Source organism: Oncorhynchus clarkii, chromosome 17 (genome assembly GCF_045791955.1).
Source record: "Oncorhynchus clarkii lewisi isolate Uvic-CL-2024 chromosome 17, UVic_Ocla_1.0, whole genome shotgun sequence".
NCBI classification, from domain to species: Eukaryota; Metazoa; Chordata; class Actinopteri; order Salmoniformes; family Salmonidae; genus Oncorhynchus; species Oncorhynchus clarkii.
The window spans coordinates 23849511-23993689 of record NC_092163.1 but is presented as its reverse complement, the minus strand read 5'-3'; the positions used below and the strand labels follow the sequence as shown (position 1 = coordinate 23993689).

Sequence of the window (144179 nt, the reverse complement as noted above, 5' to 3'; positions counted from 1 at the left end):
TCTCTATTTTGGTTAGGCTAGGGTGTGACTAGGGTGGGCATTCTAGTTTCTTTATTTCTATGTTGTCTAGTTCTTTGTGTTTGGCTGGGTGTGGTTCTCAATCAGAGGCAGCTGTCTATCGTTGTCTCTGATTGAGAATCATACTTCGGTAGCCTTTTTCCCACCTGGGTTTGTGGATAGATGTCTTCTGTTTTGTGTCTGCACCAGACAGAACTGTTTAGTTTTGTTCCACTTTGTTATTTTGTTTCAGTGTCCAGTTTGAATAAATGATCATGAACACGTACCACACTGCGCTTTGGTCCTCTTCTTCAGATGAGCATTACAGTTAAAAAGGTTGGAGATAGGCTTGACCATGATAGGGGCAGCAACTTTAATAAAGAAGAAATGGTCTAAGTCATCTGACCCAGATGTTTTTTGGGGCAAATTTTCAGGAGCTCATTTTGCACCTCGGACTCAATGACTGCCTGCAAGGAGGGGGGCAGGGCAAAAAGAGGGAGAAGCATTGGAGATAGTTGCATTACAAGGGGTGGGAGATGAGGAAATGTTGGACGAGCAAGGAGGCATGGCTGAGTCAAATAGGAATCCTGACTCAATGAAGTGGTAATTAAAGAGCTCAGCCAAGTGCTTATTGTCAGTAACAACCACATCATCAACATTAAGGGACATGGGCAGGAGGGTTTATTTTCCAGGAAACTGTTTTCCATAACTTCTTGGGGCTAAACCCACAGAGAAAGAACTGCTCCTAAAGTAACTAACTTTGGCCTTCCTGATAGCTTGAGTGCCCTTATTTCTCATTTGCCTGAATGAGAACCAGTCAGACAGTATGTGTAACAGTTTAACTTTAGTCCGTCCCCTCGCCCCTACCCGGGCTCGAACCAGGGACCATCTGCACACATAAACAACTGACACTCACAAAGCATCGTTACCCATCGCTTCACAAGAGCCGCATGCATATGCAACCATTGTGAAATGGCTAGCTAGTTAGCGGTGGTGTGCGCTAATTGCGTTTCAATCTGGTGAAGTCACTCGCTCTGAGACAACAACTACTTCAGGTCTCAGAGCGAGTGACGTCACCAGATTGAAACGCTATTAGCGCGCACCACCGCTAACTAGCTAGCCATTTCACAATGGTTACATAAGCATGTGCCAAGCCTTTCGCCAACTGCAATTCTTGAGGTGGAGTAACTTTGCAAGTTCAAGGTCGAACCAGGGGCTGAATCTAATTTTCTTTATGGGGGCGTGTTTGTTAACAATACCACTGAAAATGTCAAAAAAAGAAGGTCCAAGCGTCTTCAAAAGAGGGGATCAAGCTGATTCTATACCATTTTACAGTGGACAATTCATGAAGGAAGGCTTGCTCATTAAACTTTTTTAGCAAGTGTCTACGACAAATCAGGACAGGTGCAGTGTGCAGCCATGACAAACACAGGCTATAAAACAGTGATCACTAAGGTCTTAGCAGAAAACACCAGACTGATACCTATCAGGAATATTTGTGAAGATAACATCGAGGAGAGTAGCCTTTTCTGGGTATTTGGAGTCTTACCTTGTAGGATTGGTAATAATCTGAAAATTATTTAGGGAGTCCCATTGCTTTAGTACTTGGTCAGGTCATTTAATCATGTCCCAGTTTAGGTCACCTAGCAGGACAAATCCAGACTTAGTGTAAGTGGCCAGGAGAGAGTTTAGGGCAGGTAGGATACAGGCTGGTGCTGATAGAGGACAAAAGCACCCAGCAACAGTCCACAAAGAGCTATTTGAAACTTTAATGCTTAAAACCACCAGCAAGTCAAATTGTTTGGGGACAGACTTGGTGGAGACATCCGAGCACTGAAGGTTATCCTTGGTAAAGATTACCACTCCCCCACCTTTGGAAGATCTGTCTTGCCGAAAAAGGTTATAACCAGAAAGGTTAACATTAAACACTCTTCCTTAACCATATCTCAGTAATGACCTACACATTTGGATTGGAGCTGTGAACCCACACTTTCAATTGATCCATTTTAGGTAATACGCTTCTAGTGTTAACGTGCAGAAAACCCAGGCTTTTACGAGAGCAGAAATCAGTGAAGCAGATATCAGAGCACAAGTCAGAATTGGGGCTAGCAACAGTAGATGGGCCAGGGTGTACATGCACATTTTCAGATACCATCAACAGTAATACAATCAAGGCATGGCATATGACAGGGAGAGCTCTGCAGTGCTGACTTGTGACATCTGAATGTGCATCAGATGGCAACAAGATCATATAGAACAGCAATTTCATCAGGAAACATGAATACAAAGCCGGCGAGAGGTGGTTAGAATAGGATGGGAGGCCAAAAGTCAGTGTAACCAATAGAGAGTCAAAGTCCCGAGTGTGGGGACAGACATAGTCTGTCCCACAGTTGGGTAAAGAAAGTTGGTAGTCAACAAAGCTTGCAGGAGTCATAAGGCAAATAGCGAAATAGCAAAATGCACAAGAAAAAAGAAAATATGTAACGACATGGGGCTAGCATTTGTAAGTTCAGAGTCACTCGCCCCAACAGTACGTGTGTGCTGGAGGCGAGAGAAAGCGTGGGACAGAGGGGGGAGTGTGGTGGGGGTACCTATAGCAGACAGGGGGAGACAGGCCAGTGTGAACAGATCACCAGGTGGAATCCAAGCAGCAGTGCAGCAGGCAAGAGAGAAAGGAAACCTTGGTAGCAGTAATCTCTCCGGTTAATTTTGGCCAAAATTAGGTTATAGGTTTGGAGTTTTGATCTGGAGCGAAGAACATGCTGTGAAGGGTAGCATCCTGCATATGTCCCTGCCGAAAAATCTAAATCTATCCTTTTGTAAAAAAAGATGTTGAAAAATGTGAGAGCTCACATGCAGCTGTCTCTCTCTCTCACTCTCTAATATATGAGCAATTAATATTTAATTACAAGAACAGCCTCCACTCTTCTGGGAAGGCTTTCCACTACAGCCACAAGAGCATTAGTGAGGTTGGGCACTGATATTGGGTGATTAGTCCTGGCTTGCAGGCAGCGTTCCAATTCATCCCGAAAGTGTTCGATGGGGTTGAGGTAAAAGTTATTTTCGCCCAATCAAGTTCTTCCACACCGGTCTCAACAAACCATTTCTGTATGGACCTGGCTTTCTGCACAGGGGCATTGTCTTGCTGAAAGTTTGAAGCACTGAATCGTCTAGAATGTCATTGTATGCTGTAACTTGAAAATTTCCCTTCACTGGAACTAAGGGGCCTAGCCCGAACCATGAAAACAGCCCCAGAGCATTATTCCTCCTCCGCCAAACTTTACAGTTGGCACTATGCATTGGGGCAGGTAGCGTTCTTCTGGCATCCGTCAAACCCAGATTCGTCTATCGGACTGCCAGATGGTCAAGCGTGATTCATCACTCCAGAGAACGCTTTTCCACTGCTCCAGGCCAATGGCGGCAAGCTTTACACCCCTCCAGCTGACGCTTGGTATTGCGCAAGGTGATCTTAGGCTTGTGTGCGGTTGCTCAGCCATGGAAACTAATTTAATGAATCTCCCGACGAATAGTTCTTGGGCTGATGTTGCTTCCAGGCAATTTGGAACATGGTAGTGAGTGTTGCAACTGAGGACAGGCGATTTACACGCTATGCGCTTCAGCTTCAGTTCTGTGAGCTTGTGTGGCCTACCACTTCGCGTCTGAGCCATTGTTGCTCCTAGACGTTTCCACTTCACATTAACAACGCTTACAGTTGACTGCAGCAACTCCAGCAGGGCAGAAATTTGAGGAACTGACTTGCTGGAAAGGTGTCATCCTATGACAGTGCCACATTGAAAGTCACTGAGCTCTTCAGTAAAGCAATTATACTGCCAATATTTGTCTAAGAAGATTGCATGGCTGTGTGCTTGATTTTATACACCTGTCAGCAACAGGTGTGGCTGAAATAGCCAAATCCACAAATTTGAAGGAGTGTCCACATACTTTTGTACATACAGTCGTGGTCAAAAGTTTTGAGAATGACACAAATATTAATTTCCACAAAGTTTGCTGCGTTAGTGTCTAGATATTTTTGTCAGATGTTACTATGGAATACTGAAGTATAATTATAAGCATTTCATGAGTGTCAAAGGCTTTTGTTGACAATTACATGAAGTTGATGCAAAGAGTCAATATTTGCAATGTTGATCCTACTTCCGGCGCCGACAGAGATGGCCTCCTCACTTCGCGTTCCTAGGAAACTATGCGGTATTTTGTTTTTTTTACGTGTTATTTTTTACATTGGTACCCCAGGTAATCTTCAATTTTTTTTTTACACACAGTCGGGAGGAACTACTGGATATAAGAGCAACGTCAACTCACCATCATTACGACCAGGAATACGACTTTCCCGAAGCGGATCCTGTGTTTTTCCCACCACCCAGGACAATGGTTCGGATCCCAGTCGGTGAACCAAAACAACGTTGCAGTAAAAGGGGCAGACAAACCAGTCTTCTGGTCAGGCTCCGTAGACGGGCACATCGCGCACCGCTCCCGAGCATACTACTCACCAATGTCCAGTCTCTTGACAACAAGGTTGTAGCATTGGGTAGCATTCCAGAGAGACATAAGAGTCTGTAAAGTTCTTTGCTTCACAGAAACATGGCTCACTCGAGACACGCATTCGGAGTCAGTACAGCCAGCTGGTTTATTCACGCATTGCGCCGACACACACAAGCATCTTTCTGGTAAGAAATGCCTCATGATTAACGAGACGTGGTGTGATCATAACAACATACAGGAACTCAAGTCCTTCTGTTCACCTGACTTAGAATTCCTCACAATCAAATGTCGACCGCATTACCTACCAAGAAAATTCTCTTTGATTATAATCACAGCCGCATATATTCCCCCCCAAGCAGACACATCGATGGCCCTGAACAAACTTTATTTGACTCTATGTAAACTGGAAACCACATATCCTGAGGCTGCATTCATTGTAGCTGAGGATTTTAACAAGGCTAATCTGAAAAAAAGACTCCCTAAATTCTATCAGCATATTGATTGTGCTACCAGGGCTGGTAAATCCCTGGATCATTGTTATTCTAACTTCCACAACGCATATAAGGCCCTCCCCCATCCTCCTTTTGGAAAAGCTGATCACGACTCCATTTTGTTGCTCCCAGCCTATGGACAGAGACTAAAACAGGAAGCTCCCGCGCTCAGGTCTGTTCAACGCTGGTCCGACCAATCTGATTCCACACTTCAAGATTGCTTCGATCACGTGGATTGGGATATGTTCCGCATTGCGTCAAACAACAACATTGACGAATACGCTGATTCGGTGAGCGAGTTTATTAGCAAGTGCATCAGCGATGTCGTACCCACAGCAACTATTAAAACATTCCCAAACCAGAAACCGTGGATTGATGGCAGCATTCGAGTGAAACTGAAAGCGCTAACCACTGCTTTTAACCAGGGCAAGGTGACCGGAAACATGACCTAACATAAACAGTGTAGCTATTCCCTCCGCAAGGCAATCAAACAAGCTAAGCGTCAGTATAGAGACAAAGTAGAGTCGCAATTCAATGGCTCAGACACAAGAGGTATGTGGCAGGGTCTACAGTCAATCACGGATTACAAAAAGAAAACCAGGCCCGTCGCGGACCAGAATGTCTTGCTCCCAGACAAAATAAACAACTTCTTTGCTCGCTTTGAGGACAATACAGTGCCACTGACACGACCCTCTACCAAAACCTGTGGACTTTCCTTCACTGCAGCCGACGTGAGTAAAACATTTAAACGTGTTAACCCTCGCAAGGCTGCAGGCCCAGATGGCATCCCCAGCCGCGTCCTCAGAGCATGCGCAGACCAGCTGGCTGGTGTGTTTACGGACATACAGTGCCTTGCGAAAGTATTTGGCCCCCTTGAACTTTGCAACCTTTTGCCACATTTCAGGTTTCAAACATAAAGATATAAAACGCCCAATTTTTCAGTTTTTGATTTGTTAAAAAAGTTTGAAATATCCAATAAATGTCGTTCCACTTCATGATTGTGTCCCACTTGTTGTTGATTCTTCACAAAAAAATAAAGTTTTATATCTTTATGTTTGAAGCCTGAAATGTGGCAAAAGGTCGCAAAGTTCAAGGGGGCCGAATACTTTCGCAAGGCACTGTATTCAATCAATCCTTATCCCCGACTGCTGTTCCCACATGCTTCAAGAGGGCCACCATTGTTCCTGTTCCTAAGAAAGCTAAGGTAACTGAGCTAAACGACTACCGCCCCGTAGCACTCACTTCCGTCATCATGAAGTGCTTTGAGAGACTAGTCATATCACCTCCACCCTACCTGACACCCTAGACCCACTCCAATTTGCTTACCGCCCCAATAGGTCCACAGACTACGCAATCGCAACCACACTGCACACTGCCCTAACCCATCTGGACAAGAGGAATACCTATGTGAGAATGCTGTTCATCGATTACAGCTCAGCATTTAACACCATAGTACCCTCCAAACTCGTCAACAAGCTCGAGACCCTGGGTCTCGACCCCGCCCTGTGTGCAACTGGGTACTGGACTTCCTGACGGGCCGCCCCAGGGAGTGAGGGTAGGTAACAACATCTCCACCCCGCTGATCCTCAACACTGGGGCCCCACAAGGGTGCGTTCTGAGCCCTCTCCTGTACTCCCTGTTCACCCACGACTGCGTGACCATGCACGCCTCCAACTCAATCATCAAGTTTGCAGACAACACTACAGTGGTAGGCTTGATTACCAACAGCGACAAGACGGCCTACAGGGAGGAGGTGAGGGCCCTTGGAGTGTGGTGTCAGAAAAATAACCTCACACTCAACATCAACAAAACAAAGGAGATGATCTTGGACTTCAGGAAACAGCAGAGGGAGCACCCCCCTATCCACATCGACGGGACAGTAGTGGAGAGGGTAGAAAGTTTTAAGTTCCTCTGCGTACACATGACGGACAAACTGAATTGGTCCACCCACAGGGACAGCGTTGTGAAGAAGGTGCAGCAGCACCGCTTCAACGTCAGGAGGCTGAAGAAATTCGGCTTGTCTCCAAAAGCACTCACAAACTTTTACAGATGCACAATCGAGAGCATCCTGTCGGGCTGTATCACCGCCTGGTACGGCAACTGCTCCACCCACAACCGTAAGGCTCTCCAGAGGGTAGTGAGGTCTGCACAACGCATCACAGGGGAAAACTACCTGCCCTACAGGAAGGCCATAAAGATCATCAAGGACAACAATCACCCGAGCCACTGCCTGTTCACCCCGCTATCATCCAGGAGGTGAGGTCAGTACAGGTGCATCAAAGCAGGTGCCGAGAGACTGAAAAACAGCTCCTATCTCAAGGTCATCAGACTGTTAAACAGCCACTAATAACATTGAGTGGCTGCTGCCAACAAACTGACTCAACTCCAGCCACTTTAATAATGGAAAAATTGATGTAAAAATGTATCACTAGTCACTTTAAACAATGCCACTTAATATAATGTTTAGATACATTACTCATCTCTACTCTCATCTCTACTCTACATTACTCATCTCATACGTATATACTGTACCCTATACCATCTACTGCATCTTGCCATCTTATGTAATACCTGTATCACTAGCCACTTTAAACAATGCCACTTTTATGTTTACATACCCTACATTACTCATCTCATACGCATATACTGTACTCTATACCATCTACTGTATCTTGCCTATGCCGTTCTGTACCATCACCCATTCATATATTTTTATGTACATATTCTTCATCCCTTTACACTTGTGTGTATAAGGTAGTTGTTGTGGAATTGTTAGGTTAGATTACTCGTTGGTTATTAGTGCATTGTCGGAACTAGAAGCACAAGCATTTCGCTACACTCGCATTAACATCTGCTAACCATGTGTATGTGACAAATACAATTAGATTTGATTTGATTTTTCAAGACCTCAGCACTCCGCCCTGGCATGCTGTCAATTAACTTCTGGGCCACATCCTGATGGCAGCCCATTCTTGCATAATCAATGCTTGGAGTTTGTCAGAATTTGTGGGGTTTTGTTTGTCCACCCGCCTCTTGAGGATTGACCACAAGTTCTCAATGGGATTAAGGTCTGGGGAGTTTCCTAGCCATGGACCAAAAGTATTGATGTTTTGTTCCTCGAGCCACTTAGTTATCACTTTTGCCTTATGGCAAGGTGCTCCTTCATGCTGGAAAAGGCATTGTTCGTCACCAAACTGTTCCTGGATGGTTGGGAGAAGTTACTCTCAGAGGATGTGTTGGTACTGTTCTTTATTCATGGCTGTGTTCTTAGGCAAAATTGTGAGTGAGCCCACTCTCTTGGCTGAGAAGCAACTCCACACATGAATAGTCTCAGGATGCTTTATTGTTGGCATGACACAGGACTGATGGTAGCGCTCACCTTGTCTTCTCCGGACAAGCTTTTTTCCGGATACCCCAAACAATCGGAAAGGGGATTCATCAGAGAAAAATACTTTACCCCAGTCCTCAGCAGTCCAATCCCTGTACCTTTTGCAGAATATCAGTCTGTCCCTGATGTTTGACCTGGAGAGAAGTGGCTTCTTTGCCGCCATTCTTGACACCAGGCCATCCTCCAAAAGTCTGCGCCTCACTGTGCGTGCAGATGCACTCACACCTGCCTGCTGCCATTCCTGAGCAAGCTCTGTACTGGTGGTGCCCCAATCCTGCAGCTGAATCAACTTTAGGAGACGGTCCTGGAGCTTGCTGGACAGTCTTGGGTGCCCTGAAGCCTTCTTCACAACAATTGAACCGCTCTTCTTGATGATCTGATAAATGGTTGATTTAGGTGCAATCTTACTGACAGCAATATCCTTGCCTGTGAAGCCCTTTTTGAGCAAAGCAATGATGATGGCACGTGTTTCATTGCAGATAACCATGGTTGACAGAGGAAGAAAAATGATTCCAAGCACCACCCTTCTTTTGAAGCTTCCAGTCTGTTATTCAAACTCAATCAGCATGACAGAGTGATCTCCAGCCTTGTCCTCGTCAACACTCACACCTGTGTTAACGAGAGAATCACTGACATGGTCAGCTGGTCCTTTTGTAACAGGGCTGAAATGCAGTGGACATGTTTTTGGGGGATTCAGTTCCGTTGCATAGCAAAGAGGGACTTTGCAATTAATTGCAATTCATCTGATCACTCTTCATAACATTCTGGAGTATATGCAAATTGCCATCATACAAACTGAGGCAGCAGACTTTTTGAAAATGTATATTTGTGTCATTCTCCAAACTTTTGGCCACGACCGTATAGTATATCTCATCAAGGGATAAAATACAGCTGTCAGATTTTGCGGCTCAGGACTCACAATGAATGACAGTGTGAGACAGTACATCTGAAACTGGAAGGGCAGGGTACATTTGAATTCACGTGGTGTTACAGCACAGCAGATGACAAATGGCCGTGCTCATGTAGTTCATCTTCTGTCGCCCACTGGCGCAAACCACTGTAGCCTATCTACTGACTCTCTGGACACCAAAGATATTTTGGGCAAAAGCTGGTGGTTTGTTGAAGGAGTAGATAAGTCATACATTTTTGGGAGGGGAGAACAGAGCATATTCTTTCCAAATGCATCTGTTTCAAAATGTGACTGTACTGACATGTTCATTGTAGCCTTTCATGACTTTTAATTCTCTAATTTGTCTTTTGTTTTTGAGGCTTTGGTGCATTCTTGACCTGAATGACCTCTAAAGTAACAAATATAATTGGAAGAGTAGATTCTGTTTACATTTCTCTATAAACATTTGTTTTTAAACAAAATAATTAGCAAATGAACAATTAAGTCAAATGTTACACTGGCATCCATTCAATCTCTCCCTTTACAAAGCTTGTGGAAGTGGGGGCTATATACAGTATGTACACATGACTCTGTGTTGTTTTTGTCACACTGCTTTGCTTTATCTTGGCCGGTTTACAGTTGTAAATGAGAACTTGTTCTCAAGTGGCCTACCTGATTAAATAAAGGTGAAATAAATAAAATAAAAATGTGTGTGGGTTAATGTGCTTACTCACCTAATCCCAAAGCGGAGTTCTCCTGTGTGTCTGTTTTTTCATGTAATGTGGATGGGCTAACACATGGTGGTGCTTGAGTGTTATTTTACAAGATTTAACATAGCAATAATGACATTTCATGATGACACACGAAGCAACTCCTTGTCGTGTGTGGTTCACTTACAAGACATTAAGTGATGATTAATTTAAATACTGTTTTCCATTGTGTTTCACAATTTCTAGTCCTCTGACACACGTTATGTAAATTAACCTGTCTGTATCATATGGATAAAATAAATGCATGCGCCATAAATGTATGAAAGTATAAAATCTAACAGCAATGGTTATACATTTTCATTGTATTTCACCATTTCTAGTTCTCTGATTCACTGTATGTAAGTTAACCTGTGTGTTTCAAGGGTATACAATCAGTAAAGTCAAAATTTCAGCCAAATAGCAATGCTAATTCATGGCAACAGCCTGAGTCATGGTGTATAATGTGAACAAGTCATATGGAGATTTTAATTTCCTTAACCACTGACGGGAGTAGTTACTGCCCACTCAAAAATGTGTGTGTGTTTGTGTATCTGTGTGTGTGTGTGTGTGTGTGTGTGTGTGTGTGTGTGTGTGTGTGTGTGTGTGTGTGTGTGTGTGTGTGTGTGTGTGTGTGTGTGTGTGTGTGTGTGTGTGTGTGTGTGTGTGTGTGTGTGGTGCTTGTTCCAATGGGTCCTAATGACGTGTGTCCCAGCCACCCTGCCCCTGGCCTAACTTTATTTACGCCCTCTGCCAGGGCATTCAGATTCAGGTTATTCTGGTTTCATACTAGAGCCGGCCATGAGTCACCCCACCTTCTTACAGTTAGATACTGATCCCCACCTGATTGTATCTAGACTAAAACATTACTTAGCACCTATTCTTGTTCCACAGCCACTTGTCTTTGACACAATAGTGTTACAAGATTTGTAAGCAATGCTGGACAACACCTGTGATGTTTGTGTACACAATGTAATTTAACAAGTCCCAGGTTCAAAGATTCAAAATAAAATCCTATTTTATTACTTAATTTAGTGAATGTGTTAACCTTTATCAGTGGGCGTATGTCACACTTTGAAATCCAATATGTTACACTACCGTAGTAAATGTCACCAAATGATATTGCTGATGTAATATGTTTGTGAATAATGTTATTCTATCTTAGGTAATGACACCTGTCTCACTCTGACTGCATATACCAGCGCCTTGCGGTGTGGTGTACCTGTTATTAGAAATGGGGAGGACCAGAGAGATAAGATTGTTAAGAGAGATAAGAATGCACCTGATACGTGTGACGCACAATACAACAAAAACACCACTGCAATATACAGGTTAATGTACATTTTATGTCCCAGAGATCCGTGACCCTTTTGTTAGGTCCTCTGACTTGACAAAATGGATTCTCAGGGGAAAAGGAGATTAGAATGAAGCTGCATTCTTGATTCACCTAACACTGTGCCTGATGAAAAATGTATAAGTGTCAATATGAGACATTACCCCAGTGGCTTGAAATGGAACCCTGTTGGAGGTGATACATTACCCTATTTTGTCATTAACAGCCGAAACTAAAGATAGACTGGTTACCCATTTTTTTGTTTGTTTGGTCTATGAGGCTACAAACACTTTGGGTCATTGAAAAGAGCCAGCTATATTAAAGACAATTAGCTATTATCACTAATGTGTCCTGCTGTAGGCTTACAATGTTTCATAACACCTTTATTAGAACGTAACAGTACGTGGATCCATCAAGATCAACATTTTACAAAACTACTATCAGTAGCAAAGCATATAAAAACAAACAAACAAATATTTCATTACATTTTATATTTCTGGTTTGTTCAATAAAATGTTGTAGATTAATTGAAAAAAATGTAAAAAGTAAAAAATGGTCAAACTAAAAATGTTACTTTATTTTTGCAACTGTAATATTTGACTTTGTAGCATACACAGAGCTGGTAAATCTCTTTCTGAAAAATGTATTCTGGTAAATTCTAAATAAATTCTATTTAATTACCAATAAAACTGTCATTCTATAGTTTTTCATGTAAACCAAATAAATATGTATAGCAGCCTAGAGGTAGGTAAATGTGGTTAGTTACCTGTCTTTTCTCTGGCAGTGGCGAAAATGATGAACTGTAGGCTACGTCTGTGCGCTGGAGAGGCCATCGGAGGCTTGACAACTTTAAAAGACAACTTTAAAATCTGCAATTTTGATCATCATGATTTAGTGACTGGAAAGAAAATGTACTGATCTACTGAGATTTTTTAAACACAGACTAACTTTCTGAGCTTGGCTAAGATGGCGCCGACAGAGATGGTTGCCTCGCTTCGAGTCCTTAGGAAACTGTTTAGTATTTAGTTTTTTTAATGTATAATTTCTCACATTGTTAGCCCAGAAAATCTTATGTGTTATTACATACAGCTGGGAAATACAATGAAAATGTATAACCATTGCTGTTAGATTTTATACTTTCATCCATTTATGGCACATGCATTTATTTTATCCATATGATACAGACAGGTTAATTTACATAAAGTGTGTCAGAGGACTAGAAATGGTGATACACAACTACTTATTTTCCACCATAATTTGCAAATAAATTCATTAAAAATCCTACAATGTGATTTTCTGGATATTTTTTCTCATTTTGTCTGTCATAGTTGAAGTGTACCTATGATGATAATTACAGGCCTCTCTCATCCTTTTAAGTGGGAAAACTTGCACAATTGGTGGCTGACTAAATACTTTTTTCCCCACGTCCTCAGAGCATACGCAGATTAGCTGGCTGGTGTGTTTACAGACATATTCAATCGCTCCCTATCCCAGTCTGCTGCCACCATTGGTCCTGTACCCACGAAGGAAAAGATAACTGAACTACCGCCCCGCAGCACTCACTTCTGTCATCATGAAGTGCTTTGAGAGACTAGTCAAGGATCATGTCATCTCCACCTTACCTGCCACCCTAGACCCACTTCAGTTTTCATACCACGCCAACAGGTCCACAGACGATGCAACCGCCATCACACTGCAAACTGCCCTATCCTATCTGGACAAGAGGAATACCTATGTAAGATTGCTGTTCGTTGTGCCTCCCAGGTGGCGCAGTGGTTAAGGGCACTGTACTGCAGCGCCAGCTGTGCCATCAGAGTCCCTGGGTTCGCGCCCAGGCTCTGTTGTAACCGGCCGCGACCGGGAGGTCCGTGGGGCGACGCACAATTGGCCTGGTGTCGTCTGGGTTAGGGAGGGATTGGTCGGTAGGGATCTCCTTGTCTCATTGCGCACCAGTGACTCCTGTGGCGCAGTGCAAGGTTGCCAGGTGCACGGTGTAGCCTCCGACACATTGGTGCGGCTGGCTTCCGGGTTGGATGCGCGCTGTGTTAAGAAGCAGTACGGCTGGTTGGGTTGTGTATCGGAGGACGCATGACATTCAGCCTTCGTCTCTCCCGAGCCCGTACGGGAGTTGTAGCAATGAGACAAGATACTACTACAACAATTGGATACCATGAAATTGGGGAGAAAAAGGGCTAAAAAAATGTTTTTAAGATTTCTGTTCGTTGACTTTAACATTTAACATCATAGCCATAGTCATAGCTACTCCAAGCTCATCATTAAGCTGGACTTTCTGATGGGCCACCCCCAGGTGGTGAAGGTAGGAAACAACATATCCACTTTGCTGATCCACAAGGGTGTGTGCTCAGCCCTCTCCTGTACTCCCTGTTCACCCATGCACACCTCCAACACAATCATCAAGTTTGCAGACGACACAACAGTAGTGGGCTTGATTACCAGCAACGATGACACAGCCTACAGGGAGGAAGTGAGGGCACTCAGGAAAACAACCTCTCACTCAATGTCATAAAACAGAGGAGATGATCGTGGACTTCAGGAAACAGCAGAGGGAGCACCCCACTATCCACATCGAAGGGACAGTAGTGTAGAAGGTGGAAAGTTTTAAGTTCCTCAGCATACATATCACAGACAAACTGAAATTGTCCACCCACACAGACAGTGTGGTGAAGAAGGCGCAACATCGCCTCTTCAACCTCAGGAGGCTGAAGAAATTTGACTTGTCAAATTTACAGATGCACAATCGAGAGCATCACGTCAGGCTGTATCACCGTCTGGTATGGCAGCTGCACCGCCCTCAACTGCAAGGCTCTCCAAAGGGTGGTGCGGTCTGCACAACACATCACCGGGGGCAAACTACCTGCCCTCCAAGACACCTACAGCACCTGATGTCACCTGAAGGTCAAAAAGATTATCAAGGATCACAACCACCTGAGCCACTGCCTGTTTACCCTGCTACCATCCTGAAGGCATGATCAGTACAGGTGCATCAAAGGTGGGACTGAGAGGCCAAACATTTTTACCACCTCTTTCTCTCCAATTTCGTGATATCCAATTGTGATCCAATTACGGTCTTGTCTCATCGCTGCAACTCCCCAACGGGCTCGGGAGAGGCAAAGGTCGAGTCATGCATCCTCCGAAACATGACCCACCAATCACGACTTAACACCAGCACGCTGAACCCCAGATGCCAGCCCCACCAATGTGTCAGAGGAAATACCGTTAAACTGACGACCAAGGCCAACCTGTAGGTGCCGGCCCGCCACAAGGATTCGCTAGAGTGCGATGAGCCAAGTAAAGCCCCCGCCCTCGGCCAAACCCTCCCCTAACATGGACGTCGCTGGGCCAATTGCGTGCCGCCCTAGGGGACTCCCGGTCAGGGGTCAACTGCATTTTGAAAACGCATATAATGAATAAGAGCATTTTATTTATGGAAATAAATCAAGGTTAAAACCCTCATACCCACATTAAAAAATAATATAGTTTACGATAGAATAATACAGTACTTTCTATATAATTATGTAGTACACCATAGTAAACTGTAGCATAAAAACAAATATTTAACCTTTATTTAAGTCAAATTATTTTTTACAATGACGGCCTACCTAAAGGCAAAAGGCCTTCTGCGGGGGTGGGGAATGGGATTCAATTTTTTTAAATAAATAAAATATAAATATAGGACAAAACACACATCACGACAAGAGAGACAACACTACATAAAGAGAGACCTAAAGACAACAACATAGCAAGGTAGCAACACATGAAACACAGTATGGTATCAAAAAAAACATGACAACAACATGTTAGCAACACAACATGGTAGCAGCACAAAACATGGTAGAAACATTATTGGGCACAGAATAGAGGAAACCAAGTCTTGATTTAACTTTAGCCTGCAGCTTTGATATGTGCTGAGAGAAGGACAGTGTACCATCTAGTCATACTCCCAAGTATTTGTATGAGGTGACTACCTCAAGCTCTAAACCCTCAGAGGTAGTAATCACAACTTTGGGAAGAGGGGCATTCTTCTTACCAAACCACATTACCTTTATATTGGAGGTGTTTAGAACAAGGTTAAGAAAGATTGTTGGACACTAAGAAAGCTTTGTTGTAGAGCATTTTACACAAATCCAGGGAGGGGCCAGCTGAGTATAAGACTGTACGATCTGCATATAATTGGATGAGAGAGCTTCCTACTGCCTGAGCTATGTTGTTGATGAATATTGAGAAGAGCATGGGGCCTAGGATCGAGCCTTGGGGTACTCCCTTGGTGACAGGCAGAGGCTGAGACCGCAGATTTTCTGACTTTATACACTCTATGAGAGAGGTAGTTAGCAAACCAGGCCAAAGACCACTCAGAGACACCAATACTCCTTAGCCGGACCACAAGAATGGAATGGTCTAATGTATCAAGAGCATTGGCCAAGTCAATCAAAATAGCAGCATTACTGAGAACAATATTACTTAGAATCAAGGGTAATGGTGACATCATTGAGGACCTTTAACGTTGCAGTGACACCTGAGCGGAAACCAGATTGCGTACCAGAGAGAATACTATAGACATCAAGAAAGCCATTGGGGCTAGTCATTGTAAGTTCAGAGTCACTCGCCCAAACAGCGTGTGTGTGCTAGAGGCAAGTGAAAGCTCGGGACAGAAGGGGGAGTGTGTAGTACCAGACATGTGGAGACAGGACAGGGCAGACGGTGAACAGATCGCCAGGTGGAATCCAAGAAGCAGTGGAGTGGGCAACGGCAGTAGATGTCACACCAACTTGGGAGAAGCTTTTATTTCTGGAGGCAGATTTCATGTAGAAAATGCCAGTGGATGATCTCTGAACAGCAGAGCAGCAGATCAAAAACGACTTACTCAGTTCCAGGTTGGATGGTGTCCTCAGGTCTCTGCTGTTTGTTTGTTAGAGCACCCTCTGTCTAGCTTAGAGAAAAGGAAACCTTGGTAGCAGCAATCTCTCTGGTTAATTTTGGGCAAAATTAGGTTGTAGGTTTGGAGTTTTGATCTGGAATGAAGAACATACGCCCCTGCCGAAAAATCTAAGTTTATATAACGCCAAATTTATCCTTTTGTAAAAAAAGATGTTGAAAAATGTGAGAGCTCACATGCAGCTGTCTCTCTCTCTCTCTCTCTGTAATATATATGAGCAATTCATATTTAATTACAAGCTCTACAATAACTGAAAACCCTGGGTCCAAGTTCATTTCTGATATTGCCAAACTGTGTGCAATAATGAATTACAATGGTATTACTGGGGCAACATTCTCATTTAGGGTTGATATACACTACATGACCAAAGTATGTGGACACCTGCTTGTCAAACATCTCATTCCAAAATGATGGGCATTCATATGGAGTTGGTCCCCCCTTTGCTGCTTTAACAGCCTCCATTCTTCTGGGAGGCTTTCCACTACAGCCACAAGAGAATAAGTGAGGTTGGGCACTGATGTTGGGTGATTAGGCCTGGCTTGCAGTCAGCGTTCCAATTAATCACAAAGGTGTTCGATGGGGTTGAGGTAAGAGTTATGTGCGCCCAATCAAGTTCTTCCACACCGATCTCAACAAACCATTTCTGTATGGACCTGGCTTTGTGCACAGGGGCAATGTCTTGCTGAAAGTTGGAAGCACTGAAATGTCTAGAATGTCATTGTATGCTGTAACTTCAAGATTTCCCTTCACTGGAACTAAGGGGCCTAGCCCAAGCCATGAAAAACAGCCCCAGACCATTATTCCTCCTCTGCCAAACTTTACAGTTGGCGTTCTCCTGGCATCCACCAAACCCAGATTCGTCTGTCGGACTGCCAGATGGTCAAGCGTGATTCATCACTCCAGAGAAAGCTTTTCTACTGCTCCAGGCCTATGGCGGCAAGCTTTACACCACTCCAGCTGACGCTTGGTATTGCGCATGGTGATCTTAGGCTTGTGTGCGGCTGCTCAGCCATGGAAACCCATTTCATGAAGCTCCCGACGAACAGTTCTTGTTCTGATGTTGCTTCCAGAGACAATTTGAAACTTGGAAGTGAGTGTTGCAACTGAGGACAGACGATTTTAACATGCTAGGCGCTTCAGCATTCTGCGGTCCAGTTCTGTGAGCTTGTGTGGCCTACCACTTCGCGGCTGAGCCATTGTTGCTCCTAGACATTGCCACTTCACATTAACAACACTTACAGATGACCGCAGCAGCTCCAGCAGGGCAGAAATTTGAGGAACTGACTTGTTGGAAAGGTGGCATCCTATTACAGTGCTACTTTGAAAGTCACTGGGCTCTTCAGTAAGGCAATTCCACTGCCAATATTTGTCTATGAAGATTGCATGGCTGTGTGCTCGATTTAATACCCCTGTCAGCAACTGGTGTCGCTGAAACAGTCATATCCACTAATGGAAGGGCTGTCCACAAACTTTTGTATATATATTATATCTCATCAAAGGATAAAATACAGCTGTCAGATGTTGCGCCTCAGGACTCTCACCGAATGACAGTGTGAGACAGTACATTGGAACCTGGGAGGGGAGGGTACATGTGTATTCATGTGGTGTTACAGCACAGCAGATGACATCGTACAAATGGCCGTGCTCATGTAGTTCATCATCAGTCGCCCACTGGCGCAAACCACTGTAGCCTATCTACTGACTCTCTGGACACCAAAGATATTTTGGGAATAGCTGGTGGTTTGTTTCCAGTGCCGGAAGGAGTAGCTAAGTCATACATTTTTGGGGATGGGAGCACAGAGCATATTCTTTTCAAATGCATCTGTTTCAAAATGTGACTGTACTGACATGTTCATTGTAGCCTTTCATGACTTTTAATTCTCTAATTTGTCTTTTGTTTTTGAGGCTTTGGTGCATTCTTGACCTGAATGACCTCTAAAGTAACAAATATAATTGGAAGAGTAGATTCTGTTTACATTTCTCTATAAACATTTGTTTTTAACCAAAATAATTAGCAAATGAACAATTAAGTAAAATGTTACACTGGCATTCATTCAATCTCTCCCTTTACGAAGCTTGTGGAAGTGGGGGCTATATACAGTATGTACACATAACTCTGTGTTGTTTTTGTCACACTGCTTTGCTTTATCTTGGCCAGGTTACAGTTGTAAATGAGAACTTGTTCTTAACTGGCCTACCTGATTAAATAAAGGTTAAATAAATCAAATAAAAATGTGTGTGGGTTAATGTGCTTACTCACCTAATCCCAAAGCGGAGTTCTCCTGTGTGTCTGTTTTTTCATGTAATGTGGATGGGCTAACACATGGTGGTGCTTGAGTGTTATTTTACAAGATTTAACATAGCAATAATGACATTTCATGATGACAGATGAAGCAATGCCTTGTCGTGTGTGGTTCACTTGCAGTACAATATGTGATTATTAATTTAAATACTGTTTTCCATTGTGTTTCACCATTTCTAGTCCTCTGACACACTTTATGTAAATTAACCTGTCTGTATCATATGGATAAAATAAATTCAGTCATAAATGGATGGAAGTATAAAATCTAGTAGCAATGGTTATACATTTTCATTGTTTTTCACAATTTCTAGTTCTCTGGTTCACTGTATGTAAGTTAACCTGTGTGTTTCATGGGCATACAATCAGTAAAGTCAAAATGTCAGCCAAATAGCAATGCTAATTCATGGCAACAGCCTGAGTCATGGTGTATAATATGAACAAGTCATATGGAGATTTTAATTTCCTTAACCTCTGATGGGAGTAGTTACTGCCCACTCAAAAATGTGTGTGTGTTTGTGTGTGTGTAGCATGCTTGCTCCAATGGGTCCTAATGACATGTGTGTCCCAGCCACCCTGCCACTGGCCTAACTTTATTTACGCCCTCTGCCAGGGCATTCAGATTCAGGTTATTCTGGTTTCATACTAGAGCCGGCCATGAGTCACCCCACCTTCTTACAGTTAGATACTGATCCCCACCTGATTGTATCTAGACTAAAACATTACTTAGCACCTATTCTTGTTCCACAGCCACTTGTCTTTGACACAATAGTGCTACAAGATTTGCAAGCAAATGTAAATTACACAATGTAATTTAACAAGCTCCAGGTTAAAAAATTCAAAATAAAATCTAAAATAATTTAGTGAATGTGTTAACCTTTATCAGTGGGCGTATGTCACACTTTGAAATCCAATATGTTACACTACCGTAGTAAATGTCACCAAATGATATTGCTGATGTAATATGTTTGTGAATCATGTTATTCTATCTTAGGTAATGACACCTGTCTCACTCTGACTGCATATACCAGTGCCTTGCAGTGGGAAACAGTACTAGGTGGTGTGGTGTACCTGTTATTAGAAATGGGGAGGACCAGAGAGATAAGATTGTTAAGAGAGATAAGAATGCACCTGATACGTGTGACGCACAATACAACAAAACACCACTGCAATATACAGGTTAATGTACATTTTATGTCCCAGAGATCCGTGACCCTTTTGTTAGGTCCTCTGACTTGACAAAATGGACTCTCAGGGGAAAAGGAGATTAGAATGAAGCTGCGTTCTTGATTCACCTAACACTGTACCTGATGAAAAATGTATAAGTGTCAATACCAGACATCCCCCATGGCTTGAAATGGAACCTTGTTGGAGGTGAAACACGACCCTAATTTGTTGTTAACAGCTGTCAACTTCGAAACTAAAGATATACTGGTTACCCATTTTATTGTTTGTTTGGTCCATGAGGCTACAAACACTTTGGGTCATTGGGTCATATTAAAGACAATTAGCTATTATCACTAATGTGTCCTACTGTAGGCTTACAATGTTTCATAACACCTTTATTAGAATGTAACAGTACATGGATCCATCAAGATCAACATTTTACAAAACTGCTATCAGTAGCAAAGCATATAAAAACAAACAAATATTTCATTACATTTTACATTTCTGGTTTGTTCAATAAAATGTGGTAGATTCATTGAAAAAATTATAAAAGTAAAAAAAATGTAAAATAAAAAATGTAACTGTAATAATTGACTTAGTAGCCCATCATTACTTTTTAATTATAGGTTTGCTTTCGTATGGTTAGTCCTCCAAGAGGGATCTGGTTCTGCATCCCAATTCTCTACCCGTCTACCCTAAGTGTGCATATGTTCACTTCCCTTCATGGATTTAAAAATAAAGGACATGTAGGCCTATGATGGCCATTCCCTCTAGTCTAAACCATGCTTAAACCAATCATTTGCTTTTGAATATGTAGGGGGAAGGTCACACTTTAGGAGAATGATAGAGAATTGGGATGCAGAGCAGGTAGATTTCTTCTTTACCTCAGGGTATAGGCCATGCAGTACAGTAAACCACAGCCCTCCATGGTTTCAAATGGTAGATTTAAGACCTCTTCTTTGACTGAGGCTTTTAGCATCGTTCTAGTTTAGAAGGACTTCCACCTGATGGCCGAAAAGATGGTGTGGATGAAGTAGAGGAGTGTGGCCACGTAAGAGAACACCTGGGAGAGTAAGAACATATAAATCAGCAACAACCGGGGGTGACATTGAACAGATAAAGATATTCAACTGGGACTCAAACTCTGGTCCAGTGACTGTCAACCCAACACCTTAGCCGTTAGGCCAAGAGATCTGAACTCCTTGACAAGGTCAGTAGGTGTTTGATTGAAATCGCAACAATATCTTCCACCTTTGGATGGGTAACAAACACACAATGAATAGGCACAAGTTTGGGGAACTCAGTACATAAATCTAGCCTACTGTTAGACAGTTGAATGCCCACAATCCCTACGAATAAGAAAGAGTACCAAAATCAGTTCAAGCAGAAACGGAGTGCACAATTACTCCAATTTAGGAGTGCACAATTATAGTTAAAGTAATATTTATGTAACAGGAATTTATTCTGTGGTCGAAGCTGTAACTAATTAAAGCGGATGAAATCCTTTCAATCATTCCTTTTACTTTGGGATTGAGACCCCCTTATGCATTGAGTGTACAAAACATTAAGACCACCTGCTCTTTCCATGACATCGACTGACCAGGTGAAAGCTATTGATGTCACTTGTTAAATCCACTTCAAAATCAGTGTAGATGAAGGGGAGGAGAGAGGTAAAGAAGGATTTTTAAGCCTAGAGACAACTGAGACAAAACGGCTCACCGGTTTGTGTCAAGAACTGCAACACTGCTGGTTTTTTCACGCTCAACAGTTTCCCGTCCACCATCCAAACGACATGCAGCCAACTTGACACAATTGTGGGACGCATTGGAGTCAACATGGGCCAGCATCCCTGTGGAACACTTGACACCTTGTAGTGTTCACGCCCCGATGAATTGAGGCTGTTCTGGGGGCAAATAGGGCGGTGTGCTACTCAATATTATGGTGTTCTTAATGTTTTGTCCCTCAGTGTCCATAACGAATGGTGTGGATTACGGACTCATCTCGAACCCACACCCCTTTTGAGTCGTGAAAACATCTGACAAATTAGGATTTAGGGACATAACACTCGTTTTCAGGAGTCAAATGAATCCACCCCACATACCACCCGTTGTGGAGATCCAGCTGTATTCCTCAAACTAATATGCATAGTGGAAAAATAAGCACAGAATAAAACCTTGAAAATACATGGTGCTTTTTACCCATTCATTTTGGATTGAGGCATGTAGCTGGATCTACTGAACAGATGGCCAGGGAGTCTGGGACCAGGGGTGTAGTGCTGCCAGAGCACAGGGGACCAGTGCTCCCTCAATTTTTTTGATTTGAGAATACAGAGCGCTGGTAAATCTATTTCTGGAAAATGTATTCTGATAAATTCTATTTAATTACCAATAAAAACTGTTATTCAATAGTTTTTCATGTAAACCAAATAAATATGTATAGCAGCCTAGAGGTAGGTAAATGGTGGTTTCTTCCCTGTCTTCTCTCTGGCGGTGGCGAGAATGAGGAGGAACTGTAGGATACAGTCTGTGCGCTGGAGAGGCCCATCGGAGGCTTGACCACTTTAAAAACAAATCTGCACCTCGGCTGAGTGTGAGAGGGGGTTCAGCCACATGAACCTTATCATCACACCAAATTCATTGAGTATCTGCCTTGATGTTCACAAAACTCCATGTACCACCTCTTGTGCAGTGGAACCCAGAACAATATGTGACTACTTGGTTACGGCGACACAGTTCTGCCGAGGACACATAAACCACAGTGGCCACCGCAAAGCCCAAGTAGCTTGACCCTCTCTGGAAGTTGCTGTAGCCCTGCTTGGGATATTTTGCCTATTGGTTGAGACGCAGGCCCCATTCTAGCTTGGGACAGTATGTCAAGGTGGGAAATTGGGCCAAGTTGGAGGTAATAATGCATTTAGTTTATAGTTTATTGAGATGCATGAATACACCACAACAAAGGCTTGATTAATGGCTGTTTTGAAACAGATTTCCTGCAATTCTACATAGTAATGATTTATGTTCACTACTTGGTCAATTGATTTGATAACATGTTAATCTATGCAAATAAATTATATGAATTGATAGCTCACCTCTGTTTTATTTTATTCTGTTATAGGGTATATTGTAACCATGTGTTAAAGTTAATCAAATCAAAGTTTATTTATGATACAGCGTAGTGTAAGCGACACAAAACAATTAAATGCTTCCTCGCAACAAAAGCTTTCCTCGCAAGCAGTGCAATGAGATTAAGCTATATGTATTTACATTAGGCTATAGCCTACAAATAGCTATACCACGTAGTCATAGGCCTATTAGGATTTACTTTAAATTATTGTATCCTTCAACACCGCAAGTTGGTTCAACTTCTTTAACATCATTGTGTGATCCTGGCATTTTTTTATGTTACAGCTTTAATCTAAAATGGATTAAATCAATATAAAAAAAAATCCTCATCAAGCTACACACAATACCCCTTAATGACAAAGCAAAAACAGGTTTTTAGAGATTTCAACAACAAAAACAAACAGAAATCGCTAATTTTACATAAGTATTCAGATTCTCTGCTATGAGACTCGGAATTGAGCTCCGTTGCATCCTGTTTCCATTGATCATCCTTGAGATGTTTCTTCAACTTGATTGGACATAATTTGGAAAGGCACACACCTGTCTATATAAGGTCCCACAGTTGACAGTGTATGTCAAAGCAAAAACCAAGCCATGGGGTCGAAGGAATTGTCCGTCCGAGAGAGGATTGTGTTGAGGCACAGACCTTGGGAAGGTACCAAAGCATTGAAGGTCCCCAAGAACACAGCGGCCTCCATTCTTAAATGGAAGAACTACCAAGATTCCTACAGCTGGCCACCCTGCCAAACTGAGAAATCGAGTGTGAAGGGCCTTGGTCGGGGAGGTGACCAAGAACCCGATAGTCACTCTGACTCGCAGAGCTCCAGTGTTCCTCTGTGGAGATGGGAGAACCTTCCATAATGACAACCATCTCCGCAGCATTCCACCAATCAGGCCTTTATGATAGAGTGGACAGATGGAAGGCACTCCTCAGTAAAAGGCACATGAAAGCCCACTTGGAGTTTGCCAAAAGGCACATAAAGACTCAGACCATGAGAAGCAAGATTCTCTGGTCTGATGAAAACAAGACCTGAATGCCAAGTCTGGAGGAAACCTGGCACCATCCCTACATTGAAGCATGGTGGTAGCAGCATCATGCTGTGGGGATGTTTTTCAGCAGCAGGGACTGGGGAAACTAGTCAGGGGCAGGGAAACTAATGGACGATATTTGATACTAAGCTGTATAGGAACTTTTACAGTGAGAAAGACGTGAACATTTTAGATTGTTTTTGGCTTCCCTATATATTTCCTATGATTTGCTGTTATGGAAGACTTACCACTGCAGAAATGTCAAGTCGATAGTTAAAGAGGAGTCCACTTTTCTTATCCAGGGTCACTTTGGCGAGAGCCACTGAGGCACTGAGGTAGAAGAAAGCTGCAATGCCGTGGTATGCAAAGTCCTGTGTGAGATAGAAAGGGAAGGACGAGGAAATTATTTTCACAGCGTTTGACTGGATGATGGAAAAAGATCTGGGGTGAAACTTAACCAACAATGCAGTGTGACTGCTTTTTGGAGCCAGAAGATTATCTTACAGCCAAGAGCATGGGCATGGGTGACGTCTGCTTGAGCCAGCGCTACATTTCTTTTCCTTAGACCAGTTTTTCCCAATCCATTTCTGGCCAGCCTCCAGGGTGTGTACATTTTAGTTCTAGCCCAGCACTAGCACACCTGATTCAACTAATCACCACGCCTTTGATTAGTTGAATCAGGTGTGTTAGTGATGGAATCTAAAATGGGTACACCCTGGGGAGTCCGCTAGGAATGGATTGGGAAACACTGCCTTATAACTTATGAGATCTAGTATTTTCTGAAGAAGTACACATCATCAATACATACATATATTTATTATCAATGGCGATGATGACTGTTGAATATAGTGGACCTCCTCCAAAGAGGGGCGTCAGGTAGCGTAGTGGTTAGAGCGTTGGACTAGTAACCGAAAGTTGCAAGATCGAATCCCGGAGCTGACAAGGTAAACATTTTGTTCTGCCCCTGAACAAGGCAGTTAACCCACTGTGCCTAGGCTGACATTGAAAATAAGAATTAGTTAACTGACTTGCCTAGTAAAATAAATTTGATTTCATACTCAGTTGCTTCTGTTGCTTTTCCTTCTCTGTCTAGTATGCCAACTATCATGTAATTTTTAAGTACAAATACATTTTCTATTTCGACAAAGACAGGTTCCTGTCTAATTCATTGTGAAAAGTTCCCCAGGATTGACTCCTCAATTTGACTAGATTCTTTAAAATAAAATATACATGCTATATTACTATTTGTGTGTGTGCTCCTTGAACTTATCCTTCGTCTGGTTGGTCGATTAAAAAAAATCTATCCATGGTGCTTCCGCCCCCCCTCCCCTCCCAAAAACAGGAAAGACTCACAGCAGCTGCCCATCCCCCGCTGTTGCGATGCACTCCGAAGGCGAACATGCACATCCAGATGAAGGTCATGGTGAAACAGAAGACGGACACGAACATCACCCAGCCCTGTGGGTTGGCGGGATCCACCAGTGTACATGCCACCAGGATCCATACCAGACCTCCAAAGACCTGAAACAATGCATTGCAGTGTAAATGGTTTTAATGGTCCATTCAATTCAAATTGAAAGAAGTCAATTGTTCCACTTAATTAGACTTGCACCTATGGTAATACTCTAAAGGAAATATGAATTTCAAATATTGAGAACAATATACAGCATATCCAAAAAACATGTGGGGAATCCCCTACAGTTTGGTTGTATTTTCAGTGGAACATCAAGTGGCCTTGGTAGTAAGAGATACAATGTATTCCTACAATTATTTTGTTTAATTGGTTGTAAAATGTTGGAGTCTGCAGTTTTTTTGGGGGGGACTGAAATATTAAAAGGAAAACCTTTCAGATCTCTGACACCCTAGAAACTAATTTGGTGCTATTATGGAGTTTGGGGAGAAAACAAAATTGGCATTACTGAAGCTAAAACTACACTACTGTAATAGCAATTATTCAATTGTTGTAATCAACTATATAACAGTGAAGTAAACAGATTATAATTTACCAGACCTACCTTAGAAAACCAACAATGGCCTGCCCTTCCCTAATCTCTATGACATACAATTTATGAAAGGTACAATTAGTTGTTTTTCATCAAGTCACACCCTTTCTGTTACTCCACCCTGACAAGCTCCAGCAATCAATCTGTTGCCTGGGAATGCAAAAATAAGGGTGTGTCAGAATCCACCTGTCTTGTTCATCAGCATGAATGTGGATACTTGGGGTGATTGTGAAATGTCTACAAACTAATACACGGACATCTTGAAATTTCACACACTTTCTACATTAGATGTGATGGTTCAGTAGAAGTACTACACATAGTCATAAGTGCAAGGTGCACGCTTCTTCTAAAAACAACCTGCATTTTACATTACATTAAATAAGTGTTTTACTGAATGATGACTTGTAGAAAATGCACACCCCATACAGTCCATACATAAAGGCTATGTTCCTCCACAAATCATAAGAGCAACGTGTGCTGAATTTACACAAGCAGCCCAATTATTTTCATTTATTGGTCATTGGACCAATCAGATCAGCTCTGAATAAGATATCATGTGATTGGTCAAAAGATCAATTAGCTAAAAAATATATCAGAATTGTGCTGCCTGTGTAGACCCAGCCAAACATTCCTACCCACTGGCAACACTGGTTCGATCAACGTTGTTTCCACATAATTTAAATGAAATTACGGCAACGTGGAATAGACGTTGAATTTACGTCTGTGCCCAGCGGGTAGAGGAAACATTTAGTCGAAAATTGGAACACACGTAAAAAGGTTCTACAGGTGCACGACCATGGGAAGTGCGTCAATTGACGTCATTAAAATACTATCAAGTGTGTGTACAATATATGCCTAGCAAAAACAGTAAACCATTGTAACTCACAAGCTCCGGTAGGTAGAGAATATCTGGAATAGTTGTGCATATTCCGAATCCACTGGGTAAATTTCCCATAGTGGCTGTATTTGATGCCATGGTTGCTCTCCTTCGGGGTTTCACGCACCTCAAATGTAGTAATGGTAGAACAAGTGCAGGTGCCCGTTTTAAGAGAGGTGCAAACTTGAATAACCTGCTTTCCCATCCCGATTCCTAACTGTCACACCCGATCAAATAAAGACCAGTTTTGTAGTTTACCTGCACGTGAATTGTAGGCTAACCTACCCAATTAGTCATATATATATATTCAAGAAGTTTGTCTGAACTTGTAGAAGCCGCGCTATACATTTTTTCAAGTTGACTCATTCGTCACACCCAACTGTTGACAAACTCACCCTCGAAGTGAGCCTTTGTCAAATTAACACGAGTGAGCAACAAGTGATCAACTCCTAATTTTAAAACTCAAGATCGAAAAAATTGTTTTACAATAGATGCTTTAGTCATTGTGTGAGAATGAGGCAATTGTCCTAAAAAAAAGTTGATCTAAAAAATGCCTGATCTAATTAGTCAGTTATCCACAGAAAGACATAATTATTGCCTTTAAAACGGGCAGTTCCTGAAAAACTATATTCCGTTCTATTCAGACTTTTTTTCAATAGAATAGAATACAATAACTTTATTTTTCTCAGAGGGATATGTGGTCCGATTAGTCTACTAGGACAATTAAGATAAATTAAAGTTCAGTTTTTTAATTTATCATGTCATAACTGCCAAAATAAAGGAAATATCAACATAGAGCGCTGGGCCACCAGAACAGCTTCAATGCGCTTGGAGGGATGCCCCATCATACTTCCACGAGAAATTCCATCATTTGGTGTTTTTTTTCCCGAAAACGCTGTCTCATGCACAGCTCCAGAATCTCCCATAAATGTTCAATTGGGTTGAGATCTGGTGACACACACACACACACACACACACACACACACACACACACACACACACACACACACACACACACACACACACACACACACACACACACACACACACACACACACACACTCTCTCTCTTTAAGCCCTCTGAGATCTCTTCTTCTAGCCAAAATAATAGGCAACTGAGCATTGCCTAGTCTGGAAGGACCAGCTTTTAATATACTTTGTATCCCTCGTTTACTCAAATGTTTCCTTTATTTTGGCAGTTATTATACTTTAAAATGATCCATTGTTTTGTAGGCCATTTATAAACTTAATACTAACAACGTGTAGAATAATGTAGCTAGGATCCTATTAGACAATATCCAATGTATAATAAGTTGCCGCTAACCTCCTTCATTAATCTAACTGGGTATTGCTGCAAAACATGATCATTTTTGTTCCGGGGTTTAACAGTAATGTACGTCCCAAATATAACCCTGTCCCTATTTAGTGCACTACTTTTGAACAGGGCCCATAGGGCTCTGAACAAATGTTGTTCACCATAGGGAATAGGGTGCCAATTGGGACGAAGCCTGAGTGCATGTGTGTGATGTTTGTATGGACATGTCTCCAGACGAGACACTACACACCAACGTCTCCAGGCACGCCACTCTCCAAGTGACAAATATGTTGTTTGAGGGAACTATTATCCTTTCACACTATCATGCTGACCCAGCTCAGTTCCACAATGACTATGGTGGAGGCAGAACCAGGCTAACCCAGTACAGTTCAACTTGGCTCAGCCCAGTAGTGGGAAAAGGATATAACTTAACTGGCACCTTTATGATGACAGTGCTATGTTGTAATATGGTTATGTTTTGTCTTATGGAACATTTTAAACTGGTAATACAAATACAATTTGATGTATGGTTGTGTGAATGTGATGAGAGAAGGTTGCTTGAACTTTTTCATGTTTTCAGGCCATCATTGTAAATAAGAATTTGTTCTAGTTAATAAAGGTTAAATAAAATAAATAAAAATGTGTGACCATCCCATGTACAGAAAATTATGAGTGACATGGGTTTGGGTAAGGATATTTTCAAAGTATTTTTTGACAACCAATGGTAACTGTTAAACCTATTGCAACCCATTTTAAGTCAGCACAACATGTATAGCTAGCCATCCTCTCATTTGCGTCCATGAAGAACATATAGAAATACTTTCATAACATGCCCTGGGTATACATTGCCACCTAGTGGATTTTTTTAGCTTATTTAAGAGCTGTCCCATCTTGTTCAAGCCTTATGGTAAATTGTTGGCTTCTTCAGAGCGGGAGAGTCTCAACTCCGGGGAAAATCTGTCTCCCTCCAGCAGGAAGCGTCGCTTCGTTGTTTCACCCACCAAGCAAGGAGTTTGTGTGGACGTCAATGAGAATGGCTTATTTGCTATGTGAGGTTTATTTGATCTAATAGAAGTTTTGGAATGCTTAAGTTGTTACAAGTGTAATGATATAAGTAGGACGCATGACATGCCGGAGTCATGACTTGGCCTGTGGGTAAGGTTTATGACCCCCCCCCCATAAATACCTTTGTCACGTAGAGTAGGCCAGAAGGCTATACTGGAAAACCTAACCTCTATCAAAATAAAAAGATGGCGGAGCCGCAAAAGTTCTTCTGTGCAAGGGTGTTCATTTACATAGTGATTCCGGAACAAAAACAGTACTGCCATCAAACGTATACCTTATGGGACAGCAAAAGACAATGCTGCCTCATTCACAGCTCAATCCAAAATGCCTCTCCATGAACTGAAAGAAGCTTCTTTTGTAGGGCTAGCCCCTCCCCTTAGAACAATTAACCCTAATTAATTAAGCAATTATCTAGGCAAACCTACATTTTCCATTAACTAAACATACTAAAGTATATGCATTGCAACATGTTTATGAAACAATATCACAACATAACAGTTACAAAATGACATCACTACTGACAGTGTCTTTCAATATGCACATTTACATTAATGAGCTATTTGGGACAGGCACTACAAAGTCAGCCCAATTCCCTTTCCTCGGGTCCTTATCCAGCATACCCGGAAGCTACAGAGATGGAAAGAGAGAGGAACAGAACAAACAAACACGCTCATCCACAACATAGATAAGTATAATAAATATTGCTTATCTTAAATATGAACACTGACGTGTGAAATGTATGTACTAAGCCCACTTTATAGCCAGGCACTCCTTCTCAATTGTAGAATACCTGGTTTCCCTGGGCAACAGCTTCCGACTCAGGTACAGCACAGGAAGCTCTTCTCCTGGCTCCCCTTGGGCTAGTACAGCTCCAATTCCCACAGCCTAAGCGTCCACTTGCACGAGAAACCTCTTCTGAAAATCAGGGGCCCGGAGAACAGGGAATGAGCACAGTCGGTTTTTCAGTATCATGAAGGCTTCCTCACACTGCTCAGTCCACTTCACAGGGTTGCTGGCCACCTTTGAAGTGAGGTTGGTCAGAGGGACAGCGATGGTCGAAAACTGCAGAATGAATCTCCGGTACCACCCTGCCAGAACTAAGGACTTCACCTGTGTCTTGGTTCTGGGTTGAGGGCTGTTCCTGATGGACTCCACTTTGTCCACCTGAGGTCGAACTTCACCTTTACCCAGCTGGTAACCCAGGTACTTTGTCTCCTGTTTCGCCCACTCACACTTCAGGAGGTTAAGCGGGAGGCCTGTATCATGATCTTCCCCAGGACTCTGCAAAGATGCTGTATGCGCTCCTCCCAGGAGTGGCTGTAGATCACCACGTCATCCAATTAAGCAGCACAGTAATCGTCACAGTCCTGGAGGACCTTGTGCATCAGCCTCTGGAAAGTCCCAGGGGCCCCATGAAGGCCAAACGGCATGATCGTGAACTGGAACAGGCCCATTGCCGTCCGGAATGCAGTGTAGGCCTTGGATTGTTCATCCAGGGGCACCTGCCAGTACCCTTTGCAGAGATCCAATGTGGTGATGTAATGAGCTCTACCTATTCTCTCCAGTAAGTCGTCAATGCGGGGCATTGGGTAGGCATCAAACTGGGAGATGGCATTCACCTTACGGAAGTCCATGCAGACGCGCAAAGACCCACCCTTCTTTGGGACAATGACAATAGGGCTGCTACGTTCACTTGAAGATGGCTCGACAACATCCATTTCTATCATGGTGTGGACCTCTTCCTTGAGGGCTACCACCAGCCTCTCAAGCACACGGTAAGGATGCTGGCAGACAGGGTTCTGGCCAGGCTTCAAACGAATGACGTGTTCTAGGACTTTGGTTCTTCCTGGTCTCTCACTGAAGAGGGCTGGAAACTTCCCAAACAGCTGCTTCATCTCATTTCTTCTAGGTGAGACAGTATGACCTCTGCTCGTCCTTTCCATGCCTCTGTGACCCCATCCGACTCGTCGACTTCTACTCTGTGGACCAGAAAGGACTTTCCCTTGGAGAGTTCCTCTTTCTCCTCCCAGGCCTTGAGGTTCACATGACAGGTTTGCTTCTTCTTACCCTTGTCCGAGTGCAGCACCTCGTAGGTCACCGGGCCCATCTTCCTTCCGATTAGGTACGGTCCTTGCCATTGCGCAAGGAGCTTGCTGGTAGACGAGGGAAGGAGGAGCAGGACTTTCTGTCCTGACTCAAATTCTCTGTGGCGAGCGTGCTGGTCATACCCTCTTCTGGGCCTGCTGAAGGTTTGCCCTAGCTTCCTCTCGGTACCGCTCCAACCTGTCTCGCATCTGGAGGACATACTGGACAATCCCCTGTCCTAAGGTAGCTACTGGGGAACTTTCCCAGCACTTCTTCAGCAGGTCCAGTGGTCCCTGCACTGGCCATCCATAGAGGAGTTTGAATGGCGTGAAACCTGTCGATGCCTGAGGCACCTCTCTGTAAGCAAAAAGCAGAAAGGTTTGTGTCCCTGCTGCCGGCAGTAAAAACAGGTCAGATCCCTCCCATCAGAGCGAACTGCATGATCCCTTACCTCCCTCCTCCCAGACACATAACCCCCAGAGTTACCTCCCATCTCTGGCGTCTCTGATGTCCCTTGTGTCTGAGACTCCTTGGAGCGGGTGCTGCAGGTTGTGGTTGTCCCCCTTTACGTGCATTAAGGTACTGCAGTGCAAGCTTGGCCGCCATAAGCCCGTCCTTGGGCTCCTGCTCTCAGACCCAGGTTCGAATGTCGTGTGGTAGAACTTGTAAAAGTTGCTAGAGGATGATGACCTCACCGATTTCGTCCCGTGTCTTCTCCTCCGGTCGAACCCATCGTCGGTAGAGACCCTTAAGGCGGTGGTACGTCTCTGTTGTCGACTCACCCAATGGCATCGATGCAGCTCTGAAGCGTTGACAGTAGGGGAGATGTCGAACTTCACCAGCAGCGCTTCCTTCAAGCCCTTAGACGTTGGACAGACCCTCATCCATTGCTGTGTAAGCCTCTAAGGCCTTGCTCGTGAGCAATGGGACAAGCCTGCAGGCCCACTCTGCCTCCGGCCACTGCCACGTCTTGGCCATGCGCTCAAACCTCAAACCGTAGTTTTCAATGTCCTCCCCCTGCTGGTATGAGGGCATCTTTGGCTCCTTCCTCAGGAATGCTGGAAGATGGACGTTTACACTGTTGGACTGGTCTCCTGGTGCTGGCCTCATTACTGCTTGGGGATCCTGCTGCGTCAAGCTTTTGTCGTCCTGGTGTTGGAAGACCCAATCTTGGGCTCTCACTGACGAGTTCCGCTTGGTGAGGAGCTGTGAGGATAGATTGGTGTAGACCCCGTAACTCCTGCTTGAGGTCTTCGTCCCTCCTCTCAAGGCAGGTGAAAAGTTGCTGGAAACAAGCTACCATGGTTGGGTGTGGTTCTGGTCCCCCAATTGCTCCTTCAGTCAGCTGGTCTTTTCTGGCTGTATCTGCTGGTTCAACCGGTAGCTCAAACGGTTCTGGTTGTGTTTGGCCCCTTGGTCGGGCTCCTAGTTTCTCACACTTGACCTCTTCTTCACCAGATGATTCCATGGTATTCCACCCCGGATTCAACTTTGGGTACCTTTTCTGACAGTTGATGCTGCTGCTGAGAACGCAATCCTGTACGCATTCCTTTACCTCCCTTGTTGGAATTCAATGATTTTCGGTGCGCCATCCCACCACTGCCACCATATGTCACGTAGAGTAGGCCAGAAGGCTATAATGGAAAAACCTAACCTCTATCAAAATAAAAAGATGGCGGAGCCGCAAAAGTTCTTCTGTGCAAGGGTGTTTATTTACATAGTGATTCCGGAACAAAAACAACAGTACTGCCATCAAACATATACCTTATGGGACAGCTAAAGACAATGCTGCCTCATTCACAGCTCAATCCAAAATGCCTCTCCATGAACTGAAAGAGAGGCTCCTTTTGTAGGGCTAGCCCCTCCCCTTAGAACAATTAACCCTAATTAATTAAGCAATTACCTAGGCAAACCTACATTTTCCATTTAACTAAACAAACATACTAAAGTATATGCATTGCAACATGTTTATGAAACAATATCACAACATAACATTTACAAAACAACATCACTACTGACAGTGCATTTCAATATGCACATTTACATTAATGAGCCATTTGGGACAGCCCAATTCCCTTTCCTGGTACAGGTACCCCCACCACAATCCCCCCTCTCTCCCGAGCTTTTGCTCGCCTCCAGCACACATGCACTGTTGGGGCGAGTGACTCTGACCTTACAATGGCTAGCCCCAAGTCATTCTATATTTTATTTTTTTATTGTGCGTTTTGCTATTTGCCTCCTGACTCATGCATGCTTTGTTAACTATGAACTTTCTTTACCCAACTGTGGGACAGACTGTTTGTCCCCACACTTGGGACTCTGATTCTCTGTTGTTTACACTGACTTTTGGCCTCCCATCCTATTCTAACCACCTCTCGCCAGCTTTGTATTCATGTTACCTGATGAAATTGCTGTATAATATGATCTTGTTGCCATCTGATGCACATTCAGATGTCATAAATCTGCACTGCAGAGCTCTCCCTGTCATATGCCATGCCTTGATTGTATTACTGTTGATGAAATGTGCATGTACACCCTGGCCCATCTACTGTAACTGGCCCCAATTCTGACTTGTGCGCTGATATCTGTTTCACTGATTTCTGTTCTCGTAAAAGCCTGGGTTTTCTGCACGTTAACACTAGAAGCCTATTACGTAAAATTGATCAATTGAAAGTGTGGGTTCACAGCTCCAATCCAGATGTGTTGGTCATTACTGAGATGTGGTTAAGGAAGAGTGTTTTATGTTAACCTTTCTGGTTATAACCTTTTTCGGCAAGACAGATCTTCCAAAGGTGGGGGAGTGGCAATCTTTACCAAGGATCACCTTCAGTGGTCGGTTGTCTATAACAAGTCAGTCCCCAAACAATTTGATTTGCTGGTTTTAAGCATTAAACTTTTAAATATCTCTTTGTTGACTGTTGCTGGGTGCTATCATCCTCCATCAGCACCGGCCCGTTCCCTATCTGCCCTAAGCTCTCTCCTGGCCACTTACACTAAGTCTGAATTTGTCCTGCTAGGTGACCTAAACTGGGACATGCTTTAACCACCTGACCAAGTCCTAAAGCAATGTGACTCCCTAAATCTTTCTCAGATTATTACCAATCCCACAAGGTAAGACTCAAAACACCCAGAAAAGGCTACTCTCCTCGATGTTATCCTCACAAATAATCCTGACAGGTATCACTCTTGTTTTCTGTAATGACCTTAGTGATTGCTGTTTTCAAGCTCTTCTCAATTTACATCAACAACATAGCTCAAGCAGTAGGAAACTCTCTCATCCATGCAGATGATACAGTCTTATACTCAGCTGGCCCCTCCCCGGATTTTGTGTTAAATGCTCTAAAACAAAGCTTTCTTAGTGTTCAACAAGCTTTCTCTACTCTTAACCTTGTTCTGAACACTTCCAAAACAAAGGTCATGTGGTTTGGTAAGAAGAATGCCCCTCTCTCCACAGGTGTGATTACTCACTCTGAGGGTTTAGAGCTTGAGGTAGTCATACAAGTACTTGGGAGTATGGCTAGACAGTACACTGTCCTTCTCTCAGCACATATCAAAGCTGCAAGCTAAAGTTAAATCTAGACTTGGTTTCCTCTATCGTAATCACTCCTCTTTCACCACAGCTGCCAAACTAACCCTGATTCAGATGATCATCCTACCCATGCTAAATTATGGAAACGTAATTTATAAATCGGCTGGTACGGGTGCGCTTGAGCGGCTAGATGTTATTTACCATTCGGACATCAGATTTGCCACCAATGCTACTTATAGAACACATCACTGCACTCTATTGTCCTCTGTAAACTGGTCATCTCTGTATACCCGTCGCAAGACCCATTGGTTGATGCTTATTTATAAAACCCTCTTAGGCCTCACTCCCCCATATCTGAGATACCTACTGCAACCCTCATCCTCCACATACAACACCCGTTCTGCCAGTCAAATTCTGTTAAAGGTCCCCAAAGCACACACATCCATGGGTTGCACCTCTTTTCAGTTCACTGCAGCTAGCGACTGGAATGAGCTGCAACAAACACTCAAACTGGACAGGTTAATCTCAATCTCTTCATTCAAAGACTCAATCATGGACACTTTTACTGACAGTTGTGGAGGCTTTGTGTGATGTATTGTTGTCTCTACCTTCTTGCCCTTTGTGCTGTTGTCTGTGCCCAATAATGCTTGTACCATGTTTTGTGCTGCTACCATGTTGTGTTGCTGCCTTGCTATGTTGTTATCTTAGGTGTCTCTTTACGTAGTGTTGTCTCTCTTGTCATGATGTGTGTTTTGTCCTATATTTATATTTTATGATTTTTTACATTTTTAATCCCAGCCCCATCCCCGCAGGAGGCCTTTTGGTAGGCCGTCATTGTAAATAAGAATTTGTTCTTAACTGACTTGCCTAGTTAAAGGTTAAATAAAAAATTACAAAATGAATAACACCGTGCCTGTATATCCTCCAAACACCGCCTTCTCAGGCATTATTACTTAAGTATCCACCAATCCAAAGAAAGGATAGGCGGGAGCTAGACAGCCCACCTTGCTGCTTTTTGCACAAAGACTCCCATTGTTAGGGCGACGTGTATGGGGTCAATTTCACACCATATGTATTGAATTCAAAATAAAATAAATTGTGAACATGAAAAATAAAGTTGAGAATGTATATTATATTTTCGAGGACGGGTGAAATAATGGATGTTGAAATCAGAAACCAAACAATTGAAAGCAAAATGTATAGAATTGTAAACAAAAATAAGACATCAAAACCCCCAAACGTGTAAACAAATAATTTTAAAGCGAAAGCAAATCTCTAATGACAAATGATTACAATTTTTTTTTTTTAACAAATACAAAATGAATGCAAAACTAAAGCCAAATGAATGCAAAACTTTCCCAGCAACCAATCCTATTGAAATACTTTTAGCCTACGCTCTTGCCTGCATGTGCTACCTTTTGGTTACGCTACTAGTATTTTTGCTTCTATGTCTGTTTCTTTGCTTTCACTGCCAGTCTTTTAGATTGCGAGTTTTGGCATTATTTTTCCGTGAAGGGCGGGATTTAGAAGGAGGCGTAGACAATGAGTCTCCATTGGTTCGCTAGTTTTGGAGTGAGGGTTCGTCTTAGCCCAATCGATGAACATGATAGACAGGCTTTTTTCTATTTTATTTTACAGGTTTTTGGATTTTGCTTTTGTCTTATTTTTGTTTACAGTTTGCTGTCAATTGTTTGTTTTTTGATTAACATCCATTATTTCACCCGTCCTCGAAAATATACTGTTAACATTCTTAACTTTATTTTTAATGTTCACGATTTGTTTTCTTTTTAAATCAATACATATGGTACGGATAAGTAACATATTGTAAGCGCTCTGCGTTCTCCCCTCAACGTCTCCCATACCAGACAGTTTGCTATCTGAAGCCTCGTTCACGTACGCAAAACCATATACACTCCGTTACGTTACGCCGGATGTCATGCATTTCAATTGGGACATCCCCTTGCGGTTGAAGGCTCCGTTGCGAGACGAACAGCGCATATTTTGATATTTTTCTAACTTTTCCTCGTCTTCAGTCCAGAGTCCGTCGAAGAACAGGAAGTTACCAAACCACAGGAGATGGAAATATGTGGTTTTAGGAAATGGCTTTATGGGATAGCTAGCAACTGGTTGTGAACAATTACCCATTCCTTAAAGTGAGTACTATTTTAATAGTATTGTTGAATAATACACAATACAATTATATTGTATGGCCTCCCATTTAAGTGTATTGTGATAATGACGTTTGTATTTTAATTATTAGGTGGATCTTGCTAGCTTACAATGGTATCTTCAACCTAGCCTTCCTTTAGCTAGCTGCTGGTAACAGTTAGCTGATCTGCAGTGCAAACTATCTTGACTTTGTATAAAGGTAGAGAAACTTGTTGAGGGAAAAGTAATTAAACATGTTTTATAACCTCAAGCTATATATTTGTCCTGTTTCTTGAACGAAAAGGTCATTTTGCAATATCCCAAAATAAATGCAATCTCTGACGAGAGACAGGCTTTCCTCCATTTTGCGACTTTTACAAAGACGACACCAAAGACGTTTTAACTAACCCAAGATAGACCACAGCCTGTCCTTTCCAATGGAAACAAATGCATCCTAGTGGGCAAAGCCAAGTACAAGCTAGCGATATCTGTCTCATTGTTCAATCTGTGACTAGTCTTGTTCAGTAGGGTAAAGATATACGTTACGATGTAAACCGGGCATCAGGTGTTGTTGGAAGATCACCATTTAAAATGCAGAACTTAAGTGCGCATTTTGAAACAACCCTTGATTCTAGCTACGGCAGCCATGTAGCAACTATGTTACCACATTGGAAGTTACGGTGAGACTGTTTATTTGTTGCTTCAACCGTATATCTAACGCAGTATAGACTAAGGAAAATAGATGTTTAATATTTTGCTGCCATTTTTTTCCTGGACAGCACAGTAGCCCATTTAGTAATGTAAATGGGCTTATGTTGATCATTCTATTCTCTGCATGTTGACCCGATTATGCACAACGGTGTGCTGTAGCAATAGCCAGGTAACGTGGGGCACTAACTCGCTTGTTACCGATATAATCTTAATGTACAATCAAACGAATTTGTAATTCGTTGTAATTGTACTGGTTCACACACAGCGATAGGATGCCTAAAAACAACGGACTATATAAAGTCAGACGTGACATTTAATTAAATAGTTAATGTTGCCGTACAGTAGTTGAAGCTTTGGGTACAGTCTACACCTGGCTAGTCATGTTATTTGGGTGTGCCTCCCAATTTGAATAGCCTGAGCAAAATTAATAACATTCTTTTTTTCATAGTTTCTCCTGGAACATGGGATCTAATGGAACCGTGGAATGCTGCAGGTAGCAGCAGTGTTTGTAGATGGTCTACAGTTGGAGACTTTTAATTGGCTTTTCCTTGGCCAGAGATACTTGGACAATATCAAACGTGGATATCTACTTTTGTACACATTTTGCTGGAGGATAAACGCTATGAAAAGCAACCATATCAATGCTTTGCGTACAGAGCTTTTATTTTTGCTGTTCCGGTCTGGTTGCTTTGACATCAGTTTTCACTACACTAGTTTGCCTTTAGCCACCACAACTCTTTCACACAGCCAACCTGGAAATTAACAGTTGTATGAAGGCGTTGCCAAACCCTAACATTGCAAACCGCTCAGATCAAATATCCCCTTTTACATAAGGTTTGTTAAATCATTATTGAGACCTGCATCTTTTTTCTACTTTTTTTTTTTACTCAACACTACAATACTCATCTTTACCAATGCCTCGATGGAAAGCTCTGGCGAGCCAGCATTTACGGTGGTCCAGCCCTGTTGCCCAAGGACTAGTTTTATGTATCATAACGTTTGGCATCGTACTGCCGTTGTGCTGCCACAGGCTACTCTATTCCTACTACTACATTAAATCGATGTACTTGAATGACATGAGCGATCAGTTTCTAGCGGAGAGCTACGAGAGAGGGCAGGAGGCTTTGGAATTCTGGGAGGCATCACGGTCTACCACTGGGTCGGCTGGCTTTTCCAACATCGTCAAGGGATCCGAGCTGTTGATCACTGTGGTAACGGCCAGGCGAACGGAGGGCAAGGAATTTCACTACCTGCTTCAAGTGATGCAGCGGCTGGTTTCCCTCCTGAGAGGATGCGGCGAGGGACGGCGTTGCGCTGAAGTGCTGGTGTGTGATGTGGAAAGCGGTCCCCTGGACAACGAGGATGCGGCGCTACTGGAGAGCCAGTTCTTGGTGGTGCGGAGGTCCCTGGAGGAGCAGTGGAAGAACCAGGCTCACGTCAACACCTTTGAGAGGGAGAAGAGGGACTACGTCTACTGTCTGCGCAAAGGATGGGAGCTGGCAAGCCCCAAAAACTTGATGGTCCTTGAGGACGACGCATTACCCAGGGCGGACTTCTTTGCCGTGATCCAAGATTTACTCTCGCGGCGCTTCGCCCTCCACACCCTCTACGTCAAGCTCTACCACCCGGAGAGGCTGCAGCGCTACTGGAACCCCGAACCCTACCGCATCCTGGAATGGGTGGGACTTGGACTAGTTGGGGCTACCGCACTCCTCCTAATCCTTAGTCACGGTACACCTTTCTCTTTCTCCCTCTCCACCACCCACCTCCTCTTCCTCACTTTGTACATCATGGTCGCCGTAGAGCTGGCTGGTCGGCATTACCTACTCGAGGTACGGCGTTTCTCGCCGCAGCTCTACGCCGTGTCCCCGGCGACCGAGTGCTGCACACCTGCCATGCTGTTTCCGGGTAACTCATCCCTCAGGGCGGCGGAGTACCTGGATGGATCATTCTGCGTCAAGGGCAATGCTAAGGACATGGTTCTGTATCAGATGGCTCGGACTATAACCGGAGAGAGAGCGCACAGCATAGAGCCCAACCTGGTCTCCCACATCGGGGCTTTCTCCTCAGTCAGGGCCAACCCATCCAGGCCTAGACTTCTTTGAGGAACAACTGAAAAGAGATTTCGGGCTGCGTCCCAGATTGCACTGTATTCCCTATATAGTGCACTATTAGGGCCAATAGAACTCTGGTCAAAAGTAATGCATGTAGGGAATAGGGTGGCATTTAATCAGGGTTGGAGACTATTCCATTTCAACTCAGGAAGTAAACTGAATTTAAATGGAATTTACTCCAATCCTTTGATAAATATGACTGAATATCACCATACAGGGTTACCTAACACTCCATAGGGATACATAGCACTGTGTTAGCATCCCTGACATATACCCAAATTCAACCAATGGTGCCTGTAATGATAGTCCTTGATGGATATTGAAGGTCTCTCCAGCCTACTGTAAGATTTTACCCATGTAAATTGATCTATTTAACCCATCTAGGCTAGATCTATTTCTCTTATGCAATATTTGGGTACACTCCACACACATCGGGTACACTTTGGAATACAGTATGTTCTATGTTGGCATAACCATGTACTGCACCTTCAGGGGGAAGGTTCAAATGAGATGTATCATTTAAAATACCAAAACGTATTGCTGTAGTTGTTGAACTAAGGCTAATGATAATCAAAGGATTAACTACTTTAATAGGTTGTTAAAATCTAATTTAACCATTGGACAATGGCAATATTGCTGGATTGTGACACTTTGAATGTCTGACACTTTGAATGTCTGAAAGAAAAACAATTAAATGTATTAAGATATACTCTTTAAACCTTTGTTTATTTAGTGATTTGATGCTGTGTGCTTACATCATACAGGCTGTACACTGAGTGTACAAAAGGTTAGGAACAGGTGCTCTTTCCATGACATAGACTGACCAGGTTAATCCAGGTGAACGCTGCTGTGTTTTTCACGCTCCAGTTTCCCGTTTGTATCAGGAATGATTCACCATCCAAAGGACATCCAGCCAACTTGACAACTGTGGGAAGCATTGGAGTCAACATGGCCAGCATCCCTGTAGAACGCTTTCAACACCTTGTAGATTCCAATCCCTGATGAATTGAGGCTGTTATGAGGGCAAAAAGGGGTGCAACTCAATATTATGGTGTTCCTACTGTTTTGTACACTCATGTTGACCTTAGACACTGTATAACTAGCATCCATGTGTGTTTTATCACTTTCTGTTTTTGAATACTACACTGTGTACACTTAACACTTCTAATAAAATAATACATATCATGTACGTTTTTTGTGTTGCCAATACTTAATTGATACATTTGAGTTTGGGTGGAATGCTAACTAATAGACCTGTTTAGAAAACAAAACATGTTCTCCCACTTTTCGATGTGCCCCTATACATATATATATATATACACACACACAGTGCACTGTGTCCACATAGTAGTTACATAGCCTCGACTCCGGAAGACTAATGCCCATTTCGTCAGAATGAAAATACAGTGTTGATAGGTATGTTATTGTGAGACTAAATAAACAGGGACAGTGTATGTACACATATTTATATTTTTGTTCAGTATAAAGTAACTAACAATTTAAACTTCTCAAAGTTGATCAGGCTGTTAATTGTGGCCTATGGAATGTTATCAAATCAAATTTTATTTGTCACATACACATGGTTAGCAGATGTTAATGCGAGTGTAGCGAAGTGCTAGTTCTGACCATGCAGTAATATCTAACCTAACAATTTCACAACAACTACCTTCTACACAAGTGTAAAGGAATGAATAAGAATATGTACATAAAAATATGAGTGATGGCCGAACGGCATAGGCAACATGCAGTAGATGGTATAGAGTACAGTATATACGTATGAGATGAGTAATGTAGGGTATGTAAACATTATATAAAGTGGCATTGTTTAAAGTGCCTAGTGATACATTTATTACATCAATTATTATACTCCTCTTCAATGGCTGTGTGAAGTTGCTGGATCTTGGCGGGAACTGGAACACGCTGTCGTTCCAGAGCATCCCAAACATGTTCAATGGGTGACACGTCTGGTGAGTATGCAGGCCATGGAAGAACTGGAATCCAGGAATTGTGTACAGATCCTTGCGACATGGGGCCATGCATTGTCATGCTGAAATATGAGGTGATGGCAGTGGATGAATGGCAATGGGTCTAAGGATCTCGTCACAGTATCTCTGCATTCAAATTGCCATCAATAAAATTAAATTGTGTTTGTTGTCCATAGCTTATGCCTGCCCATACCATAAACCCACAGTCACCATGGGGCACTCTGTTCGCAACGTTGACAGCAAACCGCTCACCCACACGACACCATACCCATGGTCTGCAGGTGAGGACAGTTGGACGTACAGCCAAATTCTCTAAAACGACATTGGAGGTGGCTTATGATAGAGAAATGAACATTCAATACCCTGGCAACAGCTCTGGTGGAATTCCTGCAGTCAGCATGCCAATTGCACGCTCCCTCAAAACTTGAGACATCCGTGGCATTGTGTTGGGTGACATTTTAGAGTGGCCGTTTTATTGTTCCCAGCACAAGCTGCACTTGTGAAATGATCATGCTGTTTAATCAACTTTTTGATGTGCCACACTTGTCAGGTAGATGGAATATCTTGGCAAAGGAGAAATGCTCACTAACTGTGATGTAAACACATTTGTGCACAACATTTGAGAGGAACAAGCTTTCTGGGATCTTTCATTTCAACTCATAAAACATGGGACCAACACTTTACATGTTTATATTTTTGTTCAGTGTAGTTAAAGGACAATTGTTATACGTATTTGCAGTTTGTGTGATTACACATTGATATTTTTATGTGCTTCAGATTTTCAAGCAACTCAAATGGTCCCTAAACGGCTCACCTTAACACTATAGTTTTAGATCATAAAATTATGATAATAGTTGAAAGTACTGTGTAATACTGTATTTGCACAGTACCCTTCTATGTAACATGGCTGTAAATGCAAATATATAGAGACACTGTGGAATCCATCCTGTTTTCTACTATCACAGCCATTAAAATCCTCTCCGGCAACTGAGTTAGGAAGGAAACCTACAGTTGAAGTCGGAAGTTTACATATACTTAGGTTGGAGTCATTAAAAATTACTCCACAAATTTCTTGTTAACAAACTATAGTTCTGGCAAGTCGGTTAGGACATCTACTTTGTGCATGACACAATTAGTTTTTCCAACAACTGTTTACAGACAGTTTATTTCACTCACAATTCCAGTGGGTCAGAAGTTTACATACACTACACTGTACCTTTAAACAGTCTGGAAAATTCCAGAAAATGATGTCATTGCTCTAGAAGCTTCTGATAGGCTAATTGACAACATTTGAGTCAATTGGAGGTGTACCTGTGGATGTATTTCAAGGCCGACCTTCAAACTCAGTGCCTCTGCTTGACATGGGAAAATCAAAAGAAATAAGCCAAGACCTCAGAAAAAAAATCTGTTTCATCCTTGGGAGGAATTTCCAAATGCCTGCAGGTACCACGTTCATCTGTACAAAAAATACCATGGGACCACGCAGCCGTTATACCGCTCAGGATGGAAGCGTGTTCTGTCTCTTAGAGATGAACGTACTTTGGTGTCAAAGTGCAAAACAATCCCAGAGCAACAGCAAAGGACCTTGTGAAGATGCTGGAGGAAACGGGTACAAAAGTATCTATATCCACAGCAAAACGAGTCCTATATTGACATAACCTGAAAGATCGCTCAGCAAGGAAGAAGCCACTGCTCCAAAACCGCTATAAAACAAGCCAGACTCTGGCAGTGGTCTAAAGGATGCAGTGCTAGCTGTGCCACCAGAGATTTTGGGTTCGCGACCAGGAGGCCCATGGGGCAGCGCACAATTGGCCCAGCATCTTCCGGGTTAGGGAGGGTTTGGCCGGCAGGGATATGTCTTGTCTCATCGCGCACTAGCGACTCACTCCTGTGGCGGGCCGGGCGTAGTGCACGCTGACCAGGTTGCTAGGTGTACGGTGTTTCCTCCGACACATTGGTGCGGCTGGCTTCCGGGTTGGATATGCATTGTGTCAAGAAGCAGTGCGGCTTGGTGGGTTGTGTTTCGGAGGACGCATGGCTCTCGACCTTCGTCTCTCCCGAGTCCGTACGGGAGTTGCAGAGATGAGACAAGACAGTAACTACTACCAATTGGATACCACGAAAGTGGGGAGAAAAAGGGGGTAAAAAATAATAATAATAAAAAAGCCAGACTACGGTTTGGGGGCAAAGATCATACTTTTTGAAGAAATGTCCACTGGTATGATGGAACAAAAATAGAACTGTTTGGCCATAATGACCATCGTTATGTTTGGTGGAAAAAGGGGGAGGCTTGCAACCTGAAGAACACCATCCCAACCGTGAAGCATGGGGGTGGCAGCATCATGTTGTGGGGGTGGCATCATCATGTTGTGGGGTGGCAGCATCATGTTGTGGGGGTGCTTTGCTGCAGGAGGGATTGGTGCACTTCACAAAATAGATGGCTTCGTGAGGAAGGGAAATTATGTGGTTATATTGAAGCAACATCTCAAGACATCAGTCAGGAAGTTGAAGCTTGGTTGCAAATGGGTCTTCCAAATGGACAATGACCCCAAGCATACTTCCAAAGATGTGGCAAAATTGCTTAAGGACATCAAAGTCAAGTTATTGGAGTGGCCATCACAATGCACTGATCACAATCCTATAGAAAATGTGTGGGCAGAACTGAAAATGGGTGTGCGAGCAAGGAGGCCTACAAACCTGACTCAGTTACAGCAGCTCTGTCAGGAGGAATGTGCCAAAATTCACCCAATTTATTGTTGGAAGCTTGTGGAAGGCTACCCAAAATGTTTGACCCAAGTTAAACAATTTAAAGGCAATGCTACCAAATACTAATTGAGTGTATGTAAACTTCTGTCCCACTGGGAATGTAATGAAATAAATAAAACATGAAATAAGTAATTCTCTCTACTATTATTCTGACATTTCACATTCTTAAAATAAAGTGGTGATCTTGACTGACCTTAGACGGGGAATTTTAACTAGGATTAAATGTCAGGAATTGTGAAAAACTGAGTTTAAATGTATTTGGCTAAGGTGTATGTAAACTTCTGACTTCAACTGTATTTCTTTGTAGTTACTGGGTGTATTGATACATCATCCAAAGTGTAATTAATAACTTCACCACACTCAAAGGGATATTCAATGTCTGCTTTTAATTATTTTTTACCCCTTCTGCCAATAGGTACCCTTTTTTGCAATGCAAAAACCTCCCTATTTTTGTGGTTGAATCTGTGTTTGAATGTACTGCTCAACTGAGGGACCTTACAATTATTTTTATGTGTGGGGTACAGAAAGGAGGTAGTCATTACAAAATAATGTTAAACTCCTATTGCACACAGTGAGTCCATGCAATTCATTATGTGACTTGTTAAGCAAATTGTTACTCCTGAACTTAGTGCATTCATACCCCTTGACTTAATTCCACATTGTGTTACAGCCTGAATTCAAAATGTATTAAATTGATTTTTTCTCACCCATCAACACACAAAACCCCATAATGACAAGTGAAAACATGTTTTTATACATTTTAGCAAATTTATTGAAAATTAAGTACAAAAATATCTAATTTACACACCCCTGAGTCAATACTTTGTAGATGTAGAAGCACCTTGGATATGTCTATCACATCGGGATTTGGGGATTTTTTCTTTTTTCTTTTTTCAAGCTCTCAAAAGTTAGATGGGGAGCGGCGGTGACCCACAATCTTCAAATCTTTCTACAGATTTTCAATGGGATTCAAGTATGGGCTTTTGCTGAGTCACTCAAGGACATTCTTGTTCTGAATTCCAGCATTGCTTGGGGTCATTGTCCTGTTGAAACGTAAATCTTCACCGCAGTCTAAGGTTGTTTGCACTCTGAAGCAGGTTCTCATCAAGGATTTGCCTGTATTTGGCTCCATTCATTGTTCCCTCTATCCTTATCAGTCTCCCAGTCCCTGCCGCTGAAAAGCATCCCCACAGCATGATGCTGCCACCACCATGCTTCACGGTAGGGGTGGTGTTAGACGGGTGATGTGCCTGGTTGGCCCTAGACATACAGTAGCGCTTTACATTCAGGCCAAACAGTAAAATGTTTGTCTCATCAGACCACAGAATCTTTTCATGCCTTTTTACAAACTCAAAGTGTGCTGTCATGTGCCTTTTTCGCAGCATGTGCCTTCTTTCCCAGCATGTGCCTTCTTCCCCAGATATACACCTTATTAAAATTCTCTCGGCAACTGTTCCTTGGAGAATCATGGTATAGTTTCTGCTCTGACATGCACTGTCAACTGTGAGGTCTTATAGACAGGTGGGTTTCTTTCTAAATCATGTCCAAACAATTGAATTGGCCACAGGTGGACTCCAAGTTGCAGTGACATCAAGGATCATCAAAGGAAATTGGATACATCTGAGCTCAATTTGGAGTGTCATAGCAAAGGGGTGTGAACACTTACAGTATACAAATGAGATCTGTATTTAATTTTAAATACATTTGCAAAAATGTCTAAACATGTTAACTTTGTCATTATGGGGTATTGTGTGTAAATGGGTGACAAAAAAACAAGTAATCCCTTTTGAATTTATGCTGTAAAACAACAAAATGTGGAATAAGTCAAGGGGTATGAATACTTTCAGAAGGCACTGTATTTAGGTTTGCCATAACAGCAGGGTTGAATACTTATTGACTCAAGACATTTCAGCTTTAATATTAATTAGTAAACATTAAAAACACAATTTCACTTTGACATTATGGGTTATTGTGTGTAAGCCAGTAACACAACAAAATGTGGAAAAAGACAAGAGGTGTGAATACTTTCTGTATGTACTAATGTGTGTACACACACACACACACACACACACACACACACTGAACAAAAATATAAATGCTCATGTTTTATGGGCTGAAATAAAAGATCCCAGAAATTGTGTGATGTGTGTGGTGTCCAAGGCTATTTACCTAGAAGGCCAGCATCCTGGAGTTACCTCTTCACTGTTGACCTTGAGACTGGTGTTTTGCGGGTACTATTTAATGAAGCTGCCAGTTGAGGACTTATTGTCTAGTCTGTTTCTCAAACTAGACACTAATGTACTTGTCCTCTTGCTCAGTTGTGCACCGGGGCCTCCCACTCCTCTTTCTATTCTGGTTAGAGTCAGTTTGCGCTGTTCTGTGAAGGGTGTAGGACACAGCGTTGTACGAGATCTTCCATTTTTGTTTTACAATTTCTCACATGGAATAGCCTTAATTTCTCAGAACAAGAATAGACTGATGCGCTTAAGAAGAAAGTTTTGTTTCTGGCCATTTTGAGCCTGTAATTGAACCCACAAATGCTGATGCTCCAGATACTCAACTAGTCTAAAGGACAGTTTTATTACTTCTTTAGTCAGAACAACAGTTTTCAGCTGTGCTCACATAATTTTACGTAATTTTATCTGTGGCCAATGACCTTGAGCCTTCTTGGAAGGGCATTTCTAATGTAACTATATATAGCAGGACACAAAGGGCTAGAACTTTCTATGCCTATCCTTACTAAGGACTTAGACTTCACGGTGACTTAGTGTCCCCATGAGTGACAGAACACTGAGCCAATCACGGTGCAACGCTCCTATTTTCTGCTGGCTTGCCCCACCCCCACAGAAAGCACTGAGCTAGGATGAAACACCTGCATTTTGGAGCTGCCTTACTCAAGAAAACAAATGAGACCTTGTTTTTAATGCAGATTTATTAACTCAATATATTTTTTACATTGTTTGCAAATTGACATGTGTATTAATGGCCAAGAAAACAGGCAAGCCCATATTTTTTGGGGGTGCTGAAAATGTGGGGCTCAAAACACCAATATTTGTAGAGATCATTGTAAGTTCCTTATTAACCAAAATACCATTTGTAAAGATTGTGAACAACTCTGTACTCCTTATGTGTTCCCACATGGTCACAGGCATAACAAATAGCATGGGTGAACTCTTGATACTGTTGAATTAGATGGCGCTGAGCAGAAAAGTGTTCACGCCACTGAAAGTAGTGCAGATATGCCTCATCATCCTTGTCTAACTTCAGGAGGAATTCTGCCAGGGCTTTCACATCTGGAAAGTCATTAACATGGATGAAGGAATCTCCTGGGACAAAGTCCTCATAGTTTTGTCTAGGTGGGCCCAATACTACTGGTACAGTTCCTGCTGCAAGTGGTCCGTTTAGCTTCTCAGTGATGTAGTCTCTGTGAACTGAGTTCTCAAAGGAAAGGTAAAACTTACAGCTGGAGATGGTATCGTAGTAGTCCTCATAGTTCAAGAAACGGCCAAAGGCCTTGCCAAAGACTTCCACCTTAACGTGTTTGACAAGTTCCCTGTAATAGTTATACCTTTGGCCTGATCCAGTGGCAGGATTAGTGTTACTCACAATCCAGCAAACTAATTTATCTTTTTTTGGCAGCACAAAATCCTCCCCCTGGCCTTTTCTTGCGGTCAAGCGCCAACGAATAGGGATGTCTGCGTCCTGCCTGTAACTCAAGGTCAAATTGAAAAGGTTCTCTAGACCAGATAGCCTGTTTGTGTTTGTAGGGGATTCAACATGGAACCAGATCCACTTCTGGAATGGTGGCCTGGGTGATCGAGGCAAGTTGGATAAATCTTGCTTGATGGATTTGTGAAAGATGAGCACCCCGTCTGCCTTGTTGTATATTGACCTGTCATCAGTCAGGAGACAGCTATCAATGTTGAAGAGAGTGGCGCAATCGCTTAAGTCAAACCTGTAGTGTTCAGGCCAGAACCACAACAACATAATGGGCTTGTCTGGTAGGGTCTTAGCCAAGGAGCTGTTGTGCTGTCCTTGGGGTCTCTCTGAGTACTGCGGTGGGAAAGCAGGCAGGGGAGGGCAGAACAGAGATGGTGCTGAGCTGTAATGCATTAAAAACAGCACCACAAATCCTCCTAAACTGATAATCGATACCAGAATGACACGTAGAACTCCAGTTAGGTAAATGCTAGACATCATTTTTGCTCCTGTAAAGAGAGAACATCTATCATTAGGAACTTGAATGATTGTAACAATGGGAGAAAGTCGTAGTAGTTTGCTCTCATCCTGTACCCATAAAAACAACTTTTTCATAATACCAATAATAAGCATGTAAACAAAGAGCTATTAAGGCTGAAAGTGTTTCAGTCCACGAATCAGATGTCTTCTATTTCTAATAGGAAACATGCACATGTCTCGCTCTTTCAGTACATACCTTGCCACATCAGGAATCAATTTCTATGCAATTAGTGAATCATTAACATTTGCTATCTGCAGTTCCTGTTGCGACTACAGTTGAAGTCAGAAGTTCAGATACATTTAGGTTGGAGTCATTAAAACGTATTGTTTTTCAACCACTCCACAAATTTCTTGCTAAAACTATAGTTTATTAACAAGTAGATTAGGACATCTACTTTGTGCATGACAATTAATTTTTTCAACAATTGTTTACAGATTATTTCACTGTATCACAATTCCAGTGGGTCAGAAGTTTACATACACTAAGTTGGCTGTGCATTTAAAACAGCTTGGAAAATTCCAGAAAATGTCATGGCTTTAGAAGCTTCTGAAAGGCTAATTGACATAATTTGAGTCAATTGGAGGTTTACCTGTGGATGTATTTCAAGGACTACCTGACACGTTCTGTCTCCTAGAGATGAATGTACTTTGGGTACGAAAAGTGCAAATCAATCACAGATCAACAGCAAAAGACCGTGTGAAGATGCAGGAGAAAACAGGTACAAGAGTATCTGTATCCACAGTAAAACGAGTCCTATATCGACATAACCTGAAAGGCCGCTCAGCAAGGAAGAAGCCACTACTCCAAGACCACCATAAAAAAGCCAGACTACGGTTTGCAACTGCACATGGAGACAAAGATTGTACTTTTGGAGAAATGTCTTCTAGTCTGATGAAACAAATAGAACTGTTTGGCCATAATGACCATTGCTATGTTTGGAGGAACAAGGGGAGGCTTGCAAGCCGAAGAACACCATCCCAACTGTGAAGCATGGGGAATGCAGCATCATGTTGTGGGGGTGCTTCGTTGCAGGAGGGATTGGTGCACTTCACAAAATAGATGGCTTCGTGAGGAAGGGAAATTACGTGGATATATTAAAGCAACATTAAGACATCAGTCAGGAAGTTAAAGCTTGGTTGCAAATGGGTCTTCCAAATGGACAATGACCCCAAGCATACTTCCAAAGTTGTGGCAAAATGGCTTAAGGACAACAAAATCAAGGTATTGGAGTGGTCATCACAAAACCCTGACCTCAATCCCATAGAAAATGTGTGGGCAGAACTGAAAAAGCTTGTGCGAGCAAGGAGGCATACAAATCTGACTCAGTTACACCAGCTCTGTCAGGAGGAATGCGCCAAAATTCACCCAACTTATTGTGGGAAGCTACCCGAAACGTTTTACTGTGGATATAGATACTTTTGTACCCGTTTCCTCCAGCATCTTCACAAGGTCCTTTGCTGTTGTTCTGGGATTGATTTGCACCTTTGTCACCAAAGTACATTCATGTCTAGGAGACAGAACGCGTCTCCTTCCTGAGCGGTATGACGACTGCGTGGTCCCATGGTGTTTATACTTGCGTACTATTGTTTGTACAGATGAATGTGGTACCTTCAGGCGTTTGGAAATTGTTCCCAAGGATGAACCAGACTTGTGGAGGTCTACAATTGTCTTTTCTGAGATCTTGGCTGATTTATTTAAATTTTCCCCATGATGTCAAAAACAGGCACTGAGTTAAAGTAGGCCTTGAAATACAGCCACAGGTTCACCTCCAATTGACTGAAATGATGTAAATGAGCCTATCAGATGCTTCTAAAGCTATGGCATAATTTTCTGGATTTTTCCAAGCTGTTTAAAGACAGTCAACTTAGTATATGTAAACTTCTGACCCACTGGAATTGTGATACAGTGAAATAATCTGCCTGTAAGCAATTACTTGTCATGCACAAAGTAGGTGTCCTAACAGACTTGCCAAAACTATAGTTTGTTAACAAGAAATTTGTGGAGTGGTTGAAAAAGGAATTTTAATGACTCCAACCTAAAAGTATGTAAACTTCCGACTTCAACTGTACATTTTTATTTCAAAATGTTAGGAGAGCTGATAAGTGATCCACCCCTTTGCTTGACAGACTTGCTTCTCTGCTTTTTGTCAATGTCATCTGGTGACGGTTGGAATGCATTATTGACTCTTCTATTTTAAAGAGAAGAAAATCAACTGCTTCAACCTAGTCACCTGGCAGTAGTTTACCTGCCATACACCTTTCATGTGGAGTTTATTTTAGTGTATTGGTATTCCAGCATTTTTACAGGTTCTTAAGTCATTAAAATGTATTGTGCCGTTACAGCATTTAGATTTTTTCCTGTAACTAAATATCTTTATTTTATTAGCAATCTGTATAGCCAATATAGAAAACGCCCATTTATAAAAGTGAATCCTGTAAGACAATTGACATTCATCTTAATTATTATTTTAGCATTCAAAACTGCACTCAACGAGGCACTAAATTATAAAGCCTGGGTTATAGAATTAGTCGTAATCGTAGTCCTAAAATATTTTGAAAAGGAAAGATAGTCTCACCGGTCAAGAGGTTTGTACTCGTGCTGTATTCAGAACGGCTGCTGACGTCATTCCTACACTCCATGAGAATCGTGCTGTCGATCTTCTCTATTTATCATTAGTTCAATACAGTTATAGGAAACAGTGATCATTTGGTTTAATTTATTCTCAAACTATATCGAAGGGGGAATAAATAACCCTTCTGGCAACCCTAACAGCAAGAACAGAAAGCATTGGGCGTGTTTGTTTTGCGTTTCCGTGGGTGAATGTTTCAATTGAATGGTCTAAAATGTACAAACACTGGCCTTGGAAAATTAGCTCGCCCATTCTCGTCAAGGGGAAAATGGGTGGGGCGTGGGGAGCACGGGCTAGGTTAATGTTACTTTTCAGCCACAGATAAAACAGTGACGTCAGAACCTGTGGTCATTGGCGCCACCTGGAGGCAAATACAGAGTAAATATAAAACAAACAAAAAATACAGGGCAAACATAACTGCAAATGATTAAACAAATGCAAAAACCATAGTAAGATTAAGCCAAGGTGGTCATTTGCACCATGTCAAGGTGGTTGTGAGCGTCTTCTACTCCTCTCTGACCTTGCCGAAGCATCTTTGTTTGAAAACACAACCAATCCCTTACTTTCCACACTTTATTAAATTCAACAGAGCTACTGGCTCAACCAAAGTACCACTTAAAAGGTTGTGGACATCATTATAATAACATGCTAAACAGACAGGTTGAATAAACTCTTCCTAGATTGTCAGGAGGGGCGGTGTGGCCTTGAGGTACCTCCTCCATGTGTCTATCTTGCTGTGCCAAAGATGAGAACAAAGCATGTCAGGTGTGAGGCTAAAGCGCACCTGAAAGATCAAAGTACAACATTCTGAAACCATTTAGGCCACCAGATGTGGCAAAGTGGACTAGTCTGACAAGGTGATAGTCATAAGACATTTTCCAATGACAGAAATGTATTGTGAGTGGAAACTTGAACATTTTAAGCATTCTGTGCACTTCTGGCACACGTTTACCGTGAACACTGGCTGTACCTGCTTCAGTTACAGTTTTAGTCAGTGGCCAAGCAGGCTACTGTGGCTATTTGGGCATAATGTAGGCCTATCAGAATTGTTTACCAACAAAACCAATGGAACAAATGCACCCCATAACATTTTACCATGGAAATAGCTATTGATTTCTATGATATAGCGCTTAGAGTGAGTTGTGTGGGAGTATACAGCTGGTTATTGCCCTCGCTAGTTGAGCGGCCTTTCAGGTTGTCGATATAGGACTCGTTTCCTCCAGCATTTTCACAAGGTCCTTTGATGTTTTGGGATTGATTTGCACCTTTCTCACCATCTCAAGGACATCGAACACGTCTCCTTCCTGAGCGGTATGACAGCTGTGTGGTCCCATGGTGTTTATACTTGCACACCATTGTTTGTACAGATGAACGTGGTACCTTCAGGCATTTGGAAATTGCTCCAAAGTGTGAACCAGACTTGTGAAGGTCTACAAAAAAAATCTGAGGTCTTAGCTTATTTCTTTTGATTTTTCCATGATGTCAAGCAAAGAGCCACTGAGTTTGAAGGTAGGCCTTGAAATACATCCACAGGTACACCTCCAATCGACTAATTAACGTAATTTCAGTCAATCAGAAGCTTCTAAAGCCATGACATAATTTTCTGGATTTTTCCAAGCTGTTTAAAGGCACAGTTAACTTAGTGTATGTAAACTTCTGACACACTGGAATTATAAGTGAAATAATCTCTGTAAACAATTGTTGGAAAAATTCCGTGTCATGCACAAAGTAGATGTCCTAAACGACTTGCCAAAACTATTGTTTGTTAACAAGAAATTTGTGAAGTGGTTGAAAAACGAGTTTTAATGACTCCAACCTAAGTGTATGTAAACTTCCAACTTCAACTGTAGCTAACAGTACGCTTTAACTTGAAATGACTTGCTGACAAAATTAGAAACTTTTAATATATGAATGTAGCTAGCTAGTCTATTTTAGCCTTGTGTGTTCTCTTCGACTCCCTCTGCAGATTTTCAATCAAACGCCAGAATTTACGCCATTTCCTTAGCTATCATACTTGTTAGGGTTGCGTCAATTCGAATCTGGTATCAGGATAAATATGACATTGAGTCACCGATTGTATACTATGTATTTTTTATTAGCTAAGCAATAAGTGGTAAATGCAATTTTCATATATATATATATATATATATATATATATATATATATATATATATATATATATTTCGTCACACCTCGCAGGGCAAACAGAGAACTGACTTGTTCCTGACAAAGATATTATAATATACTCTGACAGAGGTAGCTCCTGCTTCCGAGCCGGCCTGTCACAGAGTATAGACTGGGCGTGGTTTAGACTCACCCAGCCTTTCGTTGATTGTTGGCGCAGGAGCTGGTACCAGCCCCCGGGCGCTCCAGCGGTCAGTCATTGTAGTTGTGTAGAATATAGTTATCAGGCACCTGGCTCCTGTTATCTAACAAAATACTGTTTGTTCTCGCAACACTACGTTCTGAATGTGCCTCCTCCAACTCATTGCACAGTTCCTGTCATGTTATTCTGTATTTTTCCATCATGAGAAAGGCCCATGGTCCTGAAACTGTTAACAATGTCTCAAGTCAGCTATGTTGCATAACACATACATCCACACAAGCCAACAGGAAATATTATTCCATCACATATATGGTAAGGGCTATAGTGTATAACACAGAACCTCACATATTCTAATTCCACGGGGCATTCCAATGATTTCAAAACTCGGTCCTCCAGAAAGTGGAGATAACACACAATCTAGCGACTTTTTCTGGTGTTATTGGAGACTGACGTGAAAGCACATATCGTTCTTACTCTTCTCAACGAGCCCCATCCCAAAGCACTCACAGGTGGCCCAGTCCTCACGCAGCATTCCCTCCCAGCTTTGCAGTCAGAACAGGAGATGTTCACCCCTCCACGTCCAGACTGCAAATGAATCGCACATGCGGGAAGCCGCCGCTGGCTGATCCCGCCCTGGCTTACATAAAAACATATTTTTAATAAATAACCTGAATTAGGGCCAGACTAGTTACCATAATTTTCTCACATTGGCATTTTTTTTTTTACATTGTCTCTTTTTGGTCCCTTTAGATTGTTAATGTAGATTGTATACAAACAAATGTAAAAAATGTTATGGTTAAAAATGTGTTTTTCTGTGATTTGTTGTAGGCTCCTAAGTGGACCATAAGGTTAAAAATCTAACCAAATTAAGAAAACGACAAAAAAAAAAAACGAAGTAACTCTGCCAGAGTGTGTCTCTTTTGCCGGTCCCAAGAATCGACAGAAGTTCATTTGTAGTTCTAAACATATTTAGGGTGTTTTTTACTCACTTTTTGTCTATCCCACGACGTTATTCCTCTCTCTACAGCATCCGTCACAATTACATGCACATGGCCAATTATGCAAATTACGTCATTTAGTGACTTATAGGACAGCCAATAGCTACTTTCCTTACTGAGGAGTTGGCAACAATGCCCAGGTGCTTCTGCAGCTATGACTAACATACACCGTTCAAAGGCACTTAAATGATTTGTCTTGCCAATTCACCCTTTGAATGGCACACATCCACACGCCAGTACCTCAAGGCTTACAAATCCTTATTTAACCTGTCTCCTCCCCGTCATCTTCACTAATTGAAGTGGATTTAACAGGTGCCATCAATAAGGGATCATAGCTTTCACCTGGATTCATCTGGTCAGTCTGTCATAGAAAGAGCAGGTGTTCCTAATGTTTTGTACACTGTGTATAGCATCATGTTTTCTCTAATACGAGTGCTGTACGAACCTTAAGTTCTCACATCACAAGAGTTCTCACATTCTGGCAACTCTACTTATGCCATAACGTTTCCTTCCAGCGCGTTCGTCTCTCCTCCGCTATTTCCGCTAAACTTGTCACATGACAGATAAAAAAAATCCTGGCATAAGCATTCACTTCACAATCTTTCTGTTATCATTCAAAAAAGACAGTAGGCTATTCCATCCTCCGATTACGACAGGAGGTTAAAATGTTAGCATGCCTTCAATTCGACAAGAATGTGTGATATTTGAGGAACGTGCAAGAAAACAGGACTTATAACCATTTTGGTGGGGACGACTTCCAACTCAATCACGGGATATCCTGCTAACTTAACGGGAGCGAATAGTTTATCTAGGCCTACGAAAGAGGAGAAAAGTACATTTTCAAGGGAAATGTAATGCTAAAAACAATGTCTGAACCAGATAAAAAGGAAATCACTCCAGAAGAGGCGCCGGAAAATGGAAAGGGGATAAGAAACAGTGGAAATACATCTGAAACTGGGAACAGAAAAACAAAGGGTGTAAGTGATATTTTGTAGGATATTGCTGACGTATCACCTATCCGTGCTCCGTTACATTTCCAAGTCGATACATTATATAGTATTTTCTTTCTGTCATTGTCTCATCACATGACCTCATACTTAAGTTGTTTGCGTTCGTGCAGAGTACGGTATGTGCATAGTTTTATAAAGTTGCTCTGGGCTACTGTAGGCTGTATTTAAAAAAATAATAATAATAATTATGATAATAATGCATGAAATAGTCATGCACCAACTTTAGGCTCTCTTACTGGCCTGGCAATAATGCGTTTTGTCACAGCCAACACACCACGCGTGTTTTCCTTTAACGTTTATATTATACATGTCATCAACATGTTTGTTTGCCTATATTGGGCGGAGCCTTTTCCCCTTGAAATTAGAATTTTGGTTCATTACACACTAACTTTACTTAATTATCTTCAGTTGATTGTGTTGCCTTGACACTTATCAGCCTATGTACATAATACATAGTCAATGTCCCTATTTGCTCTAATGCTTTACTGATATCAAGGATCCCATGGATTCATATGATCATATATTGTACCAATTGCATGACTTGACCAGTTGGATCACACACTTCATTTTTCATCCAGCGCCTCTATTTTTCAAGCGTCTTCGAGTGGTCGTGCTGATTTGGAATCACAGTTTAACTTTTTTACATGGACAGGTGGGTGCTGATCCTAGATCAGCATTCCTACCTTAAGACACTTTATACATATAATAAACCTATAGACACTACTGTTTTGTATTATCTAGATATGGCTATAATATACCAAAGGTTTTATTTGCGTAGAGTATTCACCGGCTGCTTTTATTGTCTGTGGGGGCGTTCCAGGATTTTGACCTTGCAGCGGTGTACGTGTCAGACGCCCAGTATAACAGGAACATCTTTTTTGACACAACACCTCAGGCTATAAGGTAGGTAGGTAGTGATGGTTATGTTTAATGATGTTAGGTTATAGTTGCCAGAGCATTCAACTGGTTGAATATATCGAAATAGACAGAGCATGTATTAGAATAAATACAAATAGATAGAATCTTGTCACTTGTAGCTTAAGGATAGCATTAGCGGTAGTCCTGCTATCATAGGCCATATTTGTGTGTGAGGAACAGACGGAAAAAAAGAAGACAACCCTCTCTCTGACTATCTATGTTTCAAGATATTGGACAATTCCGTTGAAATATGGATTCTGGTTGTTGCTTTTCTTCCACAGATTGTACCTGCTCTATAACCATTGGGGGTTCCAGATCCTTGTGTATGCCTTCATCCTAGTGGACCTGGCTTTGGCCATCTTTGAAGACCCAGCAGTTGTCCCTCTGCCAATATGGGTAGATATCCACAATGATATTCCTCTCAACTTGGTGTAATTCTCAGTCTTTTAAAATGCCAATGTTTTGGGCCAGAGATAATGAAACATTCAAAGCAGTATGCAGGAATTATTGTCTCTTGAAATCGTTACTAATAACCCTGTTTCTTTAGGCTTGTTGTATTGCTCTTTTCATGGTTTAAATATATCCACAGTTGTATTATGTGTAGCACTGTGTGTGACCTCTGTTTTGTGATGAGAGTACCAGGGTCGTGTTTATTAGGCCTAGGGCACATTGCCGAAATGTTCTGAAACTGAAATGTTCTCATTGGACAAGGTCACGTAGCCCCTCCTGTTTCAAAGCATTTTTTCCCTTGTTTGCACCAAATGAACACCCGGTCAAACTGGGTTGAATTGCTAACAATTGGTTGTACATATGCAATCTTTTACTGAATTGATAGCAGGCACACATTGTTTTTGTCTCCCTCAGGTTACCTCAGTGATCGAGCTTGTCTGTCTGGCAGCCTTCACTGCTCGGCTCGTGCACTACGCCAAAGTCATTCCCCGGGAAAGGTTTTGGAAAGACCCCAAGAACATCTGCATCTTTGCCATCATTTTGGTAGGTGCAACTCAAATAATGGAATTATTTTTAGGTGCAGGAATAAAGCACAGGGGAACAGCAATATTCCGCAGACCTCCTATTTCTTATCTGTATTATTTTTCAGCCCAGTCCTGGTGTACTCAAGTTTAGAGAGTGCGTATTACCCTCATGTTCTTTAGTGGAATACAATATAGTACAATACAACTTTATTTGTCCAACTACTACATTGGAAATGCCTTGTCTGCTCTGCTCTCTCCTACCTCTCCTCACAAGACATGCACACTAGGGTCATTGTGATCCAGTGCTTTTGATTCAGTGTGCATATCTCTGTGTAGGTACAGGTACCGGAATAATACATTTTAATTTATTATAATTATTTTTATCCGGCGACAGCTTATACATATTCTGTATATATGAACAATACTGGAATCAAACCCAAAAGCAAGGTATTGCTAACATTTATTAGTCTCGGTCGTTGAAAGAAATCGCTTACTACTTTGGCCAAGAAGGAGTTGGGAAACCTACCCAGTGACTGTCAGTGTAGCAGCATTTGAAGGAACTGTATGACAAGTTGAGAATGTGCTGAGAAGTGCTTTGCACATTGTTGTGAAACAACCTTTAGCCCAAAGTTTCCCTGTGTCAGGGATTCTCAACTCCTAGTTACTTCCTAGTGTTAACGCTATGACTCAGTTTGATTCAGAATAAACAAATGACTCCTTTTGAATGCAATGTTGGACACCGCTAACTCCTGTATTGACCATGTATGCAAACATGTATTGATAGATATAGGTGGTAAAACATATTTCAATGTAAATTGCATGACTGGGGTGGTGTTGACTCTTGATTGAGCAGTGTGTGGAAAAGAGGAGCCCAATTTTGGAATTGGTCTAGCTTCAAGCCGTCATGCTGCTTGAAGCTAGACCCAATTCCAACTTCCAACGCTGGGCTCCAATTTAGGAAGTTTGAGAATTGCTCTGAAATAATCCAAAATGCTGAATTGCAAATCAACCACTAGCCATTACACTCACCCGCTTCAGGATTGGATAGATGGAAACAATATGGCTACAATACAATTGCCACACTAAATCTATACAATTTACTTTGGTCTCCAGGAGTCATTAGAAGTAGATTTGGAATTTAGCATACAACTTTGAATAACTACTCCCATTACAATGAAAGAAACGGGGGTAATACTTTACATTATTCTCCTCCTCAGCTCTCTCTTGTTGACATGATCATTTATGGGGCATTGAAAGCCAGTGGTTTCTACGCTGTCCGCTGGTCGCGGGTACTGAGGCCCCTCCTACTGGTCAATATCACTGAGGGAAGACAGGTAAAGTCTGTCTCTCTGTCACACACATCATCTTCCCCCTGATTCAGAGGGGTTGGGTTAAATGCGGAAGACACATTTCGGTTTAATGCATTCAGTTGTACAACTGACTAGGTATACCCTTTCTGTCACTCACATTCTCTCTTCCTTCCTCTAGCTCCGGAGAGCGTTCCGAAGCATCCGGAACGCACTGCCTCAGATCCTCTATGTCTTCCTGCTCTTTATGTTCAGTGTGCTCATGTTCTCACTCATGGCCCTCAAACTCTTTGGAAAAAGGTAAGTCAGGATCAGGAATTGTAGTCATATGGGCATGTCTGCCAGCATTGTAAAATCTCGGACAGGGGTGACCATTTTGTCTGCAGAGGCCTGGTCTGAATGCAGGCCTTTATTCCAGCCAAGCATTAACCCTGGGATGCATAGTAAACATGGCGCCCCAAGAATGCATATGCCGGGTCAAAATGACCCGATACTGTAAAATCTGTGTTTGATACACATGGGTCTAAAATATGATCAATTTTGTGGAACATAATTGTTTTGAGTGATGATTTGGGTCTTTTTATTATTTTAGATGTTTTTAACTGCTCTTCAACAGTTTGATACACATTCCAATGATAACATATTATGAAATTCCATAACGGCTATTGAAAATATGAACATATTGTTCTTACAATCGTTCTTACAATCAAAGTTTCACATTCAACCTTTTAATGTGAAGAACAAAATAAAACCACCTTAAGCACGTTTTGTAATATTTCTAAACATTTATTTGAAAATTCAAAGTTCATCATCAATATGAATGACAACACTAACAGTTGTGAATTTAGAAAACATGAACACTAAAAGGAACAAAGTTTGCATGTGTGTGATGCTTACTTATGCTGTCTTAGTCCATGCATTTGTTACAAACAACAAGCATGTGACTGTGCTCTTTGCAGACAGGTGTGTTGCACTGAGAACACCAGCAGCTGACTTTTCTATCCTTTGCGCTTGGGCACAGCTGGCACCTCTTCTGGACCTGGCTGCTCTGAGTGGTGGTGGCATGGCTCTCTTTCATCACCCCACAGCTTTCCATTGCCTCAGTTCATCTGTGGAGATGGGAGAACCTTCCAGAAGGACAGCCATCTCTGCAGCACTCCACCAATCAGGCCTTTTATGGTAGTGACCAGACGGAAGCCACTCCTCAGTAAAAGGCACATGACAGCCCGCTTGGAGTTTGCCAAATTGGCACCTAAAGGACTCTCAGACATGAGAAACAAGATTATCTGGTCTGATGAAACCAATATTGGATGGAATGCCAAGCGTCGTGTCTGGAGGAAAACTGCTCATCCACTGTGACGCAATCGCTGGGGATGAACCTTCCTCTACAGTTTGGAAGTTCAGTTCAGGAAGTTAAAGCTTGGTCGCAAATAGGTCTTCCGATTGAATGTCAGGAATTGTGAAAAACTGAGTTTAAATGTATTTTGCTAAGGTGTATGTTGACGAGTGCAATGCAGTGGATTCCATGGGAAATGCATACGGATCATATTTGACCCACATATGGGGTTGGGAAGCAAAAACTCCTTACTTAAAAAAATAAGAAATAAAAAAACAGAGCTAGGGTTAACACGTTTGATTCAACACCTATTCTATCAAGCCTTTTATTAGTTGAATCAGGCGTGTTCATGCTGGGTTGGAACAAAAGCCTGCACCCATGCTGGTCTGGTCTAGCTGGCAAGCAAAGAAGTACTACCAAATGCGTAGCACTTCATAAAGTTGCACTGAAAACTACCATAGTTTCCTCTATAAGAGCAGGTCTAGAATCAGCTTTTATATCCCAATTCCCAAACCTAATCTTAACCATTAGAATGAAAAGCAGTGCTCTGAGGGGCTATGTCATCCTACACCGTCCTTGTGTGGTTAGTAGAGGACATACTTCCAGTTTGCAAAGAGGGAGGGGGCTAGGATCAAGTTGCCCTTAGACAATTTAAAGTTTTTTTTGGGGGGGGGGGGGGGGGCAATTGTTGTTGGACATAATGCAAACCACATTTGTGCTGCTGCTTCCTCCCTAGGGGCCTTAAAACAATAGAGGGACGCCCCTATTTCACCAACTATCTGGAGATTGTCTTTGATCTCTATGTCCTAGTCACGACTGCCAACAGCCCGGATATCATGTGAGTACCCTGGGTACATTATCCAACCTTATTCCTTATGATTTTTATTATGAATTTATTTTTGTTATGAAGTCTAAGATTTGAATTCTTCTTTTTAAAGCTAGAATCTTTAATTGAAAAAATAACAAAGCTGGCACCCCACCTCTGTTTTGGTAAAAAGCTTAGAGGTGGGCTTGGAGAAATGTAACCACTGCCAAATTCATAGACAGAGCTATGGATGCAAGGGATGACCATCCACTATGTCACAAATTATAGTTTTAACTGTGTTTTGAGGCTAGACAGTGTTTGTTTACATTGCTTTTACTCCAATGTTTGTAAACAATCTTATATTTTGGGTTCTGATGGAGTATGACAGTTGGACTGAGCTCATCAGGCATTTATCAGTTATTCTTTAAGAATCAATGGGTATTTATCATTAATTTATAAGTCAGAAAATGGATGTAGCATTTAAATATTCTAGCTTTAACTGTATGACTTTTGATTTGTAGTGCAACTTTAAGTGCAAAGCTGCCTTTTGGCATGCCCCTTTCTATATACACAGTGTATTAGGTACACCCATATAGTACTGGGTCGGATCCCACTTTGCCTCCAGAACAGACTGAATTCTTCGAGGCATGGAAATGTTGTTCAAGGGACCTAACGTGTACCAGGAAAACATTACCCCACCACCAGCCCATACCTTTGAAACCAAGCAGGATTGAGCCATGGACCCATGCTGCCTAGGACAAATCTTGACTCTGCCACCAACATGATGCAACAAGAACCTTGATTCGTTGGACCAGCCAATGTTTTTCCACTCAATTGTCCAGTTTTGTCGATCGCGTGCTCACTGGAGCCGCTTATTTTTGTTTTTAGTTGATAGGAATGGAACCTCGTGTTGTCTTCTGCTGCAATAGCCCATCCGTGTCAAAGACCGACGAGTTGTGCGTTCTCGAGATGCCGTTCTGCACACCACTGTTGTACTGCTCCGTTATTTACCTGTTGGTGGCTGGATGCACCATTCTCGGTAAACCTTAGACACTGTCGCTCGTGAAAAGCCCAGGAGGACGGACATTTCTGAGATACTGGAACCGTCGCACATAGAACTGACGATTATACCACGTTCAAAGTCGCTCAAGTCACTCGTTTTGCCATTCTAATGTTCAATCGAACAGTAACTGAATGTCTCTGCCTATCTGCCTGCTTGATATAGCAAGCCACGGCCATGTGCCTCCTTGATATAGCAAGCCACGGCCATGTGACTCCCTGTCTGTAGGAGCAAACCATTTCCGTGAAAGGGTGATGTACCTAATAAACCTACAGCAATTTTGCTGGGAGTAGATTATACTTGCAATGATGGTGATACGAGTTGGGTTTTGCCTACTGAAGTTGAATACACTGGTTGTTAGTCGCTCTGGATAAGAGCGTCTGCAAAATACCTAAACTAAAATATCACAAGTAATTTAATTGTTTAATCTTTAATAAATAGACACGTGGACAAATCGTTTTTTATTTTTGTCTTTATTTCCCTACGTAGGATGCCAGCGTACAACTTCAGCGTTTACTTTGCCGTGTTCTTCATCACCTATATCCTCATCAACACCTACATCTTCATGTCAGTATTCCTGGCGGTCGTGTACAACAACTACAAAAAGTACCTGAAGGTAGAGTGGGCGGACAAGACAATGATATAAGCTATTTCTTTTCAAATATAAGTAGCCTTGGCTTGTGTGAGATGGCATGGCTCCTGCTCCTATCTCCTGGCTCTGTAGATTAAGGCAGCTTGGTGTCTTACCTAACCTTATCTAACCTCAACCATTTGTGGGGAAAATGCTAAACTGAGACAAGATCAGTGTCTACAGGCGACTTCATCCTACTCCTATCCTATGTACCCAATCAGGAAGAAGTACGGAAGCTCGTCAGGGCCAAGAGGCACAAGATGGTGCGTGCCTTCGGTGTGCTGCAGGAGAGGAAGGGAGAGGAGGAGCCTGTGGTAAGCCAGGCCTGTTGGAACCAGCTTGTGCGGTTGGTCCAGCCGGACATCAGCAACGCCCACAGGGAGCTGCTGTGGAGCGTCTCCGACGACAACAACAAAGGCTGCATAGGTGAGTGGTTGGAGTCTACTTCACACAGAGACCCACACAAAGCTGTGTTACATGCTGAGTAAATTGCAGATGGACCTGGATAGGTGTTTAATATATCAGCTAACATCCACATCATATGATGTAGCCATTTGAAGCCAGAATTCCCAGTCACTGACATGGTACACAACCATTGGTTCATGCAATGCAATGCCTGCAATGTAGTTACCCTGGAACGTGACCGTAGTGTTACCCAAGATGACCAATGCAGCACCTGCTTTGAGCTGAAGCCTGAATTAATTTAATCCTTTCATCCACCTGTGCAGGGAAAGTGGCATTTGTTCAGCTTGCGGACCTCCTGAACATCCAGGTGATCATGATGAAGTCACGGCCTCACCCCCTCAAGACATGGCTCCCCTCTCTCTATCTCTCCTCCCCCAGTCGTCTCGTCTGCCGCATGGTCCAGCACAAGTGAGTGCAGCCAATGAGTGTAGATGTTACTCAGCAGACGTACAGGGAAGAGGTTTGGGGGAGCGTGTGAAAGTATCTGAAAGTAGACAGTGCCTTCGGAAAGTATTGAGACCCCTTGACCTTTTCCACATTTTGTTAGGTTACAGCCTTACTCTAAAATGTATTCAATTGTTTTGTTTTCTTCAATCTACACATAACACCCCATAATGACAAGGCAAAGACAGGTTTTTAGAAATGTTTGCTAATTTATTAAATGTAAAGAACATATCATATTTTACATAAGAATTCTGACCCTTTACTCAGTACTTTGTTGAAGCACCTTTGTCAGCAATTACAATCTTGAGTCTTCTTGGGTATGCCACTACAAGCATGGCACACCTGTATTTGGGGAGTTTCTCCCATTCTTCTCATGCTCTGTCAGGTTAGATGGGGAGCATAGCTGCACAGCTATTTTCAGGTCTCTCCAGAGATGTCCTGAGTTCATCAAGGATCTCACTACTTTGCTCTGTTAATCTTTGCTTCGATCCTGACTAGTCTCCCAGTCCCTGCCACTGAAAAACACCCCCACAGCATGATGCTGCCACCACCCTGCTTCACCGTAGGGATGATGCCAGGTTTCCTCCAGACGCATTCAGACCAAAGAGTTGAATTTTGGTTTCATCCGACCAGAGAATCTTGTTTCTCATGCTCTGAGAGTCTTTAGGTGCCTTTTGGAAAACTCCAAGCAGGCTGTCATGTGCTTTTTACGGAGGAGTGGCTTCCTTCTGGCCACTACCATAAAGGCCTGATAGGTGGCGTGCTGCAGAGATGGTTGTCCTTCTGGAAGGTTCTCCCATCTCCACAGAGGAACTCGAGAGCTCTGTCAGCGTGACCATCGGGTTCTTGGTCACTTACCTGACGAAGGCCCTTCTCCCCCGATTGCTCAGTTTGGCTGGGTGGCCAGCTCTAGGAAGTGTCTTGGTGGTATATAACTTCTTCCATTTTAAGAATGATGGAGGCCACTGTGTTTTTGAGGACCTTCAGTGCAGCAAACATTTTTGGGGCCCCTTCCCCAGATCTGTGCCTCGACACAATCCTGTCTCGGAGCTCTACGGACAATTTCATTTGACTGTCAACTGTGGGACCTTTTATCACAAGTGTGCTTTTCCAAATCTTGTCCAATCAATTAAATTTATCACAGGTGGACCAATCAAGTTGTAGGAACATCTCAAGGATGATGAATGGAAACAGGATGCACCTGAGCTCAATTTCGAGTCTCATAGCAAAGGGTCTGAATACTTACGTAAATAAGGTATTTCTGTTTTTAATAAATGTGCAAACATTTCTAAACCTATTTTTTTGCTTTGTCATTATGGGATATTGTGTGTAGATTGAGGATTTGTATGTTTTTAATCCATTTTAGAATACGGCTGTAACGTAACAAAATGGGAAAGTATTCAGACCCTTTGACTTATTCCACAAGGCACTGTATATCTTTGTTTCTTTCTGTGTGTGTGTGTGATATCCAGGGCATTCATGTACACCTATGACCTGATCATCCTGGTTAACGCTGTGTTCATCGGCCTGGATGAGGAGGACCCGTTGATAGCCAACGTAGAGTGGGCTTTCCTGGTTCTCTATCTCCTAGAGATCCTCCTCAAACTGTACAGCTTCGAGCCGCGCGCCTTCTTCTCCAGACACCAGTTCTGGAATTGGTGAGAAGCCCAAACATTTTTGTCCGGTTACGCGGGCAGCGATTTAAGCCTAGTCCTGGACTAAAAAGCATGCTTACTGAAGAATCCCATTGAGCTTGCTTTTTAATCCAGGACAAAACTCAATCTTAATCTGGGAAACCAACCCCTTGTGTTGCCAGTAGTAGTATACATAGTATAATTTGTTGTTTTTCCTTCAAATACTTTGAGCGTTTTGAGGGTCTGCACTTTTTTGACTTCCATTGTGTCAGGCAAGCTCAATCAAGAACGGCTGAAGTTGAAAGAAAAAAACCCAGTACTATTTCAACCCAGGTCTGCTCAATAGTAGAAGTTTTATGTTCCCCTTACGCCATGTAGATGCAGCATCCCTAATTCTGTGACCAAGGCTTGCGTACTGAAGTGGTACTAGCTGATTAGGTATATGATGATTGAACTGCAATGAAAGGAGACCGTTTCTGCTTCGGTTTAAGTATTTGTGTAGTAAGATCTTCCTCACCTCTATGCACACAGGTTTGACACCATCATTGTCATCACTGCCTTGATTGCTATGATCATCAATTCAGCACTGAAATTATGTAAGTAAAACCTAAATCGGTGTTAGGGAAGGGAAAAGGGATACCTAGTCAGGTCTTTGACATTTAACCCAAACCCTCTAAAGTTTGAAGATTCAAAACCAAAATGGGCCATGTTCCTGGACACAGACTAAACATAGTCCTGGATTAGAATTCCATTAGATTCTCCATTTAGCATGCTTTTTATTCCAGGATTAGGCATAATCTGTGTCTGGGGAAACTGGCCCAATATGTCTTTAAATCTAGCACATTGTGTTATCGATGACTTCCACTCTTTACTCACAAACAGTACATATATTATTTATTTGTTAGTTTCTTTATTAAGGGCTCAGCAGCAGTGTGCCTACATTTCCGATTGTAGACCACTATGGCATTTGAGAACTTTTACTGTTATTGTTTATATTAAGGCAAATACAATATCCAACTTAATTGTCAATTTTTGTCTGCGGTTTGCTGTTCCTCATGAGCCACCCTCTGATGGCGGCTCATTGTTAATGCTGGCTGCTGTTGACATTGAGCTAACATTGAGGTTTTACGTTATTTCAACGCTGTGCTGCCCCTGGGGAGCAGGAGTGGAAGGTCACCTATAGTAAGCCTCTCGTTTGTTTGTTGGAGTCATCCTATTGTTTCTGTTGCCCATAGCTCTTTGACCTTTTCATGTATTATTTTAAACCTATTGAATGAGGGGTCATCGTTATGTTTCATTTTTGAAAATGAGCAAAAGTACAATGAAAGATAAAATGGTACTTTATTCATGTTTTTTATTTTTATTGATGACTTCTGATGGAGATTCATCAATTAAATGATTGAAAAATCAGTATAGTATATAATGACATTGGTAGAGGGTGGCATACATTGGTGATGGATGAGGTGTTTCCTACTTTGAGGAGCTTGTTGAAAAGCGCTATAAATCAAACTGCTGCTTCCTATGTTGACTTGGGATGCTGTTTATTTTCTTTGTCTTCTTTTTCTTTATGCTGTCGATGGTGCCCTCTACTAACTTGCAGCGTAGAACACATGCATGTAAAAGAATTTAGCCCTCCGAGTCTGCCTGGCGTTCATGTTGTGATGTTCATGTGTTTTGTCCCAGCTGGAGGCTACACCAGCCGTCAGATCCTGGACATTGTGTTCATCCTGCGCATCCTGAGGCTCATACGAGTGGTGGACAACATCAAAAGGTTAGGAGGTCAAGGACTTCCATTTCCTGTATGAGCAGTGTCTGTTGTGTGTATGCTTCAAACTTAAGCTGTGAAACATTATCAAACCGTTTCCCTTAACTACCAGAGCTAGTATCTGCAGTAGCTACTGTGACAAAAATGATTTTGCAGAAAGACCTATAGAAGTCAGATATGGTTGATTTTGATATTCTCATTCATAGACTTGGACGTGGAACTCTTCTTGATGTTATTTTTCCCCCTCAGGTTCCGTGCCATCATCAACACCCTCATCAAGATTGGACCAACGATACTCACCTTCGGACAGCTCATTGTCGTAAGTTGTTAGTGTGCAGTTAAGTTAAATTACACCAAGAAGTTATTGTGTTTATTAATGATATTTATGGACTCTAAGTGTGACTCTATTCCTGCATATTGAGCTTAAAGTGCCAATCAGGAGTTGAAACGATACCAAAGTGTACTCCCCTCCACTGTTTCACTAAAAGGCTAAGGGATGGGGCTGGAGAAATGTAACCACTATCAAATTCATAGACAAAGCTATGGATGCAAGGACTGACCATCCATGAAATTGTAATTATAGTTGTAACCATGTTTTGAGCCTATATGGTGTTTTACTTTGTTTACAAACATTGGAGTAAAATAAGCTTGTATTTTGGGTTCAGTTGAACTAAGCTCATGAGATTGACGCTTGTAAGGGATATCCAATGATTCCAAAGGTCAAGATGAATCAAATTCCCAATCTGTCAGCTGTGTATATCCAGCTATATGCCTCAACCCTAAATGAATGGAAAAGATAAGGACTACAATTGTGGCGCTTATCTCTTCTGTTCATTTTGGATTAGGCCACACAGCTGGATCTACAAATTAGATGGTCTTGGTCATTGACTCACATTTAAATTACACTGTATTATGACGGCTGAAAACATCAGACAATTGATTGGAGTGAAATATCCCTCTATGTAATCCTGTGTTGCAACTGATTGATTGACTGCATAGTTGTTCCATATATTTTTCAGGTGGTCTATTATATATTTGCCATGGTGGGAATGGAGCTGTTCAAAGGGAAAATACGCTTTTTCGAGGCCAACTCCACTGATCCGGATAAGGCATTCTGTGGAAACCCTCTGCTCAAAAACTCAGTGTTCGCCAAGCACAACTACTGCAAGAACAATTTTAACAACATTGTTTCCTCTTTTATCCTGTTACTGGAACTCACCGTGGTCAACCAGTGGCATGATATCCTTTTCAAAGCTTGGGAAAATACAGATGTTAAGCTAAAACCAATACTTTTTATGTACTCGTGTGAAAATGTTGCTCCAAGATATAAATCTTGAATTGAAATGTACAGTAAGCAGTGGTCACTGACTAAAACTTTACAGTAGGTTAGTGTGTAGAGGGTTAAAAATGAGATGAAATTGCACTATAACCTATCCTTTTTCTTTAGTAAACAGTCTTCATAGCTTATTTTAGGATCCAGACAACTGGGTAATTTCTCAGTGTTTCTCAAAGTTGCCAGGCTAACTTGACCACTCAGTGAAGTATTGTTACTATTTTATTATTTTCTTTAATGTTGGTCCCACTGCTGTCCAGCGGTTTCACCGCGGTCACTCACATCTCAGCCAGGATGTTCTTTGTCCTCTTCCACATTGTAGTTGTCATCATCATTATCAAGTAAGAACAAGTCTCCTTTGAAATACTGAGAACCTAACAGACTTCTTAATGATACTCTATTGCTGAATTACAAATCCCCCCCAGGCAATACTGTAGATTTAAAATGATTAGACAAGTTTAAGTAATATGGTAATAACTTCGCTTTGTCTTTTGATTGGCTTGGAGGAATGTCCGCCATATTGCTTATACCCATGTAATAGTTTCAGATCTGCAGGAGTGCCTATGACTTGGTATTTGATAACTCACTCTTTGAGAATTGAGTATCGCATGCTTTTTTTCCCCTCAGTATTTTCATTGCTTTCGTCCTGGAAGCCTTCTTCGTGGAGTACACCGTAGACCAAAGTAACCTACAATCTTCTCTGGAAAAGAAAATTGAGGAACTGGAATTGGGCGTCAAACAGTACGTGCCTGATAGTTTTGCAATTAAAGAATTATAATTTTTTATGCCATGAGGTGGGCTCGATTTCATATTGAGTTAGAGGGGTGAAAGTGTAGCATGCATCATTTTCTGTAGCCATGAGTCATGTTCCAAGCTAAACCACATACAGTATTCCTGATGCACTGCCTTAAAATAAAGGGTTTGCTAATTGCTTATTGGCCAGTAGGTGTGGCAGACTGGGGGATGTTCAGGGAGGTGAAATATTCAGTGTTCCAGATATAAATGTGATGAATTGATACGATTTCCTATTCAACATGACAATCATAGCTGCTCAGTCTATGCAAAACATTTCAGAACGTTCTGTAACGATGTATCCTCCTGAACAGCCATGTTTATCTTGATTTTTATTGTGCTTTCTCTTTGTGCCAATCAGAGAGAAACTGGATGGAAACTTGGTGGATGCCATGGAAACGAACGACAATGATATGGGCAACTCTGAGTCGACCAAGGAAAAACCTGCACTCATGTTCAAGATCGCCTGTAAAAGTAAGCTTTGAGGAGAATTCATTGCATTACTGTCTGAATCACCTGTATGGTGGTATGATACATTTTATACCTTGGAAATCTATTAACGTGTATGGAAATATGCATATGGCAATTCATGCACTTTCAAATATTATGGCTGCTTATAATGTGTTGTGTATTCTGGATGTACTGAATTCACAATCATAGAATCACATTGAATCATCCTAGTTACACAGTATGTGACGAATTATGATTTACTACCCTGTAAAAGGTTATCAAAAACTATTTTTTTCAATAGGAAAATGTAAATCTGTGTTTTTGTTAGACAAGTTCAGGTAGTAGTCTACCTGAATAGGACTTTCCCTTTTAACCATCTGTACTGACCTCAGCTTTCTGCCTGCTTCCTCCCAGGATACAAAACCGTGGATGGTTTGTTACAGAGGATGTTTGAGGCGGACCTAGACCCAGAGGATTTTGCGGAGGACGAAGATTTCGATCCCAATAACCCATCAAATCTGAACTTCCCAAATCCAAACTTTGATTCTGTATAGCCGTGGTCAGAAAGGGAATAAATACTCTAAATTAGCTTTCTGTTTTTGTACTGGAATGCCTTATATTATGTATCATCATCATCAAAAATATATATTTTATGAAATATTTCTAGGTTTATGTAAAACAAAATACACTTTAAACGGGTAACATTCCTCAATGTGATATTTAGCTAGGTATATTCTTTCATTTACTTATTTTTGTACATCTCTTGACAACACAATCCACATTCATCAAAAATGAGATTGTATTCTTGTTTGAGTATAGATTATCAAATGCTGTTTGATTTATCTCTATCATGAAGGGAAAACTGAAATGATATAAAATGGAATATCTACTGAGGTAATTTGCTGCAGCATAAAAGGTTGTTTCTATTGGGAAATCTGACTCAAATACAGACTTTACTCATTTATTTTTACTTTATTTATATTGTCATTTATGCACAGTTTCCCGGATACAGATCAGGCCTTCTACTGGACTAAAAAGCATGTTCAATACACAATCTCAATTGTTTAATCTGTGTCCAGGGAACCAGCCCTTGAAGTTCAGTCACATCCAACCAACCTTCAATACAACCATTACTCTGTAGGCCTATGTACATCATTATTTCTCTATTAATAAAGCATACCAGCAAAGGGCTTTCTTGTGATGTATTATGTGCAGCCAAACTAACATTTCATGTAACCAAGCATTAATTTACCAGAGACTGGTTTGCTCTGACATCAGTACAGCCACTTTCTTCACTTTTTCAAGTAAGGTTTGGCCGTTTGGTGCATAGCCTACCCTACCTGACACCGTGCAGAGATTATTGCGATTGGAAACGGTTGGATAGCTACAGTGCCTTCAGAAAGTATGCACACCCCTTAGCTTGTTCTACTTTTGTTGTGTTTACAGGCAATAAAAAGTCACTGGCCTACACACAATGCATTATGGGGTATTTTTATATTTATAAATGAAAAGCTGAAGTGTCTTGAGTCAAGTATTCAACCCCTTTGTAATTGCAAGCCTATTCAAGTTCATGAGTAAAAATGTATTTAACATGTCACAAGTTGCATGGACTCTGTGTGCCGAGGTTTTCCAATGCCTCACAAAGAAGGGCACCTATTGGTAGATGGGTAAAAAAAATCTGACTGAATATCCCTTTGAGCATGGTGAAGTTATTAATTACACTGGATGGTGTATCAATACACTCAGTTACTACAAAGATAGACGTCCTTCCTAACTCAGTTGCCGGAGAGGAAGGAAACCGCCAACAGTTAGAGTTTATTGGCTGTGATAATAAACTGAATGGATCAACAACATTGTAGTTACTCCACAACACTAACCAAATTGGCAGAGTGAAAAGGAAGCCTGTACAGAAAATATTCCAAAACATGCATTTTGTTTTGCAACAAGGCACTAGTAATACTGCAAAAAATGTGTCTAAGCAATTAACTTTTTATCTTGCATATAAAGTATTATGTTTGAGGATAATCCAATACAACACATTACTGAGTAGTGCACTCCATATTTTCAAGCATAGTGGCGACTGCGTCATGTTATGGTTATGCTTGTAATCGTTAAGGACAGTTTTTTTTTTTTAGGATGAAACAGAATGGAGCTAAGCACAGGCAAAATCCTAGAGGAAAAGATGTTTCAGTCTGCTTTCCACCAGACAGTAGGAGATGAATTCACCTTTCAGCAGGACAATAACCTAAAACACAAGGCCGAATCTACCCTGGAGTTGCTTACCAAGAAGACAGTGTATGTTCCTGAGTGGCCCATTTACAGTTTTCACTTAAATCTTCTTGAAAATCTATGGCAAGACCTGAAAATGGTTGTCTAGCAATGATCAACAATCAATTTGAAAGAGCTTAAAATATTTTGAAAAGAATAATGGGCAAATGTTGTACATTACAAGTGTGGAAAGTTCTTCGAGACTTACCCAGAAAGACTCACAGCTGTAATCTGCTGAAAGCAGGGGGTTGAACACTTATCTAATCAAGCTCTATTAGTGTTTAATTATTCATAAATGTTTTTAATTTTTTTATTTTATGTTCTTACACTTTGATATTAGAGAGTATTTTGTGTAGGTCTTTTACAAAAACTATACAATACAATATACCATTTTAATCCCACTTTGTACCACAACAATGTGGAAAAATTCAAAGGGTGTGAATACTTTCTGTAGGCACTGAATGTGTGCACACTGTGCAATGTGAGTTGCCCATTCTTTATTAAAACATATTGCTTATTATCAATGGCTCATGAGTTTAGCACATATGTTAGTATTTATCATAACACAAAATATAAGAATGTATTACTCCATTGTCGAGCTCGGACCCAACTTTGCTATTTTGTGATTCTTTTAGAGTTTATTTTTACTTTCTTTTCACGAAATGTATCCACTATCATTTCTTACAACCGACAATAATTTTTGAACATCAGATCAGCAGTTACTTACCCCAATTGCGGCTTCAACTTCGACTTCGATTCATCTGCCCTGGGCTCTTTCTGTAACGCCAACCCAATTTTCAGGGTATGCAAGCAGAAACGCTGGTGTTACGGAGGCAGGAGACGGGGAGGCCTGGCAAGATTAAAGCAAAGGGAAAGCCATTCACCTCTTCCCTCCATTCTATTTTACGGCAAAATCCTCTGCTTTTCTGAAACATGGCTTTCAGACAAGATACCCCCCCATGGCTATTCTCCATTAACAGGAGAGTAGAGTCAGGGAATCGAGAGGGGGAGGTGTTTCCCTTCTTATCTACAACAAATGGTTTGCTGACTCGAGCACAGTGGTGGTCTCGACCCATTGTTCACTCACCTTGGAATACCTGATGGTGAAATGCCTTATAACTCCCGAGGGAGTTTTCAGCTGTTATCGTGACTGTTGTATACATTCCACCTCAAGACAAGAAATGTAACACGCTGGCACTTAACGAACTATACGAGGCCATAAACAAGCAGGAAAACGTACATCCGGAGACTGCAATTTTACTTCAGCATCATTAAGACATGTGATACCCAACTTCCATCAACACGTCTCCTTCACCACTAGGGGCGATCGATAGTCCTAGACCACTGTTACTCTTCCCACAGGCAGGCGTACAAGGCCCTCCCTCATCCGCCATTCGGAATATCAGATCATGACTCCGTACTGTTTACAAGAAGTACCCGTGACTCACTCAGTTGAGAAATGGTCATCAGAATCAGAAATTATGTTACAGGACTTTACTAGCGCTGATTGGAACATCGACGAGCAAACCACCTCCGTCCCCGGCTTCATAAGGAAATGCATCGGCGACGCCCACACAGTGAAAGTTCACTGCTTCTCCCATTCAATGAACAACGAGGTTGGCGCTAAGCTAAAGGACAATGCTACCACACACAGGGCTATCGCAGACAGCCCTGAGGCTACGGCTGACAGGAACACAGCCAAGTACAAGAAGTCCCGCTACGACCTCTGTAGAGTCATCAAACGAGCAAAAGGACAATATAGGAATAAGGTGGAATTATACCACACAGGCTCTGACGCCCGCCGCATGTGGCAGGGGCTACAGTCCATTACAGATTACAAAATAACACCCAGCCGTGATCTGCCCAATGATGCCTCTCTTCCAGACGAACTCAATGCATTTTATACACACTTCGACCTTAACAACAGGCGTACCGTGCGTGGTGCCCCCACCGACCCGGAGGACTGAGGGATCTCGCTCATTGAGGCCGATGTGAGTAAGGTCTTTAATCAGGTCAACACTCGCAAGGCTGCGGTGCTGGATGGTATTCCAGGCCGCTTTCTTAGAGCATGTGCCGATCAGCTTGCAGGCATATTCCCTGTCATTTTTAACTTCTCCTTGTCCCAGTCTGTAGTCCCCACATCTTAAAGATGACTACCATCATTCCTGTCCCCAAGAACTCTAAGACTTCATGCCACAATGACTACCGCCCTGTAGCACTCACATCTGTAACCATGAAGTGCTTTGAAAGGCTGGTTGTGGCACACATCAACTCCATCATCCCAGACACCCTAGACATACTCATTTGCATACCACCCCAACAGATCCATAGACTACACAATCCCGATTGCACTCCACACTGACCTCACCCACCTAGATAAAAGGAATACCTATGTTAGAATGCTGTTCATTGCCTACAGCTCAGTGTTCAACACCACTGTCCCGTCCTAGCTTAGGACCCTGGGACTGAACACCTCCATCTGCCTAGTACATCACTGAGGCTGAGCTCCCTGCCATCCAGGACCTCTATATCAGGTGGTGTGAAAGAAAGGCCTGGACAATCATTAAAGACTCTAGCCACCCAAGCCATAGGCTGTTATCTCTGCTTCCTCATGGCAGGCGGGGCCGTTGCATTAGTCTGACACCAGCAGGCTCCTGAACAGCTTCTACGCCCCCATATCACCAGGGGCAAACTACCTGCCCTCCAGGACACCTACACCACCCGATGTCACAGGAAGGCCAGTAAAGATCATCAAGGACAACAACCACCCGAGCCACTGCCTGTTCACCCCGCTATCATCCAGAAGGCGAGGTCAGTACAGGTGCATCAAAGCAGGGACCGAGAGACTGAAAAACAGCTTCTATCTCAAGGCCATCAGACTGTTAAACAGCCACCACTAACATTGAGTGGCTGCTGCCAACATACTGATTCAACTCCAGCCACTTTAATAATGGAAAAAATGATGTAAAAGATGTATCACTAGCCACTTTAAACAATGCCACTTAATATGTTTACATACCCTACATTACTCATCTCATATGTATATACTGTACTCTATACCATCTACTGCATCTTGCCATCTTTATGTAATACATGTTGTCATGACGTTGGCCTGGGGGGTAGGTTTGTGACAGTCATAAATAACTCTCCTTTTTCCTCTCTCTACCCTACTGAGGTTACATTTGCAAAAACCTTGGTTAACATAGAGATTCTGGGAACATCAGTAGGTGGGGGGGAAATTAGCTATATTCTGGTAATCCGAACAATTGAACATATGCGGTGGTATGTCAGTTCGGTTGTCATCTGAGACATTCTCATCAATGATAAGATGACAAACTCTACAGTGGAAAGTCTACACATCAGAGTTATCGGATTCACATGGAATTGTTGTTCAATTTAAATGTTTGAATATGAAATTATTTGTGAAGGGATGAAATGTGATTTTAGCTTCTAAAATGTGAGATGTGGGTTTTCATAAGATAGGGCTGCTCACTCAGTGGCCCGCCCACGTGAAGAGACAGAGGTTGTAAACTATGAAACACACCCCTTTTCTCCCTTCCTATATAAAGCCTTGACGACAATATAACTTCCTGTTCCGAGGATGTGAGGTCAAAGGTCCGATGTCAGAATGGTTCAGATGATAACTACAGAACGAAGCCAACATCAGCGTGAGCTTTGGTTGCGAATGGTATGAACTTTGAACTCTTATTCACTACAGAAGTGATACCTCCTAGCTGTTGAGTTAGCAACAGCAGCTGCAAACGCAGGTTAGGAAGGAACAGACAGAGTATCCCGGCTACCAAACAACAACGTTACTACAACGTACCCAATTGACCACCAGAGACATTCTTCAAAAGACAAAGGACTCGGTTTGGCAACACGGCCTTCCATCTACCACCAACCTACTGAAGCGCAGCTCAGAGTAAATATTTATTGCATTTTCCTTTTCCAAATGGGAAGTAATTTAGAATGCATAAGTTACTGTATTTATGATAGCCCAGCTTCTTCCCTTTGTTCCTCAGTCTTCCCACTCCTTCACTCAACCCAGCCCCTTTTCTTTTGTGTAACAAGCTGTCATATCTGTTCCGCCCGCTAGGGACGTTTTCCTTTATGACGCAATTTGTAATCAAATTATGATTAATTGTGTGTATGTGTAATTCTGTGTGATTAGTTAGGTACTTAGAAAATAAATAATTAAACCCAATTTTGTATTGCTGATTCATCTTGTAAAAATAAAAATAAAGATAAAAGAATTTACAACTTTCAGATGAGACTGAATTAAGACGATTGATATTGACTGCTATTGATGTAAAATATTACTAGGTCTTTAAGAGTTTATTCGGAAGATAACAGCTCTATAAATAGTATTTCATGGTGCCCGACTCTCTAGTTAATTACATTTACATTATTAGCTCAATCAGGTGATTTTAATTACGGAGAAATTATTTTACAGAATAGCATGTCATATCAATTAATCCGGCATAGCCAAAGACACGACAATGTGTCACTTTAAACAATGCCACTTTTATATGTTTACATACCCTACATTACTCATCTCATATGTACAGTGCCTTGCGAAAGTATTCGGCCCCCTTGAACTTTGCGACCTTTTGCCACATTTCAGGCTTCAAACATAAAGATATAGAACTGTATTTTTTTGTGAAGAATCAACAACAAGTGGGACACAATCATGAAGTGGAACGACATTTATTGGATATTTCAAACTTTTTTAACAAATCAAAAACTGAAAAATTGGGCGTGCAAAATTATTCAGCCCCTTTACTTTCAGTGCAGCAAACTCTCTCCAGAAGTTCAGTGAGGATCTCTGAATGATCCAATGTTGACCTAAATGACTAATGATGATAAATACAATCCACCTGTGTGTAATCAAGTCTCCGTATAAATGCACCTGCACTGTGATAGTCTCAGAGGTCCGTTAAAAGCGCAGAGAGCATCATGAAGAACAAGGAACACACCAGGCAGGTCCGAGATACTGTTGTGAAGAAGTTTAAAGCCGGATTTGGATACAAAAAGATTTCCCAAGCTTTAAACATCCCAAGGAGCACTGTGCAAGCGATAATATTGAAATGGAAGGAGTATCAGACCACTGCAAATCTACCAAGACCTGGCCGTCCCTCTAAACTTTCAGCTCATACAAGGAGAAGACTGATCAGAGATGCAGCCAAGAGGCCCATGATCACTCTGGATGAACTGCAGAGATCTACAGCTGAGGTGGGAGACTCTGTCCATAGGACAACAATCAGTCGTATATTGCACAAATCTGGCCTTTATGGAAGAGTGGCAAGAAGAAAGCCATTTCTTAAAGATATCCATAAAAAGTGTCGTTTAAAGTTTGCCACAAGCCACCTGGGAGACACACCAAACATGTGGAAGAAGGTGCTCTGGTCAGATGAAACCAAAATTGAACTTTTTGGCAACAATGCAAAACGTTATGTTTGGCGTAAAAGCAACACAGCTGAACACACCATCCCCACTGTCAAACATGGTGGTGGCAGCATCATGGTTTGGGCCTGCTTTTCTTCAGCAGGGACAGGGAAGATGGTTAAAATTGATGGGAAGATGGATGGAGCCAAATACAGGACCATTCTGGAAGAAAACCTGATGGAGTCTGCAAAAGACCTGAGACTGGGACGGAGATTTGTCTTCCAACAAGACAATGATCCAAAACATAAAGCAAAATCTACAATGGAATGGTTCAAAAATAAACATATCCAGGTGTTAGAATGGCCAAGTCAAAGTCCAGACCTGAATCCAATCGAGAATCTGTGGAAAGAACTGAAAACTGCTGTTCACAAATGCTCTCCATCCAACCTCACTGAGCTCGAGCTGTTTTGCAAGGAGGAATGGGAAAAAATGTCAATCTCTCGATGTGCAAAACTGATAGACATATCCCAAGCGACTTACAGCTGTAATCGCAGCAAAAGGTGGCGCTACAAAGTATTAACTTAAGGGGGCTGAATAATTTTGCACGCCCAATTTTTCAGTTTTTGATTTGTTAAAAAAGTTTGAAATATCCAATAAATGTCGTTCCACTTCATGATTGTGTCCCACTTGTTGTTGATTCTTCACAAAAAAATACAGTTTTATATATTTATGTTTGAAGCCTGAAATGTGGCAAAAGGTCGCAAAGTTCAAGGTGGCCGAATACTTTCGCAAGGCACTGTATATACTGTACTCGATACCACCTACTGCATCTTGCCTATGCCGTTCTGTTCCATCACTCATTCATATATTTTTATGTACATATTCTTCATCCCTTTACACTTGTGTGTATAAGGTAGTTGTTGTGAAATTGTTAGGTTAGATTACTCGTGGTTATTACTGCATTGTCGGAACTAGAAGCACAAGCATTTCGCTACACTCGCATTGACATCTGCTAACCATGTGTATGTGACAAATAAAATTTGATTTGATACGACAGTTTAGGCCTATTGAGTTGGCTCACATCCTGGTTGACAGAAAGGTTATCCTTCAACTGACCCTCTGTCAAGGAGAAAGAAAGGTACTCGGACACCTGACTGGCATTGACACTGGCCTCCACATGCTGCACAGCACCCTGCATCAGGCCTGGTCAGTGCAAGGCCACCTGGGTCAGCTCAGGACTCGACACAGCCTACTGAGATGAACCTGGACAACCAACCTTCCTCAGGATCATCTTGATTGCAGAGGGGTTTTGGGGGTCCGCACACAGAATGGAATCCCAGAGGACTTTGGCAGTTCCAGCATGGTGAGCAACTTTGACTTTGGAGCCAAGAAATAGAGTTGTTGATCAGGTTGTTCTCACCTGAGACCAGAGACTTTACCTGTAAGCCACTGTCACTATGGAGACTGAGGTTCTCCTCTGAGTTGTAAACTAAAGTAACCATGGTACCTAGATCCAGGAAAATGTGTTGTCCCTCAAAAGAGACTAATCCTATGGCTACCTGAAAAGTAGGGACCTATTTTGATTTTAAAGCTACTTGAATTTACACTATTTCTAAATTAAAAGGTTTGTTGACGTGTTGTTTGATTGAACTATTTTAATGCAGTAAAAGTGTGCTGATTGGTTAAAATTGCTAGCCCTTTTTGTATTGCAGTTATCGGACCGCTGTTTGTGGTCATATTGCTATGATTTAACTGTCTTAATAGTGATCTTGCAAAATATGTGGGAAAATGTTGTGATTGCCAAATTGAAAAATCCTGGAGGGACTGCATTAATACTCTGGGATTGGGAAGGTACTTTTCCTTCACTGTTTTTTTTAAATTAAGAACCTTTTTTTATATCTTGTCCAAAGAACCACGAGGTTCTATATAGAACCCAAGAGAACCTTTTTTGTAAGAGTGTAAGGTAATTTAGTCAAACTTGTGAGGCTCTCCATCCACTTCAGTTGCTCACAATCGCTCATAATAGGTCAACATATTTGCTGCTACTTTTCTCAATCCCATAAACTGTTTTCCATGAGACTAACTAGGAATCAAAAACATTTGTTGTTATGCTAGCTTGTTCTGATTGTGAGTACAAATGGGTTTCTACTTGATTTTCGTTAAATAAACTTCACTCTGAATTGTGTGCTTGTCTTTATTGCGAAGAATGTTCCCATGTTTTTTATAGAATATTTTGTTGTTGTTGAATTTTTACCCCTTTTTCTCCCCAATTTCGTGGTGTCCAATTGTTGTAGTAGCTACTATCTTGTCTCATCGCTACAACTCCCGTACGGGCTCGGGAGAGACGAAGGTTGAAAGTCATGCGTCCTCCGATACACAACCCAACCTAGCCGCACTGCTTCTTAACACAGCGCGCATCCAACCCGGAAGCCAGCCGCACCAATGTGTTGGAGGAAACACCGTGCACCTGGCAACCTTGGTTAGCGTGCACTGCGCCCGGCCCGCCACAGGAGTCGCTGGTGCGCGATGAGACAAGGACATCCCTACCGACCAAGCCCTCCCTAACCCGGACGACGCTAGGCCAATTGTGCGCGTTGCCCCATGGACCTCCCGGTCGCGGCCGGTTACGACAGAGCCTGGGCGCGAACCCAGAGTCTCTGATGGCACAGCTGGCGCTGCATGTTCCCATGTTGACAAACTGGATCACTTTGTTCTCTTCGTCCAATGCAGTGGTACCTCACAAATAACTACACTGCATCTATGTGGAAACAGACACCAATTATTTTTTACAGCCCTGATACTACGAACATACATGGTAACTAAAGGTAAAGTACATAGAAACAACAGGAGAGATGACTTGAAGGTATTTTTGGGGGTATTTATATGGTAATAAATGATAAATTACCATGTATGTTCATTGGTGATTCTTAGGTATTACTTTAAAAGAGACTGCTGTGACTACGTATTTATATAGTAATAAGTTGGTTCTTACTTGTACTTACTTTTGGGACTAAAATGTTTAACTATATAAATACCTTTTGTGACTATATGTTCCTTGGTGTTTCTTTTATATTAAATTGAAGTAGTGGCGTGACTAGGTATAGTTATTAACTGGTACTTAGTTGTACCTACCTTCTTACTTACTTGTACATATCTATATAATTACATGTTGTGACTTTGTATTTACTAATTAATGTAATACTAACTTCCTTGGTTCCTATTAAGTTCGTTTAAGACTAAATTGACACTGTGTAAAATGAAGGGTTACCAAAGTAGTTGATGTGGTTACTAAAACAGCTGTAACTCTAGATACATAGAAGTTATTTCTGTTCTGATTTCAGATTTAAATAACAGCGAAGTAGACTAACATTTCATATGCTTTATGTTGTTTTCTTGGGAAAGTGGACAAAACGGAAGTTGTTTCAGAAAGTTGAGAAGAAATGTAGTTGATGTGCTTACTAAAACAGCTGTACCTCATATATGAATACTTGAGAAATCCAGGAAGATTTCATAGGCTCTAGTTTTTGTCTAACTTGTTGGAAAAGTGGTAAAATATGCAGTTGAAAAAAAAAACTGGATAAATAAATATATATATATATATATATATATATAGAGCGAGAGAGAGAGATGTCGTGGCTACAAAAACAGCATTTTATGACGGCAATGTTGAGTACTCCTTTCTGATTGGCTACAATGGCACTCTAGAGTGGGCATTAACACCAGATATGCAGGACAGTTGGAAAATACCTCTTTGAAGTCGTTCCAGCAGTAAATGCCTTTTTACCGTTCTATATCACTACACATTTATGAATGAAAACTATTTATGAATGAAAATATGTGACCTAGTAACAAGACCCAACATTCTATTCACTACTGACAGTGATACAAAGTTGCTACTTTATTACTATTATTAAGCCTACACGATTGAGACAAAAGAATTTCCCCATTTTTACTTTTGACCTTTTTGGCAAGCCTGGTAGCTATCCTATCCATGACTGGTCGGAAGATAAAAGTCCCATTATCAACTGAAAAGAAATCGCACAGCTGACAGACACAGGGAAATTACGGACGTGAAGCTAGCCAAGATAGAAGTGGTACGTCACAAAAAAATATACCTTCAAAACTACAGAATGGGTTGTTAAAACATTGGATTGCTAAAGGAAAACAAGAAACATTAAGACTGCGAAAAATATGAGCCAGAAGAATTAAACATCCTCCGTGACTTCTACGCTTCTTTCCACACAACAACGGGGCAGGAGTACTCAGTTGCTAGTTTGGTTGCAATAATAATAATTTATTACATTTTTGCAAATATGTTTTATATTGATTACATTTATTTTGGAAGTGCATTGGAAATTAAAATAAAAAATAAATCAGCACACTGCTTTTATTATACTGATACATTTAAATATACAGCTAAGCCTACAAACCATAATTGCCGCTAGTGCTGTCAAATAGTCCCACATCTGCAATCAAGGGATAAACTACTATGACGAGGGAAGAACGTAGGCAAGCCTGCATAGCAATCAACAAAAATAACGAATGACTGGTGTGCCTCCATAGACATAGAACAAAAATAAAGAATGACTAGGTTGTGTCTCTAGAAACTTAACCGATGGAAATAATGACCACGTTTGGTGGGAGGATGATAAATTATGAATTTACTTAACAAAATTCAAACATAAATACAAACGTAATTTCTATTGGTAAATGTGTGCTTTAGAACTGTTTTCGTTGGCAACCGTGGTATAACCGGCATTAATGATTCTGCTCTGTACATTATCTTGGAGCGTCATCGTGGTTTGATTGGTAGAATATATTTATGTTCCGATTTCAGATTAGAATAGAAGAGAAGTAGACTAAGATTTCACATGCTGTATGTTTTTTTCCAAGTTCTTGGGAAAGTGGTAAAATAACGGCAGTTGCTTCAAAAAGAAGAAAAGTAGTTGATTACTAAAACAGCTGTTCATCTGGATTGATAGAAGTTATTTCTGTTCTGATTTCAGATTTGAATACCCAAGAAGTAGACACATATATCATCTCCTTTAAGTGTTTGTCTAAGCTGTTGAGAAAGTAGTAAAAGTAGGTAATATGTGTTAAAAGTTACATTGTTTACAATGAATAGAATGTTGGAAGTCATGGGCATTTTTAACAATGGGACCTTTAAAATTATGAAGAAATCCCATCGAAGTAGATGGAGAAGGACCTAAAGAAGAACAAGTTGTATACAAGCACACTATTCCATACTGGTCTGCACTTTTCAGAGTTTGAATAGTGTTTCTAACTTAAACCTTGTACGAAAAATAGCGATTTAAAATATTTAAAGTGGGTCTAATAAGTCAGAAACAAGTTACTCAATATTTAGTCTGACTGCTGAGCAAGTAACACTAATTAACTTAATAGGTCCTCAAAAAACCTGACAAATAAAAACCTGAAAATTATGTCAAATCCACCACAAAAACATATGCAGTAACAATTGAATTAATTCCATTATACATTCTTAACATTCCTTCTGAAGATAAATTATTTAAAACATTTATTGCATTCATTATTTATTAACTAAATGAGATAAACGAATAAATAGCTACTCAAAGTACCTATCACATGCTATTATCTTTTATTGGCAGTAAGAGACGCTGTTTGGCAACACAAAAATGGCTCACTGCCAGCAAGAATCTAAAATAAGCATGACATTGCTGACTTAAAATGAAAAGATAAACGGACAAGCACTAATGAATTACTGATATACAGTGGCAAGACAAAGTATGTAAACCCTTTGGAATTACCTGTATTTTTGCATAAATTGGTAATCAAATTTTAGATGAAGATCAGATCAGTCACAACAAAAGACAAACATAGTGTGCTTAAACTAATAACACACACACATTATTGTATTTTTCTTGTCTATATTGAATACATCATTTAAACATTCACAGTGTAGGCTAGAATGTAGGCTAATGACTTCTCCAAAAGCTAAAACGAGTCAGAGGTCAGCTAACCTGGAGTCCAATCAATGAGACGAGATTGGAGATGTTGGTCAGAGCTGCCTTGCTCTATAAAAAAAACACTCACACAACACAGTGGTGCGTCAACCTAAGTAAGATAATAAACAAATCCCCATCAATATCCATCAATTTAAGCTAGAGATATCTGTTTTTTTGTGTTTGGATGCGTCTCAATCCAATGCATCCGCTGATTTGGCACTTCCGCATCTGCGGTGAAAGGTGGCAGAGCTATAGCGGTGTTTGTCAGACCATGAGTCTTCTCACGAAAACGTCTGTAGAGTCCGAACAGTTTGACCTACAAACTATTATGACCACTCTATGGAAAGGGGAGACGCAGTATGTATTTGTTCTCCATTTTGCTCTACGACCCTCACAAGTGTCAAGGGACCCGTCTGAAGTTGGTACAGTTGATGTGCCAACTTCTGTTTGTAGCGTCCGAATCATTTGCCCTACAAACTATTGTGACCCCACTGTGGAGATAAGATACCTAGCTCAGAGTATTTTACTGAGAAATGCATACCTGACATGTACACAAAAGTGAGGAATGGGGAGAAAGAATTCCTTGCAAATGAGGAAGAGCTGAAATAAAATATCCCAGAAATGTCCCATATGCACAAAAAGCTTATTTCTCTCAAATGTTGTGCACAAATTTCTTTACATCCCTGTTAGAAAGAATTTCTCATTTGCCAAGATAATCCATCCACCTGACAGGTGTGACATATCAAGAAGCTGATTAAACAGCATGATCATTACACAGGTGCACCTTGTGATGGGGACAATAAAGGCCACTCTAAAATGTGGAGTTTTGTCACACAACACAATGCCACTGATGTCTCAAGTTCTGGGGGAGCATGAAATTGGCATGCTGACTGCCGGGAATGTCCATCAGAGTTGTTGCTATAGAATTGAATGTTAATTTCTCCACCATAAGCCTCCTCCAATGTCGTTTTAGATTTGGCAGTACATCCAACCAGCTTCACAACCGAAGACCACATATATGGCGTTGTGTGGGCGAGCGGTTTTCTGATGTCAACATTGTCAACAGAGTGCCCCATGGTGGCAGTGGGGTTATGGTATGGGCAGGCATAAGCTACGGACAATGAACACAATTGCATTTTATCGATGGCAATTTGAATGTACAGAGATACCGTGACGAGATCCTGAAGCCCATTGTCATGCCATTCATCCGCCGCCATCACCTCATGTTTCAGCATGATAATGACTTGTACACAATTCCTGGAAGCTGAAAATTCCCCAGTTCTTCCATGGCCTGCATACTCACCAGGCATTTTACCCATTGAGTATGTTTGGGATGCTCTGGATTGACATGTAAGGCAGAGTGTTCCAGTTCCCACCAATATCCAGCAACTTCACACAGCCATTGAAGAGGAGTGGGACAACATTCCACAGGCCACAATCAACAGACTGATCAACTCAAAGGCGATGTGTCGCGCTGCATGAGGCAAATGTTGGCCACATCAGATACTGACTGGTTTTCTGATCCACGCCACCTTTTTTTAAGGTATCTGTGACCAACAAATGCATAGCTGTATTCCCAGTCATGTGAAATCCATAGATTTGGGCCTAATGAATTTATTTAAATTGACTGATTTCCTTATATGAACTGTAACTCAGTAAAATCTTTGAAATTGTTCCATGTTGCATTTATATTTTTGTTCAGAGTATGTGCATATCTCAATTAATTGGACCTAGTAGCCCAGTAAATAGTGTATTTCAAGTTGCAATTGCATAGGCAGTGCAGTTTATAATATGTAGTTGAATTTAACAGGTGAACAGTTGATCTTTTACATTGAAGTAGGCCTATATATGCTACTGTAAGTACTGTAAAAGACAATGTTTCAGAATTCGTGGGCAGTTCATTATATTTAGGTTGGGAGAAAAGTTTAATGCAAAACACTTTTGAATTCAAACGTTCTGCTGACAGGTCTACAAGAATTTGCCATCGTTTACTCATCAGAAACTGACACAGTCCTTTCACAGATACAGCATAAATTACTGCAAAATATTAAAACATTCTGCTAACACAGTAAATAGACCAGTAGCTTGTGTCAAATATTTGATAATATGGGCAGGTTGCAGTATTGCTGTGCTATAGGAGCGCGACATGTTTGCCTATTTAATCTCAGAGCCAATACCAAGTCAGGATATATAAACCCACTAATGTATTACTAAACTAAATATTGAAAAACTCTTTGTATTTTGCATAGAAGTGTGGGCTGTAGCATTTAACCAACTTTTAAATTGTTTTCGAATATCCTTATATTGCAGAATGCGTGGGCAGGCACGTGCTACAGTATAGGCAGCATGCATGTTTAGTAACTGCAAAATATCAAAACATTCTGCCCACACCATTCTGCCCAAAATTGCCATTGCTCTCTCTTTCAGAATCTGTCTTGACCTAATTCCAAATAGTTCCAAATTATACAGTAAATGAAGGTAATTATTGTCACCATAAAAGGTGAATGGAGGGCGTTACCAGGCAGAGCTTTAATGTTCGTTCACACGCGCACAGTTTTACGACAGGTCTGATTTATAACTGGAAACATGCGCATGTATTGCATGTGCCAACTTTATAGATCTCTATATTTTTGTATGTGCGCAGACTTTTCAGAAATGGCACAAGCAGAAATTCAGTGTGAAATGTACGCAAAGGTTATAAATCAGGCCCCTGGTCAAGGACAACGCAGCTAACTTGATTGTTGCTGTAGTTGAGGCCCAGATTATCCTACATTTAGATGACCCCAAATCCGGCCTCCCACAATGCCCTGAGTAACATCAATAATGCCCAGAGATTACTGGCAAGTGAGGAAGGTGGTTTGTTTTTTCCATCGCAACTCAACAGCAACTAAAATCCATCAGGAGAAGCAGAAGTTATTTGCCTTGCCATCCCACAAGATGATCTAGATGTGACCACCTGCTGGAACAGCTCCTAGGATATGCTTGAACGTTTCCTGAAGCAACAACCTGTTTTTTTTTTTGCCACACTCATGTCAAGAGAACTCAGAAAGGGGGATGACGTGAACACTCTTACTGAGAAGGACTTAAGCAATACAGAAGACACCATGAATGTGATGGCACCTCTCAAAGTTGCAACTATAATCATGTGTGAAAAGGAGACCCCAACCATCTCAATGATAGCCCCTCTTCAAGCTAAGCTGAAAAAAACACTTCACAGCATTTCATGGGGACACCCTGTTAAATCACTGAGATGAAGAAGGCCTTTCTGGAAGACAGGTATTTATTATTATTATTATTATTATTATTGGATCATCTTGATATTTTCCTATATGTTTGCTTTGACAATGTAAGTGCTTGATCTGTCCATGCTAATAAAGCCTATTGAATTGTCAGGTACACACACACCTCCATTCTTGCACTTTGCACATTAACATTAAGTCTCCAAATAGTGAGAACCTGAAGCCCTGAACAGCTTTCCTTTTCCATTTGCTTGACATAAACTGCACTCACAAGCACTGAAAGCAAGAGTGTGCAGCCTACAAAAGGCTCTGCAGCAGCACAGCCTATGTGCAGGTTGGTTGAGAGGTACCTTGGACAGCCCTGTCACTTGTTAATACTACTGTAATACTATTTTAGGCTGCTGTATACTCAGTGAAGGTCCTCCTCAAAATTACTTTGAGAACTCCCAAAATTATATAGATAGGGCTATTTATAAAAATATACAAATGAAAACAATCCACCTAAAACGTTTTGCTCAAAATCATTTTCATCCGTCATCCTCCCTAACTTTTAAGTCACCATGTTTATTTTTTCAAAACATAATTATAAACCTAAGTGTACGTCCAGGTCTCAAATGTTATTCTCCGCTCCAGTAGGTGGCGGTATGTGCTGTGTAACCTATACACAACGCTCTGAGGAAAGCACAGAGGACGAGCGTTGTGGTTGCTAAATGATGCTGATGCTGGGATCGCGAATGTAAGCAGGGATGAGGATGCTGCCGTAGTAATGGTGGTACGTGGGGCGAACATCCTGAAATGGTTTTGACCGTTGAGGCGAAACAATGTGCCTCTTCAAAGTCTTCGAGGTTTTCATGTCATCACGGCTGAAGAAAATTAGGTAAGAAGAAAAGCTTTACTTATCCTATTGCTATTTCCATTCCCCAGTTTTGAAGGGTTACGTAAATATCGCTGTATGTTTGTACACGGAAGGCCCATGTGGCTGATTTAAGGAATTATAGTTGTCTTAATGAATATAAATGTGGAATTTGGATTTTAATTGCAGTAGAATGTACTAATGGCCGTGGAATGTATTTAAAATATAGCAATACATTTTGATCCTCCCAATTCCATTAATGCCAATCGGCTATTATAGACCTATATCTATTATTGTGCGTATTTTAGTATGATAGGGTTCAGGGCTGGCCTTTCCCAGTGATTGGTTCACGTTGGGAATTGTAGTCCCGTGCTCTCATTTATGCTAAATTGCATTCGGTATTATTTGTCCTAATGATAGGTCTACCTTTATCAAACAATTCCATTTAAATATGCAATGTTATTGTACGATTAGAAAGGCTGCCGTCCAACTGCCAACTCTATGTCCATTACACTGGAGGAGAAGAAACGGACTGTTATTGGGGTAGAATATTTGTTAGGTGGGACAAGCTTTGTGAGTTCTTGCATAATCTTTATGGGGTCTCGTGCGCCCCCTGTCGCCATAAAGGCGGTAGTAATAGGTGGGTCTCTTGTCAAGCATGAGTCTACGCTGCAGTGCGGACAAAAACTGTGGAGTGGGATGGACGGAGAGCCGTGGCGTTGGAGAGCATATAACCGTATTTTAAACCGAGACATCAATTATTAAGACAAAGCATTGTATCGGACTAGTTTTTCGGAATTGGACTCACTGCTTACCTGGATTTTAGTCGTCGACAATGTATTTTAATTGTGCATTCATGCAAAGACTACACCTGTCCAAAGCAGTTGGGAATCATAGGAATCCGCTTGCGTGACACATTTTTGCCGAAGAAATAGGATATTATTCTAGTTCAGAAAAAATGCAAGTATATTTTTAGTGTTAGGCCAATACACAATTGAAGAAAATCAAATGTTTGATTGAATTTATTGGAGGTTTCGCTTGGGATGATTGCCTGCTAAATGCATAGGAGTACGGTTCATTTTAGCGTCGGATATCGGAGTAGATGTTTATATGGACCTTTCAAAAGTTCTCGCAATGGATTTGGTCATACATGGGAAAATGATGCTACTATTGAGTGTATAGCTGTAGCAGTAAGGCTATTGTTTGTCAGAGGAAGTCTTCTCCCACCTTAAAATCCCAAATGAAGATTCCAAAAAGACGGAAAAGACTAACGTGCCGTCTCTGCGCCAGGTAATATTCTTCATGACATCTCCGTTTGGCTAATAACTTTCACCTAATGTAGATATCAGTAGGCCTACCGGGCATGAATGGGAATTGCAGGGTATATGTGACTTTTGCCATTGTGGCTGTTCTTGCGCCATAAGGGGTGCCCTAAATTGACAGAAATGTTGTCCAGAAATTGAACAAAAAGTTATGTTTAATTATTGTGTGATAGGGCTATAGCTATTTATTTGACCATATTTAAACCGTCAGTTAGGCATGTATACTACTTAACCTGGCCCTTTGTTGGTATTGGTTATTGACTAACTCAAACTCTCTCTTTGCCTGTTATTTGTTGAACAGCCTTAGTAGCAGATAGGTCTACAGAGTCACACACCCCAAGTGTAGCGTTAATTTGCTTATAGCCCATCTAGAAGTATCAATTCAACTCAATAGAAACATAATACTATTACAGTTTGTGTTTAAGAGTAAGGCTAAATATTTGTCTAATTGTTAGGCTATTATTAATGACTTTAGGATGAGATGTCAAATTTGTGTAATTGTTCCAACTTTTTACTTGCCAGTGTTTACATGTAATAATAAAGGTTCAACTGTGGCTTGGATCAGGACCTATTTACAACATTTATACTGCCAAATATATATCTGGGACCTGTGAAGTAATTCATAGATTGTAATATTTTTTTAAATGTTTTTATTTTCATTTTCAACTGTCCATTGCTATGTACAGTATGTCTCGTCGTTCTAGTCTTATATGGATGTTATGCTAAGTTATTGCATTGTATTGTTTGTGTGTATTGTTTACTATCAGAGTATTATTTGTCATCACTGTCTACTCATTCCAATTACAACTGGCATTCTCGTAAATATTATTTTTTATATATAAATATCTCTAAACATCATTGATTTGGTTGTGGAGGCAGTCGTAACAAACCTCTTTGTATTTGTATTTTTTATTTTTTTGGCTTGTAGGCTAACAAAGGAGGGTTTTGGCATCGACTAAATTGGCCAAGTTCAGGATTTTTTTCTCAGACGTAAGGTTTTTGAAGAGGTTGTAAATATGGTGAGAGGTTCATGTGTTCTTCAAAGTTCCCTTGGAAATGTGGCTGCACTTTTACCCACCAGTTTGAACACAAAATGGCTGTCGCGGCTTCCTTCGCGGATTTCAAGGAAATTTCATGATTTCGCTTCATAGTTCTGGGAAACTTGAATGCAAAAACCCTTGGCTTTTCGCAAAGTAGATCCCCTCACACTATTGATAGTGTAGGACAGCAAATACACATTTAGTTGTGTGTTAGAATTGATAGGAGTCTATCAAGTCTCTCACTATTCTCACTGCTGCACTGCCCTTATGTTTTGCTATCACAGCCCAGTGAAAATGAGACTATGATGATGCTAATATGATTTTCATTTTCCAAGATTATTATTGGACTACACCCAAAGGGGGGGAACAGGCTTGCAGTGTTTCCCTACATTAGCAGAATCTGTCATAACACCTGGCAAGATGGCCATAATATTATAATAGTTAGACAGAGCATTATATATTATCTTAAACCACACAACCTGAAGCCTACTTGATATGATCTTATAGGGTGGCATCATGATGAGCAGTCACTATAACTGCTGATCAGCAAATTATCTTCATTAATCAATTATTAGTCACTCAAATTACAAAATGACATTCATAAACTTACCCTTTAAGCAGTCTCGGGATAAGGACACCAATATGATTTGTAAATTGGGTGAACTATCCCTTTAATGATTTAAGGTTAAAGTAATATTTATTCCAATTCCATGGCTGTAGTGTGTGGAAGTTCATTTGGAGGTTGTGTAGAGGACGCTAAGTGAGGAAATGCTCCCTGAACACCTTTCCGCCCCGTTCTAGAACTCTGAATGCTTGCTGGTTGAATTCAGTACTCCTGCCTGGTCCTACCTTCACTTGAACTACTTACAATATTGCCTGCTCTTGTGGGTTTTAGAGCAAGTCTGATGAGAGCGACAGGGCCGCTTTTAGCATGGTGCAATGTTTATGGGACATTCAGATATAAAATGTTACGTAGAACGAACATGCACCTCTGACATGAAGAATAAGGAGTCGCGTAAGCGCTATTCATGACATTTCTATCTGCAAGGTTCCACAACATTTGCCTACTGAACATGACCCAGGTCTTGCTACATTTGCCGTGTTACTGGCCTGTAATCTTGCTGTGCTATGAGAGTGCTTGAAATAACCACCAGTTATCGGCACGTTGACGTTCAATGACACAGCATCCATTCACACACTTCCCGCCGTAGCAATGCAAATGTTGGGAACCGACCCAGGTGCATTGACAAACCTTGCTTTAAAGCCATAAGCACTGGCAATACCACCCTCGTAGGCTCACACGCTCTGTCTAAACCTATTGTATGTGTTCCAGTGCATTTTGTCACTCTTTTCCACAGCTGACTAATCTGCTAGATAATGCACACAGTCTCTCAACTGGCCTCAACCTAGGCATGACTAAGTACACCTCCCCCCAAATGGAGCTGAGCTGTGCATGCATAACTAAATGGTTCATGGCCCTGCATGCAGAATAGCATGGTTTTGGTACTAACGTACTTACATTCATTACTCTTATCCAGATGTTGTTTACCCAGAATAATCATAAGCATCTAGAAAATACAATTTGATAGATATCGGTTCGAACCCAATACGTATACTGCCAGTAATAGTTTAGCGGTCTAACAGCGACTGACCAGTTATTACAATGTAAAAACAGATTTTGTTTTAGAAAGTCAAATTTACGAAGTGTCTATCTCATCAGGCAAAATTGGTTGCAATGACGTCATGGTCAGGCTGTATAATGAAGTTTTGCTGAAGTCTTTTTAGCCACCAAATCTGGTTGTTATCTGGTGACGCCTTGATCTCGTCATGAAGAGGACGTCTTTACTTGATTGTAACAGTGACCAGTTGGTTGTAAACTAGGTATATGACGTCTTATTAACCCCAAAAATGAGTTTACAACCAGAAAATTTGAGGCCAAATAATATTTCCATTACTATTCATTTCATAGATATATTGTCAATTTGTTGTTGTACAGCAGTGTTCATGACTGAGAAGGGTTGTGATCCCACTTTATATAGTAGGTCACTAAAACCATTTATCACATACGAATTACATATATTGTAGGTACACTATTGGCATACATTGTTACATAATCAAGCTTTTGTACAAAACTCTTAACTCAGCGCTCAAGCAGAGTGTGATCTACTGTGCTTCAAGTGCCAAAAGTCATTTGAAATTTGATTTGGCTACACCCTAAAGAAAGTGCATCTCCTTATTGGGCCTGATGTTATTCAGATATGAAGGACATTTCGTATCCATGGACAGATATAGTCGCTGTAGTTGATGTACCTCCAACATGCAGTATATCTAAGGCCTTATTTTCAATTGTTCACTTGAGGCAAGAAATGCAGAGTATGTACTGTCTGTCCCCCTTGTTCTTTCAAGACAATCTAGATGTCCAACTACAACCGTCAATACCAGCAAGCTTTCTGTATGACCAGGGTATTTGCACGGACAACTGCAAATACCATTTTGTTTTCTCCTCCACTTTGGCCCGAGCTAACAAAACGAATGGCTTTGTAAGACAACCCTGACTTATGCCTTTTGCTTTGAGTGCGCTGTGTGATGCCTGCTCTTGGGTATTGTGTTAAAAGAAAGGGAATAAGACTGACTTATGTCCTATTGAATATCCTTTTCCAGATAAATGGCTCATTTAAATTGGGAGCTGCTCGCGTTCTGTCGGGCTGGCAGATGCAGTGCCTAGTGCCAGCCCTCCAGGACCACGCCAACATGAATGGGGCTGGGGAGACGGCGGACATACTGCCGCCTAACTGCATGGTCAAGGACCGATGGAAAGTGGTAAGTACGCTACATAGTAGATCTAGTCGTGGTTTTGTCTTCGTGTATAGTCTCTCTATATCAGTGTTTCCCTAAGGGGCTAAGTACAAGGTTACCTTCACACACACAGATTTGACTCCCCATTTACTAAGGTTCTACGTGTCTTACCAGAATTAAAGGGATAGTCTACTCGAACATCTGTGTTTTCATACCTTGAAGTTGAGGAGATAAATCCAAAATCAGTTTGTCAGATTTTTTCACACCTTTAAAGCAAGCAAATTACAGAATTCTGCAGGCCTCCATCCAGCCTGAATGGGGAAGATTGTAACTAACTAATACACAGCCGTATCTATTCCCTGTCGTTCCTATTCATTTGGGACCACAAGATTGTCCAATGATTTAAACTCTACTTCTGGAGCTACAGAACAGAATGTAAAATTGACTCAATACTGATTTTATGGTGTTAAATCATTGGACACACTTATGTTGTGGTGAAATGTCCCTTTAATGGTATCTGACAAACTTTTGTGGGTTACTTCTGGCCCTTTAATTATGGTATGCTATACGCAGTTCCACACATTTGGCCCACTGAATTAAGGAAGTGATAGCGCAACAACCAAAGTTACTGTGCTTCTGATGGTGATCACTTGGACGACCCTGTCAGAACCAATCACGGATTGACAGATCCCTCTGCCGAAGAGCTGAGGAAGAAAGTAGAGGGTGTTTGCAGATGACTGGTAAATATTTGTCTTCGGCACTTTGCTGTCATGATCAAGCCATAAATTATAATAGGGTTGTTCAAATCACTTAAGTACTTGGTGAAAAAAAGGAAAAGGCAATAGAGGAGTTGAGGAAGTGGGGCTGGAGAAGGAGGGATGGGACAGAGGAGGGCAACTATCTAATCACTCAGCAAAAATGAATTTACTGGATTACTGTTCGACCAGTAAGACACAACTCTCTATCGCCTGGTCCCAGATCAGTTTGTGCTGTCTTGCCAACACATTTTGGTCGTTGTCATGCCTGACAATGACCATAGGAGACAGCACAAACAGTTCTAGGATCAGGCTAACATACTCTTCCATCAAAACTGGTGTTCCTCATGCAAAAGGGTTTGTCAAGTTGAACTTCAATTTCATTAGCACAGTACAGTTATTTCATTGATTTAAAGCCAGCATTTGAACAGCGCAAGAATAATGTTATTTAATACACCTTTTATCCTCGACACCTTTCTAGCTGAAGAAAATCGGAGGAGGAGGTTTTGGGGAGATCTACGAAGCTCTCGACCTATTGACGCGGGAGAACGTGGCGTTGAAGGTGGAGTCGGCCCAGCAGCCCAAACAGGTCCTGAAGATGGAGGTGGCAGTCCTGAAGAAACTGCAGGGTAAGGGCCCACTGCGGCGGCCATTTTGGACCTTTTCTGCTAGTTTTTATAACAATGAGCCTGGCAGTGCCACTGCGGCAGCCATTTTGTGTTCACCATTCTGCTTAGTCAATGAGTATGAAGGTGTCTGTGCTGCTCAGCCATTCTTCATTGACTTGTCATTCTCACAGTAAATGGCATTCTTTGTTGATGTCTCTTGACTCGAACCCAGATCCCACCTCTGACACCATGTGTCAACATACTTTGTGTTGTAGTCATGACAGACAAATATATAACGTTTCAGTCAGCTACAGTACATAGTGAAGTAAGAACATTTGTCTTTCCAGTGTAAGATAAATATGTGTTACATCAATACTGCTTAAGACTGCACTTATGATTGGTTATACAATTTGCTATGTCATACTCATGACAGTCTAGTAAAACGCGTAACCATCTCTCCTCATGGCAGTACAACATAGGTTTCAGGACAGTAGACCCAGGTAAAGTGTTACTGCTTTGGGTTTCCTTTGAGACATCCTGTCAGAGAGTGACACAAAAGGAATTTCCTCTCATATTGTCACGACCACCCTTAAGCGTCCTACAGAGTTAAAAGCTGCAGAGCCATGCAGCCTACAGTGACAGACGTCTGCAACTCCATAAAGAGCCAATTACATTCGTTTAGTAAATATGTAATGATGGGCTGCCAGACTCTTGTGACTAGGTGGCTGTGGACTTTGAATAGAGCTTTTGTCCAAGTGACTAGGGAGAGGAACAATGTCTCTGTCTGCCCTGCATTAAGCTAGTTTAATGGAGCCTTCCCTTCCGCCTGTCCTTATTTAGTGGGTCACCGATGCACTATTTAAGCATATCGGTTTCGCTGCTTGCATTATGGCCCTTGAATCTTTTGCTCAAGGTTCAAGCAAATGTGAAAACAGATGTGTCTCTCGCTTACCACACCCATAGTAGCTTCACGGAAGAGTGGCTAAGAATAGCCTAGACCTAATGAAATCAATAGGTAACCTAGTAAACTTCTCCACATCATTGCTCATGGTGTTATTGATTAAGGGGCCTTTGATCTCCTTGAAGTTCAGTGTAGGTAAAATGTCTACAAGGCCATTATGTAGTAGTAGCTGTAGTGAAGAATACTCCACTCATGATAAAAAGGCCCTTAAAAATGTGCCTGAAAAATAAGCAATATAGTGCTGCTTGTTTTTGGTTAATACGTACATCGGTAGGAAGTAGAGAGGTCCCAACAATCAGATATCTTACAATTGTGCCCTTAAATCCAAACATGCATCCTAACAGTACTTTATATATGCTTGATTGCATTGTCCCGACAGTATATCTAAAACAGTGAACAAATTAGAGCAAATCCTTTGACTTAGACTCTGCCTTTAATTCTGCCATAACGGGCCCTATATCTTTTTTTATGTATATTAACTGTTGTGACTCACAGCATGTTTTTGCATGCTGGGTGGGGCAGCAGTATTGTGTTAAACGTGATGGTGATCACGTGGCACATAGAATGAAAGCAAGCCTCCTCCTGGAGTATGCACGTCAATGTGCCAGGGTGACAAGTGACTCACTTTGGCTACGAGTCATCGTCACAATATGAGGGGAAAAAGTAACCTCGAAAGCTGTCACACGTCAGTCACAGTCTGTGACTGTCGCCCAAAGCGACACATGATTGGTTTGCAACATGTACTATGTCTTTGAAGAAGCTAATGTTAAATGTGTGTGTGTGTGTGTGTGTGTGTGTGTGTGTGTGTGTGTGTGTGTGTGTGTGTGTGTGTGTGTGTGTGTGTATATATATGTTGGTATTTCTATGTACATATTAAAGGAAGACTCTGCAATGTGACATCATCAAAGCGGGGCGAAACAACAAACAAATTCAAGTCAGCTTAGACTGCTACTGTTGGCACTTCCCAGCATTCCCATATCATGAGGTGCCGATACTGTTGTTGTTGTAAGCAGGACTGTAAGCAGGACGACACCCTTTGGCGTATGATGTGGTCATATTTTATAGACTATACCTTTTAAGGAATATCAAACAACCAAAACAATGAGATCAAATGAAGTTCCCTCAGAATTTGTTTTTTAAGTCTAAGATTCCTAAATGCTCGGTACTAACTGAGTCACATTAACAGGGTGCTCCATCAAAAGATTAATGGTGCATGATGAATAACAATGATTTATGCCCAACTGATCATCCTTAAATGGGATTAACTGTGAAGAAAAGGAAGACCAGGAAACATGGGCTCCCCTGCGTATTCATTTGTCCTGTTTTACCTGGAAAGAAAAGATGACTTTATCCTTTTCTTCAGCCGTTGAGTGTCAACATGAGTGGTTCTGCTGTATTTGCATTGATTGATATGGGAATTTAGAATGGATCTTACCTAGGCCCTGTCACCACTCTCATCTCCCCGGTGTAACCAATGAAAACCAATCCAATCATCATGTTGAAGTGAAATTGAATATTTTGGCATCTGCATCTTTGAACTACGATTCTTAAAATATGCTTTTTTTGCTTAGGTAAAAACCATGTGTGCAAATTTATTGGCTGTGGGAGAAATGACAAATTCAACTACGTGGTCATGCAACTTCAGGTAAGAAGCTGACATTTGCTTTTTTTAAAAGATTGACCACCATCCCCAAAAAGCATTCTGTGAGAATCTGACCACAATTCAACAAAAACACGTTTTCTAAAGAAGTGCAATTTATAAAGCCTGCATAAGGCATTGTGAAATGTGAAGTCTTTGCAAATAGGCCATATTAACTGAAAAAATGATTCATAAGCAGCGGCTGGTTAGAGGCTAACAAAGCACATACTGATAGATGGACAATGAATGCAAATGTCATATGTGACATGATCCAACATAGCATTATCAGCCTTCTATAATATGAAAGTATCTTATGGAGAGTCTATAGCTGTGTCTTAATCCAATCCATTGTTCGATTGAGACACAGCCTATAAAGCTGTTCTGCCATGTTACTTGGGTGTAAAAATCCATCATGACCAAACTTTTGGTACTGTATGACTTATTGACAAGGCTGCAATCAGCTTCCAATACAAAAAAAAAACGATGTGCTGTACAGAATTGACTTGATATGCTGACATGCTGTGATGACTTAGCCAAGCCAATGCCCAGGTTCGAAGGAATTCATTTAGGAAGTAACACATTTTATGTAAGTTAAATTGAATCTCATGGTCGTACTCATAAGGCATGAAATGGAAGAAAACATACTGAAACATACTGAAACATATTGAAACATATTAAAACATACTGAAACATACTGAAACATTTTGAAACATTTTGAAACATACTGAAACATATTGAAACATACTGAAACATATTGAAACATACTGAAACATACTGAAACAGGGACTGACTAACTGGTCCAATACGAAACGTTCATTTTTGTTTTCCGTTGCATAATGGTTTAAAACATTACATGCCTTAATCAGGTGTGACAGTAAGCTGGTACGGTCAGGTACTGCGTCCCTGCAAAATGAAACTTGAGCCTATCACAATTAACAGAAAATGCCCCAAAAAATATAAACTATTACACCATTATTTAACATTACCACATGTCAGCCGCATGAAAATTGACTTGAAACCGGGTGGTATACACTCCAAATTGTGTTGTGGTTCGACTTATGTTTTGCCAAGGCAGGAGATGAGTGGCCGAGACAGAGGCGCGCGCGGACAACAGTGGACAAATTAGTTTAGGCTACAAGTGTAGGCCTAATGACAATCGCAGAATGTCACTACAATACATGTACAGTAGGTGTTTTGTAACTGATGTCTCTTTGCATTCATCAAATTGCGAGTGCACAGTGCAGTGTTGGGGTTTGGATCCTGAAATGATTTTGTCAGTGGACCAACGTAGCCTACAGGAACGCCTTTGTTAAGTGATTGTTTGACAATCAGATGAAAACATCATGACCGGTTGTGTTTATGCCGCATTAAAAGCGAGAGGCGGTGTGTCCATAAGGCTAGGCGGAAGCTTTCCATAAAGTAAATGTAATTAAATTGCCAAAATTATATAGCCTAATTAGCTTACTCCCCTCTATACAGAAATAAATTAAATCATTCAAAATAGGCTACTACACCAGAAAGCATGATTTGGCCACAGATGACCATTTTGCTTCTTAAATAAAAAAAGCTGTGGATTGTTTTCAATTGCATAGCCTACAGAAGGAAGGGCCCGCAATTTGGGCAGCTTGCGCGGTCAAATAGATGATCGTTGCGTTGTGACTGTCAGTGAAAAGTAGAGAGACCCAGCCAAGCATATTGCAATGTTTAAAAAAATGTTTTAAACCTAGGCCTACCTAACGCCACTGCACTCTGCAATGAACAGTCTTTTCTGCGAACAGCGATTGAGTTGTATTATTAGCCTAAATTATGACTATCCAATCAAATCATCACATTAGGGATAGTAGGCTATATCTTACATCAGTCTGCAAATGCGAGGATGCATGGAATGCTTTATTATAAAGGTGCATGTTTATGGTGAAAATTAGCTTCCCCAAACTTGAAACCCAAACACTATGTTAATAGGTATTGCATGTTAAGTGATATGACGAATCTTTACTAGGCCTAGGTTACTAGGCCCACAGACATCATATAAGAAATGAATAAGAATTCTGTATGGAATGCTATGATTACACCTAGGCGATTTGGTGTCCCGTACCGATAAGAAATTGTGTTCTTTTGCACAAAATCTGTTTGTTTACATATGGTTGGTTTTCTGGAGTAGGGTGAAGTTGCCTCTAAATGCTGATTTTGGGTCAGATTTGTATTTTCCCCACCAAAGGTTAAGTTTAGGATTGAGGGGAGGGAAGCTGATCCTAGATCTGTACCTAGAGGTAACTTCACCCCAGAGCGTTGTTTTGTTTTGGGGGGTGGAGCAGGGACGCAATTTGGCGGACCTGAGGAGGAGCCAGCCTCGGGGGACTTTCACCATGAGTACCACACTCCGCCTGGGGAAACAGATCCTGGAGTCTATAGAGGCCATCCACTCTGTTGGCTTCCTGCATCGAGATATCAAACCGGTACGTATCATACAGATGCAGACTTGTTTTTGTTGCACGTGTCATGGCACAGCATGCCACAGCTTTATTCAGGGTTATCAGTGCTAATTCTAAAATACAATACTTAAATGCAAATATGTGTCATTTTTGCATTCTAATTGACCATTTAACCATTGCATTTTAGAGTTGGCACTGATAACCTTCCATAATGCTGTGCTGTGATGCATGGAAAAAAGACTGCATCTGTATTGTCCATCAAAACGGAAATGTCTCTTTGCCATCGGTTCATTTCAACCGCAATCACAGACACCACATACACACACACGCAGCATTGGGTGAGCAGCAGAACAGCACCCCTGGAGCAGGGTAGTGATTAAGTGCTTTGCTCAAGGGCACAACGGCAATCTGTGGCTTCTTAGATGGTCCTATAGCCGATGTTTCATCAAACAATATCCCCCCCTTAAGAGCAAGCACCCCCCTCCCAGCTAGCTCTAATGGCACAGTGATGGTTCCTTGGTGTTGCTACAGTAGCCCCAGACTCTTACTGACTGAGCCACACGACCATATCTGTAATGCACTGAATAATCATGTATTTTCTCTGCAGTCAAACTTCGCCATGGGAAGGCTGCCTTCGACCTTGAGGAAGTGTTACATGTTGGACTTCGGCCTCGCGCGGCAATACACCAATACCACTGGAGAAGTCCGCCCTGTAAGTCTCCTCTTTTGTTCCTTTGCTTTGGTTTGTCCTACGAAAATGTTAGTTTTACATTTGAGTCATTTAGCAAATGCTCTTATCCATTAAGTACCTTGCTCAAGGGCACATCAACAGAGGATTCGAACCAGCAACCTTTACTGGCCCAACGCTCTAACCGCTAGGCTACCTGCCGCCCAGTTCAATGTTATCGTGATGTTATTAGAATAATGTCCAGCTCGTGGGTAAGTTCCAGGTCATCTTTATTGCAATGGTGAGGCTGCACAGATTAGCAGGTCTGAGATTCCAACATCTGGGCCTATCATTTATAAACCATCTCAGAGTAGGAGTGCAGATCTAGGATCATGTCCCCCTGTCCATGTATTTATGATCTAAAAGGCAAACGTGATTCTAACTTAGCATCCTACTCTGAGACTCATTATGAAATGGTAATACAATATATCCATGTTCTGCGATGTGCAGCGCGACAGAAATGAGCAAGACCTGGAACGCGCCCGGTGTTCCCTAAATGGTGGGTCCTGATCAATGACGTCACATGACCCACCCTAAAGCATGTAATACTGAGAATCTCACTGCCGATAGACTGCTGATAGGTACTTAACACAGTGGGAGGCCGTTCCTTCTCTTACTAGAACAAAAGCGGTACCTGCTGCGTGCCATCGAACCTACAAATCGCAACGCTCGAAAGTGGCCAACAACTTGACTTTGAGCCAATCCTAATTTTGGGGGGCATTTTCTTTGTACATCCACGGACGAGGCAGTCACACTTCATATACAATGTAGGCAATGGGATGGTAGTTAGCTAAGTGCACAGATGCAATGCACACAACATTATGATTTCCTACAGGCTTTGGTCATTTTTATCAGCCTTTTAAAATGTCACAGAAATCCCTTTTTATTTACAATATCATAGTCTTATTTAAGAATTTGGGTGTCAAGTGAAAGCCTCTCCATCATTTTCAAATTGAGTTGAAATGTTCAGCCCATTTGTCATTCACATCATACACAGTAATCCCTGGCTTTTGCAGTTAGTTTACATGCTAATCAAAGTCTCAGGGGATATGCGACCGGAACTAAGCCGAAGATGGACTAACCTCCCCTTTCTCCGACCGGGCACACACACACTCTCTCTCTCTCTCTCTCTCTCTCTCTCTCTCTCTCTCTCTCTCTCTCTCTCTCTCTCTCTCTCTCTCTCTCTCTCTCTCTCTCTCTCTCTCTCTCTCTCTCTCACAAACACATTCTCATAAGCAAATGCGCTCACACACACAAACACACCTTCATCCCAGAGAGAGGTATCCAAAGTGCTTTCTCTCAGTCTGTGGTGTCTTGTCTTATTTTAGCTCACTCCAAGTATGAGTCCACTCTTACAGTAACTCTCCCCCTCCTCCCCCTTTGCTCCTCCGTCCCATTCATCCTCTCCCATCCCCTCTTATTGACTGCATTTTCAATCTCTCCTCTTCTTCCCTCCTTTGATCTTCCCTCTTCTTCTCTTCTATCCTGTAATTTCCTCCTCTCCCACCTTATCCCTGTCTCCTTTTATCTCTCTTAATCTCCTCTAGCACTTTCACCTCCTCTCCTTTTTTCTCCCTCTAATCAATTGCTTATGCATTCATCCTCCTCTCCACTGGACTCTTCTTCCCCTTTATGTCTCTTCTTTTTCCTCCCCTCCCTTCTTTCCTCTTCTCCTCTCCCCTCCTTTTCACTAGACTCTCTCAGGTAACTTCTATCTTCTCTCCTTCCCACTCTTGCTCCTTCTACATTTCCTTCTACATTTCTAATTTGCTTTCCTACTCTCATCTCTTTGACTCAGTCACTATCTGCTCTCCTCTATTTCTCTCTGCCACTTCCCTCCCTCCCTCTCCTCTCCCCCCTCCCTCATATCTCTGGCTCTGCCACTCTGTGTCCTCATGCATCCCCCCCCCCCCTCTCTGTGTTTGGAGCTCTGTGAGTGCAGCAGCGTGAGATGAATATTTTATTTGCATGCATGCGTCAGTGGGCGATGCCCTGCGGCATCGCTCCCCCCTTTACCCCCATCCCCCGCTCCCCTTCTCCTTTTCCCCTTCTCTTGCTCTCTGATTTTTTTCTTCTTCTAGCCAGTACAGCTGAGTCAGCTTCAGCTCATTGATTTGTGATGAATGCAAGTCTCTCTCTCTCTCTCTCTCTCTCTCTCCCGTTTGCCTCTCCCTCTTTCTGTCTACCTCTCACACCCTCCCTGTTTGTCTCTCCATCTTGCTTTATTTAACACCCCCTGCTTCCATGTCTGTCTCTCGTTCTTTACCCCTGCTTCCCTCCCTCCTTCTCATTCCATCTCCCTTCATCTGCCTCTTCCCCCAGTCCCTGACAAATAGCAGTGTATGCCTCTCTCCTACCCTGAGGCAGCCAGATCTCCAGGGAAGGAAGTGTCAGGGGCCTCTCCAGTCCAAATGACCTTCACCTTGCCGCTATGTCAGCCCCTTACCCATAAAGCATATTTGTTAGCACATAGCCGTTAGCCCCCAGCCAGAAGCCACAAAGCACATTTGTTAGCATGTAGCCATTAGCCCCCAGACAGTAGCCACAAAGCATATTTGTTAGCACATAGCCGTCAGCCCCCAGCCATTTGCCACAAAGCATATTTGTTAGCATGTAGCCTTTAGCATCCAGTGCTTGTGCAGTGAATGACCTACCAGCTGCTACATACTGTAGTGTTCTCTCCTCAATGAAGAGGGATCTTCCCTCACTTTCCTTCCCTGATAACTGAATAAATCATTGTGGGTAATAAATAGCGGAGCTATTTTTCCTCTCGTGGCACGCGTCATGCGTTTCTCTGAAATCTTGTTTTCCATGACTTCTGCTGAGAAGTGGAAAAGAATGATTTAATGTAGAGATTTTGGCATGCTAATTCATTTCCCATAACATGTCTCTGTCCTTTATGCAGTAACTGAGTAGTAGGTTTAGGGGCGTGTTAAATGTTGATGGGTTTTGTAAACTCATGGGGCGTTTTCATATTCACACATTGACATATAAATATATCAGGTGCTGCTGGACAAAAATGCTTTCAGAGTTAGCTTTATCTTGAGGCATCCGTCAAACTACAAATTACTCTACATATCAGCTGCCAAAATGTATTGTTTTAACACATTTTTATTCTATTGAAGCTGGTTTACTATCTTGAGTATATAATGCTGCAGGATTTAGGTCCCTTTTTCAGGAAGTTTTATGTGTAAACAGATTAAGTCTATTTCTAGATTGAAAACGCATTCACTATTAAAAAGTGCTTCTCAGTTCAAGACTAGGCCTAATCGGTGTCTGGGAAACCGGCCCTACATGTATTACGTCTATCATGTTTTGTGTGTTGTAACTTGTAATAATCTGTTATTACGGACTATATAAGACCACTATATAGGTATAATTAAGGCTGTTTCATGCACGTTATTGCCTCTTGGATAGGATAACACTCAATCCACTTGCATACCTACAGTAGGTGATTAAATGGGATGCAGTGTTTTGAAACCTGAAAACAGCCCGTTGAAAAAAGTAAGGTCCCCACTCACCAGCAGTTCCCAAAAATCTAACTGAAACGCTTTCTGAATGTGCGATGTTGTGAGCCAGAATGTGATTGTTACAGGAAGTTGATACACATGTACATACATTTTTTAAATATTTCAGCCAGAATTGTGGCCATTGGTGGTCAGCGAGGACATTACTTATAGTGTATATATAGTTCTGTCTCTATTACATAAAAGCCCATAGAAAATGTTTGACCAGTTGCTGCCATTACCGTGTGTAATTTGGACCTCATGAATGTCACTGTTTTCCTATGTGATGTGTGCCTATTTATTTGACATTTCCTTACATTTATTCATTCATTTTGTTTCAGTGCTTGCCTTTGTTTTGTGTTTTACAGTTCCTTTTGGACATTTGATTTTGAAGTGCATGCTCCAACCCGTTTCTCCATCAGATCCTTGCTCCGCCATGGCTGTCACGCGCATGGTGACAGAGTGACGTGAGTGTGGTCACCAAGCTTTCTGTTCTCCTCAGAGCAGAGGGGTCACACTAAGGACACCCACTTTCGACCTTTCTGTTATACTCATGTCAATGGTTACTGTTTCTATTGCTAGGACCCCGTTATTGCTGCTGGCAACTATTTTATATCGCAACATCTATAAATGGATCTATCTACATAGCAATGATTTTAGAGCCACATTCGGATGTAAGACATTTGTACATTATTACTCGCTGTCTCTAACTTAAACTCTCTCTAACTTACACTTAGATGTTCTGTTTCTTTTAGGTTTTAGCTATGTGTCAGAGTAGGGCCCTGGTTCTGATGCATACGCAGTCGACAAGGAATAGAAACTTGAAAGCAACAGAAGATCTAAGCGTAAGTTAGTGCAATGTGGACGTTTCTCAAGGTCACAAGGTAGAGGCTCAGAATTCCCCTTAAGGTTCTTAACACACAGCGAACTGCACACTCTAATTCAGTCTGAAGCAGCTTCTCCTTGTCGCCGAAGAAGCATTTAGTTAATTGCTTGTTTAGGACAGAGTGAATCGGCAGACAGACAGCCTTCTCTCTGATAATAACCAGCTGAGAGCACAGTTGGTGTCATTGTTGACAATAACGGGGCATCCCTCGCTGTCAAATCTAAACATAGGCTGCGTCCCAAATAGTGCCATTCTGGATACAGCCCCACTGTCTACCTCCGAGGGCTCAGTACTCAGTGTTCGATAAATGACCGTGGGACTCGACAGTGAGCGTTCAGTTTGCTCCCCCCGGAGCGAAGGTCACGGCACCAGCAAACTACGAGGGTAATGTGAGAACGAACAGCATGTGCCGCACCACTGATACTGCCATCCCAAGCCAAACTCACAAGAGATTGAGTTACTAAAATAAGCTAGAGAGGCGCAATTCTATTTTGAAGTTTTCAGATCGTCAGTTCAGGAGATGAATCGACATTTTAGGAAAACGTTTGAAAGAATAAAGGAGTTATTGAATGATTTAAATACAAGTTAATTGAATATTGCTTATTGATATTGACTGGGTTAAAATGAAGTTTAGCTCCACTACAGTATAATACCATAATGGTTTAACACAAGTCGCTTACTGAGCCGAACACACGCAGACATGAATTCATGAGCCTTTAGTAGGATTAGTGTACAGATGCCTGGTGTGACCCCTCACTTATGGTTCTGGCTACTTTATTATTTCGTTTTTATTTTATTTATACAATTTAGATTCACTGTGTTTACAGTAAGCATCCATAGCTCCTCTACGGCACGAAATGGCGGCAACAAAAGCCTGTATGTCAGATCGAATTTGCAAGGTCAAATTTAGCATGTTCAATGACGTGCTTTTGGCTCTTAAGATGACTTGTATTGCATGTATCCTCTATGTAGCTGTTGTGTCCTGGTTATTTGGCGCTAACAGATGCGTGATGAATGCTAGTGTAAATGTTAATTGTTACTATTTACTTCCCATTTAAGTAAAAAAATAAAATAATGTTTTAGTGTTTATTAGATCGGAATAGTTCGTTTTTAAAACCAATTTTGGAGAGTGAGCAGTAGGGAGAAACCTAGAAGGAGGATGTGTTAGAAATGTTATTTTTCCAAGACGTTGAAGTATGTGCATCTTGATATTGGTCCGTCACTAATACTGTTCCCTTTTGTTTCCTTTCAGCCGAGAACTGTCGCAGGTTTTCGAGGAACTGTTCGATATGCCTCAGTCAACGCACATAAAAACAAAGTAAACAACAATGTTTATGTTGTCGAAATGATATGCTAGAAAATGTATTCTGCCAAATTTGCTCTTTGAAATAAACGTGTTTATTGTGTAGTTGTACTATAAAATGGTGGCAGGCAACCATAGAATAAGGAATTACAATACACACCCCCTCTAGTAATTTAATAGGATCTCTATGGGGGCAACTTTAGGTTTGGCACTATTAATGTAATGCCCGGGGTGTAGTGGAGGAAGAAGTCAGGCGCAGGAAACAGAGAGTTCAGGGTAGCGATACTTTTAATTCACCACACAGGTGAAACCGACGCCAACCCGAACAAATGCCCCAAAACACGGTGAACTAAACAGTCCAGAAAATACACACATCCACGGACAACCGTGACCTACAGTCGTGCACAAAATGTACACAGAGAATAATCCCGAACACCTAGTAGGTGGGCCGGCTGGATAATAAAGCCCCACCAATAAACCTAATTAAACACAGGTGTAACTAATAAACAGACAAGGGGAAAAAAGGATCAGTGGCAGCTAGTAGGCCGGTGACGACGACCGCCGAGCGCCACCCGAACAGGAAGGGGAGCCACCTTCGGTAGGAGTCGTGACAATTAAGGGTATACTGGACTAATTAAAACGATTTAGCGTGGAAGAAGATATCATTCGTAATCTCTACTTTCATTTTTTCTCCCCCCAGGAAATGGGACGCCATGATGACCTATGGTCTTTATTTTACATGTTGGTGGAATTTGCAGTTGGACAGCTACCATGGCGGAAAATCAAGGACAAGGTAGAGTCCCTTCACTCGTCCACGACAGTATTTCTAGCGAATCGTTACAGTCAAATAATCAAATATGCAAGATGAACAAAACGCAAGCCTTTTTGGATCTTCTTTTTCTTTCAACACAATGTTAGTAACAATTAAACATTTCATTTAGTCGGTTTTTCTAGGTATTTCATTTGTAATACAAGTAGTGCCTCGAAATCAGATAGAATTAAATGCATGTGGCATATCATTTGGTACTCCTCTCGATTCCTTGTATGAAATTGTGCAAACTCCAAATATCCCAGCGTGTGTTGGCTCTGTCGAAGTGGCATATAGGATGATCTAATTTGCCCCTACACCCGTGATCATTTTCACCCCATCAGCTTTCGGACACTTGTGCATATGGCGCCATGGGCAAATGGAGGGGGACTGGTTTGGTTTCAGCCACTGAATGACAAGCAAATAAATAAAGTAAAACAAATCTGTTTTTTTTTTCTTTTTCTGTTTTGCGCAGGAGCAAGTTGGGCAGATTAAAGAGCGATATGACCATAGGATGCTGCTGAAACACATGCCTTCAGAGTTTCATATCTTCCTCGACCATGTATTGGGCCTTGACTACTACACCAAGCCGGATTACCAGGTACCATCACAGTATAGAGAACAAGGAAAGTACTCTGAAAGTGTTTTGAAATACTCCCACAAACTTCTCTTTTCTTCTTCTTTTTTTTTGACTGGCCACTAATTGCGGGGACTTTTTTGTATGTTCACACAAACTGATATGTTGACTTCATCAATGCTTCCTAGTACTCCCTGTGCTATTTCCATTAACAAAATTGCATCTAAAATTATAACTTATTTCTTATTTATTACTGCACTACTTTGACCAGAGAGGTCAAAGAAATAGGGTGCCATTTGGACACCACCAGAGTCTCATTTGGAGTTGTTTTCTATTGGCCGACTGCTGGTCTGGTCAAGGGAATAGGATGTATTTGAAAGATTAGGGTGCCATTTGGGATGCAACCAAAGTCACATTTATTTTATTTCCCAGCTGTTGATGTCGGTGTTTGAGAACAGCATGAAGGAGCGCATCATCATGGAAAATGAGCCGTTTGATTGGGAGAAAGGAGGGACAGACTCCACACAGTCAACAACCGCCTCCACCCAACCACAACACAACACACGGCCCACCGTCGCCATTGTGGGGTAAGGACCCTGATATATTTACCATTAGGATTAAAAGGAGAGTCCACCATATTTACATGATCATTTACTGCAGGGCGACTTTCTGCTTGCATTTTCCTCAACACTAGAACCACTGGGCCTCAAGAGAACCCCCTTCAAGCTAATGAGCAGTGACTCTGACTGCAACACTCTGACAGTGTAATTAATCCATTTCATATATGATATCGCAAAAATGAATAAGGTAAAATTGGAATAATATTTATTTAATGGTGGCATGGGCTCCTGCTGAGTGAGCATCCTTCTGACTTTTTTTGCGCTTAGGCCTCGGAGGTGTAGGTTCATGCCGAGGCTCAGAATCTGAAGAATAATCAGAGATTTTTCCTCCCTCCATCGGAGTCATTTTCATTCAGATCTAGTAGCAGTGCTAACGCAGCATGTGCATCCATTCGTCTTTATCGTCTTGCCATTGTATATTACGCACACTCTCACTGTGTACTCCAAGTAGGTCAGAGTGGACTGATAAAACTGCTTGGATTTGGTGAACAGATATAGAGCACATACTTAACCATTTTCAGATTATAATTAGAATATACCATTACAATAGAATTTCCCGCCCAGTTCTTCATTCACAATTGGTAATTACATAATTATGCACCGTTCACTTCCCTTCGCTCATCAACTCACCCATTCTCCCCCTTTCTCCCGCATCAAACTTTACTTAATATATTTCATCTGTTGGTATAAGTGTGAAATTAGTTTCGGTATTGTTTAGGTTCAATTTTGAGACAATTATCTGGGTGATTATCAACTGGGCACGGCACCTTCCACTGTCGGGAGAAGACAGTGGAAAACCATTAAAAAAATGAGATGCCTTCCTAAAACTGGTTATAACTCCAGTTCTGTTTGTGATGACATGAATGAGCAGTCAAAATTACTGCTTTAGTGATTCTAGTGTTAACAGGGACAGTGTTCAGTGTTCACATCAATGTAAATGTGCCAGCTGAAATGCCCTCCTTTGAGGCGTGCCCACGTGGGAAGAGCCAATAGAGGCCATCTTGGCAGATTCACATTTTGTAGTTGTGGATTTTTGTAAGCAGAAAGTTTCCCCATTGTGTACAATGATGTCATATTTCTGCGTCGTCCTTTAATCCTTAGAGTATTTTTCACCAGTTATCTGTATTTGACACTTGACATTTACAGGATCAATACACAAGGCAATGGTACAAAATATTAGATCCTGAATGTTCCACAACGTGATACAGTCACAGTGCTCTATTTTTAATCTGTCTTTTATACATCTTTCATGGGAGCTATTGTTTGACTCACTCACCCAAATATACCATTTTGATGTTCTCTCTCTCTCTCTCTCTCTGATGACTGTTTTGTTTGAAGCTCTTTACTGTTCAGCCCGCCTAGACACACACACACACACACACACGCACACACATTCAGACACACACACTACACACATTCAGACACACACACTACACACAGCTGCATGACTTCCCTGCGAACACGACATCCTTATCTCTGGAGACATCATTAGTCTTTTGGTCGTCATCACACACTGAGACACTATCCTAAATGGCACCCTATTCCCTATGTAGTGCCCTTTGACCAGGGCCCATAGACCTCTGGTCAAAAGTAGTGCACTAAGTAGGGAATAGGGTGCCATTTGGCATAGTCTCAATGTGAACAGAGAGAGATGACAGGTTGTGTCCATCAGTATTGCTGTCACACCTCGAGGCTACTGCCACACTGCTCATCCAAACCCTTTGAAATGCATGATATTGAATTCTAAACTAGGCTGTAAGGCATTTGATATACCAGTTTACAATTAATGTTTCACTGAATAAATAGATATGTAAATAGATGTTTACTGAACTTTGAGGGTTACCTGTACAAAGTGCATTAATTAAGTGCATGCTTAATTCAGGAAATAAAAAAAACAATTTGGAATAGAGTAGGGCAGGAACAAAAACCTGCACAACCAGTGGACATATTCACATATAGGTGTTATATACATGTGTTTATTATATACATTCATATACATTAGTACATACATTGTATACATCATTGGGCCACTACTGCTCTTAATCAACTGATTAAACCTGAACCCATCCCCCCACTCCCACCCATCTTCTCCTCCAGAGCCCTCAACACCCCGGTGCCCGTAGACCTCCAGAGGGAGAACACGGAGAACGTGCTCCAGGACGAGCACCTCAGCGACCAAGAGAACGCCCCTCCGGCCCTGCCCCCCGGTGGGAGCCGCCAGGGGGGCGGTGGCCAGACAACCGCTAAAGGCGAGGGATGGGAGGACACCGACTTCAACCGCAACAAACTCAGGATCAGCCTGGGCAAGGTGAGTAAGGGGGAGGAATGAGGGGAAGGAGACCACAAAATTTTACTGTATGGCCTGGTCTCACCACAATGGCCCGTAGATGGTAGGATGGCATTCATGTAGATGTTTTAGGATAGCTTATACTGTTTGTTGATACAGTATTTTTAGCATTTTTGATTAATGAAAAATATGGGATGGATTGATGGTTGGCTGGGTAGAGGATGATAGACGGACAGAGAGATGCACAGGCAGAGATGGACATCCAGACAGAAAATGTGTATACCAGACAGATGAAGGCCTACCCTTTAAACTCCTAGCAGTGGTAATAGACACATTTTAGAATGAATTACTGTTTAGCATACATCATCGTGGCCTCCTGTCTCTCATTTCCCCTCCCGTCTCTTCCTCTCCTCTCCCCTCTGTGTCTGCAGGGGGCACAGGAGGGGGATGAACCCAGCAGAGGGGCCTGTCCCATGTCTCCGTGCCGGGCAGGAGGGGCCCCCGAGTCCCCCAGTGGCCAGGTGCGCTCGCTCCGGTACCGCCGCATCAACAGCCCCGAGTCAGACCGCATGTCGGCCGCTGATGGGAGGGGCGTTGACGGATACGGCCAAAGGTGACCACAACAAACCAGCTCTAGTATTAGTTCCAAACCTGTACTAGCTTTTAGTATAGTAGTATTTAAGTAATGTAGTTAACCAGGAAGTACATTGTACTAAAATACATTTAGTATTGTACCTAGCTACATTAAAGTCTCTTAGGTGTTCCAGGAAAGTCCTTTGGGTTAGAGTCTGTGAAACTGCTATAAGCCTATCTATTATAGCCCTCCACTTTAATACTTAATTCAATACTTTATGATTGGGTTTTGTGTGTGTGCATTCGTTTGTGCGTTGCTTGTGTGTCTATGTGCCCTTGTACGTCCTCGTGCTTGTACCTGTGTGAATGTATTTGTACACATCTGTGTGCCACAGTATCAGGTCCCGCATGGATATCCTGGGATCGCCCTCGCGCCACGTGTACTCGTCCCAGCCGGCCATGATGCTGTCTGTGGACTGCGGCCTGCAGCGCGGGAGGCACGGCGAGGGCTCAGTGGCATCCGTGGACCAGGAAGCCCACAGTAATGCCTTTATCAGATCGGTGCCACTGGCAGAGGAAGAAGACTTTGATAGCAAGGAGTGGGTGATCATCGACAAGGAGACAGAGCTGAGGGACTTCCAGCCCACCACGTCGGGCACCACCGATGAGGAGCCTGAGGAGCTGAGGCCCCTGGAGGAGGGAGAGGAGAGGAGGAGGCTGCGGGGAGGAGGTGAGCCTGGAGGTTTTATGTACATTCAATGAATTGCAATTTCAGTCAGTTCTATTCTGTTCCATTCTATTCGGTTCTGTTGTATTCAGTTCTATTCTGTACAAGTTGTGCTGTGTTGACGATGATGCTCATCTCTCCTCTCATGTTCAAATATTGTTTGACGTTTGACTTAATCCGGAAAACACTTTTCCCACTACTGAGCCGAACCAAACCATTTGTACTGAGCTGACCTGGTTATGCATCTTCCACAAGCAGAACCATGCTGAAAAGGACAATGTCAAAATTAAATATTCAGCCCATCACAGTTTGGTTCGGGTTGGCATGATAGTGTGAAAAGGGTAGTATATTCCTAACCAATCCTTTGTTTTAGGGGCGGAGATGGTGGTGCGACCCAAGACGACCCTCACGACCAACAGCAGCCGGGGCATGCTCACGCTCACTGAGGAGGAAGCCTCCAAACGAAGTGGGGGAAGCCCCGCCATGTCGCCCTGTCATTCACTCCCGTCAGGCCGTCCTATTGGACCGCAAAGACCGGTAAGAGACCGGGCTGACCTATCGGTGGAGGGAGGCTTCTCTTTTTGCATGTTCATGGGAGTCGGCTCAGAGCTGGGTCGCCTGCTGTACAATGCGATTGATCTTCAGATGATATGGATGAGACCCACCTAAGCGGTGGGTGTTGTTGTTGATCTATCCAGATTATGTAAAGATGAGCTCTTCGGTGCCCCCTCTGGTCGGGATGTCAATTAACATGCAGTGCTAAGCCTAGGGTTGCAAAATTCCGATAACTTTGCCAAAATGACCTGTTTTTCCAGAAATCTCAGTTGGAAGATTCCTTCTAATTTCAGTGATCATTCTAGAAAAACAGGGAATTTTGCAACCCTAGAATTTTGCACGCCAGTGGGAACTGAATACCTTGGCGGGGGGGGGGGGGGGGGGGGTGACCATTATTCCCACAGCCATTTTAGTGTCATTCACACTGTCATTGGTGTGACATATCCTGCCAGTGTAAAGAGAGAAAAAGTGCATTTTTCTGTGTCAGTAGGCACAAATTGTTTGGTTTTAATGAATGGGAGACGTGGCTTTGCTAACTGCATATTCCAGCATCAGATCAGATGTAGCCTTACATATTAGAATTATTGAACAGTTTATGCTTTTTGGGTGAGATGGTGGCATGACTAGGGTTATTTTGACAGTGCCCCCCCCCCAAATGTATTTCTACAATATTTTCTCAATAGTTTTCTCAAAGAGTCCACAAGAGCATTTTCTCATAGTGCAGTTCCGGCAAATGCCAGATAGGCTGGTCCATACCACGGGCAGATTCCTGTTCCCAGTACGTCCCTGTATTCGGGATGACATTTGTCAGGGTTGCACTGCACTTGATGCCCTCGTTATGACACACTGACTGGTGAAACAAGATATACGCATACATGATGACACTTTGTCATTCTGATGAGAATAATGTAGCAAACATCCAGATAGCTGGGTCATATTCAGTATAGCACAACCGAGCAAAATGTTTTTGTAACAGAAAAAAAATATTTGGACATGTTCAGGTGGTGCAACCTAGTTTCAAAACGTTTTCTTCACACTGAACATGTTCTTGACGTCAGTGTTAGAAAGTTAGATGTACACTCTCCTGACATGAAAACCTTTTGGTTGAAAATGTTAAATGAAAAGGTTTAAACCGTGGGTCTTCCCATCGCTGCCACCAAATGTGTTTAAGCTGACCGTTACCTCATACATAAAAAGATGCACGAAAGAAAATATGGGGAATGTTCCAGTCTTTTAGCTGAATGAATTATAGAGGAAATTCAGAAAATTCTTGGAGAACAGTTGAAGTTGACAAAATGTTTCCTCATTGTTAAAACCAATGTGTCTCAGCCTGTAGCTTCCATTAGTGTTTCAGTTCTTTATGGGTCTTTTCAGTGAGAATGTCATTCTCCAACAGTGATGTACACTACCGTTCAAAAGTTTGGGGTCACTTAGAAATGTCCTTGTTTTTTAAAGAAAAACAACAACAAAAAGTCAATTAAAATAACATCAAATTGTTCAGAAATACAGTGTCGACATTGTTATTGTTGTAAATGACTATTGTAACTCGAAACGGCAGATTTATTTTTAATGGAATATCTACATAGGAGTACAGAGGCCCATTATCAGCAACCATCACTCCTGTGTTCCAATGGCACGTTGTGTTAACTATTCCAAGTTTATCATTTTAAAAGGCTAATTAATGATTAGAAAACCCTTTTGCAATTATGTTAGCACCGCTGAAAACTGTTGTGGAAAATACTGTGGTAAATATTTTCTTCTTCTTGAACTGTACTGTTGGTTAAGGGCTTGAAAATAAGCATTTCACGGTAAAGTCTACACTTGTTGTATTCGGCGCATGTGACAAATAAAGTCTGATTTGTTCTGGTTAAAGAAGCAATAAAACTGGCCTTCTTTAGACTAGTTGAGTATCTGGAGCATCAGCATTTGTGGGTTCGATTACAGGCTCAAAATGGCCAGAAATAAATAACTTTCTTCTGAAACTCGTCAGTCTATTCTTGTTCTGAGAAATGGAGGCTATTCCATGCAAGAAATTGCCCAGAAACTGAAGATCTCATACAACGCTGTGTACTACTCCCTTCACAGAATAGCTCAAACTGGCACTAACCAGAATAGAAAGAGGAGTGGGAGGATCCGGTGCACAACTGAGCAATAGGACAAGTGCATTAGAGTGTCTAGTTTGAGAAACAGAAGTCCTCAAGTCCTCAACTGGCAGCTTCATTAAATAGTACCCACAAAACACCGGTCTCAATGTCAACATTGAAGAGGCGACTCCAGGATGCTGGACTTCTAGGTTGAGTTGCAAAGAAAAAGCCATATCTCAGACTGGCCAATAAAAATAAAAGATGGGCAAAAGAACACAGACACTGGAAAGAGGAAGATTGGAAAAAAGTGTTTTGGACAGACGAAGTTTGAGGTGTTCGGATTACAAAGAAGAACATTCTTGAGACGCAGACAAAGTGAAAAGATGCTGGAGGAGTGCTTGACGCCATCTGTCAAGCATGGTGGAGGCAATGTGATGGTCTGGGGGTGCTTTGATGGTGGTAAAGTGGGAGGTTTGTACAGGGTAAAAGGGATCTTGAAGAAGGAAGGCTGTCACTTAATTTTGCAACGCAATGCCATATCCTGTGGACTGCGTTTAATTGGAGCTAATTTCCTCCTACAACAGGACAATGACCCGAAGCACAGCTCCAAACTATGCAATAACTATTTAGAGAAGAAGCAGTCAGCTGGCATTCTGTCTATAAGGGAGTGGCCAGCACAGTCACTGGATCTCAACCCTATTGAGCTGTTGTGGAAGCAGCTTGACCGTAGGAAGTGCCCATCAAGCCAATCCAACTTGTGGGAGGTGCTTCAGGAAGCATGGGGTGGAATATCTTCAGATTACCTCAACAAATTTACAACTAAAATGCCAAAGGTCTGCAAGGCAGTCATTTCCTGAAATGGAGGATTCTTTGACGAAAGCAAAGTTTGAAGGACACCATTATTTCAAATAAAAGTCATTATTTATAACCTTGTCAACATCTTGACTATATTTCCTATTCATTTTGCAATTCATTTCATGTATGTTTTCATGGAAAACAAGGAAATGTTAGTTACACTTTCAACTCTTGAAAAACAGTTTTCTACACAAATATGTGTCAAGAAACAGGCATTTAAGTATGAACCAAATACACATCCATGAGCATTTCATAGAGATTCATAAATGCTTTAAGCGTTTGAAAAAAATCACTGGTTGGCATATGTGTCAAACGTCCGGCCCAGAGCCCAGATCCGGCCTGAGAGAAGGTCCAATCCAGCCCGCGGGTGGTTTGAGTTTTTAAAAAACAATATAAATATATATTTTTTTTTTGGGGGGGGGCACAAACTCGATATACTTTAAAATGACAAAAACAAAATGTTAAATTGTGTAGAAATTAAAATGGACCTACGTACATAAGTGTTCTTGACTGTGTCCAGCTCGCTAATAATCATCGAATTGAAAGCTAGACAATCAGGGAGCATCAAAAAGTCACAAAATGATGGATAGAGAACTGTTTTGAGTTTGACATTCCTGGTTGAATGAAGATCATGATGAGTTGATTATTGGAAACAGGTGTGTTAGTGTTGGGTTGGGGGAAAAGCCTGCACATCCAGTAGCTCCCTAGAGTTGGAGAACTCTGATTTACATAAACTGTGCATGCTGATAAGAAAACATTACGTGTGAATGTATATTCAATGATTATGAACGTGTCATACATTGCTTAGTATGTGCTACTGTGTATGTCTAATGGGAGGCCCATACACATAGTGTAAGTACAGTAACACTGTTTATTTATTTTTTATTCCCCTGCGCCAAACACTAGAGGGTGCCACAACACATCCCTGTGCTCAAAACATCCTAACTCAGAGCAGAGCATGTACACTCTATATAAAAAAGTATGTGGACACCCCTTCCTATTAGTGGATTCGGCAATATCAGCCACACCCGTTACTGACAGGTGTATAAAATTGAACACACAGCCATGCAATCTCCATAGACTAACATTGGTAGTAGAACGGCCTTACTATAGGATGCCACCTTTCCAGCAAGTCAGTTCGTCAAATTTCTGCCCTGCTAGAGCTGCCTCGGTCAACTAAGTGTTGTTATTGTGAAGAGGAAACGTCTAGGATCAACAACGGCTCAGCTGTGCAATGGTAGGCCACACAAGCTCACAGAATGGGACCAGCGATTGCTGAAGTGTGTAAAAAATGATCTGTCCTCGGTTGCAACACTCACTACCGAGATCCAAACTGCCTCTGGAAGCAACATCAGCACAAGAACTGTTCGTCAGGAGCTTCATGAAATGGTTTGCCATGGCTAAGCAGCCACACACACACCCATGTGCAATGCTAAGTGTCGGCTGGAGTGGTGGGAAGCTCGCCGCCATTGGACTCTGGAGCAGTGGAAACGCGTTCTCTGGAGTGACAAATCACGCTTCACCATCTGGCAGTCCGACGGCTGAATCTGGGTTTGCTGGATGCCAGGAGAATGCTACCTGCCATAATGCATAGTGCCAAATGTAAAGGTTGGTGGAGGAGGAATAATGGCCTGGGGCTGTTTTTCATGGTTCGGGTTAGGCCCCTTTGTTCCAGTGAAGGGACATCTTAACGCTAAAGCATACAATGACTTTCTAGACGATTCTGTGCTTCTAACTTTGTGGCAACAGTTGGGGGAAGGCCCTTTCCTGTTTCAGAAGGACAATGCCCCCATGCGCAAAGCAATGTCCATGCAGAAATGGTTTGTTGACATCGGTGTGGAAGAACTTGACTGGCCTGCACAGAACCCTAACCTCAACCCCATCGAACACCTTTGGGATGAATTGGAACGAGCCAGGCCTAATCGCCCAACATCAGTGCCCGACGTCACTAATGATCTTGTGGCTGAATGGAAGCAAGTCCCTGCAGCAATATTCCAGCATCTAGTGGAATGCCTTCCCAGAAGAGTGGAGGCTGTTACAGTAGCAAAGGGGGGACCAAATCCATATTAATGCCCATGATTTTGGAATGAGATGTTCGACGAACAGGTGCCCACATACATTTGGTCATGTAGTGTATTTATCTACGAGGTTAGGGTGAGAAATAACTCCCAGATCATTTGAAAGGTTTGAACGGAAAATGTGATACAGCTCCATATGAATGAAACAATGGCGCTCACTGTTAAAGGACAACAGTCAAAAAAGGACATGGCTAACAAGAATGTCAGTCAGTAGTCACTGAGATGTGGTTTTAAATCCAGTTAGTTCAGATTGATTAATTAAAACAATAGTGTAGTTGGGTCGTTCCACAAAATGAGTCCCTTTTGTGTTCCTTTGATATTTCAAGTAGATATTGTGCACCAATCTAGAATTTGAATAACCTATTATATTAAAAAGTACCCATCCCCTAGGGCCGTTTGACCCACCCAAGTGTCAATCTAATTAACATAATACAAATATTCACATCAAACTCCGTCTGTTTAAACCCCCCCCCCCCCCATTTGTTCTTAACTGACTTGCCTAGTTAAATATATCTTTCTTAAAAGGTCCAATGCAGCCATTTTCATCTCAATATAAAATCATTTCTGGGTAAAAATGAAGTACCTTACTGTGATTGTTTTCAATTAAAGTGGCTAAAAAGAAACCAAAATAGCTCCTTAGCTAAATGAAAATTTTCAAGCAAGAATTTTGCTAGGACTGTCTAGAAGTGGTTTGAGAGAGGGACCTAATTTTAAGGAGCCTAATTTAACCTGAAAACTAGCTCTTATTGGCAGAGTGTAGAGCAAACTCTCTTTGTTATTGGACTATTAACTTGTGACATCACCAGGTGGTACCAGTCGGTCCAAAAACCCCACCCAATTGCCCCTCCCTGTTGCACACAACAAGCTTCCCTGTTATTTTATTTGGCAGTTAATATGCACTTACTATAGACCTCTTTTTTATTAAGTTGAACATGTGTTTGTCATTGCAGATGAGGTGAAATAAAATGTTCACCAAATTACACTACCCAAATGGACTCATTTCATGGAACGCCTCATTGTCTCAATTGGGGCGGCAGGGTAGCTAGTGGTTAGAGAGTTAACTGAAAGGTTGCAAGTTCAAATCCCCCAGCTGACAAGGTACAAATCTGTCGTCATTGAAAATAAGAATTTGCTCTTAACTGACTTGCCTAGTTAAATAAGAGTTAAAAACAAATTGAGTGGAATTTAAATGGAGTTTAAATTCACAGTGGAAGAATTTATTTTCAAATATTTTAGTTTAATTTTGGCGATACTTAATTTTGGAGCAAATCCTTGTTCTTTGAAATCCGAAATCAAAGTTATTTTTATTATTTTTATTGAACAAAATACACACTATTTTGTGTTCAAATCCAAAACTTCACACAACAGCCTTAATTAAAGTCACCTTTATCTGGTTTTATGGTTGAAGCGAAGTCAGATAGTCAGATTGCAACTTTATCATGACGACATCAACAACCCTGGGAAAAATGTTGAAAATGTTGTTGAACCAACATCAGATTACAATCTCTTCAATTTGAATAAAAATACATAAACTAGCTAAGAAAACCTGATTTCATAGCTTTCCTGCAATTCTACACATTTTGCCATGGGGCAGACAAACATTTGCAGTTTTATAACACATTTCATGCAATTCTGTACATTTTGCCATGAGACTGAGAGAGGGGGGCTGGAGGTCGGGGGTCCCAGGCCCTGCATGCCTGTTCAGTAATCTGGCCCTGGGAAAGGCACCATAATTTGGTTATTATCTGGTCAGATGATTTCAATTATTTAAAGATGTAAAAAATATGTCTAAAAACATTTATAATCAGAAGACAACCTGACATCGACCAGTTTTTCCCACTGGCTTAGATTACAATTTAATATTGTTGACCTTGTTGCTGTGCCTTAAAAACCTTTTGAACAAGAAATCTTACAGATGGTTTTATTAATACGCATTACCCAGCATCCATGTACCACTAGGGTCCGTTAGCACTGCATCAATTAGAAACCAGTCCTGAATGACTCTTGTGTTAAGCAGGTCTGCGTACCATTTTATCAACTTGGCACTTTAAGTCCATTTGACCTTTTGTAAGTTTGTGTGTTTTTTCTGACTGTTACGGTATGTCCATGAAATATGTTAAAGAACATGTTTTGCTCAGGAGTTTGGTACAAATAAATACCTGCATACAACAAGGGGCCTTCGAAACCACAAGCCCAGTTCACCCATTCCCTGTGTCCGTTGTATTTCCTTGTCATGGTTTACTGTAAAAGAAAACACAAATGTTGATTTACTTACCTCACCAATAACGTTTTGCCAGCCTTATTTGTGATTTCACCGCAAGTGCCTAGTACGGCAGGCCTCGCTATCGCAAACATGATCAAGGACCCTCGTTTTATTTGCCCTGTGACCTCTTCCTTGACATAACTGATGTATTTGCGCCACCTATCAATTAAAAGTACAGTATGTCAAGTTGCACTCACCCAGAGGAGAAAAAGCGAGGGTGCCATGGGAACAACAAGCGAAGAAATAAAGTGGTGTTTTGGGGTAAGCACAGTTTAGGATAGTCCTTACTTCTGTTGTTTTTTTCTTCATTCCTTTCTGTTCCGAACTCCTCCTTTTGTTGTTGAGCCATATTTATCCCCTTTTTCTTCGTCCTGTGTTTGTGTTTCGTGTGCTTGATGAGACCATCTATATTTTGTGTTATTCATTTAGCATTTTCCAATGGTGATTTTTCGAGTAACGTCTTTTAGCAAAATTGAGTGTAAATTTGATGGTGTCCAGGCATTTTCCCAGGTTCAATGTGTTGTCATACTAGAGGAACGTGCAGTACTTGTGTGTTTTTAACGGCATTGTTGGGGAATGTGTCCACTGTGCCTTGATTATGAGAGAGACGGAAACCTACTCTCATTTGCTTCCAATCTGGCAACCCACTTAAGAGTTTTGTAGAACACTGTCTTCTATCCTTTTAACATACTGTAATGCCTATGCTGTAATGGCAACCCTAGCTACAACCATAGTCTTCCTCTCCTTGTTTCTCTCTGGACTACATCAGAGAACCCTTACAGCATGCACACAGGGAAGGAGAGATGTATGACAAGCTATGTTTCAATACTCTATATGGATCCCTTTCCTTGTCTCCTTCTTTTATCAGCTGACCTGAAAGGTACTGGATAGTTGAGAGTCCAAGCCTATAACTCTAAACTATCTAATCTTTTTAGATCGCTGGTGAGGAAGGGTAAGAAGACAAGGAAATGAAGCTGTTTCAGGAGTGTTGGGACGTGGCCTGATACTAGTCTATAGTCTGTTAGCATGACCTGGTTGTTCCTCCCCCCTTCCATCCTAATGCCCATCCTTCTGTTTTCTGATTGGTCTCTTCTGCAGCTGGAGGATGACAGGCACCACCCGAGGCCCAATCAGCTGCGGAGGCTGGCCTCCTACGTCTTCTCATCCTCCACACTGGAGACGGAGCAGTACCCGCACCCCGGAGGGTCCTTCATCCAGCGGAGCCGCTCGGCCGAGAGCAGCCCCGCCCACATGAACGCTTCCACCCACCGGCGCCATGCTCCCCTGCAGAGCCCGGGCAGCCCGCGGAGCAGGCACTCAGTCCTGAACGTGTCGCGCACGCAAATCCAGCAATTGCTTGCCAAGCTCATGAACAAGAACGCGAGCTGAGGGAAGGGCACTCTGCATGCCAAAATGCATTAACGTATACTCGTACACACCCATTGTGTACATACAGAGGGACATACTCATGTACACACACGCAGTTTGTAACCCAAAGAGCCATATTGTGGCGGGTTGGTTAGAACACAAACACATGCACGCTTGCACACACGTACACACATCGTCTTTCAGACACACGCAAACATGCTGAACTAAAACACAAACAACTCACTTTAATGTAACTAACTTTAAAAAGGTGAATATGAAGAGAAGAAAAGTGCTGACTGCAAAATATTTTTCACGCAATAAACTCTTAAAAGTCTGCTCCTTGCAAAGTCAGTTGCACATGCCACAAAAATGTACACCATTTCTGTAAAAAGTGGTGGAAGTGTAAACTTGAGGTTGCTTCATCCTTTATTGGTGCTGTGAGGAGGAGGAGTCACAAAACTGGGACTGTTAAGAGGCTGTTCAACTTCATTGCATTCTTCTTTTTCCATTCATGCTGAAGGCTTGCGGGATTGTCGTCGAATGCAGGTCATGTCGGCGATGCTAAAGGAATACAGTAACGCTTTCGGTTAAAGGGGCAATCTGTAGTTCAATCAATAACAAGGCGGCCACCCCACCACTGTTTTGGTAAACAGCTGAGGGATGGGGATGAAGAACTATTCTCGAATTCCTAGACAGAGCTATAGATGTAAGGAATGAAGATCCATGATATCAAACGTACAGTTTTAGCCATGTTTTGATGCTGTTTGACAATTACATTGTTTACAATCAATGGAGTAAACCAAGCATATATTTTGGCTTCTGATGGGGTACGACAGTTTAACCAAGCTCATGAGGCATTTCTAAGTTATATTCTTTAAGAATCAATAGGTATGTATTAAAATGGATGTACCAATCGCAGATTGTCCGTGCAGGTATAATGCATTATGATGACGTTATAATGCAATGTAAGTCATTATAAAGGCTCATACATGCTTATAACAAGTAATAAAGCTTTACACCTGCAAGCTACAAGTTGTGTTACCACACTTTCCTTAAATAATATTTCCTCATAAGACCTATGTGCACTGTCATGATAATGACATATAGATGCCATAAGCAGTTACGGCCTCTAGTGATAGCTGACTTTAAGCAGTCGTAACCAACTGACTTAGGTACATGCTAGGCCAGCTACTTTATCAACGGTGTCATAACAATGTAGAGTCATAAGTTATCCTTGTTTATCCCAAGGCGCCAGTTATGTCATGCTCCTGACACTTATGAGAGTCTTGTGACAAAGCATTCAAGTTCAATTATTCCCCAGAGACGGCATGAGATGCTAGGGTGCTACTATCCAATGATCTGCAGTCGTCACACTGATCTTGTGTAGCTTGGTCCCAGATCTGTTTGTGCCGTCTTGCAAACACTTATGGTCATTGTCAAATCAAACTTTGTTTGTCACATGCGCCGAGTGTAGAACTTACCGTGAAATGCTTACTTACCAGCCCTTAACCAACAGTGCAGCTCAAGAGGAGTTAAGAAAATATTTACCAAATCAACTAAAGTAAAAATGTTATAAAAAGTAACACAATAACAAAACAATAATGAGGCTATTACAGGGGATACCGGTACTGAGTCAGTGTGCGGGGCTACAGGTTAGAGGTCATTTGTACATGTAGGTAGGGGTGAAGTGACTATGCATAGACAACAAACAGCGAGCAGCAGCAATGTACAAAACAAAGGGGGGGGGGGGGGGGTCAATGTAACAGTCCGGTGGCCATTTGATTAATTGTTCAGCAGTCTTAAGGCTTGGGGGTAGAAGCTGTTAAGGATCCTTTTGCTCCAAGACTTGGCGGTCCGGTATCGTGCGTTACTCTGTGCGTTAGCAGAGAAAACAGTCTATGACTTGGGTGACTGGAGTGTCTTGTCAATTTTATGGGCTTTCCTCTGACACCGCCTATTATATAGGTCCTGGATTGCAGGAAGCTTGGCCCCAGTGATGTACAGAGCCGTACGCACCACCCTCTGCAGCGCCTTACGGTCAGATGCTGAGCAGCTGCCACACCAAGCAGTGATGCAACTGGTCAGGATGCTCTCGATGGTGCATCAGAATAACTTTTTGAGGATCTGGGGACCCATGCCAAATATTTTCAGTCTCCTGAGGGGGAAAAGGTTTTGTCATGCCCTCTTCATGACTGTCTTGGTGTGTTTGGACCATGATAGTTCGTTGGTGATGTGGACACCAAGGAACTTGGAACTCTCGACCCGTTCCACTACAACCCCATTGATGTTAATGGGGGCATGTTCGGCCCGCCTTTTCCTGTATTCCACGATCAGCTCCTTGTCTTGCTCACATTGAGGAAGAGGTTGTTGTCCTGGCACCACAGTTCTCTGACCTCCTCCCTATAGCCTGTCTCATCGTTGTCGGTGATCAGGCCTACCACTGTTGTGTTGTCAGCAAACTTAATGATGGTGTTTGGAGTCGTGTTTGGCCACACAGTCGTGGGTGAGCAGGGAGTACAGGAGAGGACTAAGTACACACCACTGAGGGGCCCCAGTGTTGAGGATCAGCGTGGCAGACGTGTTGTTTCCTACCCTTACCACCTGGCGGCGGCCCGTCAAAGTGCAGGATCCAGTTGCAGAGGGAGGTGTTTCGTCCCAGGGTCCTTAGCTTGGTGATGAGCTTCGTAGGCACTATGGTGTTGAACGCTGAGCTGTAGTCAATGGATAGCATTCTCACCTAGGTGTTCCTTTTGTCCAGGTGGGAAAGGGCAGTGGGGAGTGTGATTGAGATTGTGTCATCTGTGGATCTGTTGGGCTCAAGATGGAAGTGGTCAGATGATTCGGATGCTACCCTAGAGGACTGTTTTGCTAGCACAGACTGGAATATGTTCCGGATTGAGGAGTATACCACCTCAGTCATCGGTTTCATCAATAAGTGCATCAACGAAATGCTTGAGCAATGGATTAGGCAGGCCTCTGAAGGGTGAGGATATGAAGTGTGGGGTTTTGCAATGGGAAAACTCCTGTTCTCTAATATTCTGTGTCATGATTTATGACAAGCGTTATCATGGTTGACTTCATTGTACTGTACAGATGTACGATCTTAATTTGATCACTCTTTTGTTGCTGAGAATTTAAAATTGTTATGTCTGAGTTTTTAAAAAGGCTTTGAAATTTCAGACTTGAATTCTCTAACAAAAAAAGGATCAACCCCTACAAAAATGTCCATTCATTATAATGCACATAATAATTTCCATGTCCTGTTGCTGCAGGATTATATTCATGCTATAGCAAACTGACTAAAAGGAAGATCCTACATCTGTACTGTATTTCCATTATGGCTACTATGACTACAATGGCATTTCGAACTATAGAAATTATAGGCAGCATCAGTTGTCCCATACATATAACTTTAGTGTTATTCTATATGGTTCTCTTTGGCTTGGGGTATTGAAAATGTAATAACACTTGCTGTACCAGTGTCCAAATCATGTTATAACATGTCATGGCAGTTTATGACAACTTACTGTAGCCACAGTAACATGATTTGATGGGTATGATGCAGGAAATGGTGAAAACTACTTTCATATAACTGTTCTTAATTCAGTTATGTGACATAGCATTTAATGATGTGCTACACTACATGACAAAGTTTGTGGACACCTGCTCGTCGAACATCTCATTCCAAAATCATGTGCATTAATATGTAGTTGGTCCCCCCCTTTGCTGCTACAACAGCCTCCACTAGATGTTGGAACATTGCTGCGGGGACTTGCTTCTATTCAGCCACATGAGCATTAGTGAGGTCAGGCACTGATGTTGGGCGATTAGGCCAGGCTCATCGGCATTCCAATTCATCCCAAAGGTGATGGGTTTGAGGTCAGGGCTCTGTGCAGGCCAGTCAAGTTCTTCCAGACTGAAGAACTGACTGATCTCGACAAACCATTTCTGTAAAGACCTCGCTTTGTGCACGGCATTGTCATGCACGGGCATTCCCCAAACTGTTGCCACAAAGTTGGAAGCACAAATTGTCTAGAATGTCATTGTATGCTGAAGCATTAAGATTTCTCTTCACTGGAACTAAGGGGCTTAGCCCGAACCATGAAAAGCCCCAGGCCATTATTCCTCCTCCACCAAACATTACAATTGGCACTATGCATATGGACAGGTAGCATTCTCCTGGCCAAACCCAGATTTATCTGTCAGACTGCCAGATGGTGAAGTGTGATTCCTCACTCCAGAGAACGTGTTTTCACTGCTCCAGAGTCCAATGGCGGTGAGCTGTACACCACTCCAACCGACGCTTGGCATTGTGCATGGTGATCTTAGGCTTGTGTGTGGCTGCTCGGCCATGGAAACCCATTTCATTAAGCTCCCAACGAACTTTTCTTGTACTGACGTTGCTTCCAGCTTCAGCTCACCCTAGTAGTTATTCCACAATTGTCTGAAGTTCGTTTGGTCATGAAATCGTGAAATCACATCACTGTCTGGAATCGGTAGCAAAGCTGCTATGTGTGGATGTTGACGGAGGAAAACTTGCACGTTTTAAGTTCTACCCAGAGAGACTGGATTTCCTGCTTGAGATAGAAGTTTCCTCTAACCACAGATCTAGGATAAGATCACCCAACCCTGAATCCTATCCTTAACAATAAGCAGGGTAGACCCTGGACCAGTGGTTAGGGTGTACTATGCAAACAGCTGTGTTTTATGAATTGAAATCTGGTTCCAAAGTATTTCAGGCACTTACAGTTTAAGCTCCATAGAATGACATCTCTGCCATTGCATTGGCTCAGCACTTAAACTCTATCATTGTTATAGATAGATAATGCCAGGGTTTGGATTGCACTGGGGGGGGCTTTGCGTTATCTATCTTCCTGCAGAATAGCATAAACCATTAATTCAAGTAGCCAAAGTTAGCCAAAAATGCCATTGGAATTCTGTGGGTTTTGGTGTGTATTTTTGCAGTGAAGTGAGCTACATACTGTATCAGGATCGACTGTTGTATGTGACAGTATGTTTGTGTAGATAAGTCATCAACATAGCACTTTCTCCATTGTTGTCCTTTGAGTACTGTACCTCACTATTGCACTTTATTAAGGATTTAACAGGAGAACTTGGTTACTGTTGGGCCCAGGTAGAACATATTGATGCAAAAGATGAGAAACGCAATAAATAAGGGTGCTTAGGGGGAAAAAATGTTACGCCATTTTGAAGAAAAAAGTTGAGGAAAGGACGAGGATTGGTTATTTCAACACTCATTTTATGCCACTCTCTCTCCATCCCCAACCAATGAGGTTTCAGACACATAAGTGGGTAGCATTTCTGATGTAAAGGGCATGCACTGTTGATGTAGCCAAGTGCAATGTACAGTATAGAAATGAATTGTATAGAATTGCACCTCAGCTTAGAAATACTTGACCCGTGACATCACAGGCTTCACGCTGCACTGTAAGCTGATTTTTGTTACACGCCAATGTTTTTTGGATGTCTTTTCAACATTTTAATGAACATTTTATGCTGTTATTTTACTTATATCTTGTAATAATCATGTATCTCTTGGCTTTGTGTTCCCTGTTTTGCTGAAACCATTGTGAAGAGGAACGATACTACTGTATTTCTGAAATGGCATAACCACATACAGCCTTCTTATTTGGTCTTCTCAATGAGTAGGATCTTATGTTTTCTTTTATGATTGCTTTTGTGAATGCGCTAAAGGGCTACGCTTACAGAAATATGCACCATTTTTACTTTTGCCAAGCTTTGCATTTAAGATGTTTGCATTTACTTAACAGCACTAAGAAGCAAACAAGCATCCCTCTCTGAATGTCGCCTCTGTCTCTGATTTAGAAAAGATAACTGTTCCGTCAGTTCATTTCTCACTGCTTGGTTAAACGATTTTCAGCAAATCATGCTTGTCGTTTTGTGTATAGCATCATGTAACGAGCAGTACTCAGTGAATGTACTGAGAGTGCTAGCTGCTAACTCCAAACTTCTTTTTGCACACATGCAAATTGTTCCTTGACATTATTGTCAATGATATTAAAAAAATATTGTTTTTGTACTTTTTTGTCCATTCTCGGCAAAACAAATCTCGCCATAATACTCTCAATCAAAACAGGATGTCGAATGTTGTCACTGAACTCTGAAAATAACGCAGGCAATTTTGAAATGTACTTGCAGAGAAATTGGATTGTGCAAGACTGTTTTCATACTTCTAACATTATTTGCATGATATATAATAATATCAAACCTCTGGCTGTAAATGTATAGTACGGTCATTCTATGAAATGAATGCCTTTTGCGTCCCTTTAGTATTTTAAGTAGAAATTGTACACCAATGGGCCTCCCGAGTGGCGCAGTGGCCTATGGTCACTACAGACCCGGGTTCGATCCCAGGCTGTGTCCCGTGACCGGGAGACAGATGAGGCGGCCTACAATTGGCCCAGCGTCGTCCGGGTTAGGGGAGGGTTTGGCCGGCCGTGATTTCCTTGTCCCATCGCGCTCTAGTGACTCCTTGTGGCGGGCCGGATGCCTGCAAGCTGACCTCGGTTGCCAGCTGGACTCTGTTTCCTCCCACACATTGGTGCGGAAGGCTTCCGGGTTAAGCGAGCAGTGTGTCAAGAAGCAGTGTGGCTTGGCAGGGTCGTGTTTCGGAGGATGCATGGCTCTTGACCTTCGCCTCTCTTGAGTCCGTAGTGGAGTTGCAGCGATGGGACAAGACTGTAACTACCAATTGGGGGTAAAAGTACAAAATAATAATAATAATTGTGCACCAATATTGAATTCTAAAAGCCTGTTATATTCAATGAAGTAACATTTAATATAGCCAACATGGACAATTCAATAAATCTGTTTTTATAATATGAATAAAGACTTGCTAAAGTGCCAGAATTTTGAAAGATCCCATCTCAAGTTTTTCAGAGTTTTGGAGGATTTTAACCAACTTAACCCCAAAAATTCCAAAGTCTTCATCATTGTAATGCTATAGTTACGTTGTTGCTTTGACAAAGTCATTTCTGAAAGATTATTATATATTTCATGTGATTAGTAATTAATTTACATCTGTCCCTCATTTTAAGGTCAACCCTGTTAACCGAACTCTCGTTTTGATATGGTGAAACTATTCATTCTTAATTCTAGAAGTCAAATCATAGTGTGAAAGCAGGTGAGCTGATTCTGCTCATTTTGGCAATTCTCTGGTGTTTTGTGTTGGAAACCTGAGGGTGTCGAGCAAAACACGTCAACCCTTTTATAAAATAGGTGAAATCAAAAGTTTTGTTTGACCAAGGTATACTACTCAAAGGGCACCCAATTGGTGGAACAACCCAGTGATTTTTTAGGTGAGTTCTGTATAATACCACAGGAAAAGGGATAGTCCCAGTCGGTATTAGATAGAACGTACCGGTCTCACTCACCTGTGGGGAAACCACCTGTGGCTACCCTATTAGCTCACAGCAAAAACGTGACCTTTTTCAAACGCACTTTTCTTGTCTGCTTGTTTTAGTCAATTACAAAACTACATTTAAGAAAAGTACAATATTTCTACAGATGACTTTTCAACATTGCCTGCGTTTCCACTGCTTAGGAAAAAAACGTTATATTGTAGGTCTTTCCTCATGACCCTTTTCATGACGGTGTTAGGAGCCACGTGAGTGAGTGCTAGCTAGCTATCAACCGCAACATTAAGATAGCCAAGACCAACAACACAAACCAATGGACTATACAGCTACAAGTAGTGAGTGGAGTTACAAACAGACTATATTTAACAAGTTAACTGTCTTACCTGTGAGGAAATGTTTTCCATACACACAGCTATGTGTAGCATACTTGGACACTGGCACCCCACATTTCATACTTGGACACTGGCACCCCACATTTCCCATGCCAAATAGCTCTTCTCTATTTCCCTACGTGGGAGCATTGCGAACCATAGATCTGGATTTTACCTGGTTACATTGAACAACACAGCAGCTTTTCGGCATGTTTTGTTATTTCTGTATAACAAAAAAATCAACAATGAAGTTGTCTCTTTTACAATGGGGGTCAAATGGAAAGAATGTTTGTTTCCCCCAATTTGTGGGCGTGCAATTCCTTATTATGTGAATATTGAGTCGGAGTATACTCACGGGTCAAAAATGTATTTCAAGGTGCAGCGAAGAGGGACTAGCATTTTCACAAAACTATGTACTTCGCACCTTCTTATTTTAATTTCTCAGATAAGTTAAACATATTCAGTTCACGTCACTGATACATGAGCATATCTTTCATATGTTCTGCATATCCTGTCCTATAGTCTGAAAAATGACTTGTTCCGCAAGGCTGGGTGTCCAACCTATTGTAAATGGATAGCATTATAAGTTGAGAAATCTGCTGTGAAATCCACAGGACATGGGCAAAGTGTCTTGTGAAATATTGTAAACTGTTTATTGTGGCAGAAATCCCGTTTAGCCATGGACTAAGAGTGATTGAAAATGCCATAGATGTGATACTTGTTTAACATATCACAACATTACACAAAGCCACTGCACTGTAAAGTACACTGAATGCTCAGAAAGCCCCTTAACCCTCAGCCTTTCAAGCTGAGTTAATATAAAAGCATGATGTGGTCTTGTATACAAATATTATCTTGAATTGCAGAGTTATATTTGTCAACAATAGCCTAGAATTTGAAAGTGTTTTCAGTCTATAAGTCTTAAGTGTTTAATGACTTGAATATTTTATGCATCTCCTTAAGGAAAATTGGCTGAAAATTAAGATGTACTATAAAACTTAAATGAAATGCAGTCTCAAATAGCCGCCTGTACCTTTTAATAGCCGGGCAACGGCACACATTTCAACAAAAAAACACCTGTTTCAAATGAACGTTGGGTGTGTAAATGATAACACATTAGTGCAGGAAATTAATAAATGGAATAAAATGCGCCTGTTGTGTTTAGGGATGTAGGCTAGAGCTCTGCTAACCGACCTGAGCCCGATGGGCCTTGACATTATACATTGGGTTAGTGCTGGGTAGGGCCTGTTTTTTCATCAATAACTACGGTACGGGTAGGCCGCGGGTATCACTAAATTGATCATTAACATTTTGAAGCTGAGCTATTTGTCTCTGCTCTGCTGCACAGTACCTATCATGGTGTCAGAAGTGCTTCAACCTCGTCAAATATAAGACAAGAACATTGTTCAGTGTGCAAGACAGATTTTTGTCAAATCGTTGTAAATGAGTGAGCATTCATCTTCATATTTGGAAACAGAGGGCTCATGAGATAGTAGAAGGTACTGTATGATATAATTGTGAAAGAAATAAGTAGTAGTCAGTATAACTGCAGTATTTGTCAAGCGTGATCCGTGAGTGTCTTTTAGATGTACGATATACTGTATATACATGTGTAAGCATTTTTTGTATCACAATACAATTGTACAGTCTGCTTGTAATATTTACAGGTAAAAAGCATGTATTTTAAACTTTTTGTAAATCAACAAAACTTATACAGTGCCTTGCGAAAGTATTCGGCCCCCTTGAACTTTGCGACCTTTTGCCACATTTCAGGCTTCAAACATAAATATATAAAACTGTATTTTTTTGTGAAGAATCAACAACAAGTGGGACACAATCATGAAGTGGAACGGCATTTATTGGATATTTCAAACTTTTTTAACAAATCAAAAACTGAAAAATTGGGCGTGCAAAATTATTCAGCCCCTTTACTTTCAGTGCAGCAAACTCTCTCCAGAAGTTCAGTGAGGATCTCTGAATGATCCAATGTTGACCTAAATGACTAATGATGATAAATACAATCCACCTGTGTGTAATCAAGTCTCTGTATAAATGCACCTGCACTGTGATAGTCTCAGAGGTCCGTTAAAAGCGCAGAGAGCATCATGAAGAACAAGGAACACACCAGGCAGGTCCGAGATACTGTTGTGAAGAAGTTTAAAGCCGGATTTGGATACAAAAATATTTCCCAAGCTTTAAACATCCCAAGGAGCACTGTGCAAGCGATAATATTGAAATGGAAGGAGTATCAGACCACTGCAAATCTACCAAGACCTGGCCGTCCCTCTAAACTTTCAGCTCATACAAGGAGAAGACTGATCAGAGATGCAGCCAAGAGGCCCATGATCACTCTGGATGAACTGCAGAGATCTACAGCTGAGGTGGGAGACTCTGTCCATAGGACAACAATCAGTCGTATATTGCACAAATCTGGCCTTTATGGAAGAGTGGCAAGAAGAAAGACATTTCTTAAAGATATCCATAAAAAGTGTTGTTTAAAGTTTGCCACAAGCCACCTGGGAGACACACCAAACATGTGGAAGAAGGTGCTCTGGTCAGATGAAACCAAAATTGAACTTTTTGGCAACAATGCAAAACGTTATGTTTGGCGTAAAAGCAACACAGCTCATCACCCTGAACACACCATCCCCACTGTCAAACATGGTGGTGGCAGCATCATGGTTTGGGCCTGCTTTTCTTCAGCAGGGACAGGGAAGATGGTTAAAATTGATGGGAAGATGGATGGAGCCAAATACAGGACCATTCTGGAAGAAAACCTGATGGAGTCTGCAAAAGACCTGAGACTGGGACGGAGATTTGTCTTCCAACAAGACAATGATCCAAAACATAAAGCAAAATCTACAATGGAATGGTTCAAAAATAAACATATCCAGGTGTTAGAATGGCCAAGTCAAAGTCCAGACCTGAATCCAATCGAGAATCTGTGGAAAGAACTGAAAACTGCTTTTCACAAATGCTCTCCATCCAACCTCACTGAGCTCGAGCTGTTTTGCAAGGAGGAATGGGAAAAAAAATCAGTCTCTCGATGTGCAAAACTGATAGAGACATACCCCAAGCGACTTACAGCTGTAATCGCAGCAAAATGTGGCGCTACAAAGTATTAACTTAAGGGGGCTGAATAATTTTGCACGCCCAATTTTTCAGTATTTGATTTGTTAAAAAAGTTTGAAATATCCAATAAATGTTGTTCCACTTCATGATTGTGTCCCACTTGTTGTTGATTCTTCACAAAAAAATACAGTTTTATATCTTTATGTTTGAAGCCTGAAATGTGGCAAAAGGTCGCAAAGTTCAAGGGGGCCGAATACTTTCGCAAGGCACTGTATATATATATACACACATACATACATACATACATACATACAACTCAATAATTGTTCAATTCCCAGTGGGCAAAACTGGATCAAATGATGTATTTTTAAACTTTAAAACAGATTGAAAATATGTACTTTTAACCAGTTTACCTACTGAGTTCTCAGTTAATCTGTAGTAGCATGCAAGATAGTTGGTTTTAGTGTGTATATACTACAGTACTGTATGTCAAATCTTTATGAAGGGAAACACTTGAAAATCACAAGATATTGGAGTGTCTCTCTAAAAGGGAATACTCTTCAATGCATTTTTGTGCCTTTTCTATCAATGTATGTAATCTAGACAATCTTTAAAAGCCTGTGTATAACCCAAAAAACATAAAATCGTTTGGGGAAACAATTTTGTCCCTCGTTTCGTTCTTTATGAAGTTATCTTAGATATGTTCACATTACATAATCTTGGATGTTTTCCCAGTTTTGTCCTCATTTACATCATGTGACGTGAGCCATATCTTCCAAAATACTTATTGTTTTATATTTTTTGACAATATTTCCAGCATGCCTCTTGTTCCAAGTGCAAAAGTAATTATTTAATTGCATCTTTTGTAGGTGATCATGTCTCCAACTGAGCACAATGGCCTATCTCAGCCTTGTCCAGACTTCAGGACCAAGGGCCAGCTGGACGAGAAGGAGCATTTCCACATCCTTCCCCAGCTCCAGGTCAAGCGGGCCGACTTCCTCACCGTCATGCTGACCGGCACCCTTCCTCAGCGGCGAACCTTCACAGCAGCTCTGCCGGCAGAGAACGAGGTCCAGGAGCCCCAGGGCCCGCGAGACGATGATGTGACCAAGAGTGAGTCGAACAGCGAGGCCAGCCAAAAAAGCACAGAGCGGAGCCAGGATGGGGCCCCTAATACCCTCATGGCTGAGGATGGTCCCAGGGGCCCCCGGGAACCCACCACAGATGCTGACCCTGACTTGGAAGACGGCTCCAAGACCCTGGTTCTGTTCTCGCCGGGGGATACCCGGAAGTCTCCATCCACTGGGGGAGAACACGTCCTGCTGGAGGTTGACTTCGGGACGCCTTCTTCCTCTACCCCTAGGAACGATATGCCTCTGGTGGGTGCAGGCAGCCAGCCAGAGCTCTCCTTCACACTGAGGTCAGACTTGAGGCCATCCACCCCAATCGCCCCCGCGTCTCCCCCCTTCACCAAAGTCGAGCGCACCTTTGTCCACATCGCCGAGACTTCCCACTCTAACGTCATGTCTTCCAGATGTCAGACCGCAAAGGAGAGCAGCGACCGCTGCAACCTCTCGGCCGTTACCCAGGAGACCTCACCATGGGAAGGAGACTCCCATGATCAGACTGTACATGTTGAACAGGGTGAGGAATCCCAGCGTCTTTCCAGAGAGCCCCAAGCCCATTCTATCCAAGACGTGACCCTGGAGAAGGGTGTCACTCGCACCAAACCAGACGACCGCCCACCGCTGGTTTTTGTTAAGTCCTTGGAGCCTGTCCCAGAAGCCATGTCGCCCATTCTGGAACACAAAACTCTATCTGCAGATCCCAACAAGGGGGCATTGTCTACCGAAGGTGTTGCCGAGTCCAACGCTGGATTACTGTTTACCGCACTCAGGCAGAGGATCAAAAGCCGCATCCCGGTTCTACTGTCTGAAGAGGACACAGGCTCAGAGCGTTCAGCCTCACTCTCTGCCCGAGCGCGACTACGGAGGAGAGCCCGGCAACTGGACCTGGCACGCCTGGTGGTGCAGAAGCAGCAGGGCCGCTGGATGAGGCTACCCTCGGGGACATCCTCCTCGTTGTCCTCTGGCGATGGGAGGGCCTCCGAGACGCTCTCCACCACCGGTTCGGAGGAAGACACCCACGCCTCTGATGAGTCCCTGGCCAGGAGGAGCTCATGTCTGAAGGCCAGGGCAGGGGCTGGGGGGGACCAGAGCCATACGGAGTGGCGCAGCAGAATCCCCAGGCCCGTCACCCCCATCAAGAGGCCCTCGGGGCGGCTGGTGGCCGCCGTGGCCTCCCCTCTCGCGTTGCCAGGATCGGGCATTTGTAGAGATGCATCCACCTTTGGTAATGGGTAAGTAGTCTTCACAACATCATGTTTGCAAACATAACATTATAACATTGGTTACCACAGTAAATGAAAAGATCCTTGATTGTTTTACTATAATTTATGAAAACACTTCTTTACAGTGCCAAATATCAAGAGTTAGCCATGGCCAAAGACGGTCTGATTTCTGTCGTTTATGACCTAAACTTAATTTGATTGGTTGAACGGTGTCATGTTCTTTAAAGTTTTGTTACGATTTTTGTAAAAACACTTAAATGATGACTCATCAAAGGTTTCCGGGGGGAAGAATGAACTCTTATTCCACTTATTCTCATTTCAGGCTCCAAGTTCAGAAAATAGGACTGAGCACTCTCCCGACCCAGAGGCGGTCTAAACCTCTGCAGACTGGCTCCTCCTCTTCCTCCTCCTGTCCGAGGCCATGTCCTGTCCCCGCCCAGCCCTGCGGCAGCCCCCGCATGCCCCTGCGCTGCGTTTTCATGACCCGACGCAGCCTAAGCACCTCCCACTGCAGGACAGACAGCCCCTCCCCCCAACGTGTCCGTCCAACTAGACAGCCCCTCTCTGTACGGCCCACAACTGCCCCTCCGCTCCGGCCCAGGGCTAATACTACTACCACCACCATGAAACAGGCCAACTCACAGGTCCGCTTTACCCAGGCGTTCACCGCTATGCCTGTCAGAATCCGAGCCAAATCCACAGGTCCTGCCAAAGCGAAACAAAGTAGAGAGGACAAGATGGCTACCTCGAGATAGTAAACAGATTCACTGGGATGAAACGCACACGCTTCTCTGTTGTCCTCAGAGAGGCTCAATGTCTCAAAAAGCTCCAGGCCGACCCCAAAGTAAGACTGACGCGGTTTCCCATCTTTTTTAATCTTTCAATTACCTTCTTTGATTAAAATCATGTACCTCTACTAACTAGACCATGAAAACAACATTTGTTCCGTATTAGCACGGAACGATCTTCATGAGCTTCCAGTCAAATAACTTTTAGTCAATGTCACCGAGGAGCGATGCTACCATGCTGCTCTGTGTACGCTGTTCACTGGTGCATTGTATACATTTTCCTTTTGTTTCTGAGGTTGAACATTTCTTTAGGTTTGTGGATTTTGCATCCTATATGCAAGAAATGTATTTGAACAAAGTCGGTCGTCATGACCCCTTTGCAAGTCAAGTTGCAATCTTTCTCAACACACAAACGTCTCACACCGATATACTAAGTTATCATCAACAATATCCTGCTCACTTTACATTGCATGGTATAGATATCACAAACACTTTTGATAAGTTGAATAATGTTAAGGAAATGTACGAAAGTCTCAATCTTCCAATGGTCTGACGCGATAACCAATTCTGATAGAATGCAAAGGCCAAAATCATTCCCAACTCTGGTCAGATGTGTTAAAAGAGGAAGGTTGGATTATGGGGTAAATTATTGCCGATATTAAGCGAATGCAGAAGTAATATTGCTGGCCTCCTTGTTAGCGTGTGACAATGGGCATTTGATTATATTTACATTCCGAAGACGTGTATATAATATGATCATTTCTTGAAAAAGACATCTTTATTTTTTATCTTGTGAAAACAACCTGTATATTTTGCCTTTCCTCTGCTGTTGAACAACGTTGGCAAATATGCCTGTTTTTTTACGCATGAGGAAAAATAAGGTTAACTTTGAACGATAGATACCTGCCTTTTAATGTTCTGACAATGAAATGAATGGTGGATCATTGGAACCCATGTTTTGTGTTTGTATTGGGTAAATGAAACCTACAATTGCAGGGCACTGAGCTAAAGTAAAATCATGGTCATGTGGATTGACTCTCTCCTGTTTCCTTTCTACACTGTTTGTCAGATACAACCATCGCCCCTAGAAAGGACTGCTTCTTGTTTTCCTCTTCTTCTAATCAGAGACTGATTCACCAGGTGAACACCAGGTGAGGGCAATAAAGTACCAGGTTGAAACAAAAAGCAGAAGTGTTTCGGGCCCTCTAGTACTGGAACTGAACCGTCCTGAGCAACTGAATAGGTCTGAAAGTTTGACTTATCAGGGTGAATTGACTCTGACACATTTTTGAAGTGTTTTCACAAATTTAGGTCATTTTATTTTCAAGAGGTAAAGTTACAGTACAGACGTGTACAAAAATGTTTCGCACAGACACACACACACATTTCTCCTCACAATGGTAAGTCCAGTCTCTCCCTAGTTTAGGGTCAGGCAGCTTTTCTAATTGTCTGTCTACAATCGTTAAGGCCAGGGGTGGAAATGTTTATTTTTTTCCATATCAGAATATTCCTGAGCAAGTACATAACCCACATTTGAATACTATTAATGCTATTAAATTCATATTTGATCCATCCCAACAGGAAGCAATAGATTACATAAATAATGCAAGTTATGCGCATAGGACTATGTTTCATTGCAGTGTAGTACTGTGCTGAGTCTAATGGTCTCTTGGAATTGCCCTTTAAATGCTGTTATACATGCACTGACAGCTGAGCCTATGAGTCCTGAGAGATATCCAGTAGAAGGGAGGCCTCTCTTTCCCTTTCTCCCCGCCCCCACTTGTTCAATGCAAGCACGTGAGATGGCACATGGTCTCTCCCTCCCTACCACGAGGCTGTGAGATGTCTCCCTGAGGTTGACGTATTGTAAAAAGTTCAATAAAAATAGTATTAAATCCAAAATGAATATGAGGTAAGGCGTGGTGGAATAGTGAGTATGTTTACATCCACAGTATGACAAATCAAAATGAATATGAGGTAAGGCGTGGTGGAATAGTGAGTATGTTTACATCCACAGTATGACATTAGGCCGAGTAAGATGTTTACATGTCTATCGTAACCAGCGTGAGGTCATAATCGAATTAAGCATACGCGTATTAAAACACCTGGATTTATGTTGCAATCTTTCAAATGATTAGGACATGTAAACACCTTAATCGGCGTTCCAGCGATATATTTGATCTGCACATGTGCTAGCACCAGCAGTGCGAGCCTCCCTCTTGTGTGTGTGGTGAGCTTGGAAAAACTGAAAGTGTGCATCTTAGAAATAGTTTTCACATACAAAAGGTATGTGAACTCAGAATCAAACGGGTTTCCCAAAAATAACATGGTTATTTTGATTGCCGATTTTTCGACAGTCATCAAAGTCCCATCAAGTAGCCTGATTTAAGATGGTTCCATGTAAACAGGATTATTAGCGAAATCCTTGATCTTGCAAAGCATGTAAAAGTATTAATCAAACTATTAGTGCATGTAGTGAGTGTATGTAAACGTACCAAGTGAGAGCAGAGAGAGAGGTCATGTGATGATTTACGTCAATGAAAATCTAAATACCGGAATACAGGACTCGAATGAATGAACTTGGGAAATATTGTTGGCTCGGTTAGCTAATAAGCCAAAGATACTGGAGAGTTGGCAGTGTTGTATCATGTTGACCAGAGGGTATCCTATAAAGCAAGCTAGATCTACTCAGGGTTTTCTAAAGCTTCACATTCAGTTAGCTTCACATTCCAACCCAGCCTTTCCATACTACAACTGGATATTGCTCGTTCGCCTGCCGCTATTTCTAGCAGACTTGTAACTGCGCGTGCATGTAGCACATGGCTAGTCGAGCGCCGAACTCTAAACTGAGACAATGCTGAATCATTAATCCATCCGCGAGTCAGTGAAACATTTTCATTTGTGCCGAAATCAAAATGAAAGAAAAGTTACTTGTCAAGCAAATAATGCGTTGACCAGTTATCCCGAGATGAACTCAGCGTTGACCAAAGTTACTTCGCTAACTCCTCAAATCACCCACGCTTGCTAAATAAATACTGTAGGAAGGTGGCTTTGTGTGTTGTGCCCGGCCCACGATTTCCGTGAATCTGATTGGTCAAGACATGCAAAGACCCCGCAGCAGCACTCCCATGTGAAGGACAGATCATTTTTGCCTGAGTTGACAAATCATGAGGCAAATCGGTTAAAAAACAGAATTTTGCCCCTCTTTTTAATGCTTTGCGTCAATATATTTTATTAAACGAAATAAAAAAGTGGTGTGGCAAATGTCGCCTCGCGCATTTTCCTGCAGCCCTGACTGAGCTTGGAGACAACAAAGAATGATAAAGATCAAGGAGAGTGAATAGTGAGATCGTAACAAGATTTTACGTTAAAGTTTAAAAAGAAGCAGTCTATATGAGTTTGTCTTACTGTACGATGGCTTCCTCCATCACTCACACTTTCTAGAAATGCTTGTGGTTATAGACAAATCTGAAAAAACATGGTTGCTGGTCTAATAAAGTACATGAAAAGAACAGAAAGGCCTGCACACTGAATATGCACCTAAATATACCACCTTAAAATACAATGTTTTGATCCAGGTGATCTTCATCAGTTCAAACAAAATACAAGTGCACATATACATTATCATATATTATAAACCCGGTTGGTTTGAGCCCTGACTGCTGGTTGGCTGGCAGCCATGTTATATCAGACTGTATACCACGGGTATGACAAAACATTTATTTTTACTGCCCTAATCACGTTGGTAATCAGTTTATAATAGCAATAAGGCACTTCAGATTCACATGTGTGGTATATGGCCAATATGCCACGGCTATAGGCTGTATCCAGGCACTCCATGTTGCGTCATGCTTAAGAACCGCCCTTAGCCATGGTATATTCACCATGTACCACACCCTCCGTGCCTTATTGCTTAAATAAACAATATATTCACAGTTCACAATCCACATGATCATTACACGCATCTCAAATTTTGCGCACATATTTGCGTACAACCCTGCTAGTGAGCATGTCTCCATTCGCCAAGATAATCATCCAAATCAAATCAAATCAAATGTATTTATATAGCCCTTTGTACATCAGCTGATATCTCAAAGTGCTGTACAGAAACCCAGCCTAAAACCCCAAACAGCAAGCAATGCAGGTGTAGAAGCACGGTGGCTAGGAAAAACTCCCTAGAAAGGCCAAAACCTAGGAAGAAACCTAGAGAGGAACCAGGCTATGTGGGGTGGCCAGTCCTCTTCTGGCTGTGCCGGGTGGAGATTATAACAGAACATGGCCAAGATGTTCATAAATGACCAGCATGGTCCAATAATAATAAGGCAGAACAGTTGAAACTGGAGCAGCAGCACGGCCAGGTGGACTGGGGACAGCAAGGAGTCATCATGTCAGGTAGTCCTGAGGCATGGTCCTAGGGCTCAGGTCCTCCGAGAGAGAGAAAGAAAGAGAGAATTAGAGAGAGCACACTTAAATTCACACAGGACACCGAATAATCAATCCACCTGACAGGTGTGGCATATCAAGAAGCTGATTAAACAGAAAAACCCTTACACAGGTGCACCTTATGCTGGGGACAATTAAAGGCCACTCTGAAATGTTAAGTTGTGTTACAATGCCACAGATGTCTCAAGTTTTGAAGGAGCGTGCAATTGATATGCTGACTGCAGGATTGTCCACCAGAACTGTTGCCAGAGAATTGAATGTACATTTCTCTACCATAAGCTGCTTCCAAAGTCATTTTAGAGAATTTGGCAGTACGTCCAACTGGCCTCACAACCGCAGACCATGTGTAACCATGCAAGCGTAGGACCTCCACATCCGGCTTCTTCACCTGCGGGATCATCTGAGACCAGCCACCCAGACAGCTGATGAAGCTGAGGAGTATTTTTGTCTGTAATAAAACTCATTCTGATTGGCTGGGCCTGGCTCCCGTGGATGGGCGCCCCTGCCCAGTCATGTGAAATCCATAGATTAGCGCCTAATGAATTTATTTCAATTGACTGATTTCCTTATATGAACTGTAACTCAGTAAAATCATTGAAATTGTTGCATGTTGCATTTATATCTTTGTTCAGTATAAAATCACATTTTCTAAATCATAGATGGAAGTCAACATAGAGTGGGGAAAACAAGTATTTGATACACTGCCGATTTTGCTGGTTTTCCTACTTACAAAGCATGTAGAAGTTTTACTGCTAACCTACAAAGCATTACATGGGCTTGCTCCTACCTATCTCTCTGATTTGGTCCTGCCGTACATACCTACATGTACACTACGGTCACAAGACGCAGGCCTCCTAATTGTCCCTAGAATTTCTAAGCAAACAGCTGGAGGCAGGGCTTTATCCTATAGAGCTAAATGTTTATGGAATGGTCTGCCTACCCATGTGAGAGACGCAAACTCGGTCTCAACCTTCAAGTCTTTAATGAAGACTCATCTCTTCAGTGGGTCATATGATTGAGTGTAGTCTGGCCCAGGAGTGTGAAGGTGAACGGAAAGGCTCTGGCGCAACGAACCGCCCTTGCTGTCTCTGCCTGGCTGGTTCCCCTCTTTCCACTGGGATTCTCTGCCTCTAACCCTATTACAGGGGCTGAGTCACTGGCTTACTAGGGCTCTTTCATACCGTCCCTAGGAGGGGTGCGTCACTTGAGTGGGTTGAGTCACTGATGTGATCTTCCTGTCTGGGTTGGCACCCCCCCTTGGGTTGTGCCGTGGCGGAGATCTTTGTGGGCTATACTCGGCCTTGTCTCAGGATGGTAAGTTGGTGGTTGAAGATATCCCTCTAGTGGTGTGGGGGCTGTGCTTTGGCAAAGTGGGTTGGGTTATATCCTTCCTGTTTGGCCCTGTCCGGGGGTGTCATCGGATGGGGCCACAGTGTCTCCTGACCCCTCCTGTCTCAGCCTCCAGTATTTATGCTGCAGTAGTTTATGTGTCAGGGGGCTAGGGTCAGTTTGTTATATCTGGAGTACTTCTCCTGTCCTATCCGGTGTCCTGTGTGAATTTAAGTATGCTCTCTCTAATTCTCTCTTTCTCTCTCTCGGAGGACCTGAGCCCTAGGACCATGCCTCAGGACTACCTGACATGATGACTCCCCAGTCCACCTGGCCGTGCTGCTGCTCCAGTTTCAACTGTTCTGCCTGTGGTTATTATTATTTGACCATGCTGGTCATTTATGAACATTTGAACATCTTGGCCATGTTCTGTTATAATCTCCACCCGGCACAGCCAGAAGAGGACTGGCCACCCCACATAGCCTGGTTCCTCACTAGGTTTCTTCCTAGGTTTTGGCCTTTCTAGGGAGTTTTTCCTAGCCATCGTGCTTCTACACCTGCATTGCTTGCTGTTTGGGGTTTTAGGCTGGGTTTCTGTACAGCACTTTGAGATATCAGCTGATGTACGAAGGGCTATATAAATAAATTTGGCCACGCACGCCTCCAACTCAATCATCAAGTTTGCGGACGACACAACAGTGGTAGGCTTGATTACCAACAACGACGAGATGGCCTACAGGGAGGAGGTGAGGGCCCTCGGAGTGTGGTGTCAGGAAAATAACCTCACACTCAACGTCAACAAAACTAAGGAGATGATTGTGGACTTCAGGAAACAGCAGAGGGAACACCCCCCTATCCATATTGATGAAACAGTAGTGGAGAGGGTAGCAAGTTTTAAGTTCCTCGGCATACACATCACAGACAAACTGAATTGGTCCACTCACACAGACAGCATCGTGAAGAAGGCGCAGCAGCGCCTCTTCAACCTCAGGAGGCTGAAGAAATTCGGCTTGTCACCAAAAGCACTCACAAACTTCTACAGATGCACAATCGAGAGCATCCTGGCGGGCTGTATCACCGCCTGGTATGGCAACTGCACCGCCCTCAACCGTAAGGCTCTCCAGAGGGTAGTGAGGTCTGCACAACGCATCACCGGGGGCAAACTACCTGCCCTCCAGGACACCTACACCACCCGATGTCACAGGAAGGCCATAAAGATCATCAAGGACATCAACCACCCGAGCCACTGCCTGTTCACCCCGCTATCATCCAGAAGGCGAGGTCAGTACAGGTGCATCAAAGCTGGGACCGAGAGACTGAAAAACAGCTTCTATCTCAAGGCCATCAGACTGTTAAACAGCCACCACTAACACTGAGTGGCTGCTGCCAACACACTGACACTGACTCAACTCCAGCCACTTTAATAATGGGAATTGATGGGAAATGATGTAAATATATCACTAGCCACTTTAAACAATGCTACCTTATATAATGTTACTTACCCTACATTATTCATCTCATATGCCTACGTATATACTGTACTCTATATCATCGACTGTATCCTTATGTAATACATGTATCACTAGCCACTTTAAACTATGCCACTTTGTTTACATACTCATCTCATTTGTACATACTGTACTCGATACCATCTACTGTATCTTGCCTATGCTGCTCTGTACCATCACTCATTCATATATCCTTATGTACATATTCTTTATCCCCTTACACTGTGTACAAGACAGTAGTTTTGGAATTGTTAGTTAGATTACTTGTTATTACTGCATTGTCGGAACTAGAAGCACAAGCATTTCGCTACACTCGCATTAACATCTGCTAACCATGTGTATGTGACAACTTCCGGCGCCGACAGAGATGGCCGCCTCGCTTCGCGTTCCTAGGAAACTATGCAGTTTTTTGTTTTTTTACGTGTTATTTCTTACATTAGTACCCCAGGTCATCTTAGGTATCATTACATACAGTCGAGAAGAACTACTGAATATAAGATCAGCATCAACTCACCATCAGTACGACCAAGAATATGTTTTTCGCGACGCGGATCCTGTGTTCTGCCTTACAAACAGGACAACGGAGTGGATCCTATGCAGCGACCCAAAAAAACGACTCCGAAAGAGAGGGAAACGAGGCGGTCTTCTGGTCAGACTCCGGAGACGGGCACAGCGCGCACCACTCCCTAGCATTCTTCTTGCCAATGTCCAGTCTCTTGACAACAAGGTTGATGAAATCCGAGCAAGGGTAGCATTCCAGAGGGACATCAGAGACTGTAACGTTCTTTGCTTCACGGAAACGTGGCTTACTGGAGAGACGCTATCCGAAGCGGTGCAGCCAACAGGTTTCTCCACGCATCGCGCAGACAGGAAAAAACATCTTTCTGGTAAAAAGAGGGGCGGGGGCGTATGCCTTATGACTAACGTGACATGGTGCGATGAAAGAAACATACAGGAACTCAAATCCTTCTGTTCACCTGATTTAGAATTCCTCACAATCAAATGTAGACCGCATTATCTACCAAGAGAATTTTCTTCGATTATAATCACAGCCGTATATATCCCCCCCCAAGCAGACACATCGATGGCTCTGAACGAACTTTATTTAACTCTCTGCAAACTGGAAACAATTTATCCGGAGGCTGCATTCATTGTAGCTGGGGATTTTAACAAGGCTAATCTGAAAACAAGACTCCCCAAATTTTATCAGCATATCGATTGCGCAACCAGGGGAGGAAAGACCTTGGACCATTGTTACTCTAACTTCCGCGACGCATATAAGGCCCTGCCCCGCCCCCCTTTCGGAAAAGCTGACCACGACTCCATTTTGTTGATCCCTGCCTACAGACAGAAACTAAAACAAGAGGCTCCCACGCTGAGGTCTGTCCAACGCTGGTCCGACCAAGCTGACTCCACACTCCAAGACTGCTTCCATCACGTGGACTGGGAGATGTTTCGTATTGCGTCAGATAACAACATTGACGAATACGCTGATTCGGTGTGCGAGTTCATTAGAACGTGCGTTGAAGATGTCGTTCCCATAGCAACGATTAAAACATTCCCTAACCAGAAACCGTGGATTGATGGCAGCATTCGTGTGAAACTGAAAGCGCGAACCACTGCTTTTAATCAGGGCAAGGTGTCTGGTAACATGACCGAATACAAACAGTGCAGCTATTCCCTCCGCAAGGCTATCAAACAAGCTAAGCGCCAGTACAGAGACAAAGTAGAATCTCAATTCAACGGCTCAGACACAAGAGGCATGTGGCAGGGTCTACAGTCAATCACGGACTACAGGAAGAAACCCAGCCCAGTCACGGACCAGGATGTCTTGCTCCCAGGCAGACTAAATAACTTTTTTGCCCGCTTTGAGGACAATACAGTGCCACTGACACGGCCTGCAACGAAAACATGCGGTCTCTCCTTCACTGCAGCCGAGGTGAGTAAGACATTTAAACGTGTTAACCCTCGCAAGGCTGCAGGCCCAGATGGCATCCCCAGCCGCGCCCTCAGAGCATGCGCAGACCAGCTGGCCGGTGTGTTTACGGACATATTCAATCAATCCCTATACCAGTCTGCTGTTCCCACATGCTTCAAGAGGGCCACCATTGTTCCTGTTCCCAAGAAAGCTAAGGTAACTGAGCTAAATGACTACCGCCCCGTAGCACTCACATCCGTCATCATGAAGTGCTTTGAGAGACTAGTCAAGAACCATATCACCTCCACCCTACCTGACACCCTAGACCCACTCCAATTTGCTTACCGCCCAAATAGGTCCACAGACAATGCAATCTCAACCACACTGCACACTGCCCTAACCCATCTGGACAAGAGGAATACCTATGTGAGAATGCTGTTCATCGACTACAGCTCGGCATTCAACACCATAGTACCCTCCAAGCTCGTCATCAAGCTCGAGACCCTGGGTCTCGACCCCGCCCTGTGCAACTGGGTACTGGACTTCCTGACGGGCCGCCCCCAGGTGGTGAGGGTAGGCAACAACATCTCCTCCCCGCTGATCCTCAACACTGGGGCCCCACAAGGTTGCGTTCTGAGCCCTCTCCTGTACTCCCTGTTCACCCACGACTGCGTGGCCACGCACGCCTCCAACTCAATCATCAAGTTTGCGGACGACACAACAGTGGTAGGCTTGATTACCAACAACGATGAGACGGCCTACAGGGAGGAGGTGAGGGCCCTCGGAGTGTGGTGTCAGGAAAACAACCTCACACTCAACGTCAACAAAACTAAGGAGATGATTGTGGACTTCAGGAAACAGCAGAGGGAAC

General features: G+C 42.2%; 5 protein-coding genes across 6 annotated transcripts; 3 read left to right on the top strand and 2 right to left on the bottom strand.

The window, feature by feature from the left end:
• Window positions 1-19398: 19398 nt before the first annotated feature.
• LOC139370572 (myelin and lymphocyte protein-like) lies at window positions 19399-27004 on the bottom strand. The gene is made up of 4 exons (XM_071110146.1): window positions 26805-27004; window positions 25269-25436; window positions 24164-24286; window positions 19399-20827 (listed from the first exon to the last, which is right to left on the bottom strand). Exons 1-4 carry the CDS (start codon window positions 26892-26894, stop codon window positions 20753-20755), a joined length of 456 nt encoding a protein of 151 aa, XP_070966247.1. The 5' UTR covers window positions 26895-27004; the 3' UTR covers window positions 19399-20752.
• A 9667-nt stretch (window positions 27005-36671) lies between these two features.
• LOC139370571 (post-GPI attachment to proteins GalNAc transferase 4) lies at window positions 36672-40951 on the top strand. Of its 2 annotated transcripts, none has more exons than XM_071110144.1 (2): window positions 36672-36942; window positions 38097-40951. In XM_071110144.1, the coding sequence occupies exon 2, from the start codon at window positions 38563-38565 to the stop codon at window positions 39751-39753; it is 1191 nt and encodes a 396-aa protein (XP_070966245.1). In that variant the 5' UTR covers window positions 36672-36942; window positions 38097-38562; the 3' UTR covers window positions 39754-40951. The 2 variants fall into 2 exon arrangements, with proteins under 2 accessions (XP_070966245.1, XP_070966246.1); XM_071110145.1 differs by lacking the exon at window positions 36672-36942 and adding an exon at window positions 37407-37617.
• Window positions 40952-47430: 6479 nt separating this feature from the next.
• On the bottom strand, window positions 47431-51593 carry LOC139369661 (4-galactosyl-N-acetylglucosaminide 3-alpha-L-fucosyltransferase 9-like). The gene is made up of 2 exons (XM_071108926.1): window positions 51329-51593; window positions 47431-48721 (listed from the first exon to the last, which is right to left on the bottom strand). Exons 1-2 carry the CDS (start codon window positions 51390-51392, stop codon window positions 47592-47594), a joined length of 1194 nt encoding a protein of 397 aa, XP_070965027.1. The 5' UTR covers window positions 51393-51593; the 3' UTR covers window positions 47431-47591.
• A 3649-nt stretch (window positions 51594-55242) lies between these two features.
• On the top strand, window positions 55243-72416 carry LOC139370570 (two pore segment channel 3). Its single transcript, XM_071110143.1, has 19 exons — window positions 55243-55683; window positions 56537-56619; window positions 56916-57030; window positions 57499-57627; window positions 58826-58942; window positions 59097-59215; window positions 60988-61089; window positions 62606-62732; window positions 62969-63173; window positions 63476-63620; window positions 65129-65314; window positions 65822-65886; window positions 66974-67061; window positions 67305-67374; window positions 68075-68294; window positions 68639-68729; window positions 69016-69129; window positions 69542-69654; window positions 70045-72416. Exons 1-19 carry the CDS (start codon window positions 55561-55563, stop codon window positions 70182-70184), a joined length of 2352 nt encoding a protein of 783 aa, XP_070966244.1. The 5' UTR covers window positions 55243-55560; the 3' UTR covers window positions 70185-72416.
• A 16159-nt stretch (window positions 72417-88575) lies between these two features.
• Window positions 88576-135386, top strand: LOC139370569 (tau tubulin kinase 1a). Its single transcript, XM_071110142.1, has 16 exons — window positions 88576-88649; window positions 92383-92541; window positions 93754-93901; window positions 96413-96486; window positions 98793-98936; window positions 99520-99624; window positions 105284-105349; window positions 106035-106127; window positions 106618-106743; window positions 107152-107306; window positions 109437-109647; window positions 110058-110239; window positions 110595-110929; window positions 111300-111463; window positions 131842-133331; window positions 133645-135386. Exons 2-16 carry the CDS (start codon window positions 92434-92436, stop codon window positions 134075-134077), a joined length of 3834 nt encoding a protein of 1277 aa, XP_070966243.1. The 5' UTR covers window positions 88576-88649; window positions 92383-92433; the 3' UTR covers window positions 134078-135386.
• The last annotated feature ends 8793 nt before the right edge of the window (window positions 135387-144179 follow it).

Bases quoted from the DNA above. Each gene is read 5' to 3' on its own strand.
- LOC139369661 (XM_071108926.1), bottom strand. From the start codon at position 51,392: ATGGAGTGTAGGAATGACGTCAGCAGCCGTTCTGAATACAGCACGAGT. The intron at 48,722-51,328 runs GTGAGACTATCT...CTCTCTTTACAG, and splicing joins GAGTACAAACCTCTTGACCG to GAGCAAAAATGATGTCTAGC.
- LOC139370569 (XM_071110142.1), top strand. From the start codon at position 92,434: ATGCAGTGCCTAGTGCCAGCCCTCCAGGACCACGCCAACATGAATGGG. The intron at 96,487-98,792 runs GTAAGAAGCTGA...TGGGGGGTGGAG, and splicing joins ACGTGGTCATGCAACTTCAG to CAGGGACGCAATTTGGCGGA. The intron at 110,930-111,299 runs GTGAGCCTGGAG...CCTTTGTTTTAG, and splicing joins GAGGAGGCTGCGGGGAGGAG to GGGCGGAGATGGTGGTGCGA.
- LOC139370572 (XM_071110146.1), bottom strand. From the start codon at position 26,894: ATGGCATCAAATACAGCCACTATGGGAAATTTACCCAGTGGATTCGGA. The intron at 24,287-25,268 runs GTGAGTCTTTCC...TATCTCACACAG, and splicing joins GCGGGGGATGGGCAGCTGCT to GACTTTGCATACCACGGCAT. The intron at 20,828-24,163 runs GTAAGTCTTCCA...TTACTCTCCCAG, and splicing joins GACTTGACATTTCTGCAGTG to GTGTTCTCTTACGTGGCCAC.
- LOC139370571 (XM_071110144.1), top strand. From the start codon at position 38,563: ATGCCTCGATGGAAAGCTCTGGCGAGCCAGCATTTACGGTGGTCCAGC.
- LOC139370570 (XM_071110143.1), top strand. From the start codon at position 55,561: ATGCTAAAAACAATGTCTGAACCAGATAAAAAGGAAATCACTCCAGAA. The intron at 65,887-66,973 runs GTAAGTAAAACC...GTTTTGTCCCAG, and splicing joins CAATTCAGCACTGAAATTAT to CTGGAGGCTACACCAGCCGT. The intron at 68,295-68,638 runs ATATCCTTTTCA...TGTTGGTCCCAC, and splicing joins CGTGGTCAACCAGTGGCATG to TGCTGTCCAGCGGTTTCACC.